The sequence below is a fragment of the Salmo trutta genome, chromosome 30, assembly GCF_901001165.1.
Source record: "Salmo trutta chromosome 30, fSalTru1.1, whole genome shotgun sequence".
Lineage (NCBI taxonomy): Eukaryota > Metazoa > Chordata > Actinopteri > Salmoniformes > Salmonidae > Salmo > Salmo trutta.
This window is the reverse complement of record NC_042986.1, coordinates 42,417,934-42,562,112: the sequence shown is the minus strand read 5'-3', so window position 1 is coordinate 42,562,112 and position 144,179 is coordinate 42,417,934. Positions and strand designations below refer to the sequence as shown.

General features: G+C 43.4%; 1 protein-coding gene across 1 annotated transcript; it reads right to left on the bottom strand.

The window, feature by feature from the left end:
• Positions 1–37,706: 37,706 nt before the first annotated feature.
• Positions 37,707–124,385, bottom strand: LOC115168727 (nociceptin receptor). Its single transcript, XM_029724247.1, has 4 exons — positions 123,929–124,385; positions 123,033–123,276; positions 77,164–77,525; positions 37,707–40,112 (listed from the first exon to the last, which is right to left on the bottom strand). The coding sequence occupies exons 2-4, from the start codon at positions 123,254–123,256 to the stop codon at positions 39,586–39,588; spliced, it is 1,113 nt and encodes a 370-aa protein (XP_029580107.1). The 5' UTR covers positions 123,257–123,276; positions 123,929–124,385; the 3' UTR covers positions 37,707–39,585.
• Positions 124,386–144,179: the final 19,794 nt, after the last annotated feature.

Here is a 144,179-nt window from a genome sequence, read left to right as displayed (position 1 = left end):
TGATCACATCTGATCTGGTCTGTTCTGATCTGATCTGGTCTGATCTGGTCTGATCTGGTCTGATCTGGTCTGATCACATCTGATCTGGTCTGTTCTGATCTGGTCTGATCTGGTCTGATCTGGTCTGATCTGGTCTTGACTTGTCTTGAATGGAAAGATGCTTAAAATGGATGTCATCTCTAGCTATTTATATTCACACCCTCTCTTCTTCTCCTTCCCTCCCACACCTCACATTTTAATGGCTGTGTGTGTGTGTGTGTGTGTGTGTGTGTGTGTGTGTGTGTGTGTGTGTGTGTGTGTGTGTGTGTGTGTGTGTGTGTGTGTGTGTGTGTGTGTGTGTGTGTGAGTGCGTGCGTGCGTGCGTGCGTGTGTGCGTGTGTCATTAGGAAGGAAATTGAAAAAGTGCACAATAGCTTTTCCAAAAGATTACCATATTCCATTCCTCCACCGTTGCCTATAGCTATGCATTATTCATCATGAGCTTCTTTGGTTGTGTGTGTGTGTGTGGGTGTGTGTGTGTTACAAAATAGCTGGACTACATCTTTCAATTTCTCTTCATAAAATCAGATTGTGAAACCCTGATATTAACCCTGATATTAACCCTGATATTAACCCTGACATTAACCCTGACATTAACCTTGACATTAACCCTGACATTAACCCTGACATTAACCCTGATATTAACCCTGACATTAACCCTGACATTAACCCTGATATTAACCCTGACATTAACCCTGACATTAACCCTGACATTAACCCTGACATTAACCCTGACATTAACCCTGACACAGCAACTAAACAGTGGAATAGGCCATGACTTAGTAGAATAGCACGCACCACGTGCTCTCACCACTGGTGTCCCCCAGGGCTCAGTTCTAGGCCCTCTCTTATTCTCGCTATACACCAAGTCACTTGGCTCTGTCATATCCTCATATGGTCTCTCCTATCATTGCTATGCAGACGACACTCAATTAATCTTCTCCTTTCCCCCTTCTGATAACCAGGTGGCGAATCGCATCTCTGCATGTCTGGCAGACATATCAGTGTGGATGACGGATCACCATGACTTAGTGGAATAGGCTATGACTTAGTAGAATAGACCATGACTTAGTAGAATAGACCATGACTTAGTGGAATAGACCACGACTTAGTGGAATAGACCATGACTTAGTGGAATAAACCATGACTTAGTGGAATAGACATTGACTTAGTGGAATAGACCATCACTTAGTGGAATAGACCATGACTTAGTGGAATACATTTACATTTAAGTCATTTAGCAGACGCTCTTATCCAGAGCGACTTACAAATTGGTGCATTCACCTTATGATATCCAGTGGAACAACCACTTTACAATAGTGCATCTAAATCTTTTAGGGGGGGTTAGAAGGATTACTTTATCCTATCCCAGGTATTCCTTAAAGAGGTGGGGTTTCAGGTGTCTCCGGAAGGTGGTGATTGACTCCGCTGTCCTGGTGTCGTGAGGGAGCTTGTTCCACCATAGGGGTGCCAGAGCAGCGAACAGTTTTGACTGGGCTGAGCGGGAACTGTGCTTCCTCAGAGGTAGGGGGGCCAGCAGGCCAGAGATGGATGAGCGCAGTGCCCTCGTTTGGGTGTAGGGACTGATCAGAGCCTGAAGGTACGGAGGTGCCGTTTCCCTCACGGCTCCGTAGTCAAGCACCATGGTCTTGTAGCGGATGCGAGCTTCAACTGGAAGCCAGTGGAGAGAGCGGAGGAGCGGGGTGACGTGAGAGAACTTGGGAAGGTTGAACACCAGACGGGCTGCGGCGTTCTGGATGAGTTGTAGGGGTTTAATGGCACAGGCAGGGAGCCCAGCCAACAGCGAGTTGCTGTAATCCAGACGGGAGATGACAAGTGCCTGGATTAGGACCAGGAGGCAGGGTTGTACTCTGCGAATGTTGTAGAGCATGAATCTACAGGATCGGGTCACCGCCTTGATGTTAGTGGAGAACGACAGGGTGTTGTCCATGGTCATGCCAAGGTTCTTAGCACTCTGGGAGGAGGACACAATGGAGTTGTCAACCGTGATGGCGAGATCATGGAACGGGCAGTCCTTCCCCGGGAAGAAAAGCAGCTCCGTCTTGCCGAGGTTCAGCTTGAGGTGGTGATCCGTCATCCACACTGATATGTCTGCCAGACATGCAGAGATGCGATTCGCCACCTAGTTATCAGAAGGGGGAAAGGAGAAGATTAATTGAGTGTCGTCTGCATAGCAATGATAGGAGAGACCATATGAGGATATGACAGAGCCAAGTGACTTGGTGTATAGCGAGAATAGGAGAGGGCCTAGAACTGAGCCCTGGGGGACACCAGTGGTGAGAGCACGTGGTGCGGAGACAGATTCTCGCCACGCCACCTGGTAGGAGCGACCTGTCAGGTAGGACGCAATCCAAGCGTGGGCCGTGCCGGAGATGCCCAACTCGGAGAGGGTGGAGAGGAGGATCTGGTATCTGGAATAGACCATGACTTAGTAGAATAGACCATGACTTAGTGGAATAAACCATGACTTAGTGGAATAAACCATGACTTAGTGGAATAGACCATGATTTAGTGGAATAGACCATGATTTAGTGGAATAGACCGTGACTTAGTGGAATAGACCATGACTTAGTGGAGTAAACCATGACTTAATAGAATAGACCATGACTTAGTGGAATAGACCATGACTTAGTGGAATAGGCCATAACTTAGTGGAATAGACCATGACTTAGTAGAATAGACCATGACTTAGTGGAATAGACCATGACTTAGTGGAATAGACCATGACTTAGTGGAATAGACCATGATTTAGTGGAATAGACCGTGACTTAGTGGAATAGACCATGACTTAGTGGAATAAACCATGACTTAATAGAATAGACCATGACTTAGTGGAATAGACCATGACTTAGTGGAATAAACCATGACTTAGTGGAATAGACCGTGATTTAGTGGAATAGACCGTGACTTAGTGGAATAAACCATGACTTAATGGAACAGACCATGAATTAGTGGAATAGACCATGACTTAGTGGAATAGACCATGACTTAGTGGACACATAAGGTGAGATGTAACAAGAATACCATAAAGGCTCCTCCACAGGTGTAGATACATCCCTAGGAGGTCCCAAATGGCACCTTATTCCCTATGTAGTGCACAACATAGTTTTGACCGTGGTCCCTGTTGGGAAATAGGGTACACATTTTGAGATGCATCCCAAGTCTTTTTGTGCAAGTGCAATAAGCAATTATGTCACCTACAGCTTCAAATATATTAATATCGTCCTTTAGAATAAAATGATATAGGTCCAGAAGCTTCTGAGAAGTGAGTGATGAAAACCCAGAGACAACAAACAGCGCAACAAACTAATGATGCCCCCATCCCTTCTGTAGTTGTGTTAATCCTCCATCATTTTAATGTATGCATGTATGTACAGTACCAGTCAAAAGTTTGGACACACCTATTCATTCCAGGGTTTTTATTTTTTTATTTTAATATTTTTTTACATTGACCACGAATGCCAGTCTCTTCTGGCTCAAAGTTGAGGAGAGACTTGACTGCATCACTATTAGTCTTTGTGCGAGGTGTTGATGTGTAGCAGGTACCGAACTGTCTGTTCAAGCAGTTGGCACACAGTTCAGACACTCATTGGTATCACACAAGACATGCAACCAGAGGTCTCATCACAGTCCTCAGGTCCAGAACAGAGGCAGGGAAATGCGCAGTCTCTGGGGTATGTGGGACGCTAGCGTCCCACCCGCGGTACACACTATCAACAGCCAGTGAAATAGCAGGGCGGCAAATTCAAAACAACAAAAATCTCATAATTCAAATTTCTCAAACACACAAGTATTATACACCATTTTAAAGATAAGATCCTCCTTAATTAATCCAACCACAGTGTCCGATTTCAAAAAGGCTTTACGGCAAAAGCATAGCATTAGATTATGTTAGGACAGCGCCTAAACAAGAAAAACCACACAGCCATTTTCCAAGCAAGGAGAGGCGTCATAAAAAACAGAAATACAGCTAAAATGAATCACTAACCTTTGATGATCTTCATCAGATGGCACTCCCAGGAGTCAGTGTTACAAAATACATGTATGTTTTGTTCCATAAAGTTCATATTTATATCCATAAACCCCATTATACATTGGCGCATGATGTTCAGAAAATGTATTCCCTCCAAAACACCCGGTGAATGAGCACATCAATTTACAAAAATACTCGTCATAAACGTTGATAAAATTTACAACAGTTAATTCAGCCATCAAAGCAAGCTATACAGTTACCCGCCAAGTTCTGGAGTCAACTAAACTCAGAATTAGTATTATAAATTGTATCGATTGGCGTCGGGTGATGAAGAAGCGGACCAAAACGCAGCTGGGAGCGAACACATGTTTATTCTTACACTGAATAAAACACGTACACAAAACCAAGAAAATGCCTGATCATTAACTGCTCAACAAAAAGAGACAACAACACACAAACATCGTGGGGGGAAAGGAACTTAAATGTGATTCCCAATCAGACATAACTAGCGACAGCTGTCTGATTGGAAATCACCCCCGAGCCCAACATAGAAATAAACCACAAAGAAAGGCTATAACAAAACATAGAAAATAAACCATAGAAATACCACACCCTGACCAAAATAGCAGAGTTCCCCTGGTCAGGGCGTGACAGTACCCCCCCTCCAACGGTGCGTACTCCCGGCGCACCAACCTAAAGTCTATTAGGGGTGGACCCGGGTGGGCGCCTCACCCTCGGTGGAGGCTCTGGCCCCGGGCGTGTTTCTCCCCCTGCCTCCACCCTAGCCCTACCCTTCTGGCCCGGACTGGACCACGGTGGAGCGGCATGCTCAGGCTCCGGAGCGGAGCCGCCGACCGGAACAGGACTGGTCACCGGTGGACCGGACACAGGCCGTGCCGGACTGTGGACACGCGCCGTGGGCCTGGTGCGGGGAACAGGGACGGGCCGGACAGGACCGGGGACACGCACCACCAACCTGGTGCGGGGAGCAGGGACGGGCCGGACTGGCCTGGGGACACGCACCACCAACCTGGTGCGGGGAGCAGGGACGGGCCGGACTGGACTGGGGACACGCACCACCGGCTTGGTGCGGGGAGCCGGGATGGGCCGGACAGGACTGTGGACACGCACCACTAACCTGGTGCGGGGAGCAGGAATGGGCCGGACAGGACTGGGGACACGCACCACTAACCTGGTGCGGGGAGCAGGGACGGGCCGGACTGGACTGGGGACACGCACCACTGGCTTGGTGCGGGGAGCAGGGACGGGCCGGACTGGACTAGGGACACGCACCACTGGCTTGGTGCGGGGAGTAGGAATGGGCCGGACAGGACTGGGGACACGCACCACTGGCCTGGTGCGGGGAGCAGGGATGGGCCTGACAGGACTGGGGACACGCACCACTGGCTTGGTGCGGGGAGCAGGGATGGGCCGGACAGGACTGTGGACACGCACCACTAACTTGGTGCGGGGAGCAGGGATGGGCCGGACAGGACTGGGGACACGCACCACTAACCTGGTGCGGGGAGCAAGGATGGGCCGGACTGGACTGTGGACACGCACCACATTCGCCCGGCAAGGGCGAGGTGCTGGCACAGGACGTGCTGGACCGTGACCGCACACCGGCGACACAGTGCGCATAAGCGGCGCCGGATATCCTGGACCGAGGAGGCGCACTGGAGGTCTGGAGTGCACAGCTGACATCACCCGTTCTGGCTCAACGCCCACCTTAGCCTGGCAAGTGTGGAGCGCTGGCACAGAACGCACTGGGCTGTGCAGCCGTACCGGCCAGGAGTGCTGAGCCGGCACAACACGTCCTCGCTGAACACTCCCCCTAGCCCGGCAAATGTGGGGCGCTGGCACAGAGCGCACTGGGCTGTGCAGGCGCACTGGCGATACCGTGCGCACCTCTGCCACCCAAGGCTCTTCCTCCACGCTGTCCCTACGCAGGTCCTCCAGGACCTGCCACATCTCTGCCTCCTCCTTCGCCGTTATCCCCCACGAGAGCAGTGGTCTGGGCTCTTCCTCTGCCCTTCCGGACCACCCCATTAGCCCCCCCCCAAAATTTTCTTGGGGGTGTCTTCCGGGCCTCCTCGACCGCCGCCTGCGACTCCTTCCACCGGCTGGCATCACCTCCTCGACCTGGGAATCCTTCCGCCAGGGTCCTTTCCCCGACATGATCTCCTCCCAGGTCCAGAACTCCTTCCCATCGCGAGCCCATCTCTCGCGCTCCTTATCCTCCCGCTGCTTGGTCCTGGTTCGGTGGGTTGTTCTGTAACGATTGGCGTCGGGTGATGAAGAAGCGGACCAAAACGCAGCTGGGAGCGAACACATGTTTATTCTTACACTGAATAAAACACGTACACAAAACCAAGAAAATGCCTGATCATTAACTGCTCAACAAAAAGAGACAACAACCCACAAACATCGTGGGGGGAAAGGAACTTAAATGTGATTTCCAATCAGACATAACTAGCGACAGCTGTCTGATTGGAAATCACCCCCGAGCCCAACATAGAAATAAACCACAAAGAAAGGCTATAACAAAACATAGAAAATAAACCATAGAAATACCACACCCTGACCAAAATAGCAGAGTTCCCCTGGTCAGGGCGTGACATAAATCTTCCCTTACCCTGATCTTCATCGGAATGCACTCCCAGGACTCCCACTTCCACAATAAATTTTATTTTTGTTCGAAAAACTCCATATTTATGTCCAAATACCTCAGTTTTGTTCACGCGTTCAGATCACTAATCCAAAGGCATAATGCGGGAGCGCAAAACCAGAGACAAAAAGTCAAATAGTTCCATTACCGTTCGTAGAAGCATGTCAAACGATGTTTACAATCAAGCCTTATGGTCTTTTTAACATAAAACGTTGATAATATTCCAACCGGACAACAATAGCGTATTCATTACAGAGGAAAAAGAAGGAGCGGCACGCCAGTGTGCCTGCGCAGTAAACAACTCACTGGTCCCAGGCAGTCCACTGATTGACTGAGCTCCTATTCTCTGCCCAGTAACAGTAGAAGTAAGAAACAAGTTTCTAAAGACTGTTGACAGCCAATGGAAGCCTTAGGAAGTGCAATATGACCCCACAGACACTGTAGTTTTTGATAGGGATTAGATAGAAAAACGACCAGTCACTTCCTGGTTGGATTTTTCTCAGGTTTTTGCCTGCCATATGAGTTCTGTTATACTCACAGACATCATTCAATTTTTTTTAAACTTCAGCGTGTTTTCTATCCAAATCTACTAATACTATGCATATCCTACCTTCTGGGCCAGAGAAGCAGGCAGTTTAATTTGGGCATGTTATTCATCTGAATTTCTGAATACTGCCCCCTACCCTAGAGAAGTTAAATCAAGCCTTGACTACATGGAACTCTCTGCCACCCCCAGGTAACTCAAGCTGGCAATAAAACTGGATACAATTTAAAAAATAAAAGAACACCTTACGGAACGACGGGGACTGTGAAGATTCACATAGAAATGTTTATGCATTTTCCATTGTATTTTTCATTGCATTATGTAATGTATTATGTATGTAATACGTGGTTGGGATACGACTGTGATATGTGGTTGCCTCGCCTGGCTATCTTAAGATGAATGCACTAGCTATGGGTCGCTATGGGTCTCCTGAATGGCTAAATTGTAATGTAAATGTAATGATATGTACAGTACCAGTCAAAAGTTTGGAAACACCTACTCTTTCAAGGGTATTTCTTTATTTTTTCTATTTTCTACATTGTAGAATAATAGTGAAGACATCAAAACTATGAAATAACACATATGGAATCATGTAGTAACCAAAAAAGTGTTAAACAGATCAATATATATTTCATATTTGAGATTCTTCAAACAGCCACCCTTTGACTTGATGAGCTTTGCACACCCTTTGCATTCTCTCAACCAGCTTCACCTGGAATGCATTTACAACAGTCTTGAAGGAGTTCCCACATATGCTGAGCACTTGTTGGCTGCTTTTCCTTCACTCTGCCGTCCAACTCATCCCAAACTGTCACACTCTTATCTGTGTCACCTGTCTTTGTGCTTGTCTTCATCCCCCTCCAGGTGTCGTCCATCTTCCTCATTATCCCCAGTGTATTTATACCTGTGTGCTCTGTTTGTCTGTTGCCAGTTCATCTTGTCTTGTCAGGTCTTAGCAACGTGTTTTCCCATCTCCTTGATTTCTTGAGTACAGTTTCCTAGTTTCCCCGGTTCTGACCTTTCTGCCTGTCCTGACCCCAAGCCTGCCTGCCGTTCTGTTCCTGCCTGACTCTGACCCATTTTTCAAACCTCTGTCTGTCCTGACCCCGAGCCTGACTGCTGTTCTGTACCTTATTGACTCTGCCCTGGATTACGGACCTATGCCTGCCTTTGACCTGTCTTTTGCCTGCCCTCTGTTTGGGTCAATAAACATCTATGACTCTAGCTGTCTGCGTCTGGGTCTCATCCTGAGTCCTGATACACAAGGAGTTCCCACATATGCTGAGCACTTGTTGGCTGCTTTTCCTTCACTCATCGGCAAACCATTTCAATTGGGTTGAGGTCGGGTGATTGTGGAGGCCAGGTCATTTGATGCAGCACTCCATCACTCTCCTCCTTGGTCAAATGACACTTACACAACCTGGAGGTGTGTTTTGGATCATTGTCCTGTTGAAAATCAAATGATAGTCCCACTAAGCGCAAACCAGATGGGATGGCGTATCGCTGTAGAATGCTGTGGTAGCCATGCTGGTTAAGTGTGCCTTTGCTCTGACGTGCACAATGAATAGCGGGACCTTAGATAGACAGTTGTGTGCCTTCCCAAATCATGTCCAATCAATTGAATTTACTGCAGGTGGACTCCAATCAAGTTGCAGAAACATCTCAAGGATGATCAATGGAAACAATTTCGAGTCTCATAGCAAACGGTCTGAATGCTTAGGTAAATAAGGTATTTTATGTTTATTGTTTTTAATACATTTGCAAATATTTACAAATACCTGTTTTTAAAAATGTATTTAATCCATTTGAGAATAAGGCTGTAATGTAACAGCCTTATTGGTGCCGGAGAAGAAGGCAGACGTTTTACATGCCCCAAACCAATTGTGTTTTTTTGTTTGTTTATTTGCAACTTATTTTTTTACTTATTTTGTACATAATGTTGCCGCTACCGTCTCTTATGACCAAAAATAACTTCTAGACATCAGGACTGTGATTACTCACCACGGACTGGCAGAATCCTATTTTTCCTTTAACGTGTCTGACGAGACCGACGCGAATGATATACTGCTTTCTCGGGAACAGGCCCCGATCCCCGTGATCTGCATGAAGAGGAGGCTGAGACAAAGGGGCTGGAGAGCGGGCTGCCTTCTGAGAATTCGTAGGCAGTCGAATTAACTGTGCAATCTTTGGACAATAAAATAGATGACCTACGCGGAAGATTAAACTACCAACGGGACATTCAAAACTGTAATACCACCTTCGCAGAAAGGTGGCTGAACGACGACACTATCAACATACAGCTGGCTGGTTATACGCTGCACGGGCAGGATAGAACAACGGCGTCTGGTAAGACAAGGGGCAGTGGACTATGTATTTTTGTAAATAACAGCTGGTTCACGATATCTAAGGAAGACTCGAGCTATTGCTCGCCTGAGGTAAAGTATCTCATGATAAACTGTAGACCACAATACCTACCTAGAGAGTTTTCATCTGTATTTTTTCGTAGCTGTTTACTTACCACCACAGTCAGAGGCTGGCACTACGACAACATTAAATGAGCTGTATTCCGCCATAAGCAAACAAGAAAACGTTCACCGAAAGGCTGCGCTCCTTTACCCAGGGAAACTTAAATACGTTTTACCAAATTTCTATCAACATGTTAAATGTTCAACCAGAGGGACCACCGTTACTTACTATGCATAGAAAGCTCTCTGTCACCCTCCATTTGGCAAATCTGACCATAATTCTATCCTCCTGATTCCAGCTTAAAAGCAAAAATTAAAGCAGTAAGCACCAGTGACTAGATCAATAAAAAAGTGGTCAGATGAAGTAGATGCTAAGCTGCAGGACTGTTTTGCTAGTACAGACTGGAATATGTTCTGGGATTCCTCCGATGAAATTGAGGAGTAAACCACATCAGTCATTGGCTTCATCAATAAGTGCATCAATGACATCATCCCCACAGTGACCGTCGTTCATACCCCGACCAGAAGCCATGGATTACAGGCAACATCTGCACTGAGCTAAATACTAGAGCTGCCGCTTTCAAGGAGTGGGAATCTAACCCGGAAGCTTATAAGAATATAAGAAATCCCGATATACCCTCTGACAAACCATCAAACATGCAACGGGTCAATACAGGACTAAGATTGAATCGTACTACACCGGCTCTGATGCTCGTCGGATGTGGCAGGGCTTACAGAATAAAAAGGGAAGCACAGCCGAGAGCTGCCCAGTGACACAGGCCTACGAGACGAGCTAAACTATTTGTATGCTTGCTTCGTGGTAAATAACACTGAAACATGCATGAGAGCACCAGCTTTTCTGGAAGACTGTGTGATCACGTTCCCTGCAGCCGATGTGAGTAAGACCTTTAAACAGATCAACATTCACAAGGCTGCAGGGCCAGACGGATTACCAGGACATGTTCTGCGAGCATGCGTTGACCAACTGGCAAGTGTCTTCACTGATATTTTCAACCTCTCCCTGTCCGAGTCTGTAATACCAACATGTTTTAAGCAGACCACCATTGTGCCTGTGCCCAGAACACTAAGGTAACCTGCCTAAATGACTACCGACCCGTAGCACTCACGTGTGTAGCCATGAAGTGCTTTGAAAGGCTGGTCATGGCTCACATGGACAAAAGGAACGCCTATGTGAGAATGCTATTAATTGACTACAGCTCATCAATAAGTTAAAGACCCTGGGACTAAACACCTTCCTCTGCAACTGGATCCTGGACTTCCTGACGGGCTTCCCCCAGGTGGTAAAGGTAGGCAACAACACATCTGCCACGCTGATCCTCAACACAGGGGCCCCTCAGGTGCATAGTCCCCTCCTGTACTCCCTGTTCACTCATGACTGCACGGTCAGGCACGACTCCAGCACCATCATTAAGTTTGCCGATGACACAACAATGGTAGGCCTGATCACCTAAAATGACGAGACAGCCTATAGGGAGGAGGTCAGAGACCTGGCCGTGTGGTGCCAGGACAACAGCCTCCCCCTCAACGTGATCAAGACAAAGGAGATGATTGTGGACTACAGAAAGAAGGCCCTAAAAATTGTCAAAGACAACCAGCCATCTTAGTCATAGACTGTTCTCTCTGCTGCCGCACGGCAAGTGGTACTGGAGTGCCAAGTCCAAGAGGCTTCTTAACAGCTTCTATCCCTCTGCATCTAATCAAATGGCTACCCGGACTATTTGCACCCCCCCCCTTTTACATCGCTGCTACTCTCTGTTGTTATCATCTATGCATAATCACTTTAATAACTCTACCTACATGTACATATTTACCTCAACAACCGGTGTCCCCGCACATTGACCCTGTAACCGGTACTTTTATTTCTTATTCTTATTGTATATATTTTTTAAACTGCATTGTTGGTTAGGGGCTCGTAAGTAAGTAAGCATTTGACTGTAAGGTCAAAGGTCACCTGTTGGTCACGGCGCATATGACTTATACCATTTGATTTGATTTGAAAATGTGTAAAGGGTAATGGGATCTGAACGCACTGTGTCACTGAATCATGTTTATCTTTCGAAATGTGTAATACAACCCACATTTTTCTGATCTATATAGACCCATTTTTCAATAAATCTATTGCTCCCCGTCTCTGACTGTGGATAGACATCTTGCCAGGCAACAAGGGTGAATTATTATTTATCTGTTTTGTGAAACGGAGTAATATTCAGTCTGGACACCATTCAGCAGGTAAGTAAATGTCTAGATAATAAATATGTTTTTGCTAAGGCAAATGGACTCTTTCTTTCACTCTCGCTCCCTCTTTTGCCCCCCCTCCCACCCTCTTTCTTTCCCTCTCTCTTTCTCCCACCACCTCTCGCTCTCTTCCCCTCTCTCTCTCTCTCTCTCTCTCTCTCTTTCTCTCTCTCTCTTTCTCTCTTTCCACCTCTCCCATTCTCTCTCACTTTCTCCCCACTCTCTCTCTCTCTTTCCTCCCCCTTCTCTCTCTCTTTTGCTCTCCCCCCTCCCTATCTCTCTCTTTCTCTCTTTCTCTCTCTCACTGGTAGTCTGTCGGTTCCCTGTAATGGGATGTTGCTACTCTCTCTCTCATTTCCCTATCAATGGATGCTGTAATTTATGTATGAGGAGTGGTTCAGAACATTCTTTATTCCAAGTTCCATTACTTTAATAGGCTGTACGGTACGATGACTGCCTTGACGTGTTAGACAACCTCCTCTATTCAGACCAATGGTTTGGAAATAGATGTCTTCTATTTGAATAGCCTTGATGGTATAGAATCTGTGCCTACGACTATGAGGAAACGTTTATACTATATACAGTGAGGGAAAAAAGTATTTGATCCCCTGCTGATTTTATACATTTGCCCGCTGTCAAAGAAATGATCAATCTATAATTTTAATGGTAGGTTTATTTGAACAGTGAGAGACAGAATAACAACAAAGAAATACAGAAAAACGCATGTCGAAAATGTTAGAAAATGATTTGCATTTTAATGAGGGAAATAAGTATTTGACCCCCTCTGCAAAACCCCCCTCTGCAAAACATGACTTAGTACTTGGTGGCAAAACCCTTGTTGGCAATCACAGAGGTTAGACGTTTCTTGTAGTTGGCCACCAGGTTTGCACACATCTCAGGAGGGATTTTGTCCCACTCCTCTTTGCAGATCTTCTCCAAGTAATTAAGGTTTCGAGGCTGACGTTTGGCAACTCGAATCTTCAGCTCCCTCCACAGATTTTCTATAGGATTAAGGTCTGGAGACTGGCTAGGCCACTCCAGGACCTTAATGTGCTTCTTCTTGAGCCACTCCTTTGTTGCCTTGGCCGTGTGTTTTGTGTCATTGTCATGCTGGAATACCCATCCACGACCCATTTTCAATGCCCTGGCTGAGGGAAGGAGGTTCTCACCCAAGATTTGACGGTACATGGCCCCATCCATCGTCCCTTTGATGCGGTGAAGTTGTCCTGTCCCCTTAGCAGAAAAACACCCCCAAAGCATAATGTTTCCACCTCCATGTTTGACGGTGGGGATGGTGCTCTTGGGGTCATAGGCAGCATTCCTCCTCCTCCAAACACGGCGAGTTGAGTTGATGCCAAAGAGCTCCATTTTGGTCTCATCTGACCACAACACTTTCACCCAGTTGTCCTCTGAATGATTCAGATGTTCATTGGCAAACTTCAGACGGGCATGTATACGTGCTTTCTTGAGCAGGGGGACCTTGCGGGCGCTGCAGGATTTCAGTCCTTCACGGCGTAGTGCGTTACCAATTGTTTTCTTGGTGAATGTGGTCCCAGCTGCCTTGAGATCATTGACAAGATCGTCCCGTATAGTTCTGGGCTGATTCCTCACCGTTCTCATGATCATTGCAACTCCACGAGGTGAGATCTTGCATGGAGCCCAAAGCCGAGGGAGATTGACAGTTCTTTTGTGTTTTTCCCATTTGCGAATAATCACACCAAATGTTGTCACCTTCTCACCAAGCTGATTGGCGATGGCCCATTCCAGCCTTGTGTAGGTCTACAGTCTTGTCCCTGACATCCTCGGAGAGCTCTTTGGTCTTGGCCATGATGGAGTGTTTGGAATCGGATTGATTGATTGCTTCTGTGGACAGGTGTCTTTTATTCAGGTAACAAACAGAGATTAGGAGCACTCCCTTTAAGAGTGTGCTCCTAATCTCAGCTCGTTACCTGTATAAAAGACACCTGGGAGCCAGAATCTTTCTGATTGAGAGAGGGTCAAATACTTATTTCCCTCATTAAAATGCAAATCAATTTATAACATTTTCGACATGCATTTTTCTGGATTTTTTTGTTGTTATTCTGTCTCTCACTGTTGAAATAAACCTACCATTAAAATTATAGACTGATCATTTCTTTGTCAGTGGGGAAACGTACAAAATCAGCAGGGAATCAAATACTTTTTTCCCTCACTGTAGTAGGCCATCATTGTAAAAAAACTAATTTGTTCTTTGACTTGCCTAGTTAAATAAAGGTTAAATAAATAAGTAAATATACAATGTTGTTCAGGAAGAGGAGAATTTCATTGGGGGAAAAGGGTCCATATCTTTACATAACAGTTGGTTGATATTCTACAGACCTTGTCCAATGTATATTTGGAGTTTTGTGGATATGAACCATATCGTGACATTCTGAATCCAGATGTCTTTTAGACAGACATGATATTGGTATGATACTCTGAATATCAAACATGGACATGTCATGACTGTCCTGATCAGGTCAGGGTACAGGAGACCACCACCCTACAGATTATCTCCCAAACCCCCAACAGAGGAGGAGAGATCTAGGGGTCTGAAGATGTGGGGGTTTTATGACACCTCATGCCCAGAATAAACTTAGGCCACAGAGAAATTCCTTTGTCCTAACAATGGAGAACTGGCCTCAGAACATTAAACATGCAATAAAGGGACTTTGGAACAATGGTTTCCGTCAGCCACAATGGTGGTTATGACGAAAAGTGGAATATTAAAATGTATGTAACTTTTGTATTTGTTTTTAAAGGTTAAGAGATGACGTTATTATGAAAACATTGTACCTTTAAGAGTTTTCCCAGTATATGCCTGATGTTTATACATTGTACGCTGTTTGGAAAATATCCAAATCAAACAGAATGTTTTGATAAAGATGAAATGTGAAGTTAGTGTCTAAAATCGGATTTTTAGCCAAATCTAAGCCTTGCCCCCTTTACTTGGTCCGCCCAGAGAATTGCCCTAAAGGCTGTTACACCCACTTCTGACCCGAGGGTATAAGACAGGAGAGTGAAGAATTAACATAGGAGACTATTGACCCCAAGCTGCAGCTAAGGTCTAACAAAGTTGACGAACCCCAAAACGAAACACAAGTTTGAAGACAAAGAAATATTTTTCTACACGAGCTACGGACGAGTAGCTGTGTCTAAGCGGGTGAATTCAAGCCGAACCACCCAGCCTCCACTCTCCATTGAATCGTGGTATCGACACCATTCGAGCCGAAGCTGTGAGCTCTGAGCTACAGAGCTGTCTGTCCTCAGAAGACCCCTTTCCGATCAAGGGTGAGGATCAGACCACTTAGCCAAGAAGGACACTGACATCGTGAGGACAACCAGAGAGTTGCGCCGGAGAACTGCGGCATTTAGAAGCCTAAACGACCCACGCGGAGCTTCCCACCTGAGAACTCCAACACGTAATTACATCATTATATTCTGACCCATAAGAGCGGCAGTTCGGGGCAAGGCTAATTTTAAATAAGCATGGCTGACAAATGAACCCAAATGTATATTTCTCTCGTGTACTTCCTTTATTTCTCTCTCTTTAAAATCCCCATTTTGGGTAACAAGCGCCATAGTGTGGTGGCCCGTTATACTAAGTCCTAATCAATAGCTAGACTGTGTTTTGTGTATGTGCATTTTTATCATCATTTTAGCTTGCTAGTAAATAAATAATCAACTAAGATTGGTGTGGTAAATTCAGTGGTAAAGCCCGGGTCCGTGCAGATTCCCGGATTATACGACTTTCAGATTATGAGACTGTAGAGGAAACTGATTAATTTAGCGACTGTTGTAATCGATATTCTGATATCCTTTGAGTTAATTTGGGAAATAGAAACTCAATCAAAACAATGTTCCCATGGTGCCCCAGGTTAATGAGTTAATAATTGCTTGATTCATTGCTTAATTCATTTAATCACGTAATTATAAACCGTTAATCATTCGATGAGCAGCAGTCGTCACATTAACTAATACAACGTCACGACAGACATTTCCTATGGCCGGATATGGACTCATTCAATATCCTGAGATATTATGTGACATCCTATTTTCTCTCTTCCGGTAGACAAATACTGACTGTAGACATTGCATATCTGTGTTTTCTATTCAAGACAATAAGCTATATTATTTCCAGATATGTTTCTCTTGGCTGAGGTCCATATACCACCTGGAGGCGGCCCGTCAGGAAGTCCAGGATCCAGTTGCAGAGGGAGGTGTTTAGTCCCAGGATCCTTAGCTTAGTGATGAGATTTGAGGGCACTATGGTGTTGAACGCTGAGCTGTAGTCAATGAATAGCATTCTCACATAGGTATTCCTATGGGCAGTGTGGAGTGCAATAGAGATGGCACCATCTGTGGATCTGTTGGGGCGGTATGCACATTCGAGTGGGTCTAGGGTTTCTGGGATAATGGTGTTGATGTGAGCCATTACCAGCCTTTCAAAGCACTTCATGGCTAAGGACGTGAGTGCTACGGGTCGGTAGTCATTTAGGCAGGTTGCCTTTGTGTTCTTGGGCACAGGGACTATGGTGGTCTGCTTGAAACATGTTGGACTCCCGAGTCTGTTGGGGAGTTGCAGCGTTGACACAAGATCTTAAATAGATATGATGAAAAAGGAGATAAAATACAAAAAAAAAAACAAATAAAAAAAAATAACTCTATAATGTAACTAAATGAGGAAAAAGTCAAGGGGTCTGAATATTTTCCAACTGCACTGTATGTCACTTTCATACGAAGAAGCACGAAGAGATTTTCGGCACCTGAACATGTAAAATAATTTTGCCGCTGATCATGAGCCAGATTCAGTACATTTTCGATCAGACATACTAGGGTGAATATTAAATGTCATGTAAGGATATTGAAATTATGAATCTGGGGAGAAATACGGATCCATTATTGATAAAGTCATGACTACAAATATGATATATTTCTGAAAGGATGTGTATTCGTTCATGCCTAAGTATTAAGGCATAGATATGTCAACGCATACCCTTTGCGGAGTTAAAATATTCTACAAATATGTAATCGGGTGCATGTAAGTGCAAGGCAGTGTATTGAAGGGATCTCAACCCAGATATCTCCCTGGACACATACGGTAGCAGGGAGATTTCTGAGGTCTGGATTGGATGCATGTAGAAACTGTCCCATTGCGGAGAATATCCTAGCTACATATATGCCTTTGGAAAGTATTCAGACCCCTAAACTTTTTCCACATTTTGATACGTTTCAGCCTTATTCTAAAACGGATAAAATATTTTTTTTTACCTCAGCAATTTCCACACAATACCCTATAATGACAAAGTCGAAACAAGTCGTTCGGAATTTTTTTGCTTTGAGACTCAAAATAGAAATCTCAGACCATGACAAACAACATTCTCTGGTCTGGTGAAACCAAGATTGAACTCTTTGACCTTAATGCCAAGCGTCTCGTCAGGAGTAAACCTGGCACCATCCCAACGGTGAAGCATGGTGGTGGCAGCATCCTGCTGTGGGGAAGTTTTTCAGCAGCAGGGACTGCAAGACTAGTCATGATTGAGGCAAAGATGAACAGAACAAAGTACAGAGAGATGCTTGATGAAAACATGACCCAGAGCGCTCAGGACCTCAGACTGTGGCGAAGGTTCACCTTCCAACAGGACAACAATCCTAAGCACACAGCCAAAACAACGCAGGAGTGCCTTTGGGGTCAAGTCTCTGAATGTCTTTGAGTTTTTTCCAGCCAGAGCCCGGACTTGAATCCGATCGAACATCTCTGGAGAGACCTGAAAATAACTGTCAGATTTGCTGTCAGATAATCAGATCTCTCTTCGTGGGTGTTGCCTTCAAATTGCATGTATATTAACAACACGTTTCTACAAATACCTAACTGTCACATGTCAAGTCATTAAGACAGGTGTGACTGCTCTGTGTGTCCCTCTACACTTTACTATTGTTCACATTAGCCAGCTGTTCTAATAATTTAGAACCCCCAACCCCCAGTCAGTCATTGTTAGGAATGGATTTCTTCACATACCTGACATGTCACATGTCAACCAGTCACAAAGCTCCGTAATGCTGCTCACATGTCCGTCATTTATGCTTTATTCTCAGAACCCTCCAAACGTTGCTTCCCTGTTCAGTGGCGTCATTCAGTCACCTCTTCCCTGCGGCCCAAGTACATCTCAAATGGCACCCTATTCCCTATGTAGTACACTACTTTTGACCAGGACCCATAGGGTGCCATTTTGGTGATGCAGACTCATGTTTGAAGCTCATTACTGCAGTACTATGATAGATCGGGATGGTGAGTGCCTGGACCAAAACGTTATCCCACTGGGACCCGCATGGAACTCAGGCAGCACTTACACCACCTACCGCGGGGGTCGGGAAATCAGCTTGAGTAGTCATGCACTGCACGCAAAACTACACACCTGACAGATGGGGTGTGCTAACAAGACAGACAGAGAGAGAGAGAGAGAGAGAGAGAGAGAGAGAGAGAGAGAGAGAGAGGGGGGGGGTGGAGGGAGAGAGAGAGAGAGGGGTGGAGGGAGAGAGAGAGAAAGAGGGGTGGAGGGAGGGAGGGAGGGGAGAGAGACAGAGAGAAGAAGGAGAAGTGATTTAGAAATCTGGAAACGAAACACATGGATACAAAAACACAGAGAGGAAGAAAGAGACAGAGAGAGAGAGAGAGAGAGAGAGAGGAGCGATTGAGATTGAGACAAAGAACGAGACAGATTATAATTATAATTTTAAAGTTCCCTTTATTGAATTCATAACTCCACCATTCAGTCCTCAAATGTAAAAAAAAAATTAAATAAATAACAGCCTGATGAGAAAACATGGTAAACAGATCTCTCTCCTCATTGAGGAGCGGCAGGTAGCCTAGTGGTTAAAGTGTTGGGCCAGTAAACTGAAATGTTTGCTAGATCAAATCCCTGAGCTGACAAGGTCAAAATCTGTTGGTCTTCCCTTGTACAAGGTAGTTAAACCCACTGTTCCCTGATAGGTTGTCATTGTAATTAAGAATTTGTTCTTAACTGGCTTCCCTATGTAACTGATGTGAAATAGTTAGTTAGTTAGTTAGTTAGTTAGTTAGCGGTGGTGTGTGCTAATAGTGTTTCAATCGGTGACGTCACTCGCTCTGAGACCTGAAGTGGTTGTTCCCCTTGTGTTGTAAGGGGCGTTGCTTTTGTGGCGTGATGGGTAACGATGCTTCGTGTGGGTGTCAGTTGTTGATGTGTGCAGAGAGTCCCTGGTTGGGGCGAAGAGAGGGACGGAACCTACACTGTTACACCTAGGTAAATAACAGTTAAATAAAAACGTAAATTGACAGAGCATATCACCCCCCCTGAAGGCCCTACATACCAACAAAGAGCCTAATGTTTCCCACCAGCCTGTAATAGGTAATACTCAACCCTCAGTCTTGCTGCCAACATCCCTCTGAGCATGTCCACAGACCCCTGTATGCAATTTTTCCTGGTCTTCCAGATAGCTCGTTTGGCTGCTCCTGATATGAAATGAAGTAGGGCTGCCACTACCCTGAGCCTAAAATATTTAAAAACTAAAAACAGCGTTTTAAGTGAGAAGTAGGCATTGGGCCGAAGCTTAAAAATAAAGGAAATTCGCATGAGCGGCATAATTCCTATTCCTACATGTTCTACCAAGGTTTTCCAGCACACAGATTTGACCTACTACAGTAGCTATTGTTGGTCTATTGTACTTCAAACAATGTGTAGGCAGGTTGCTTAGGATTCAAATCTTCTCAAACATCCTGATTTTTTTGTTGTTGTTTACTTTAGTTTATTAATTTCGACCATTTAAAAAAAAACAAGCACACATAAAACTTAAAAGCCATACATGCACATGAATAAAATCATGGAGGATAACACACTATGAAGTCTGGGGACTTATTTCCATTGTGGTCCTCTTGGGACAAGATGGCTGGACAAGATCTAACACAGTATGGCAGTGAAATAATAAAACAAAAACATAGAAGAAGAACATCTATCTCATCATTCCAGTTACATCATAGGGGTTATTCATATGGGGACAGAAGACATCAAACATATTTTAACTTTATTTTTAAAGCTGCCCAGAGAGGACGTTGTTTTTATGGGCAGAGGCAACTCATTACATTCTGAGGCTCCAGTATACAAGAAAGTACCTTTCCCAGCATTACTCCTGAACCTGTATAAGCACACATCAGCAACACCTGATCTGGTGCTGTGATTGTGTGCATCCGGTAACACGAGGAAAGTAATCACTTAGATATCTGGGCGCAGGACCATTAATACTCCTGTAAACCAAACCTAGTCTAATCTGGGACACCCTAGCTGGGACACCCCCAGATCCATACAGATCCATAAATTATTAGATTCTTCACACACCGCAGTAAGACATTATCCCATTACAATACCTTTTCATGTTTTTTTTGTATTATTAGATTAAAGCAAGCTTTACTTTTAAACTTACAAGATCGTCATGCTTGGTTGAGCTGTTTTGTTTCAAAGTAATGTGGTGCCTGACTGTAGGTGGCCAACATAACAACAGGTAGTGAAGAGTTGGACACGGTCACTCATATACAGTGGCATTTGGAAAGTATTCAGACCCCTTGACTATTTCCACATTTTGTTACGTTACAGCCTTATTCTATAATTAAATGTGTTTTTCCCCTGATCAATCTGCACTCAATATGCCATAATGAGAAAGCAAAAACTGAAATATCACATTTACATAAGTATTCAGACCCTTTACTCAGTCGAAGCACCTTTGGCAGCGATTAAAGCCTCGAGTCTTCTTGGGTATGACGCTACCAGCTCTGCAGATCTTCTCAAGCTCTGTCACGTTGGATGCGTTGCTGCACAGCTATTCTCAGGTCTCTCCAAAGATGTTCAGGTTCAAGTCCGGGCTCTGGCTTGGCCACTCAAGGACATTCAGAGACTTGTTCCGAAACTACTCCTGTGTTGTCTTCACTGTGTGATTAGTGTCGTTTTTCTGTTGGAAGGTGAACCTTCACCCGAGTCTGAGGTCCTGAGTGCTCTGGAGCAAGTTTTCATCTAGATCTCTCTGTATTATGCTCTGTTCATCTTTCCCTCGATCCTGACTAGTGTCCCAGTCCCTGCCGGTGAAAAACATCCCCACATCATGATGCTGCCACCACCATGCTTCACCGTAGGGATGGTGCCAGGTTCCTCCAGACGTGACACTTGGCAATCAGGCCAAAGAGTTCAATCTTGGTTTCATCAGACCAGAGAATCTTGTTTCTCATGGTCTGAGAGTCTTTAGGTGCCTTTTGGCAAACTCCAAGCGGGCTGTCATGTGCCTTTTACTGAGGAGTGGCTTCCGTCTGGCCACTCTACCCATAAAGGCCTGATTGGTGGACTGCTGCAGAGATGGTTGTCCTTCTGGAAGGTTCTCCCATCTCCACAGAGGAACTCTGGAGCTCTGTCAGAGTGACCATCGGGGCCTCAGGAACTCGTTACCGTATCTCGGTGCATTCATTTTTCCATCGATAAAATGCAATTGTGTTTGTTGTCTGTAGCTTATGCTTGCCCATATCACAACGTTGACATCAGCAAACCGCTCACCTACACGACGCCATGCAAGCTGTCTGCCAGTTGAAAGCGTGATTCATCTGTGAAGAGCACATTTCTCCAGTGTGCCAGTGGCCATCGAAGGTGAGCATTTGCCCACTGAACTCAGTTATGAATCCAAACTGTAGTCAGGTCAAGACCCTGGTGAGGATGATGGGCACACAGATGAGCTTCACTGAGATATTTATTTGAGACATTTGCTCACAGTTTTCATCAGCTGTCCGGGTGGCTGGTCTGAGATGATCCCGCAGGTGAAGAAGCCGGATGTGGAGGTCCTGGGCTGGATAGGATCATTAATATCTGACACACAGAGAGGTGGTAACTGTTCACTAAGGATAACTCTGATGCTATCTAAACTCAGCAAAAAAAAAGAAACGTCCCTTTTTCAGGACCCTGTCTTTCAAAGATAATTCGTAAAAATCGAAATAACTTCACAGATCTTCATTGTAAAGGGTTTAAACACTGATTCCCCATTCGTGTTCAATGAGCCAGAAACAATTAATGAACATGCACCTGTGGAACGGTCGTTAAGACACTAACATTTTTACATTAGATTTTAGTCATTTAGCAGACACTCTTATCCAGAGCAACTTTCAGTAGAGTGCATACATTTTTATTACATTTTAAATACTGGTCCACCGTGGGAATCGAACCCACAACCCTGGCGCTGCAAGCACCATGCTCTACCAACTGAGCTACAGTGGGACTTTCTGCCTTGCATGTGAATCTATTCATTGTACAATTCTAATTGAATATCTGCCTTTGATATAGACAATTCTCAGACCATTTAAAAAATATATACATTATGACTGTTTTTTATCCCCGAAATCTTGTCTCATCGCTGCACCTCCCCAACGGGCTCGGGAGGCGAAAGTCGAGTCACGCGGCCTCTGAAAAATGACCTGTCAAACCGCGCTTCTTAACACCCGCCCACACCAATGTGTTGGAGGAAACAATGCACAACTGAGGTCAGCCTGCTGGCACCCAGCCCGCCACAAGGAGTCGCTTGGGCGTGATCAGCCAAGTAAAGCCCCCCCGGCCAAACTCTCCCCTAACCCAGACGATGCTGGGACAATTGTGCACCACCCCATGGGATTCCCAATCACAGCCGGTTGTGATACAGCCTTGGATCGAACCCGGGTCTGTATTGACGCCTCTAGAACTGTGATGCAGTGCATTAGACTGTAGCGACACTCGGGAGGCCCTAGACCAATTCTTGCTAGTCAACTCATTGCCCAATGCTTGCTTGTATATTTAAATTATCTTTATGGAGCAAGAAAAACATTTGAATTTTCTAATTGGTTAGTCATATTACGAGTCACGTGATGTATATATAATATACTGTATATACATATATCAAATATTACTGGCCAATACATATCAGTTGAGAAGCCTTTTTTGTCCTAGGCTTGGCACTCCGGTACCGCTTGCCATGCGGTAGTAGAGAGAACAGTCTATGACTGGGGTGGCTAGGGTCTTTGACAATTTTTAGAGCCTTCCTCTGACACTGCCTGGTATAGAGGTCCTGAATGGCAGGGAGCTTGGCACCAGTGATGTACTGGGCCGTACGCACTACCCTCTGTAGCGCCTTGCGGATGCCAAGCAGTTGCTATACCAGGCGGTGATGCAACCGGCCAGGATGCTCTCAATGGTGCCGCTGTAGAACTTTTTGAGGATCTGAAGGCCCAAGTCAAATCTTTTCAGTCTCCTGAGGGGGAAAAGGCCTCGTCGTGCCTTCCTCACCACTGTGTTGGTGTGTGTGGACCATGTTAATTCCTTAGTGATGTGACCACCGCTGAACTTGAAGCTCACGATCCGCTCCATTAAAACCCTGTCGATGTTGGGGATGTGCTCAGCCCTCCATTTCCTGTAGTACATGATCAGATCCTTAGTCTTGCTGACATTGAGGGAGAGGTTGTTGTCCTTGCACCACACTGCCAGGTCTCTGACCTCCTCCCTATAGGCTGTCTCATCATCTACCCGACCCTGTCTGTAATACATACATGTTTCAAGCAGATCACCATAGTCCCTGTGCCCAAGAACAACCAGGTAACCTGCCTAAATGTCTTTTCACCCCATAGCACTCACATCTGTAGCCATGAAATTATTTAGAATATTGAGTTTGTATTCTGGAGGGAGTAATTGAATGGGTGGACACACTCTGAGTCCTAGACAGTGTCAGCGGTTACGTGGGTGACATACTGCCACTTGCACTGGAGGTAGACAACTCATAGTGGTAGTTTAGAGTTGGAGGTAGGGGCGTATATAAGAGGCCCGTGAATGCTGAGAGTGAAGGAGGAGGGATGGAGGGAGGTGGGAATGGAGGGATGAAGTGCTTTGGGGAGAATGGATGTGTGTGGGCGTTGCACAGATCTTTGCTGGAGTCTTTTGAACAGCATGAAAGATGGAGAGAGGCTGAGAGACAGGAAGGGGAGAGGGAGGAGGGGAAAGAGAGAGGAGGGGGAGAGGGACGAGGGGAAAGAGTGAGAGGAGGGGGAGAGGGACGAGGGGCAAGAGAGACAGGAGGGGGAGAGGGACGAGGGGAAAGAGAGACAGGAGGGGGAGAGGGACGAGGGGAAAGAGAGACAGGAGGGGGAGAGGGATGAGGGGAAAGAGAGACAGGAGGGGGAGAGGGACGAGGGGAAAGAGAGACAGGAAGGGGAGAGGGACGAGGGGAATGAGAGAGAGGGGGGAGAGGGACGAGGGGAAAGAGAGACAGGAGGGGGAGAGGGACGAGGGGAAAGAGAGACAGGAGGGGGAGAGGGACGAGGGGAAAGAGAGACAGGAGGGGGAGAGGGACGAGGGGAATGAGAGAGAGGGGGGGAGAGGGACAAGGGGAATGAGAGAGAGGAGGGGGAGAGGGACGAGGGGAAAGAGAGACAGGAGGGGGAGAGGGACGAGGGGAAAGAGAGACAGGAAGGGGAGAGGGACGAGGGGAATGAGAGAGAGGGGGGGATAGGGACGAGGGGAATGAGAGAGAGGGGGGAGAGGGACAAGGGGAATGAGAGAGAGGAGGGGGATAGGGACGAGGGGAATGAGAGAGAGGGGGGAGAGGGACGAGGGGAAAGAGAGAGAGGAGGGGGAGAGGGATGAGGGGAAAGAGAGAGGAGGGGGAGAGGGACGAGGGGAATGAGAGAGAGGGGGGAGAGAGAGTGAGAGAGGAGGAGTAGATAGAGATGGAGATATGAGGGAGAGAGAGAGAGAGAACGAACAGAGATGTGAGATGTGGAAGAGGGACATGTACAATCTTTCACAGCAGCCAGACAGGAAACACAGATAACCAAACGAAATAATCCATTAAACCAGATAACTCCGTTTCGTTAACACTAGAAGAGCCGAGTCATTTTGACTCAATATGAATTTAAAACTAAAATAGTCACCTTGACTTTTCCTAAATAAGGCTATTTGACATGTTATAAGAATTTCGATATCACAAACATAATTATTTCTAATTTATAGTCAGCTTTAAGAGGATGTTGTTTCTTCTTCAAAAAGTGACGAAGAAAATAATATATATCCTACAGAGTCACATGCAGGTATGACGTTTTGATTTTCGATATAGTATTCTGAGGTTTCCAAAACCTTTACCATAACTCTCAAAATGGAAGAGATGAGCTCTATTTCAAAATATCAATTTTTCCCAAGAATCAAAATCAAATCAAATCAAATTATATTGGTCAGAAACACATAGTTAACAGATGTTATTGGTCGGGTGTAGTGAAATGCTTGTGCTTCTAGCTTCGACAGTGCAGTAAATATCTAACAAGTAATATCTAACAGATTACACAACATACACCCAATACACACAAATCTAAAGTAAAGAATTAAGAGTAAATACATATGGACGAGCGATGTCTGAGCGGAACGGACTAAGATACAGTAGAATACTATAGAATACAGTATATACATATGAGATGAGTCATGCCAGATATGTAAACATTAAGTGAATGAGATACCATAGAATACTATAGAATACAGTATATACATATGAGATGAGTCATGCCAGATATGTAAACATTAAGTGAATGAGATACCATAGAATACTATAGAATTCAGTATATACATATGAGATGAGTAATGCCAGATATGTAAACATTATTAAGTGACTAAGATACAGTAGAATACTATAGAATACAGTATATACATATGAGATGAGTCATGCCAGATATGTAAACATTAAGTGAATGAGATACCATAGAATACTATAGAATACAGTATAAACATATGAGATGAGTCATGCCAGATATGTAAACATTAAGTGAATGAGATACCATAGAATACTATAGAATACAGTATATACATATGAGATGAGTCATGCCAGATATGTAAACATTATTTAAGTGACTAAGCACTGTCCCACGCGCTCCATACAGAAGGCAACAGATAGTCTACAGTAACATACATTTATGAAATAATTATGTTTTTTTTTCGGATTCTAATGTTACCCAGGACCTTTATAAAACCTAAAGGGTTTTTTACCTGATATGAAATGCATTTATTAGACTGGTAGAATGTTTGAGTGAAAATTTCTCTACGTCGGCTCAAAGGGGTTCCATTGAGACCCGGCTTTTCTAGTGTTAAAGCTAACCCTAATTCCGCTATGGATAAGAGCATCTGCTAAATTACAAAAAAGTATAATAAAATAAAAATAATTTAGAATCCTTAGTTGTTACCTCATTTATTGATTAAATTAATTATCCAAAGCAACTTAAAGTCATGCGTGCATTCATTTTACGTATGGGTGGTCCCGGGAATCAAACCCACTATCCTGGCATTTTAAGAGCCATTCTCTACCAACTAAGCTTCAAAGGACCTCATGGATGGTTAGTCCTTGCATCCATAGCTCTGTCTATGAATTTCAGAGTGGTTACATTTCTCCAGGCCCATAATCTCAGCTTTTTTTAAAAACCAAAAACAGAGGTTTATTTATTTATTTATTTTTTATGTTACCTTTATTTAACCAGGCCGGTTGAGAACACGTTCTCATTTACAATTGCGACCTGGCCAAGATAAAGCAAAGCAGTTCGACACATACAACAACACAGAGTTACACATGGAATAAACAAACATACAGTCAATAATACAGTACAAAAATAAGTATATATACAATGTGAGCAAATGAGGTGAGATAAGGGAGGTAAAGGCAAAAAAGGCCATGGTGGCGAAGTAAATACCATATAGCAAGTAAAACACTGGAATGGTAGATTTGTAGTGGACGAAAGTGCAAAGTAGAAATTGAAATAATGGGCTGCAAAGGAGCAAAATAAATAAATGAATAAATACAGTAGGGGAAGAGGTAGTTGTTTGGGCTAAATTATAGATGGGCTATGAACAGGTGCAGTGATCTGTGAGCTGCTCTGACAGCTGGTACTTAAAGCTAGTGAGGGAGATAAGTGTTTCCAGTTTCAGAGATTTTTGTAGTTCGTTCCAGTCATTGGCAGCAGAGAACTGGAAGGAGAGACGGCCAAAGTAGGAATTGGCTTTGGGGGTGACCAGAGAGATATACCTGCTGGAGCACGTGCTACAGGTGGGTGCTGCTATGGTGACCAGTGAGCTGAGATAAGGGGGGACTTTACCTAGCAGGGTCTTGTGATGACCTGGAGCCAGTGGGTTTGGCGACGAGTATGAAGCGAGGGCCAGCCAACGAGAGCGTACAGGTCACAGTGGTGGGTAGTATATGGGGCTTTGGTGACAAAACGGATGGCACTGTGATAAACTGCATCCAGTTTGTTGAGTAGGGCATTGGAGGCTATTTTGTAAATGACATCGCCGAAGTCGAGGATCAGTAGGATGGTCAGTTTTACGAGGGTATGTTTGGCAGCATGAGTGAAGGATGCTTTGTTGCGAAATAGGAAGCCAATTCTAGATTTAACTTTGGATTGGAGATGTTTGATGTGAGTCTGGAAGGAGAGCTTACAGTCTAACCAGACACCTAGGTATTTGTAGTTGTCCACATATTCTAAGTAAGAACCGTCCAGAGTAGTGATACTGGACAGGCGGGCAGGTGCAGGCAGCGATCGGTTGAAGAGCATGCATTTAGTTTTACTTGTATTTAAGAGCAGTTGGAGGCCATGGAAGGAGAGTTGTATGGCATTGAAGCTCGTCTGGAGGGTTGTTTACACAGTGTCCAAAGAAGGGCCTTTAGTATACAGAATTGGTTCGTCTGCGTTGAGGTGGATCAGAGACTCACCAGCAGCAAGAGCGACATCATTGATGTATACAGAGAAAAGAGTTGGCCCATGAATTGAACCCTGTGGCACCCCCATAGAGACTACCAGAGGCCCAGACAACAGGCCATCTGATTTGACACATTGAACTCTATCAGAGAAGTAGTTGGTGAACCAGGCGAGGCAATCATTTGAGAAACCAAGGCTATTGAGTCTGCCGATGAGGATGTGGTGATTGACAGAGTCGAAAGCCTTGGCCAGGTCAATAAATACGGCAGCCCAGTATTGTTTCTTATCGATGGCGGTTACGATATCGTTTAGGACCTTGAGCGTGGCTGAGGTGCACCCATGACCAGCTCTGAAACCAGATTGCATAGCGGAGAAGGTGCGGTGGGATTCGAAATGGTCGGTAATCTGTTTGTTGAATTGGCTTTAGAAGACCTTAGAAAGGCAGGGTAGGATAGATATAGGTCTGTAGCAGTTTGGGTCAAGAGTGTCACCTCCTTTGAAGAGGGGGATGACAGCAGCTGCTTTCCAATCTTTTGGAATCTCAGACGACATGAAAGAGAGGTTGAACAGGCTAGTAATAGGGGTTGCAACAATTTCGGCAGATAGTTTTAGACAGATAGTTTTAGAAAGGGTCCAGATTGTCTAGCCTGGCTGATTTGTAGGGGTCCAGATTTTGCAGCTCTTTCAGAACATCAGCTGACTGGATTTGGGAGATGGAGAAATGGGGAAGTCTTGGGCGAGTTGCTGTGGGGGGTGCAGTGCTGTTGACCGGGGTAGGGGTAGCCAGGTGGAAAGCATGGCCAGCCGTAGAAAAATGCTTATTGAAATTCTCAATTATAATGGATTTATCGGTGGTGACAGAGTTTCCTTTCCTCAGTGCAGTGGGTAGCTGGGAGGAGGTGTTCTTATTCTCCATGGACTTTACAGTGTCCCAGAACTTTTTTGAGTTTGTGTTGCAGGAAGCACATTTCTGCTTGAAAAAGCTAGCCTTGGCTTTTCTAACTGCCTGTGTATATTGGTTTCTAACTTCCCTGAAAAGTTGATGTAAAAAAAGGTGATGTAAATGTTTTGTTATTGTTTTAATTAAGGACTGTACCTTTAAGCCAAACCTCAGTTTAATTGGAATGTATGATAGGGAGGTGGTGATGGATGACTGATGTTGCCCTCTTGTTAAGGGCTTTAGGGCTGAGAATATTAGGCTTGGATACCTAACTATATTAGGTGGGTTTTGGTAAGAGGAGGCTACGTAACGTTAGACATGAATATTTCAGAAATCTCCTTGACAGTATTAATTGAGATCAAAAGATACCGTCTGAAAACAGGTGGGATGGATTCCATATGAACCGTTACTATAGCAACCAAACAACAAGAGATATAAAATATTGACGTAAATATGCAACAGGTGCCCCAGGGCCGGCGCCATAATGAATCAGTTGGACGAGCGTTTGATTTCTACAGGCGGGTCTGTGTTTTGTTAATGGGTTTTAAGTTTAGGGAAGATATGTAGCTTACAATTTATCCTACGATTTCTATTTAACTGCGTGCCAGTTCTGATTATTATTAGATGCGCATTTTCATGGAACAGTTTAATTTCAATAATAACGTTTTTGTAAAAAAAAAAATACAAAAAAAAAAATTGTCACGTTGAGGATCTTATCCCGATCTTATCCCGGTATTGGGATTCATTGTCATGTGACCATGGCGGGGAATTCAAAACTGCAAGAGTAATCATTTCAAAAAATCAAATAATCAACTATTTTCCTCCATTTGAAAGATATATCTCCTAAATCTAACCACGCTGTCCGATTTTCAGAGGCATTACGGAGAATGCATAAAGTTAGGTTATGTGAGGAGAGTACATTGACAATAGCTGCGTGTAATGTTTAGCCAATTCAAAGAAGGGCATCAACAGACAGAAAACTAGCTAGAATTATGCACTTACCTTTGACAATCTGCATCAGATGACACTCATAGGACATTATGTTATACAATACATGCATTTTTAGTTCCATCAAGTTCATATTTATATCCAAAAACAGCATTTACAGTCGCGGTGAAATTCAGAATTTTTTTCGGCTCGAATGCACCCAGTGAATCCAGCATTACAAATCACGGAATTACTATTCGAAAACATTGGTAAATTATAATATTGTCATTCAAAGAATAATATATTATCATCTCGTAATTGCTACCGAAGGGCCAGATCTCAAAATAACTTTACTGGGAAATCACATTTTGTATAAACTGGGTACTATGCTAACAACAATAAGCTATATGCTAAGCTAAGCTAAGCTATACCGTTAGCATTAGCATCATCTAATATCGATAATAACATTCTAAATATCCCCTTACCTTTGATTATCTCCATCAGAAGGCGCTGCCAGAGATCCCAGGTCCAGAACAAATGTGGTTTCTTTTGACAAAGTTCATAATTTATGTCCAAATAGTTAGCGTTCAGTAGGCTCCCACAAAATGAGGTGGGCAGTGTAAAGTCACGTCGAAAAACTAAAGAAAACCTAGTAAATAATCTATTTACGTTTGTTTAAACATGTCAAACGTTGTTTAGCACTAATCTTTTGTTCCATTTTTAACGTGAAACATCAGTAAACATCAGTAATAATTTCACACAACCTATCAAGTGTCTAGAATAAACGATAATGACAAAGGCACTCTTCTCAGATTCATGCGCAGGCGCAAAAAATGAAGTGATGACGTGTCAACTTGTAAGCTTTCTAATTCGGTGTGTATTTATCACAGATGCTTCAAACAACTTTCTAAAGATCGTTGACATCTAGTGGAAGCAGTAGGAGTTGCGAACTGAATCCTTTCTCACTGTGGTATCTTTAAAACAATGACACTAAATAGTACAGTCACAAAATTCTCTTTTTTTTTTATCTATTTTTCACAGGTTTTTGCCTGCAATATGAGTTTTGTTATACTTACAGACACCATTCAAACTGTTTTAGAAAATTCAGAGTGTTTTCTATCCAAACCTAAACAATAATATGCATATTCTAGCTTCTGAGTTGGTGTAGGAGGCAGTTAAAAATGCGCACATATTTTTTTCCAAAATTCTCAATACTGCCCCCTGGCCTCAACAGGTAATCATAAAAATCTGCATTAGAATTATACAAATCTAAAAGTTAAAATTCAACTAATGCAAGATCACCAACCTTTGCCATATGGATACATTATAGCTTGCATTCCCTCAACGTAATCAGGACAGAGAAACACCACATATGCTCATTGCTCACATGGAGCACTCCAAACAAAAGACAATACAACATTTTGACAAAACTCCTAAAGGATGCTTATGAAATAAATCAAAACTTGTTTCTCACAAGTGACCGCAGGTTGTGAACACTGCAAACAACGTTTCCATTCTGTGAATGAGAATGGTAGATGAATGCAATGCACGCATTAACAGTAATTAATGTAACCAAATGACAGGGATTAACATACATTTACTAGGCCTACTGGTTGCATATGTAAAAGGGATTTGATAAAAAAACAAAAAAAACAATCAAAGGGCAAACAATTCAGACAATGAAACAATGAATGTGCAAGAATTAGCGGGGAGCCAGGGAACCATTCTGGAGAGCTGATTGGACGGGCTATTTACAGGGGGGCAAGTTTCATTGGGGACGGGGGGGACATGTCCCCACCACATTCTGAAATTGCGTATTTGTCCCCCCCCTAGTTTTATCATTGGAATGTGATACAAAACGAGGCAACGGGGTGCTTTAGCACCATGCGGGCGCCTCCGAGCATTCGGGTTGGCTGTTTGGAGTGTTTATCCGACTGGATAATAATAATTAAAAAAACAATAATTATGTCCCCTCCCTTACTTTTAAAACTAAAGTTGTGCCCCTGCTTTTAAGTGACAGTCACAACTCAATAATCAGCTAGGCCTACTACCATGCACGATGTCCTATTTGCTAGCTTCCCAAATAGGCAAAGGCCTATGCACTTGTAATGTTAAACAATCCATAGCTCTTTTTAAAATGAAGCTAATGATCCTCTGTCGCTAAGTCAAGTTCTCTGGTAAAGTATTTTGGTTTGTTTCATTTAGACGGGAGTAATTATATAATTTTTGGCAAAACATAAATTTATTTTAGGTAAAAGTAGCATCCGAACAGCGCACTGTGCACCCGCCAACTTTCCTTTCTAATTTGCAAGTGACTGAAACCAGAGATCTGTATATAACGACAACATGCTCATGTCTCCGTCCTAACAATGCTAGTCGTTGTCCCAAAGGTGTGAATGCAGGCGACAAGCTTAGGTCTGCACATTATGCCAATAGAAACGCATTGGGCTTTTCAGGACAGATGTTGGAGAGAGTGAGCCATCTCGCTTTGCCTCTTCCTCTTCTGAAACTAGCGAGCATAACAGCGCCCCCATGTATCTGATGCTGTCTGGCCAGACAAAGTATGACACGCCATTTTCCTCTTGTCCAGACAGCATTAGATATGGTCTATGCATACAGAGACAGAGGGAAGCTGTTTTGCTCGCTAGAATACTTTATCTGAGATATATGCATCCTTCTGTCGGCGCGTCTCAGTCAAATAAATGATCAATATTTAAAATATTTTATTTGGACAGGCAATGCGGTAGGACGAGCCAGGTCCCCTAAGGCCCTGAGGTGGCCTGTCATTCTGCTGTGATCAGCCCTTTACGTCGGTTTGTGGCCTTGTTATTTCTCAAGAAGAAACGTTATTAAAAAAAAATACATTTTTTTGCTCACGTCCTCGGGTGTTATCCGTAATTTGACAGCATGTTTCTACTGATAGAAAAGTGATAATTTCAGAGATCAAACGATCAAACGATCAATCTACACATCACAAAAACTCAATTTCAAAACAGAATGTTGATTTAAGATATTTTGGATTTTTAAAAGCTGAAAAAGGAAAGGACTTTCCTTTGATATGATGTGAAAGAACCGGAAGAAGAAAAAAAAAACAGATTAAAACTCAGACTTGATTTGTCAAGTTTTTTAAGCTTCAGTTTGGGGGCCGACTCCAACCCTAGTTAAGCACTCTTAAAATGGTACGTGATTCCCTTTTTTTTCCTCAAGCACTTTTCTCTCTCTATGTATATTTTGACTGAACATAAGTATGAGAATAACATGCTATTATTATATCACCCACTATTCATTTTGGGTTGAGATTGAATAAATGAAGGTGTGTCTACAGATATGCCATTTTTTCTGACCTTGACTTAATTCCCTCACAATTCCACCACCTTTACGAACAAGGTAAGCATGAATAAGGTCGAGCGAACCTGCTGGTTTCAAGTGGAAAACACATCTACGTACTTAATCTTTTTTTGAATAGCACTAACAGCTTTCTACATGCATTGTAATTTATAAATTGACAAGAACTATTGATAAGAGCTAGGTAAATGAGTAATCCGTTTGGAGAAGGGGATTGTGAACACACAAAGGAATTACTTCAGACGATTTTTTCTTACGATGCCTGGAGACAAATGAGAAACTAGCCATATAGAAGCCAACTGAAAATGATATCAACTTGACATGCATTGCGGCCCCCTTTAACACAGTAAATTCGGCTATAAATAGCTGTACCATTATTCAACATTTTCGATTTGTGCCATCGTAATTTGCATTGATGAAATTTTGGAGACCCAAGCTATAGGCTTATTATGTAGGGCTGAACCTGCCGAGTTCATGCATGCTCTTTAGAATGTTTTAATTATGTTCCTGGGATTTTATCCGTTTTATTTTACAGTTTGTATCATGTTAAATATTAGCCACTATTTGGAGCCGCAGTCAGTAATACCCACATAAGTGTCACTTTAGTGTTTGTTTTCTTCAATTTGCAGCTCACATTTAGCATCATTCTATTCTGTTTACCTTTCTTTCCCCTGTCCCATACTGTACGTGTAGTTGTTCTTGAGGGTTGATAGCATAAGGCTAACGTTGTGCAATATTTTGTGACGTGTAGCCTATTTTACACTTTAGCGTTGTCGCGGCAGGACTAGAAATTCAACACAAATGTTACACTTGTTTATCTTGTGTAATCCTGATCTACACTCCCCTCCATTTTTATTTGGATAGTGAAGGAAACACTTTTAATTTGTCTCTATACTCCAGAATTTGGGATTTTGAGATCAAATGTTTCATGAGGCAACAGTACCTAATATCACCTTTTATTGGGGGGTATTTTCATACATATCTGTTCTACCATTTACAAATGAAAGCACTTTATGCATCTAGTACCCCCCATTTGAAGGTGTCATTTGGACACATGCACGTACAGTGTATTAAAGTAGTCAAAAGTGTAGTATTTTGGTCCTATAATCCTATCATTCAATGACTACATCAAGCTTGTAACTTTACAAACTGCATTTGGAGTTTGTTTTGGTTGTGTTTCAGATTAGGAATTAGGCCCAACAGAAATTAATGGTAAATAATAGATGGGGTCATTTATTATTGTTAATAAGAATATAATATGTTTCTCAACACTTCTACATGAGTACCCCACAAGACATGCCACCAGGGGTCTCTTCACAGTCTCCAAGTCCAGAACAGACTATGGGAGAAGCACAGTACTACATAGAGCCATGACTACATGGAACTCTATTCCACATCAGGTAACTGATGCAAGCAAAAAAAACTGATCAAACTATATACAAACCACTGTGGACTGTGAAGACACACAAAGGTAAACACACACAAACAAATATGCACTTGCTAGCACACGTACTCCACACACACACGTACACTGTAGTAATGTTATGTGTTGATGTTGTACATGTTGTGGATATGTAGTGTTGTAGTAATGTTATATGTTGTACATGTTGTGGATATGTAGTGTTTCCCTCCCTGTAGCTCAGTTGGTAGAGCATGGTGTTTGCAACGCATGGTGTTTGCAATGCCAGGGTTGTGGGTTTGTATTCCCATGGGGGGCCAGTACAGGAAAAAAAATGTATGAAATGAAATGTATGCATTCACTACTGTAAGTCGCTCTGGATAAGAGCGTCGGCTAAAATGTAAATGTGTATATGTAGTTGTGTTGTATGATGTACTGTTTTGTTTTATATGTAATTTGTGTGTTTGGACACCAGGAAGAGAAGTTGCTTACTTGATTGCAGCTAATGGGGATCCCTAACAAAATACAATAAAATACATTAATGTGGATGCAACGGGATGAAATGGATGCAACGGATGAAATGGGAATAATTAAAGTTGTACCTTGTTTCCATTTTATCTTAAGTGTTTGCGGCTCATCCAGACCAGGGTTGCACAATTCTGGTAACTTCACCAAAAAACTCCTGATTAGAGGATTTCTGCTTATCACTTTTGCTTCCCGAAAATCTTCCAACCAGGATTTCTGGACAACCAAGTTACCGGACTTTTGCAACCCTAAACCTGTCACGTCCTGACCAGTAAAAGGGGGTGTTTGTTATTGTAGGTTGGTAAGGGCGTGGCAGAGGGTGTTTGTTTTGTGTGTTTCGGGGTTTTTGGTGTATGTTCTATATTTTCTATTTCTATGTGTTTATCTGGGTACATTATTTCTATGTTGGAACAACCTCCAATTAGAGCCAGCTGGTTGTTGTTTCCTCTAATTGGAGGCCATATTTAAGTGGGTTAATTTTCTCTTGTGTTTGTGTGTGGTTGTTTCCCTGTATAGTCTGAGCACCTTATGGGACTGGTTTTCGTCGTTTGTTTTGTGTAAGTGTATTTTGGTTATTCCTTCTAATAAAAGAAGATGTTCACTATACCTGCTGCAGTTTGGTCCGCTCCCTACAACGACGCTTATGACAGAACCACCCACCAACGAAAGACCAAGCAGCGGAGGAAGGAGCAGCAGGAAAAGTATAGGGAGTCATGGACCTGGGAGGAGATCCTGGATGGGGCAGGACCATGGCACCAGGTTGGGGAGTACCGGCGCCCGAAGGAGGAGCTGGAGGCAGCAAAGGCTGAGCGTCGGAGGTACAAGCCACTATATCCTCCATTTCAGGAGGTGAGGAGGCAGCCCCCCAAAAAATTGGAAGAGGGGCACACGGGAAGTTGGAGTAAGTCAGGCAATAGGCCTGAACCAACTCCTCGTGCTTATTATGGGGAGTGTTTGGAGGTGAGAGCACCGTGCTATGCGGAAGTGTGCACGGTCTCGCCCATCTGCACGCACAGTCTGGTACGAGCGATACCAGCCCCCCGCAAGTGCCGTGCTAGAGTGGGCATCCAGCCAGGGAGAAGTATGCCTGCTCAATACATCTGGCCACCAGTGCGTCTCCTAGGCCCAGGCTACCCTGAGCCTGCTCTACGCACGGCAGCCATCATGCCTCGGCACAGCCCAGTTCGTCCTGTGCCAGCACTCCGCCCATGCCGGGCTACAGTAACAATCCAGCCAGGACGGGTTGTGCAGGCTGTGCGCTCCAGACCTCCAGTGCGTAGTCAAGGCCCAGTGTATCCAGTTCTTGCTCCTCGCACTAGCTCTGTGGTGCGCGTCCTTAGTCTGGCGCCTCCAAAGCCAGCCCCACGCACCAGGCCTTTAGGGCGCCTGCCCAGTCCAGTATGTCCTGTTCCTGCTCCTCGCACTAGCCCTGTGGTGCGCGTCCCTAGTCTGGCGCCTCCAAAGCCAGCCCCACGCACCAGGCCTTTAGTGCGCCTGCCCAGTCCAGAGCTTCCGGCGACAGTTCCCCGTCCAGAGCTTCCTGCGACAGTTCCCCGTCCAGAGCTTCCGGCAACAGTGCCCCGTGCAGAGCTTCCGGCGACAGTGCCCCGTCTAGAGCTTCTGACGACAGTTCCCCGTCCAGTGCTACCGGCGACGTCCTACAGTCCAGAGCCGACAGAGACGGTTCACAGTCCGGAGCCTGCAGAGACGGCTCACAGTCCGGAGCCTGCAGAGACGGCCCACAGTCCGGAGCCTGCAGAGACGGCCCACAGTCCGGAGCCTGCAGAGACGGCCCACAGTCCGGAGCCTGCAGAGACGGCCCACAGCCCGAGGTCTCCAGAGACGCGCCTCAGCCCGAGGTCTCCAGAGATGCGCCTCAGCCGGAGGTCTCCAGCGACGCTCCTCAGCCCGAGGTCTCCAGCGACGCACCTTAGCACAGAGCCTTTAGCAGTGGTCTACAGCCATAAGCCTTCAAGGGGGTGGGTAGGTTAGGATGGGGACTAAAGCCGGAGCCTGAGCCACCTCTGTAGTTGGAGGAATGGGGAGGGGGGGGTGTAGCACGGGAGCCGTCAGTGACGGTAGCCACCCTCCCTTCCCTCCCTTTAGTTTGGGGTTATTTTTTGTGGGGTTTTGTGTTTCGTTGCATCCGGGGTCTGCAGCTTTGGGGGGGGTACTGTCACGTCCTGACCAGTAAAAGGGGTTGTTTGTTATTGTAGGTTGGTCAGGGCGTGGCAGAGGGTGTTTGTTTGTGTGTTTTGGGGTTTTTGGTGTATGTTCTATATTTTCTATTTCTATGTGTTTATCTGGGTTTTCTATTTCTATGTTGGGGTTTTGGAACGACCTCCAATTAGAGGCAGCTGGTTGTCGTTGCCTCTAATTGGAGGCCATATTTAAGTGGGTTAATTTTCTCTTGTGTTTGTGGGTGGTTGTTTCCCTGTATAGTCTGAGCACCTTACGGGACTGTTTTTCGTCATTTGTTTTGTGTAAGTGTATTTTGGTTTTTCCTTCTAATAAAAAGAAAATGTTCACTATACCTGCTGCAGTTCGGTCCGCTCCCTACAACGACGCTTATGACAAATCCAGACAAGTCTGAAAGTCTGTTAGCGGGTTATTCAGCAATGCACACCATCACCTGACTAGCATTTTTTGGAGTTTGTAGCAATAATAATGGAAACGGATGGACCCAGCTAACTGTGCTCTCAGAAGCATGAGGTAAATTGAAATATAAAGGTAAAACTTTATTTGAGATGAACTATCGTTTTCAGTGGTTATTCTATGTGGGTTGCTAATACAGGTTCTATTAATACTGAAGAGAATAAAACAAAACCGAAGGAAGCTTCCCATCAACACCATTTTATTAATATTCAGATAAAAATATACAATTTTCAAATTCAAGCTTCAGCAAATGTTCTTTAGCATCAACAACAAGCTGGCTAGCATATCAACTGTCTTTAGCATCAACAACAAGTTGGCTAGCATAGAAACTGTCTTTAGCATCAACAACAAGTTGCCTAGCATATAAAATGTCTTTAGCATCAGCAAATTAACCATTCATTAATAATAATAAATAGCTACTTAAAATGCAGTTCATGAGTAAACATACTGTTACAATCTTCATTACAGCAACAACCATTTACGCAAACACTGTTTTTCTCTTTTAATATTAATTACAACAACATTTTTTTGCTAGATTTGGCTTTTTGAGAATTTTCTGTTGACATTCAAGTGGTCTGGAAATGTAAACTAATGGAAATACTCTGATAACTTTCCCAGAATTCCCTGTTATTCAAGAAAAAACTGGTTGAAAGATTCCAGGAATCAGGAGGGAATAAGCAGGACATCTGGAATCCCCAAACCAATACTTTTTGGCAAAGTTACCAGAATTTTGCAACCCTAGGAAAGATTCTACCTGCGCCTCTGTACACAAAGAGTTAACAGCACGCATACAGACTCAAGAGGCAAATATACACCAATAACATGATTCATATATAAAGACAGAAGTCTTAAAAGTCTCTTAGATAGATGACTGTAACAATACTTATATACTTTTACATACCTTTATATAGCATGTCTATATATACAGAGTAACACCACCATAAAAATAGAATGAATATAATTAATTATATTTCTATGCACACCACATTATATATAATTATATATTTTAATTTTGCTGCACTTTGTTTTTCCCTTTTTTAAGTAATCTTACTTTAAGACTGTGCTGCTCCAAAACACATTGTAATACAAAAGTATTAGTAATAGTATGGTATTAGTATTGTATTAGTAATACAAAATACTGTTGTTTCTTTTTTACAGGACGACAAGCAAAAAATATGTATAAGTGGAACCTCAGGCAGCATCATCATGATCTAAATTATTATTTCATTGGTAACAATGAATAAAGGCTTCAAACAAGCAAGTCTCTGTTGTGATGTGCTGCCCGTTCCTACACCTGCAAGGTGATAGAAAACAAACAGTAAAGCACCATCAATGACTAACACGCTTTATCCAGGATAAGTGGATAGCATTTATAACAGACTTTGCTTGGTATCTAAGGCCATGGAGTCAGATAGGTTGTTCCTCAGCAAACAAAATAAAACAGAAATACACAAAGAAACCTCCACTTACAGTAATTACTTACAGCATAGAAACAGACAAAAAAAGCATCCGTACAACACAAGGAAAAAATGACAACCACATCATTAATCAACCAACCAACAATGGGCCAGACTCAGAGTGGAGAGAAGCGTGCGCAAAAAAAAAACTGTTGACTTTTCCTGGAAATCGTCCTTGAAGCACACAGACCTAAAGTCACAGACATAAACTCTAAGCTTAATCGACCCAAAAATGATCAATCAACTAAAATATGACAAAATGACAACCATGTTTACCAAAGACACAGAGAAGTAGAGCCCCTTAGTCCCGAGTAGAAAGTCTGTTAGAATATATGACCCTGCTGTTCGGCCTCCAAGCCGCTCCGGCACAGATCCGGTTCCGGCACCAACCAGGCCATTCGCACATTGCCCCTGCCCCGGGCTACTTCCGGCTCCCAGGCTCTGCCCCTACCCTGGCCCGTCCCCATTCGGCCCCAGCCCAGGGGGCCGACGTGCTGCTAGATGGTAGTGATCTGCGTGAGCTCTGTGTTGGAGCTCCCTGTCCCTTGGTGGTGGTTGTTCTGGGGCTCCTGGCAGACCAGGGGCAGCTCCACGCCTAGTCATGCGGGATTTGTATTCCCATCCGCCGTTTTGCAGTTGTAGGCAACTTCACGGGCGATGCTCCTCATCCGACCAGACTGCTGCCGGCTATCCAGGCGGAACGGACCCGGGTGGCAGAACTCCCTGAAGCACCTCTTGAAGTTCTCGTCCAGGAAGGCGTAGAGGACTGGGTTAAGACTGCTGTTGACGTAGCCCAGCGCGATACAGAAGTGCATCAGGGCCATGGTGAGGAGGCTACCCAGGTTGAAACCCAGCAACTGGGCCAGAGCCATGATCTGGACGGGGGTCCAACAGACCACGAAGGCTGCCACTACGACCAGGACCATGCGGGTGATGCGGCGCAGGTTGCGGTCCTTCTCCTTGGAGCCGGACAGGATGCGGACGCTGCGAAGGCGATTGACCATCAGGCTGTAGCAGACACTGATGATGGTAACCGGGATGAGGAAGGAAAAGAGGAAGACGCAGGTGCCGAACACCGGGTCCCAGTAGCTACGGGGGTCTGGAAGGACTATGTTACACTCTATACCTAGGAGAGAGACAGGAGACAGGGTTAGGGTTAGAAACAGGACATAGGGGTTAAGGTTAAGGTTGGACATAGAGTCCCAGTAGCTACGAGGGTCCGGGAGGACTACACTACACTCTAAACCTGGGAGGGAGACATGACAGAGGGTTAATGTAAGGGTTAGGACTAGGGTTAGGACTAGGGTTAGGGCATGAGGGTTAGGATTAGGGTTAGGACATAGGGTTAGGACTAGGGTTAGGACATGAGGGTTAGGACTAGGGTTAGGACATGAGGTTTAGGACACGAGGGTTAGGACTAGGGTTAGGACATGAGGGTTAGGACATGAGGGCTAGGACATGAGGGTTAGGACTAGAGTTGGACATGAGGGTTAGGACTAGGGTTAGGACATGAGGGTTAGGACTAGGGTTAGGACATGAGGGCTAGGACTAGGGTTAGGACATGAGGCTTAGGACTAGGGTTAGGACTAGGGTTAGGACATGAGGGCTAGGACATGAGGGTTAGGACATGAGGGTTAGGACTAGGTTAGGACTAGGGTTAGGACATGAGGATTAGGCCTAGGGTTAGGACATGAGGGTTAGGACATGAGGGTTAGGACTAGGGTTAGGACATGAGGGTTAGGACTAGGGTTAGGACATGAGGATTAGGACTAGGGTTAGGACATGAGGGTTAGGACTAGGGTTAGGACATAGGGCTAGCACAAATGATTCACACCCCTTGACTTTTTCCACATTTTGCCTAGTTAAATAAAGGATAAATTACATTAAAAGATTAAAAAAATATACAATTGTGTTACAGCTTGAATTTAAAATGGATTAAATTGAGATTTTGTGACACTGATCTACACACAACACCCCATAATGTAAAAGTGGATATATGTTTTAGAACATTTTATAAATTAATAAAAAATGAAAAGCTGAAATGTCTTCAGCCAATACGTTTTCAAACCCTTGTTATGGCACGCCTAAATAACTTCAAGGGTAAACATGTGCTTAACATGTCCTAACTCAGTTGCCGGAGAGGAAGGAAACTGCTCAGGAATTTCACCATGAGGCCAATGATGACTTTAAAACAGTTACAGAGTTTATTTGGCTATAATAGGAGAAAACTGGATCAACAACATTGTTGTTACTCCACAATGCAGAGTGAATAGAAGTAAGCCTGTACAGAATAAAAAATATTCCAAAACATGTATCCTGTTTGCAATAAGGCACAAGTAAAACTGCAATAAGTTTTGGGGAAAATCCACCACATATCACTGAGTACCACTCTTCATATCTTTAGGCATGGTGGTGGCTGCGTCATGTTATGGGTATGCTTGTCATCGGCAAGGACTAGGGAGTTTTTTAGGATAAAAAGAAACGAAATAGAGCTAAGCACAGGCAAAATCAAAGAGCAAAACCTGGTTCAGTCTTTTTTCCAACAGACAATGGGAGACAAATTCACCTATCAGCAGGACAATAACCTTAAACACAAGGCCAAATATACACTGGAGTTGCTTACCAAGAAGAGATTGCATGTTCCAATGTGAAAATATTGTACAATCCAGGTGTGAAGGGCTCTTAGAAACTTACCCAGAAAGACTCACAGCTGTAATTGTTGCCAAAGGTGAATCTAACAAGTATTGACTCAGGGGTGTGAATACTTATGTAAATTACATATTTCTGTATTTAATTTTCAAAACATTTTCAAAAAATGTTTTAAACATGTTTTCACTTTGTCATTACGGGTTATTGTGTTTAGATGGGGAGGAAAAAATATACTAGCATCACTACTCTGGACGGTTCTGACTTAGAATATGTGGACAACTACAAATACCTAGGTGTCTGGTTAGACTGTAAACTCTCCTTCCAGACTCACATTAAGCATCTCCAATACAAAATTAAATCTAGAATCGTCTTCCTATTTCGCAACAAAGCCTCCTTCACACATGCTGCCAAACATACTCTCGGAAAACTGACTGTCCTAACAATCCTTGACTTCGGCGATGTCATTTACAAAATAGCCTCCAACACTCTACTCAGCAAATTGGATGCAGTCTATCACAGTGCCTTCCGTTTTGTCACCAAAGCCCCATATACTACCCACCACTGCGACCTGTATGCTCTCGTTGGCTGGTCCTTGCTACATATTCGTTGCCAAACCCACTGGCTCCAGGTCATCTATGTCTTTGCTAGGTAAAGCTCCAACTTATCTCCGCTCACTGGTCACCATAACAACACCCACCCCTAGCACGCGCTCCAGAAGGTATATCTCACTGGTCATCCCCAAAGCCAACACCTCCATTGGCCGCCTCTCCTTCCAGTTCGCTGCTGCCAATGACTGTAACGAATTGCAAAAATCATTGAAGTTGGAGACTTATATCTCCCTCACTAACTTTAAGCATCAGCTGTCATAGCAGTTTACCAATCACTGCAGCTGTACACAGCCCATCTGTAAATAGCCCAACCAACCAACTACCTACCTCATCCCATATTTGTTTTGGTTTTTCTGCTCTTTTGCACACCAGTATTTCTACTTGCACATCCTCAGCTGCACATCTATCACTCCAGTGTTAATTGCAAAATTGTAATTACTTCGCTACTATTGCCTATTTATTGCCTTACCTCCTAACTTCATTTGCACATACTGTATACAGATTTTTCTATTGTGTTATTGACAGTATGTTTGTTTTACTCCATGTGTAACAGTGTTGTTGTTTTTGTCACACTGCTTTGCTTTATCTTGGCCAGGTCGCAGTTGTAAATGAGAACTTGTTCTCAACTGGCTTACCTGGTTAAATAAAGGTGAAATTAAAAAAAATTAAGTCAAGGGGGTATGAATACTTTCTGAAGGCAGTGTAGTTAGCAACAAGGACAAGAAGCTGCCGTGTGGGGAATCGTAGAGGCTCATTTCAGCGAGTTGTATCTTGTTTTTGATACCATGTCTTGTTTTGATTGTCACATCTATGCTAATATGAATCGAAATTGTTAGCTTGCTAACCAACAACTGTAACGATGTATTTGAGAGACAACAAGTGCTCATTGTGCAAATGTATTTATGTTTTCAATACACATTTGGAGACGAAATATAGTTAAAATGTCGTCAACAATCTAAGCCAACCCCGTCAGTTTTGCCCATAGTTGTGCACACCTCGGTTTTGTTGCTCAACAACCAACAACCAATAGGACAGAGGGTTTATTATAGTAGAAGGAATGAGAGGACAGAATCATCCAATCAAACAAATCACCCCTAAGAATCCAATCTCTTTGAAAACACAGGTCCCGTAGACATACGGAATGACACTTAATATGTTCTATTGTGGATGAGCTTTCATTCACAAAACAATTCAACGTAGAAATAAATTCCATCACACAATCCAAAATAAGCACATGGAGTCATTCTGTTTTTTTCCCTCCCTCGAGGTATAATCACTTAATCTCTGACATTTGCTCAGACATTTCCACAGCCTGCCTTTCAAAACTACCTCTCTAAAAACTGAGCAGCTGGAAAACTCCGACAGCCCTATAGCTCTTTAATACAAAGCTAAATTCAGTTCAGTGGAATTGTTTTTAACAAACCCTGGCAGCTGAAGGGAGCAATCCTGAACCTCAAAAGACAATTTCTAAGTTGTTATTTAAAAAAGAAACACTTCACATCATTGATGTTTAGAAGAAGTCTCTTTCGTTCTCGCTGGTGTGATTATGATCCCCCCTTTCAAAAAACTCTATCTAGCCTGCTTTTCAAATGGAACAGGTAATCTACAATATACTACATTAAACATGAGTTCCAACTCTGTAAGGCTGAGAGCTCATCTGAACCTGAATGTCTTTTTACCATTCAGGATTATTGTTAACTACAGTGAGGGAAAAAAGTATTTGATCCCCTGCTGATTTTGTACGTTTGCCCACTGACAAAACAATTATCAGTCTATAATGGGCCCCTATTGTTACCTACCCTCAACACCTGGGGGCGGTCCATCAGGAAGTCCAGGACCCAGTTGAAGAGAAAAGTGTTTAGTCCCATTGTCCTTGGCTTATTGATGAGCTTTGAGGGCACTATATGGTGTTGAATGCTGAGCTGTAGTCAATGAATAGCATTCTCACAAAGGTGTTCCTTTTGTCCAGGTGGGAAAGGGCAGTGTGGAGTGCAATAGAGATTGCATCATCTGTGGATCTGTTGGGGCGGAATGCAAATTGGAGTGGGTCTAGGGTTTCTGGGATAATGGTGTTGATGTGAGCCATGACCAGCCTTTAAAAGCATTGCATGGCTACAGATGTGAGTGCTACGGGTCGGTAGTCTTTTAGGCAGGTTACCTTAGGGTTCTTGGGCACAGGGACTATGGTGGTCTTCTTGAAAGATGTTGGTATTACAGACTCAGACAGAGTGAGGTTGAAAATGTCAGTTAAGACACTTGCCAATGGTCAGCTCATGCTCGGAGTACACTTTCTGGCAATCCGTCAGACCCTGCAGCCTTGAGAATGTTGACTTGTTTAAATGTCTTACTTACATCAGCTGCGGAGAGGGAGATCACACAGTCATCTGGAACAGCTGGTGCTCTCTTGCATGTTTCAGTGTTACTTGCCTCGAAGCGAGCATATAAGTTCTTAAGCTTGTCTGGTAGGCTCATGTCACTGGGCAGCTCTTGGCTGTGCTTCCCTTTGTAAGAGGGCAAGCCCTGCAAGCCCTGCCACATCCGACGAGCGTCGGAGCCGGTGTAGTAAGATTTGATCTTAGTCCTGTGTTGACGCTTTACCTGTTTGGTTGTTCATCGGAAGGCAAAGTGCGATTTCTTATAAGCTTCTGGGTTAGAGTCCTGCTCCTTGAAAGTGTTAGCTCTTCCCTTTAGCTCATTGCGAATGTTGCCTGTAATCCATGGCTTCTGGTTGGGGTATGTACGTACAGTCAATGTGGGGGCGACATCATCGATGCACTTATTGATGAAGCCAGTGACTGATGTGGTATTCTCCTCAATGCTATCTGAAGAATTCCGGAACATATTCCAATCTGTGCTAGCAAAACAGTCCTGTAGATTAGCATCTGCTTCATCTGACCACTTTTTTATTGATCTAGTCACTGGTGCTTCCTGCTTTAATTTTTGCTTGTAAACAGGAATCAGGAGGATATAATTATGGTCAGATTTGCCAAATGAAGGGTGAGGGAGAACTTTGTATGCGTCTCTGTATGTGGAGTAAAGGTGGTCTAGAGTTTTTTTCCTCTTGTTGCACATTTAAAATGCTGATAGAAATGAGGTTCATCTGATTTAAGTTTCCCTGCAGTAAAGTCACCGGCCACTAGGAGCGCCACCTCTGGATGTGCGTTTTCCTGTTTGCTTATGGCTTTATACAGCTCATTGAGTGTGGTTTTAGTGCCAGCATCGGTCTGTGGTGGTATGTAGACAGCTATGAGAAATACAGATGAAAACTATCTAGCTAGATAGTCTGGTCTACAGCTTATCATGAGATACTCTACCTCAGGCGAACAAAATCTTGAGACTTCCTTAGATATCGTGCACCAGCTGTTGTTTTACAAATATACATAGGCCCCTGCCCCGTGTCTTACGAGAGGCTGCTGTTCTATCCTGCCGATACAGTGTATAACCCGCCAGCTGTATGTTATAAATGTCGTCGTTCAGCCACGACTTGGTGAAACATAAGATATTACAGTTTCTAATGTCCCGTTGGTAGGATATACGTGCTTTCAGTTCGTCCCATTTATTTTCCAGTGATTGAACGTTGGCTAACAGTAGGGATGGCAAAGGCAGATTAGCCTTGCGTTGCCTGATCCTCACAAGGCACCACGATCTCTTTCCGTGAAATCTCTGTTTCTTTCTCCTACCGAATGACGGGGATGATGGCCTGTTCGGGTGTTTGGAGTATATCCTTCCCGTCCGACTCATTAAAGAAAAGATTATTTGTCCAATTCGAGGTGAGTAATCGCTGTTCTGATATAAGACAGGTTTTTAAGAAGAAAAAAAACAATTTTCGGTCATAAGAGACGGTAGCAGCAACATTATGTACAAAATAATTTACAAACAATGCGAAAAAACAAACAAAATGGCACAGTTGGTTAACTTGTTATGGATAGGGGGCAGTATTTTCACGGCCGGATAAAAAACGTATCCAATTTAATCTGATTATTACTCCTGCCCAGAAACTAGAATATGCATATAATTATTAGCTTTGGATAGAAAACACTCCAAAGTTTCTAAAACTGTTTGAATGGTGTCTGTGAGTATAACAGAACTCATTTGGCAGGCCAAAACCTGAGAAGATTCCAAACAGGAAGCACCCTCTCTGACCATTTCTTGGCCTTCTTGATCATCTCTATCCAAAACAGGGGATCTCTGCTGTAACGTGACATTTTCTAACGCTCCCATAGGCTCTCAGAAGGCACCAGAACGTTGAATGATGACTTTGCAGGCCATGGCTGAAAAACAGTAGCGCATTTGGTAAGTGGTCGATCAGAGAACAATGAGACTGGTGTGCGCGTGCACGAGATGACTCCATGTTTTCATTTTCAGTGTTTGAACGAAAACAACGACTCCCGGACGGAATATTATCGCTTTTTTATGAGAAAAATCGCATAAAAATAGATTTTAAACAGCGTTTGACATGCTTCGAAGTACAGTAATGGAATATTTTGAATTTTTTTGTCACGAAACGCACCGGGCGCGTCACCCTTCGTTACCCTTCGGATAGTGTCTTGAACACACAACAAAACGCCGCTATTTGGATTTAACTTGTTGGGGATAGGGGGCAGTATTTGCACGGCCGGATAAAAAACGTACCCGATTTGGGACCTGGGATTCCTGGAAGTGCCTTCTGATGAAGATAATCAAAGGTAAGGGAATATTTACAATATTATTTTTGATTTTAGATGGTTCCAAGATGGCGCTAACATTTATCGCCTAGCCTATTTTTCTGAGCATACCAAGTCGTTTATTGCAAAGTGTGATTTCCCAGTAAAGTTATTTTTAAATCTGGCAATGCGGTTGCATTCACGAGATGTTAATCTATAATTCTTTGAATGACAATATTACATTTTAACAATGCTTTCGAATAGTAATTTTGTAAATTGTAGCACTGATTCACCGGATGCATTTGAGGGAAAATATTTTCTGAACGTCACGCGCCGATGTAAAATGCTGTTTTATATATAAATATGAACTTTATCGAACAAAAAATGCATGTATTGTGTAACATGATGTCCTAGGAGTGTCATCTGATGAAGATTGTCAAAGGTTAGTGCTGCATTTAGCTGTATTTTGGGTATTTGTGATGCATCTAGTTGCTTTGAAAATAGCAGTGTCATTTTTTTTTTGGCAGGGTACTCTCCTAACATAATCTAATGTTTTGCTTTTGCTGTAAAGCCTTTTTGAAATCGGACAACGTGGTTCGATTCAGGAGAGGTGTATCTATAAAATGGTGTAAAATAGTAATATGTTTGAGAAATTGAAGTTATAGCATTTATGAGGTTTTGTATTTCGCGCGACGCGATTCCCAGACAGGTTTTTAAGAGCCAGTAAACTAGCAGCATCCTCTCCGGCGCCATCTTGTAAAAGCCATCTAGCTAGTAGAATAGTGATGACGAGATGATTTGCTCCCTTATTGTTTGTTGGTGACAATGTTTAAATTTGGCCCCAATAATACACATCACTGCATTGGTAGCAGTGTGCAGATGTTACCGGCATCTCTTTGCTACTAACACTATAGCTTCTTTTAGGGAATAGGTCTAGGTAGTTAAGACCACACACTACAGTCGTGGCCAAAAGCTTTGAGAATGACACAAATATTAATTTTCACAAAGTCTGCTGCCTCAGTTTGTATGATGGAAATGTACTCCAGAATGTTATGAAGAGTGATCAGATGAATTGCAATTAATTGCAAAGTCCCTCTTTGCCATGCAAATGAACTGAATCCCCAAAAAACAATTCCACTTCATTTCAGCCCTGCCACAAAAGGACCAGCTAACATCATGTCAGTGATTCTCTCGTTAACACAGGTGTGAGTGTTGACGAGGACAAGGTTAGAGATCACGCTATAATGCTGATTGGAAGCTTCAAAAGGAGGGTGGTGCTTGGAATCATTGTTCTTCCTCTGTCAACCATGGTTACGTGCAAGGAAACACGTGCTGTCATCATTGCTTTGCACAAAAAGTGCTCCACAGGCAAGGATATTGCTGCCAGTAAGATTGCACCAAAATCAAAGATTTATCGGATCATCAAGAACTTCAAGAGAGCGGTTCAATTGTTGTGAAGAAGGCTTCAGGGCACCCAAGAAAGTCCAGCAAGCGCCAGGACCGTCTCCTAAAGTTGATCCAGCTGTGGGATCGGGGCACCACCAGTACAGAGCTTGCTCAGGAATGGCAGCAGGCAGGTGTGAGTGCATCTGCACGCACAGTGAGGCGAAGACTTTTGGAGGATGACCTGGTGTCAAGAAGGGCAGCAAAGAAGCCACTTCTCTCCAGGAAAAACATCAGGGACATACTGATATTCTGCAAAAGGTACAGGGATTGGACTGCTGAGGACTGGGGTAAAGTCATTTTTTCTGATAAATCCCCTTTACGATTGTTTGGGGCATCCGGAAAAAAGCTTGTCTGGAGAAGACAAGGTGAGCTCTACCATCAGTTCTGTGTCATGCCAACAGTAAAGCATCCTGAGACCATTCATGTGTGGGGTTGCTTCTCAGCCAAGGGAGTGGGCACACTCATAATTATGCCTAAGAACACAGCCATGAATAAAGAATGGTACCAACACATCCTCCGAGAGCAACTTCTCCCAACCATCCAGGAACAGTTTGGTGACGAACAATGCCTTTTCCAGCATGATGGAGCACCTTGCCATAAGGCAAAAGTGATAACTAAGTGGCTTAGGGAACAAAGCATTGATATTTTGGGTCCATGGCCAGGAAACTCCCGAGAACTTAATCCCATTGAGAACTTGTGGTCAATCCTTAAGAGGCAGGTGGACAAACAAAACCCCACAATTCTGACAAACTCCAAGCATTGATTATGCAAGAATGGGCTGCCATCAGTCAGGATGTGGCCCAGAAGTGAATTGACAGCATGCCAGTGCCAATTGCAGAGGTCTTGAAAAGCAGGGTCAACACTGCAAATATTGACTCTTTGCATCAACATCATGTTACATTTATACATTTTAGTCATTTAGCAGACACTCTTATCCAGAGCGACTTACAGTAGTGAATGCATACATTTCAATTCATTTCATACATTTTTTTTTTCCTCATACTGGCCCCCCATGGGAATCAAACCCACAACCCTGGCATTGCAAACACCATTGCAAACACCATGCTCTACCAACTGAGCCACAGGGAGGCTGTTATTATTGTCAATAAAAGCCTTTGACACTTATGAAATGCTTGTAATTATACCTCAGTATTCCATAGTATCATCTGACGAAAATATCTAAAGACACTGAAGCAGCAAACGTTGTGTAAATTAATATTTGTGTCATTCTCAAAACTTTTGGCCACGACTGTACAGCTCACAACCACTTCCACTCCGTTCCCCCAGGGTGCAGCAGCAACCTGGTCCAAATGCTTAGTCTTTCGTTTGGGCATTTTTTGTATGTTTCCTTTTTCGTCACCATCTGAACAAGTCATTATCTCCTTGGAATGGCCAACCAAGAGGTCAAGAGAGAGCTGACCCTGGATCTAAGGTAAGGTAGCTGTCTCCTGGCTACAGACATTAATACACCTAGTCGAACTTACTTCCCACATATATGCAAACATCTTAAATTAGGTTACAGACCAGTTAACTAGGCCTAAGACCCCTAGATGAAGCGAGTGCAACAATATTAGCAGGCTAGTTAACCCTCTACAGTCTAAGCAGGGGGAGTGGGTTCTACTAAGCTATATGGAGTTATTTTATGAAGGTCATACCGAGGATAATTTAGTTATTTAATTTGGAATTTTAAGAAGTAACAAACAAATATATAAAAACATGATTTGATAAACATTTTAATTTACTGCTATTAGCACAAACGGTTGAATAACATAATCACTACATGGAACAACTGGTGTTCAACCTTCCCAAGTTCTCTCACGTCACCCCGCTCCTCCGCTCTCTCCACTGGCTTCCAGTTGAAGCTCGCATCCGCTACAAGACCATGGTGCTTGACTACGGAGCTGTGAGGGGAACGGCACCTCCGTACCTTCAGGCTCTGATCAGGCCCTACACCCAAACAAGGGCACTGCGTTCATCCACCTCTGGCCTGCTGGCCCCCCTACCTCTGAGGAAGCGCGGTTCCCGCTCAGCCCAGTCCAAACTGTTCGCTGCTCTGGCACCCCAATGGTGGAACAAGCTCCCTCACGACGCCAGGACAGCGGAGTCAATCACCACCTTCCAGAGACACCTGAAACCCCACCTCTTTAAGGAATACCTGGGATAGGATAAAGTAATCCTTCTAACCCCCCCCCCTTAAAAGATTTAGATGCACTATTGTAAAGTGGTTGTTCCACTGGATATCATAAGGTGAATGCACCAATTTGTAAGTCGCTCTGGATAAGAGTGTCTGCTAAATAACTTAAATGTAATGTAAATGTAACTGATAGTCCCTTCAAAAAATCAAAAGGAAGTTTGTTCTGAAGTGTCTTTCCTATATCTGAGAGATATAAGAATGATCAGGAAACATTTGTATTTTTTCAAATTTTCATATATTTAACCCTTTATTGGTATTTATTGGTATTTTACCCTTTATTGGTTGGACAAACACCACTCTAGCTCTGTCACCTTTCCCCACAGATGGGATGTCTCCTGGTCTGACAAACACCACTCTAGTTCTGTCACCTTTCACCACAGATGCAGAAGTGCGACATCAGAGGATGCGGTGGATTGAGACACATCACAGCTTAAACTGACAGATTTTTATGGGGATTTTTTTATTAGGCAAATCATTTTTCAGTGGGGGCGAGGACATCAACTCTAGGGGGTTTTAAAAGTGTTAATTTCGTCAACAAAAATACTGATAAAATATTAGTCTTACATCTATTTTTCAGTGGCAATTGACGAGACTATAACTGATTAAATAGACCCAGAAAAAACTATAACCAAACCAAAATAATGTTTCACTTCAGTTGACTAAAACGAGACCAGAATTGATTTTCAATATTACTAAAATCTGACAACTAAGTGGACTGGACAAGAGTTTCTGGAGAGATTGAGAGCTTTTTTGTGATAAGCACAATTAATATGAGCAGCACATTTACGCATCGTAGTTTTGTCCAGCACTGGGAAGGTCACGCCACACCGAGCAAACACAGCCTACATCAGCTGGTGAGCTGCGGGGTAGCAAGTGATGAGTGTGGGCAGACAGGCTCCACCTCCGATAATACACATCGCGCCGGCGACTCTCTTGGTTCCCCGTAGCTAAACAGTCACCACCAGCCGTTTGCCTGGTTAAGAAACACAAGCTGCTTTACGAAATTAAAAACAATAGCAGCATTGAGTTTAATAGTAAAACAACAGTGTAGCTAAGTTTCTCTCCCCTCAGTAGAGTATAGAAAAGTAGGTCGTCTTTGAATTTCTAGTCTAGCTCAACCCATGACCCATAATACCGGCACTATGATTTTTTTTTCTTTTTCTGCATCGACAGGCCACATTTTACATTTATATATCGCAGGCCGTTCTGAAACTAGGCTAATTGCAGACTGGAACGTTACCCATTTGTTAAGACTACACAACTTGTTCAGTCATTTTACCTCATTAGCTAGCTATAGCGAACAACCTGGGGAGTGTTCAACAGGATGCAATGTTTTAGAAGGTTCAGATAGAAATATGCTAAATAGAACAAACATGCCTCTCTGACATGTAAGGAATAACGGCGGATCTATTCATTTGTAACTTTCAACAACATTTTTCATCTGAATGTGTCCCTGGAAACATTACCAGTAGCCTACTGAATGTAGCCATGGTAACATTACCAGTAGTCTACTGAACATAACCATGGTAACATTACCAGTAGTCTACTGAACATAACCATGGTAACATTACCAGTAGTCTACTGAACATAACCATGGTAACATTACCAGTAGTCTACTGAACATAACCATGGTAACATTACCAGTAGTCTACTGAACATAACCATGGTAACATGACCAGTAGTCTACTGAAAGTAGCCATGGTAACATTACCAGTAGTCTACTGAACATAACCATGGTAACATTACCAGTAGTCTACTGAACATAACCATGGTAACATTAGCAGTAGTCTACTGAACATAACCATGGTAACATTACCAGTAGTCTACTGAACATAACCATGGTAACATGACCAGAAGCCTACTGAATGTAGCCATGGTAACATTAGCAGTAGCCTACTGAACATAACCATGGTAATATTACCAGTAGTCTACTGAACATAACCATGGTAACATTACCAGTAGTCTACTGAACATAACCATGGTAACATTAGCAGTAGTCTACTGAACATAACCATGGTAACATTACCAGTAGTCTACTGAACATAACCATGGTAACATTACCAGTAGTCTACTGAACATAACCATGGTAACATGACCAGTAGTCTACTGAAAGTAGCCATGGTAACATTACCAGTAGTCTACTGAACATAACCATGGTAACATTACCAGTAGTCTACTGAACATAACCATGGTAACATTACCAGTAGTCTACTGAACATAACCATGGTAACATTACCAGTAGTCTACTGAACATAACCATGGTAACATGACCAGTAGTCTACTGAAAGTAGCCATGGTAACATTACCAGTAGTCTACTGAACATAACCATGGTAACATTACCAGTAGTCTACTGAACATAACCATGGTAACATTACCAGTAGTCTACTGAACATAACCATGGTAACATTACTAGTAGCCTACTGAACATAACCATGGTAACATGACCAGTAGTCTACTGAAAGTAGCCATGGTAATATTACCAGTAGTCTACTGAACATAACCATGGTAACATTACCAGTAGTCTACTGAACATAACCATGGTAACATTACCAGTAGTCTACTGAACATAACCATGGTAACATTACTAGTAGCCTACTGAACATAACCATGGTAACATTACCAGTAGTCTACTGAACATAACCATGGTAACATTACCAGTAGCCTACTGAACATAACCATGGTAACATTACCAGTAGTCTACTGAACGTAGCCATGGTAACAATCACCTTTTGGTGGCACAGAAAGGAAGGAAAAGGGACGGCAAGGATTTATCCAATAAATTGTCTCTTAACCCTCCCGCTGTCCTGGGGTCATTGTGACCCCAGGCCCCTGTGTCAAACCTGTGGTAGACTGACTGGAGTAGTACACAAGTGGACGGGTGCCTTTATTCATGAACCCATGTGTAAGCTGTAGGAAAGAAAAGGGTAGCAATATGGTCATGGGTACACATCCGTACACGTCCAGACACATCCGTTCACGTCCGTTCACGTCCAGACACGTCCGTTCACGTCCAGACACGTCCGTTCACGTCCAGACACGTCCGTACACGTCCGTACACGTCCAGACACGTCCGTACACGTCCAGACACGTCCAGACACGTCCGTTCACGTCCGTACACGTCCGTACACGTCCAGACACGTCCGTTCACGTCCGTACACGTCCGTACACGTCCAGACACGTCCAGACACGTCCAGACACGTCCGTTCACGTCCGTACACGTCCATACACGTCCAGACACGTCCGTTCACGTCCGTACACGTCCGTACACGTCCAGACACGTCCAGACACGTCCGTTCACGTCCAGACACGTCCGTTCATGTCCGTTCGCGTCCAGACACGTCCGTACACGTCCAGACACGTCCGTACACGTCCGTATACGTCCGTTCACGTCCGTTCACGTCCGTTCACGTCCAGACACGTCCGTTCACGTCCGTTCACGTCCAGACACGTGGATGAGTGAACCCAACGGCCTGGGGGATATTATTGAACTTGAAAATGGCACGACCCGTCATAGACTGATCCGCAGGGGTAAACAAGTGAATTACACCTCCGTACAAGTCCAGACATGTCCATGTATGTGGAGCCCTGCTGATAAATGTGGCGTCCTGCTGTCGTAGACTTACCCCAAGGGGTAAACAAGTGAATTACACCTCTGTACATGTCCAGTGACCCGCAGGGGTAAACAAGTGAATTACACCTCTGTACATGTCCAGTGACCCGCAGGGGTAAACAAGTGAATTACACCTCCGTACAAGTCCAGACATGTCCATGTATGTGGAGCCCTGCTGATAAATGTGGCGTCCTGCTGTCGTAGACTTACCCCAAGGGGTAAACAAGTGAATTACACCTCTGTACATGTCCAGTGACCCCCGGGGTAAACAAGTGAATTACACCTCCGTACAAGTCCAGACATGTCCATGTATGTGGAGCCCTGCTGATAAATGTGGCGTCCTGCTGTCGTAGACTTACCCCAAGGGGTAAACAAGTGAATTACACCTCTGTACATGTCCAGTGACCCCCGGGGTAAACAAGTGAATTACACCTCCGTACAAGTCCAGACATGTCCATTTATGTGGAGCCCTGCTGATAAATGTGGCGTCCTGCTGTCGTAGACTTACCCCAAGGGGTAAACAAGTGAATTACACCTCTGTACATGTCCAGTGACCCCCGGGGTAAACAAGTGAATTACACCTCCGTACAAGTCCAGACATGTCCATGTATGTGGAGCCCTGCTGATAAATGTGGCGTCCTGCTGTCGTAGACTTACCCCAAGGGGTAAACAAGTGAATTACACCTCTGTACATGTCCAGTGACCCGCAGGGGAAACAAGTGAATTACACCTCTGTACATGTCCAGTGACCCGCAGGGGTAAACAAGTGAATTACACCTCTGTACATGTCCAGTGACCCGCAGGGGTAAACAAGTGAATTACACCTCTGTACATGTCCAGTGACCCGCAGGGGTAAACAAGTGAATTACACCTCCGTACATGTCCAGTGACCCGCAGGGGTAAACAAGTGAATTACACCTCCGTACAAGTCCAGACATGTCCATGTATGTGGAGCCCTGCTGATAAATGTGGCGTCCTGCTGTCGTAGACTTACCCCAAGGGGTAAACAAGTGAATTACACCTCTGTACATGTCCAGTGACCCCCGGGGTAAACAAGTGAATTACACCTCCGTACAAGTCCAGACATGTCCATGTATGTGGAGCCCTGCTGATAAATGTGGCGTCCTGCTGTCGTAGACTTACCCCAAGGGGTAAACAAGTGAATTACACCTCTGTACATGTCCAGTGACCCCCGGGGTAAACAAGTGAATTACACCTCCGTACAAGTCCAGACATGTCCATGTATGTAGAGCCCTGCTGATAAATGTGGCGTCCTGCTGTCGTAGACTTACCCCAAGGGGTAAACAAGTGAATTACACCTCTGTACATGTCCAGTGACCCGCAGGGGAAACAAGTGAATTACACCTCTGTACATGTCCAGTGACCCGCAGGGGTAAACAAGTGAATTACACCTCTGTACATGTCCAGTGACCCGCAGGGGTAAACAAGTGAATTACACCTCTGTACATGTCCAGTGACCCGCAGGGGTAAACAAGTGAATTACACCTCCGTACATGTCCAGTGACCCGCAGGGGTAAACAAGTGAATTACACCTCCGTACAAGTCCAGACATGTCCATGTATGTGGAGCCCTGCTGATAAATGTGGCGTCCTGCTGTCGTAGACTTACCCCAAGGGGTAAACAAGTGAATTACACCTCTGTACATGTCCAGTGACCCCCGGGGTAAACAAGTGAATTACACGTCCGTACATGTCCAGACATGTGGATCAGTGAACCGAATGGTCTCTGGGACATTATTCAACGTGAGAAATAGCGTGGCCTGTTGTCCTAGACTGACCCCCGGGGTAAACAAGTTAAGTACACCTACGTACATGTCCAGACACGTGGAGCCCTGCTGTCGTAGACTGACCCCGAGGGATAAACAAGTGAACCGTTGCCCTTATTCATGTGTCTGTGTAAGCTGTGGGGAAACAACAAGAGATACTAACAGTGTCACGGATTCATCACGTCCTGTCTTAACCCAATGAGCCGAAGCCATGACCGTGCGGTTCACTGCCCAACAGGTTCTGGAACAGATATTCTCACATGTCCAGCAAGACTACTCTGATTCCGAGCAGGAGGAAGCAGAGGACATGTCAGAAGATGAAGACGGGGAGGAATACAACCCGGAGCACGATGCGTCATCGTCGTCAGAAGATGAACAACAACAAGAACAACAACAAGACTTCCCTCAAACCCGAAAGAGAGACGTTGCTGTCAAAAAACGGCAAAATCAAATGGTCCTCAGTAGCGGCATATCACGACCAGGCAAGTGTGGCCGAACACAAGGGCACCGAGATGACCCTGGGGCCCACAACGTATGCCGTTTCCCATGCCCACGACATCGCCTCCACATTCTCCCTGTTCATCACGCCGGCAATAGGGCGAATCATCCTGGACATGACAAACCTGGAGGGCTTTCGAAAATACGGTACGGACTGGAAAGCGATGGACGCTGCGCGCCTACATAGGGCTGCTAATCTTAGCAGGCGTGTACAGGTCCCGATGCGAGGCTGCAGCTAGTCTATGGGATGCAGAGAGTGGCCACCGTGCCACCATGCCACTCAAACGCTTTCACACTCGAGACTGCTACGATTTGACGACCGTGCGTTGAGACCCGCGAGACGTGCCTCGGACAAACTGGCAGCCATACGAGAGGTCTGGGATCAGTGGATCACACGGCTGCCGCTCCTCTACAACCCAGGGCCTGACGTGACAATGGACGAGCAACTGGTTCCATTCAGAGGTAGTGTATCTAGCTAGCTATGTCTAGGGCTCTTCCCCCCTGGGCTCTGTCCTTCCTAGGGGCCCTTTACTAGGTGCCACGCTTCTACGCCGCCTGCATTTCTTGCCGTTCAGGGCCTTTGTAATAGATGTAATAGTGGCCGATCCAACAAGGCCTAGGTAAATGTGATTCCATTTCATATACATACATGTCATAACAGCGATTGTACACACTATGACTGCTTCTGTGTCTGTGAACAAGGCCTTGGTAAATGTGATTCCATTTCATACATGTCATAAAAGCAAGTGTACACACATTGACTTCTGTGACTACTGCTTCTTCTCTCTGTGACTGCTTGCTTCTGTGTCTGTGTGTGACACAGAACGATACTAATAATTGCCCACCATGCTACTCTCTTGTTGCCAATGGTCATTGTCCTTTCCGGTAGTACATGCCCAGCAAGCCAGCGAAATATGGCATCAAGTCGTGGGTGGCCTACGACACCAAGTCCAGCTACGCTTGGAACATGCAGGTCTACACCGGAAAGCCGACCAGTGGAGGCCCAGAGAAGAACCAGGGGATGCGGGTTGTGCTAGACGTGACAGATGGACTGAGGGGGCACAATGTCACCTGTGACAATTTCTTCACCTCTTATGAACTCGGACGGCAGCTCCTCAGGAGGAACGTCACCATGGTTGGCACGGTTCGAAAGAACAAGCCTGAGCTCCCGCCTGCACTGCTTGCGGCAAAGGACAGAGAGGTGTTCTTGTCGAGGTTCACCTTCACGCCCACCACCACTCTAGTGTTCTACCTCCCAAAAAAAACCAAGAATGTGTTACTTCTGAGCACACTGCACACAGGGGCCGCTGACATTATCCATAGACACGACAGGAAGCCAGCCATCATCCTAGACTACAACTGCAACAAAAGGAGGTGTGGACAACCTAGATAAGGTCTTTGGAACGTACAGCTGCTGAAGGGTGACTGCCTGCTGGCTCCTGGTCAGCTTCCACAACATCATTGACGTGTCCTCGTACAATGCCTTTGTTACATGGAGAGAGATCATCCCGAGCTGGATGCCTCATAAGCGCAACAAGAGGAGGGTGTTCCTGGAGCAGCTGGGAAAGGCACTCGTGACTCCATTCATCCAAAGAAGGGAGCATCTCCCCCGCACAGACGCATCTGCAGCACTCGTCAAAGCTGTTCACAGGGCTACATCTCGTGAGCAACCTGAGGAGTCAACTGTCCCAGCCACTGTCCCTGCTGGGGCGAGTAAGAGGAAAAGGTGTCAGATATGCCCACCGAAGAAGGACTCTAAGACACATACTGTGTGCTGCAGGTGTACGAAATATATCTGCAAAGGCTGTGCACACACATACTGCCACACCTGTGCTCATTGGGGGTTTAGTAAGGCGGGTCACATTGACCCGGACAACACGGGGTGTATACGGAATACAAGGACAACGGGGGGGTTAACACTACACTATATCTGACTGGGTAAATAACTCCTCTTGCCACTACACTATATCTGACTGGGTAAATAACTCCTCTATATCTGACTGGGTAAACAACTCTATATCTGACTGGGTAAATAAGTCCTCTTGCCACTACACTATATCTGACTGGGTAAATAACTCTTCTATATCTGACTGAGTAAATAACTCCTTTATATCTGACTGGGTAAATAACTCCTCTATATCTGACTGGGTAAATAACTCCTCTTGCCACTATACTATATCTGACTGGGTAAATAACTCCTCTATATCTGACTGGGTAAATAACTCCTCTATATCTGACTGGGTAAATAACTCCTCTACATCTGACTGGGTAAATAACTCCTCTATGTCTGACTGGGTAAATAACTCCTCTATATCTGACTGGGTAAATATTCCTCTATATCTGACTGGGTAAATAACTCCTCTATATCTGACTGGGTAAATAACTCCTCTATATCAGACTGGGTAAATAACTCCTCTATATCAGACTGGGTAAATTATTCCTCTTGCCACTACACTATATCTGACTGGGTAAATAACTCCTCTATATCAGACTGGGTAAATAACTCCTCTATATCTGACTGGGTAAATAACTCCTCTATATCTGACTGGGTAAATAACTCCTCTATATCTGACTGGGTAAATAACTCCTCTATATCTGACTGGGTAAATAACTCCTCTATATCTGACTGGGTAAATAATTCCTCTTGCCACTATATTATATTTGACTGGGTAAATAACTCCTCTATATCTGACTGGATAAATAACTCCTCTATATCTGACTGGGTAAATAACTCCTCTATATCTGACTGGGTAAATGACTCCTCTATATCTGACTGGGTAAATAACTCCTCTATATCTGACTGGTTAAATAACTCCTCTATATCTGACTGGGTAAATAATTCCTCTTGCCACTATATTATATTTGACTGGGTAAATAACTCCTCTACATCTGACTGGGTAAATAACTCCTCTATATCTGACTGGGTAAATAACTCCTCTATATCTGACTGGGTAAATAACTCCTCTATATCTGACTGGGTAAATAACTCCTCTATATCTGACTGGGTAAATAATTCCTCTTGCCACTATATTATATTTGACTGGGTAAATAACTCCTCTATATCTGACTGGATAAATAACTCCTCTATATCTGACTGGGTAAATAACTCCTCTATATCTGACTGGGTAAATGACTCCTCTATATCTGACTGGGTAAATAACTCCTCTATATTTGACTGGGTAAATAACTCCTCTATATCTGACTGGGTAAATACTGTATGTAGGCTGAAATAGGAATTTACATGATCAAATAATTCTTATATAATATAATATAATTCTTGCATACTGTATGTTTGTCATATTTCTGCTGTTGGGAAGAGAATAGGATGTTATGCAGAAAAATCTGTTGGTAGGAGAAGGCAATGTATGTTTGTTCACATGTAAAGATGGCGTAGCATTTCAGACGTCCTGTCGTGTCTCGTGTATATATATATTCACATATTTTTTTCTTCACTTATCTTTTTACATTTTTTCAACCTCAAAGCCTCTCCTGCAACCCGCCTCACCAATTTAAAAAAAAAAAAAAAAAAAGTATTATTTACCTCATCTGAATTCCACAACAGAAGCTAGCCAGAGGTTAGCCATTTTCACTGGCTAACGTTGAAGTTCAGCTAGCCACGGTTAGCCGTCCTCAGCTGTCCATTAGCTCGAAAAGCTATCGCCAGTTTTTGTACAGCGCGGCTCAGACAAGAGCATATCGGACCTATTCTCTCTCCTTTCCCCGATTTCTACCGCAGCCTCTGGACATTTACACCTGGATCTTGCAGCTAACTAGCTGCTACCTGAGTGACTATTGGCAACGTCGGTCACGGAATTAACACACATTATTGCGGAGCTGGCCAGCTAGCCAGCTGAGGAGTTCCGTCAGCCACTCGTGGGCTGTTCCTTAGCTAGCCAGCTGAAGTGTCTCCTGGGCTACAACTCACCTATCCTGACCCGTTTTACTGCCTATGCGGAGCCCCATCGGGTCTTCACGACCGGACCACCGACGTTATCTGCCCGAGGGAGTTACCCAACTGGCCCCTGCGTCGCGACGTAACCTGATCGCCCATCTGCGGCCGGCTAATCGTTAGCTGTCTTTTCGGCTGCGATTTGAATAGGTCTATCGGACACTTTTTTTGGGCCACTATAACTAACTATTTTGCCAACTTGGACAGGTCCCCCCTTCCACACGGAACCCCACTAACCCACAGACGGAAACGCACGAGGTGGCTAAAAACAGACCTCCCTCCCATCTTCCACCAGCTTGCTACCTATGGCCCGGCTAGCTGTCTGAATCTCACTGGACCCTCTGATCACTCGGCTAAGCATGCCTCTCCTTAATGTCAATATGCCTTGTCCATTGCTGTTCTGGTTAGTGTTTATTGGCTTATTTCACTGTAGAGCCTCTAGCCCTGCTCATTATACCTTATCCAACCTCTCAGTTCCTCCACCCACACATGCTATGACATCTTCTGGTTTCAATGATGTTTCTAGAGACAATATCTCTCTCATAATCACTAAATGCCTAGGTTTACCTCCTCTGTACTCACATCCCACCATACCTTTGTCTGTACATTATACCTTGAAGCTATTTTATCGCCCCCAGAAACCAGCTCCTTTTTCTCTCTATTCTGACGTCACAGACAACCAATTCTTATAGCTTTTAGCCGTACCCTCATACTTATTCTTCTCTGCTCCTCTGGGGATGTAGAGGTGAATCCAGGCCCTGCAGTGCCTGGCTCCACTCCTACTCCCCAGGCGCTCTCTTTTGATGACTTCTGTAACCGTAATAGCCTTGGTTTCATGCATGTTAACATTAGAAGCCTCCTCCCTAAGTTTGTTTTATTCACTGCTTTAGCACACTCTGCCAACCCGGATGTCCTAGCTGTGTCTGAATCTTGGCTTAGGAAGTCCACCAAAAACTGTGAAATCATCATCCCTAACTACAACGTTTTCAGACAAGATAGAACGACCAAAGGGGGCGGTGTTGCAATCTACTGCAGAGATAGCCTGCAGAGTTCTGTCCTACTATCCAGGTCTGTACCCAAACAATTTGAACTTCTACTTCTAAAAATCCATCTCTCCAAAAACAAGTCTCTCACCGTTGCCGCCTGCTATAGACCCCCCTCGGCCCCTAGCTGTGCTCTGGACACCATATGTGAACTGATTGCCCCCCATCTATCTTCAGAGCTCGTGCTACTAGGCGACCTAAACTGGGACATGCTTAACACCCCAGCCATTCTACAATCCAAGCTTGATGCCCTCAATCTCACACAAATTATTAATGAACCCACCAGGTACAACCCCAAAGCCGCAAACTCTGGCACCCTCATAGATATCATCCTAACCAATGTGCCCTCTAATTACACCTCTGCTGTTTTCAACCAAGATCTCAGCGATCACTGCCTCATTGCCTGCACCCGTAATGGGTCAGCGGTCAAACGACCTCCACTCATCACTGTCAAACGCTCCCTGAAACATTTCAACGAGCAAGCCTTTCTAATCGACCTGGCCCTGGTATCCTGGAAGGATATTGACCTCATCCCGTCAGTAGAGGATGCCTGGTTATATTTTAAAAATGCCTTCCTCTCCATCTTAAATAAGCATGCCCCTTTCAAGAAATTTAGAACCAGGAACAGATATAGCCCTTGGTTCTCCCCAGACCTGACTGCCCTTAACCAACACAAAAATATCCTGTGGCGTTCTGCATTAGCATCGAACTGCCCCCGCGATATGCAACTTTTTAGGGAAGTTAGAAACCAATACACACAGGCAGTTAGAAACGCCAAGGCTAGCTTTTTCAAACAAAAATTTGCTTCGTGCAACTCCAACTCTAAAAAGTTCTGGGACATTGTAAAGTCCATGGAGAATAAGAACACCTCCTCCCAACTGCCCACTGCACTGAGGATAGGAAACTCTGTCACCACCGATAAGCCCACTATAATTGAGAATTTCAATAAGCATTTTTCTACGGCTGGCCATGCTTTCCACCTAACTACCCCTACTGCATTTAACAGCACTGCACCCCCCACAGCTACTCGCCCAAACCTCCCCCATTTCTCCTTCTCCCAAATCCATTCAGCTGATGTTCTGAAAGAGCTGCAAAATCTGGACCCCTACAAATCAGCTGGGCTTGACAATCTGGACCCTTTCTTTCTAAAATTATCTGCCGAAATTATTGCAACCCCTATTACTAGCCTGTTCAACCTCTCTTTCGTGTCGTCTGAGATTCCCATAGATTGGAAAGCAGCTGCTGTCATCCCTTCTTCAAAGGAGGTGACACTCTTGACCCAAATTGCTACAGACCTATATCCATCCTACCCTGCCTTTCTAAGGTCTTCGAAAGCCAAGTCAACAAACAGATTACCGACTATTTCGAATCCCACCGCACCCTCTCCGCTATGCAATCTGGTTTCAGAGCTGGTCATGGGTGCACCTCAGCCACGCTCAAGGTCCTAAACGACATCGTAACCGCCATCGATAAGAAACAATACTGTGCTGCCGTATTCATTGACCTGGCCAAAGCTTTTGACTCTGTTAATCACCACATCCTCATCGGCAGACTTAGTAGCCTTGGTTTCTCAAACGATTGCGTCGCCTGGTTCACCAACTACTTCTCTGACAGAGTTCAGTGTGTGAAATCGGAGGGCCTACTGTCTGGACCTCTGGCAGTCTCCATGGGGGTACCACAGGGTTCAATTCTTGGGCCAACTCTTTTCTCTGTATACATAAATGATGTCGCTCTTGCTGCTGGTGAATCTCTGATCCACCTCAACGCAGACTACACTATTCTGTATACTTCTGGCCCTTCTTTGGACACTGTATTAACAACCCTCCAGACGAGCTTCAATGCCATTCAACTCTCCTTCCGTGGCCTCCAACTGCTCCTAAACACAAGTAAAACTAAATGCATGCTCTTCAACCGATCGCTGCCTGCACCTGCCCGCCCATCCAGCATAACTTCTCTGGACGGTTCTAACTTAGAATTTGTGGACAACTACAAATACCTAGGTGTCTGGTTAGACTGTAAACTCTCCTTCCAGACTCACATCAATCATCTCCAATCCAAAGTGAAATCTAGAATTGGCTTCCTATTTCGCAACAAAGCATTCTTCACTCATGCTGCCAAACATACCCTCGTAAAACTGACCATCCTACCAATCCTCGACTTCGGCGATGTCATTTACAAAATAGCCTCCAATACCCTACTCAACAAGCTGGATGCAGTCTATCACAGTGCCATCCGTTTTGTCACCAAAGCCCCATATACAACCCACCACTGCGATCTGTATGCTCTCGTTGGCTGGCCTTCACTTCATAATCGTCGCCAAACACATTGGCTCCAGGTCATCTACAAGACCCTGCTAGGTAAAGTCCCCCCTTATCTCCGCTCACTGGTCACCATAGCAGCACCCACCTGTAGCACGCGCTCCAGCAGGTATATCTCTCTGGTCACCCCTAAAGCCAACTCCTTCTTTGGTCGTCTCTCCTTCCAGTTCTCTGCTGCCAACGACTGGAACGAACTACAAAAATCTCTGAAATTGGAAACACTTATCTCCCTCACTAGCTTTAAGCACCAGCTGTCAGAGCAGCTCACAGATCACTGCACCTGTACATAGCCCATCTATAATTTAGCCCAAACTACTACCTCTTCCCCTACTGTATTTATTTATTTTATTTATTTTGCTCCTTTGCACCATATTATTTATATTTGAACTTTGAACTTTCTTCAAACTACAAATCTACCATTCCAGTGTTTTTCTTGCTATACTTTATTTACTTTGCCACCATGGCATTTTTTTGCTTTTACCTCCCTTATCTCACATCATTTGCTCACATTGTATATAGTCTTATTTTTTTTTCTACTGTATTATTGACTGTATGTTGTTTACTCCATGTGTAACTCTGTGTTGTTGTATGTTGTCGAACTGCTTTGCTTTATCTTGGCCAGGTCGCAATTGTAAATGAGAACTTGTTCTCAACTTGCCTACCTGGTTAAATAAAGGTGAAATAAAATAAAAATAAATAAATAAAGTCTGTGATTTATGTTTACTATAGGTTAACAAGACGAATCAAAAGTGATGTGACTAAAATGAAAGGGAATTTAGTTGACTAAAAGTTGACTAAAAAGGGACAATTGTAATTATTCAAATTACAACAACAAAAAATATAAGACTTAACGCTATTTTTTTTGTCAAAATGACTAAAACGAGACTAAATCTAAAAAACATTGTGCCAAAATTCACACTGCTAGTTGATAAGTTTCGTAACACTTCCTTCACTGTCCCTATCAATACCTCGGCTTAAACGATTGACCCGCTGTTCGATTGACAACGTTCAAACCAGTTGCAAAAAAGTTCCCGAAATTTTAAGCTGTGGCTGAGTATATCCAGTTTAATTTCAATCCGTTACATGGAGTCTGTGTTTGTTATTTTCCTGAACTGAACATGTGTTTTAAACATTAAGCGCCTGCTCAAAGTCATTTTCCTATACAGTAGCTACGGTCAACTTTAGATTGGGATGTGAAATCTATGAATCTATTTTTTTTGTGCTGTGAGACTATCAGGAATGACCCACGCTGTATTACACTAGGATGAAAAAAATACTGATCCCGTGGATAAACAGCACAGCTTGGTAAAGCCGCATATTGATATTTGTCTTTGAACAGTCTGCTAACACTTCAAGGAACAGAAACATTATCCTTTGAGAGTTACAGTTATCTCTCTCTCTCTCTCTCTCTCTCTCTCTCTCTCTCTCTCCAACCTCTGTCTCTCCCTGCTCCCTCTCTCTCCCCACCCCCTCCATCTCTCCCTGCTCTCCCTCTCTCTGTTCATCCATATCCTGTTCTCTCTCGCTCTATCTCCCCCTCTTTCTCGCTCTGTTCCCTCCTCTCTCTCTTTTTCTTCCCCCTCTACTCTCTCTCCCACACCCCTCTTAATCTCTCTCTTCCCCCATATCTTTCCTCTGTCTCCCCATCCCTCCCTCTCTCCCTCTCTTTCTCCTCTCTCTCTCTCACTCTCTCTCTATCTGCGCTCTTTCGTTTCATTGTTGGCGACCCTCTCATCTCTGCGAAATGGAGCGTTATCTCACCAGAGCTCTGTCATTTAGAAAAGCCTTATTGGAATCAATTTCTCATCTCTCTGTGTCCTCCCACTCAGTGACCTGTTGGTTAGACACAAACACACACGCGCATGCACGCACGACGCACGCACGCACGCACACACGCACACGCACACGCACACACACACACACACACACACACACACACACACACACACACACACACACACACACACACACACAAACAGGTCTGTCTCGGGGCGTCTGCTCTACCTGTTACTGGGCTCAATACCCCGTCGCCAGGTACCAATCATGCCAGCATCGGTTAGGGTCAATCACTCCATCCCTCCATCCCTCCCTCCATGGGTGAAAACCACTCCATCCATCCCTCCATCCCTCTATGGGTGAAAACCTCCATCCTTCCATCCCTCCATCCCTCCCTCCATGGGTGAAAACCACTCCATCCATCCCTCCATCCCTCCATGGGTGAAAACCTCCATCCTTCCATCCCTCCATCCCTCCCTCCATGGGTGAAAACCTCCATCCCTCCATCCCTCCCGCCATCCCTCCATGGGTGAAAACCACTCCATCACCATCACCACTCTGGAGAAAACATCCACTTACATTAACTGTAAGATGTAATTGATGTTATGTACATCTACGGATGTTGTAGAGCAGGAGCTCAGCCAACAGACAGTTACAGTAGCCCAAACTGGAGACGACAAGTGACTGGATCAGGACCTGCACCACTTCCTGTGTGAGGAAAGGTCGTATTCTACGGATGTTCCACTTCCTGTGTGAGGAAAGGTCGTATTCTACGGATGTTCCTCTTCCTGTGTGAGGAAAGGTCGTATTCTACGGATGTTGTTGAACACAAACCTGGAAGACTGAGTCAGATATTATGTCATTTAAAAATAAATTACATTATTTTACAGTAAACATGTCATTCAGACACTGTATACCACAGTAGATTACATGACACACCCCCTGGCTGACCCAGGTGGAACCAGACCACATTACACACCCCCTGGCTGACCCAGGTGGAACCAGACCAGACAAATAGCAACAGGGTGTAGTATAATGATGTACAGTAGATTATCTACTCAGAGAGAGAGAGAGAGAGAGAGAGAGAGAGAGAGAGAGAGAGAGAGAGAGAGAGAGAGAGAGAGAGAGCCCAATGACACCCCTATCAGATCACAGCAAAACCACATTCTACTTGAACAGAGCGATACTCAATCATGAGACATCAAAGCCAAAGGAACTGATTAATATGAAGAAATGCTATAGATGGAAGGAAAGTAGTGTAGAAACCTACCCTAAAAATGATTAGACAACAACAAAGTCCACTCACGTCACATCCTGTTGAACGAGGACCGAGGGAGAGCTCGGTTTGTTGTTTTGAAAAGTTTTTGTTTTGAAAGTATATCGGAAAGTTTTTTAGCAGCTAGCTAACTTTTTAATTTGGATCCCGTGATGCATTTGGCATCATTTGCTGTGTGGGAAGCCTTCCACAAGCTTCCCACAATAAGTTGGGTGAATTTTGGCCCATTCCTCCTGACAGAGCTGGTGTAACTGAGTGTAACTGGTGTAACTGGTGTAACTGAGTCAGGTTTGTAGGCCTCCTTGCTCGCACACGCTTTTTCAGTTCTGCCCACAAATTGTCTATGGGATTGAGGTCAGGGCTTTGTGATGGCCACTCCAACACCTTGACTTTGTTGTCCTTAGGCCATTTTGAAAGTATGCTTGGGGTTATTGTCCATTTGGAAGACCCATTTGTGACCAAGCTGTAACTTCCTTACTGACGTCTTGAGATGTTGCTTCAATATATCCACATAATTTTCCTCACCCATGATGCCATCTATTTTGTGAAGTGCACCAGTCGCTCCTGCAGCAAAGCACCCCCACAACATGATGCCGCCACCCCCGTGCTTCATGGTTGGGATGGTGTTCTTCGGCTTGCAAGCCTCCCCATTTTTCCTTCAAACATAACGATGGTCATTATGGCCAGACAGTTCTATTGATGTTTCATCAGACCAGAGGACATTTCTCCAAAAAGTACGATCTTTGTCCCCCTGTACAGTTGCAAACCGTAGTCTGGCTTTGTTATGGTGGTTTTGGAGCAGTGGCTTCTTCCTTGCTGAGCGGTTATGTCGATATAGGACTCATTTTACTGTGGATATAGATACTTTTGAACCTGTTTCCTCCAGCATCTTCACAAGGTCCTTTGCTGTTGTTCTGGAATTGATTTGCACTTTTCGCACCAAAGTACTTTAATCTCTAGGAGACAGAACGCGTCTCCTTCCTGAGCGGTATGATTGCTGTGTGGTACCATGGTGTTTATACTTGTGTGCTATTGTTTGTACAGATGAACGTGGTACCTTCAGGCTTTTGGAAATTGCTCCAAAGGATGAACCAGACTTTTGGAGGTCTACAATGTTTTTTTCTGAGGTCTTGGCTGATTTATTTTGATTTTCCCATGATGTCAAGCAAAGAGGCACGGAGTTTGAAGATAGGCCTTGAAATACATCCACAGGTACACCTCCAATGGACTCAAATGATGTCAATTAGCCTATCAGAAGCTTCTAAAGCCATGACATAATTTTCTTGAATTTTCCAAGCTGTTTAAAGGCACAGTCAACTTAGTGTATGTCAACTTCTGACCTACTGAAATTGTGATACAGTGAATTATAAGTGAAATAATCTGTCTGTAAACAATTGTTTGAAAAATGACTTGTGTCATGCACAAAGTAGATGTCCTAACCGACTTGCCAACACTATAGTTTGTTAAGAAGAAATTTGTGGAGTGTTTGAAAAATGACTTGTGTCATGCACAAAGTAGATGTCCTAACCGACTTGCCAAAACTATAGTTTGTTAAGAAGAAATTTGTGGAGTGTTTGAAAAATGAGTTTAAATGACTCCAACCTAAGTGTATGTAAACTTCCAACTTCAACTCTAGCTTCCCATCAAGCTAGCAGAGTTTATTGAGGGCTTGAAGCAGCCAGCGGTGCGGTTAGCCATTGTGTCTAGGACCGCAGATTGTCCCGGGTTTGTGGCTGTCTCGATGGACAATCAAAGTGGAACAACATGGTTGTGGACGGAATTGCAGAATCTCCACATGAGATCTGGATGGAGTCTGAGGACAAAGTGAGGGAAATGATCTCTGAGAAATTGAAGATGAACCACCGGAAGATTGAGGTGGAGTCCGCCCTCAGGACTTGAAATCCCACCGCTGGCCCAGGTGACAGGCCCAGGCCAATAGTGGTCAAGTTCCTGAGGTTCAAGGACAAGGTAGCTGTTCTGGAAAGAGCCAAGAACTTGAGAGGAACGTATATCTTCCTCAACTATCCTGAAGCTGTGCACCAAAAGAGGAAAGAACTTATCCCAGCCATGAAAGATGCCATTACTTCCTTCTGCTATGACAGTCTCATTGTCCACCCTCCCTCCCAAAAGCCTGGAAGGAATGAGAGACCCAAGCCTATGGTTTATAGCTTCAACCACTGCGGCACACACACACACACACACACACCAATTGATTAATGGACTGCGGAATGTATATATATATCTTTCTCTTGCTTTGTTTACTCTTTTCCATATTATGTAAATCTCTGACAAGCTACCCAGGAAATTGATGAAAATAGCCAATATTAATCTACAGTTGAAGTCAGAAGTTTACATACACTTAGGTTGGAGTCATTAATACTTGTTTTTCAACCACTCCACAAATTTCTTGTAAACAAACTATAGTTTTGACAACTACTTTGTGCATGACACAATGGTGTGATTAATAAGGAGCATCCAGATGATGAATTTATGAAATTGATTTTTCCAATTATTGATGAACATGCGCATCTTAAGAAACTAACTGTTAGAACTAAACTCAGCAATAAAAGAAACGCCCTTTCACTCCCAACTGTGTTTATTTTCAGCAAACTAAACATGTGTAAATATTTGGATGAACATAACAAGATTCAACAACTGAGACATAAACTGAACAAGTTCCACAGACACGTGACTAATAGAAATGGAATAATGTGTCCCTGAACACATTACTGTTCAAAATCAAAAGTAACAGTCAGTATCTGGTGTGGCCACCAGCTGCATTAAGTACTGTAGTGCATCTCCTCCTCATGGACTGCACCAGATTTGCCAGTTCTTCCTGTGAGATTTTACCAAGGCACCTGCAAGTTCCAGGACATTTCTGGGGGGAGGCCCTCACCCTCTGATCCAACAGGTCCCAGACGTGCTCTTCACTGGCCAAGGCAGAACCCTGACATTTCTGTCTTGCAGGAAATCACGCACAGAACAAGCAGTATGGCTGGTGGCATTGTCATGCTGGAGGGTCATGTCAGGATGAGCCTCTAGGAAGGGTACCACATGAGGGAGGAGGATGTCTTCCCTGTAACGCACAATGTTGAGATTGCCTGCAATGACAACAAGCTTAGTCTGATGACTCTATTGCCATTCCTATCTGTCATATCTTTTATCTGAGCCTAGAGCAAAGTATTGCTCTAGACCCAACTTAATTCCTCTACCGAAGAGTGGTAAAGCGACCTTTACTGGTTCTAACAGCAGACCTATCAGCTTGCTGCCAGCTCTTAGCAAACTGTTGGAAAGAATCATGTTTGACCTAATACAATGCTATTTCTTTGTAAACAAATTAATAACAGACTTTCAGCATGCTTATAGAGAAGGGCACTCAACATGTACTGCACTGACAGAAATGACTGGTGATTGGTTGAAATAAATTGATAATTAGAAGATTGTGGGAGCTGTAATGTTAGACTTCAGTGCAGCCTTTGATATTATTGACCATAACATGTTGTTGAAAAAAACGTATGTGTTATGGCTTTTCAACTTCTGCTATATCGTGGATTCAGAGCTATCTATCTAGTAGAACTCAAAGGGATTTATTTAATGGAAGCTTCTAAAATGTCAAACATGTAAAGTGTGGTGTACTGCAGGGCAGCTCTCTAGGCCCTCTACTCTGTTCTATTTTTACCAATGACCTGCCACTGGCATTAAACAAAGCATGTGTGTCCATGTATGCTGATGTTTCAACCATATACGCATCAGCAATCACAGCTAATGAAGTCACTGAAACCCTTAACAAAGAGTTGCAGTCTGTTATGGAATAGGTGGCCAGTAATAAACTGGTCCTGAGCATCTATTAAACTAAGAGCATTGTATTTTACCTTTATTTAATTAGGCAAGCCAGTTAAAAATAAATTCTTATTTCCAATGATGTTCTACACCTGCCAAACTGTGCACTTCCCTATGGGACTCCAAATCACAGCTGGTTGTGATAGAGCCTGGATTTGAACCAGGGTGTCTGTAGTGATGCCCCTAACACAGAGATGCAGTGCCTTAGACCGCTGCACCACTCAGGAGGTCTAGAACAAAGCATTCTAGACGTCAGCTGAATCTGGTTATGAAAGGTGTGCTGTTGAACAAGTTGAGGAGACTAAATTACCTTATATTGTAAACTGTCATGGTCAAAACATATATTTTCAATAGTTGTAAAGATGGGGAGAGGTCTGTCCTAAAGAGATTCTCTGCTTTTTTGACACCACATTCCAAAAAGCAAGTCCTGCAGGCTCTAATTTTGTCTTATCTTGATTATTGTCCAGTCGTGTGGTTGAGTGCTGAAATGAAAGACCTAGTTAAGCTGCAGCTGGCCCAGAACAGAGCGGCACGTATTACCCTTAATTGTAATCATAGGACGGATATAAATACTATGCATGCCAGTTTCTCTTGAATAAGAGTTGAGGAAAGACTGACTGCATCCCTTGTTTTTATCTGAAATTTTAATGTGTAGAAAATCCCACATTGTTTGCATTGTCACACAGCTCTGACACAAACACTTTCTCCACCAGACATGCCACCAGGGGTCTTTTCACAGCCCCCAAATCCAGAACAAATTGACTAAAGCATACAGTATTACAGAGAGCAATTATTGCATGGAACTCCGTTCCATCTCAAATTGCTGAAATGAACAGCAAACCTGATTTTAAAGAACCCAGATAAAGCAACACCTCACGGCACAATGCCTCTCCCCTATTTGACCGAGATAGTTTTTGTGTATGCATTTATATGCCCACTTGACCCTATCCCCTCCTCTCTTCTCCAGACCATTTCCGGAGACCTTCTCCCCTACCTCACCTCGCTCATCAACTCATCCTTGACCGCTGGCTACGTCCCTTCCGTCTTCAAGAGAGCGAGAGTTGCACCCCTTCTGAAAAAACCTACACTCGATCCCTCCGATGTCAACAACTACAGACCAGTATCCCTTCTTTCTTTTCTCTCCAAAACTCTTGAACGTGCCGTCCTTGGCCAGCTCTCCTGCTATCTCTCTCAGAACGACCTTCTTGATCCTAATCAGTCAGGTTTCAAGACTGGGCATTCAACTGAGACTGCTCTTCTCTGTGTCACGGAGGCTCTCCGCACTGCTAAAGCTAACTCTCTCTCCTCTGCTCTCATCCTTCTAGACCTATCTGCTGCCTTTGATACTGTGAACCATCAGATCCTCCTCTCCACCCTCTCCGAGCTGGGCATCTCCGGCGCGGCCCACGCTTGGATTGCGTCCTACCTGACAGGTCGCTCCTACCAGGTGGCGTGGCGAGAATCTGTCTCCGCACCACGTGCTCTCACCACTGGTGTCCCCCAGGGCTCTGTTCTAGGCCCTCTCCTATTCTCGCTATACACCAAGTCACTTGGCTCTGTCATATCCTCACACGGTCTCTCCTATCATTGCTATGCAGACGACACACAATTAATCTTCTCCTTTCCCCCTTCTGACAACCAGGTGGCGAATCGCATCTCTGCATGTCTGGCAGACATATCAGTGTGGATGACGGATCACCACCTCAAGCTGAACCTCGGCAAGACGGAGCTGCTCTTCCTCCCGGGGAAGGACTGCCCGTTCCATGATCTCGCCATCACGGTTGACAACTCCCTTGTGTCCTCCTCCCAGAGTGCTAAGAACCTTGGCGTAATCCTGGACAACACCCTGTCGTTCTCCACTAACATCAAGGCGGTGACCCGATCCTGTAGGTTCATGCTCTACAACATTCGCAGAGTACGACCCTGCCTCACACAGGAAGCGGCGCAGGTCCTAATCCAGGCACTTGTCATCTCCCGTCTGGATTACTGCAACTCGCTGTTGGCTGGGCTCCCTGCCTGTGCCATCAAACCCCTACAACTCATCCAGAACGCCGCAGCCCGTCTGGTGTTCAACCTTCCCAAGTTCTCTCACGTCACCCCGCTCCTCCGCTCTCTCCACTGGCTTCCAGTTGAAGCTCGCATCCGCTACAAGACCATGGTGCTTGCCTACGGAGCTGTGAGGGGAACGGCACCTCCATACCTTCAGGCTCTGATCAGGCCCTACACCCAAACAAGGGCACTGCGTTCATCCACCTCTGGCCTGCTCGCCTCCCTACCTCTGAGGAAGCACAGTTCCCGCTCAGCCCAGTCAAAACTGTTCGCCGCTCTGGCACCCCAATGGTGGAACAAGCTCCCTCACGATGCCAGGACAGCGGAGTCAATCACCACCTTCCGGAGACACCTGAAACCCCACCTCTTTAAGGAATACCTGGGATAGGATACAGTAATCCTTCTAACCCCCCCCCCCCTTTAAAAGATTTAGATGCACTATTGTAAAGTGGTTGTTCTACTGGATATTATAGGTGAATGCACCAATTTGTAAGTTGCTCTGGATAAGAGCGTCTGCTAAATGACTTAAATGTAATGTAAATGTAAATGTATATGTAGGCTACGTGAGCCTTTAGCCTTTAATTGTTTTTTATGTAGTTCTGTTGTTGAGCTGTTCTTGTCTGTTAATGTTCTGTATTATGTCATGTTTCATGTTTGGTGTGGACCCCAGGAAGAGCAGCTGCTGCTTTTGCAAAAGCTAATGGGGATTCTAACAAAATACCAAATACCAAATCCCTTTTAGACAACTTCCTGGACAAAATGTTTCACTCTAATAGTGAAGGTGTAAACTTGGCAGTAGAAAACCTAAACATTTTATTTGACCTCTCAGCTTCCCTATCAAATCAAATAATTTCAAGCAGACAACCTAAGAAAATTAACAACAATGGTTTGATGAAAAATGCAAAAACCTAAGAAAGAAATTGAGAAACCCATCCAATCAAAAACATAGACCCAGAAAACCTGAGCCTACGCCTTCACTATGGTGAATCACTAAAACAATACCGAAATACACTATGGAAAAAAATAAGGAACACCAAGTTAGAAATCAGCTCAATGTAACTGAAGAATCCATAGAATCTAACCAATTCTGGGAATATTGGAAAACACTAAGAAAACAACAACACGAAGAGTTATCTATCCAAAATGGAGACGTTTGGATAAATCACCTCCAATCTTTTTGGCCCTAAAACAAAGAACAACCAGCAAAAACATATCCTCTCTTGGGTAGGGGGCAGTATTTTCACATCCGGATGAAAAGCGTGCCCAAAGTAAACTGCCTGTTACTCAGGCCCAGAAGCTAGGATATGCATATAATTGGTAGATTTGGATAGAAAACACTCTAAAGTTTCTGTTAAAACTGTTAAAATAATGTCTGTGAGTATAACAGAACTGATATGGCAGGCGAAACCCCGAGGACAAACCATCCCCCCCAAAAGAAATTCAGCCTACCACTCTTTTCAATGGCTGTCACTTGTATTAAAAGGTGAAGTCCTCCCAGATTGCAGTTCCTAGGGCTTCTACTAGATGTCAACAGTCTTTAGAAAGAGTTTCATGCTGGTTTTTGGAAAAATGAGCCAGAAATTGTAGTTTTTCTAGGTGGCTCCCATTTTGGCTGTAGTGTTTCCAAGCGAGTGAATGAGAGCCCTTTCTTTGGTATTTTTCTCCGGTAAAGACAATAACGATTCTCCGTCTTAAATTTGATCGTTTATTTACGTATTAGGGTACCTAAGGTTTGATTCTAAACGTTGTTTGACTTGTTTGGAAAAGTTTATTAGTAATGTTTGGGATTCATTTTGTATTTATTTTGATGGAGGGAAACTGGGTGGATTATTGACTGAAGCGCACCAGCTAAACTGAGTTTTTATGGATATAAAGAAGGACATTATCGAACAAAAGGACCATATGTGATGTAACTGGGACCTTTTGGAGTGCCAACAGAGGAAGATCATCAAAGGTAAGCCATTTATTATATTGCTATTTCTGACTTTCGTGTCGCACCTGCCTGGTTGAAATATGTTTTTCATGGTTTTGTATGCGGGGCGCTGTCCTCAGATAATCGCATGGTGTGCTTTTGCCGTAAAGTATTTTTGAAGTCTGACACAACAGCTGGATTAACAAGAAGTTAAGCTTTATTTTGATATATTACACTTGTGATTTTATGAAAGTTAAATATTTATAATTCTGTAGTTTGAATTTCGCGCTCTGCAATTTCACCGGATGTTGGCCAGGTGGGACACTACCGTCCCTAAGAAGATATACATGACCAAATACAAATCTTAGAATCATTTATAAAAGATTCTTTAAGTACGTTGAATGAACTACAAAAATACCCTCCAACCCAAAAAGGCCCGTGGTATTGATGTTATCGTAAATGAAATGGAAAAATATACTGACCACAAATTTCAATTGGCTATACTTAATTAAACTGTTTAACATCATCCTTAGCTCTGGCATCTTCCCCAATATTTGGAACCCAGGACAGATCACCCAAAACCACAAAAGTGGAGATAAATTTGATTCCAATAACTACCGTGGGATATGCATCAACAGCAACCTCTGCATGATTTACAGCAGACTGGTACATGTCCTCAGTGAAAACATTGTACTGAGCAAATGTCAAATTGGCTTTTTACCAAATTACCGTACGACAGACCACATATTCACCGTCCACACCCTAATTGACAAACAAACAAACTAAAACAAAGTCAAAGACTTCTCATGCTTTGTTGATTTCAAAAAAACTTTTGACTCATTTCGGCATGAGGGTCTGCTATACAAATTGATGGAAAGTGGTGGTGGGGGTAAAACATACACCATAAAAAAACCTGTACACAAACAACAAGTGTGCAGTTAAAATTGGCAAAAAACCCCCACAAATTTCTTTCCACAGGGCCGTGGGGTGAGACAGGGATGCAGGTTAAGCCCCACCCTCTTCAACATATATATCAACGAATTGGCGAGGGCACTAGAACAGTCTGCAGCACCCAGCCTCAACCTACTAGAATCTGAAGTCAAATGTCTACTGTTTGCTGAGGATCTGGCAAAAAATACTTGAATCAGTTATAGAACCCATTGCCCTTTATGGTTGTGAGGTCTGGGGTCCGCTCACCAACCAAGAATTCACAAAATGGGACAAACACCAAATAGAGACTCTGAATGCAGAATTCTGTAAAAATATCCTCTGTGTGCAACGTAAAACACCAAATAAGGCATGCAGAGCAGAATTAGGCCGGTACCCGCTAATGATCAAAATCCAGAAAAGAGCCGTTAAATTCTACAACCACTTAAAAGGAAGTGATTCCCAAACCTTCCATAACAAAGCCATCACCTACAGAGAGATGAACCTGGAGAAGAGTCCCCTAAGCAAGCTGGTCCTGGGGCTCTGTTCACAAACACAACCAGACCCCACAAAGCCTCAGGACAGCAACACACTTAAATCCAACCAAATCATGAGAAAACAAAAAGACAATTACTTGACACATTGGAAAGAATTAACAAAAAAACTGAGGAAACTAGAAAACTATTTGGCCCTTAACAGAGAGAACACAGTGGCAGAATACCTGACCTCTGTAACTTACCCAAACTTAAAGAAAGCTTTGACTATGTACAGACTCAGTGAGCATAGCCTTGCTATTGAGAAAGGCCGCCGTAGGCAGACCTGGCTCTCAAGAGAAGACAGGCTATGTGCACATTGCCCACAAAATGAGGTGGAAACTGATCTGCACTTCCTAACCTCATGTGAAATGTATGACCATATTAGAGACACATACTTCCCTCAGATTACACTGACCCCCAAAGAATTCGAAAACAAATCAAATTTTTGATAAACTCCCATATCTATTGGGTGAAATACCACAGTGTGCAATCACAGCATCAAGATTTGTGTCCTGTTGTCACAAGAAAAGGTCAACCAGTGAAGAACAAACACCATTGTAAATACAACCCATATATATATTATTTTAACTATTTGCACATTGTTACAACACTGTATATAGCCATAATATGACATTTGAAATGTCTCTATTCCTTTGGAACATTTGGGAGTAGAATGTTTACTGTTAATTTTTTATTGTTTATTTCATTTTTGTTTTTTATCTTTTTCACTTGCTTTGGCAATGTAAACATATGTTTCCCATGTCAATAAAGCCCCTTAAATTGAATTGAAATTGAATTGAAATTGAATTAAATTGAGAGAGAGAGAATCTGAATATAGATGAATACAGAGGTCAGACTGAGGATAGAACAGATAAATCAGACTTGATAATTAACCAAACAATGTCTATATAACATCCTTATTTTTCAGAGCTGATCTGGTAGGTCAAAAGACCAATTACTGAAAGAAATATCAGAATTAGGGCTGCCTGTCTAAACGTAGCAACAGACAGACAGACAGACAGACAGACAGACAGACAGACAGACAGACAGACAGACAGACAGACAGACAGACAGACAGACAGACAGACAGACAGACAGACACCCAATATAACCTACTGTTATGTTCGACCTCCACCTCCACATCTCCCAACACCATGACCGGTACCCCTATCGCCGACGCCAGTACCCACACACAGATGTTGACCACCTTGGCCTTGTGGGGCGTCCTCATGTCCAGGGCCTTGACCGGATGGCACACGGCCACGTAGCGATCCATGCTCATCACGGTCAGAGTAAAAGTGCTGGTGAACATGTTGTAGTAGTCGATGGAGACCACGGCCTTGCAGAGGGCGTTACCGAACGGCCAGAAGCCCAGGAAAACGTCTGTTCCCTGGAAGGGTAAGGTAGCGAGGACCAGGAAGTCAGCCAGAGCCAGGTTAAATATGTAGATGTTTGTGGCTGTCTTCATCTTGGTGTACCTGGCAGAGAGGAGAATTGTATTAATACATATGGAGATGTTGGGTGTAACTGGGTAGAATAGGTGGCTGTTCTTATCATGGTGAAGAATAGGATAGAAAAGCATATTATACCTAGATTGAAAGCCACTGTAGCGGAAAACCAAGTCAGGTTGGAAAAACGGATACAGTCAGTGTCAAATATTGAACATCCATTTGTTGAAACAAACACACACACAAACACACTGTCTGTCTGTCCGTCCGTCCGTCTGACTATTTAAGGGAGTTTGTGAATGGCCTGCTTGGTAACCAGGAAGCAGGTTGGCAACAAAGAGTTGAAAATAAGATCCACACCTTCTTTTGTAACAGGAAGTCTTGTTATAGTTTCACAACATGTTCCCATTCCTTCATATTGTTGCTGTCAGAAGAAAACCTTGTTTCTCTTTTTAATATGAAATGATAGTCAACCGTGTGTGAGGTTTTTCTCCTTTTAGGAACTGAGATGAAGATTGTCATGAAGATGGTTTGTGACTAGGGACCAGCAGACCACATCAGCAGCAGAGAACAAACTGACTTAATGTTGGATTATTTGATGAAATCAAATGGGGGAAAGGCTTTTTTTTTTACACTCTAAAATATCTTTAACATTTTTGTTTTTATCTCAATGTGGAAAAATTCAAGCACCCTAGTTCTCTCTCTCTCTCTCTCTCTCTCTATCTCTTCTTCTCTTTCCCTCCCTCCCTCCCTCCTGCTGCCTCTTCGCATTTTGAAAATGTGCAGAGAAGTCTCTTCTACAGAGAACATGTCTCCTCTGCAACCCTCCTTTTGGGAGTAACTACAGTATATGAGTCTCTCCTCTACACATATAATTACAGCCTAATAATGAAGCTCCATTTCCTCCTCTCTCTCTCTCTCTCCCGCTCCTCTCTCTCTTGCTTGCTCCTTCCTCTCTCTCCTGTCTTTATCTCGCTCCTCTCTCTCCACTCTCTCGCCTATATCTTTCCACAATCTCTCCCGCTCCTCTCTGTCTCTTTCTCTCTCTCTCGCTCTCCCTCCCTCCCTCCCGCTCCTCTCTCTCTCTCTCTCCCACTCCTCTCTCTCTCCTTTCTCTATTTCCTCTCTCTTTGCCATTAATGATGGCATTAGGCTTCTGGCCGTTAGCTCGCTCTGAGGAACGAGTGGGAGGAAAGGGCACCTTCTCTGGAGTGTTAGTAACCACAGAGAGAGTTTCAGCAGTGGCTTTGGATATTACTGTGAATAAGTGTTGCGGATGACAAGGGGAAACCATGATGCGCCTCTTAAAAGCATTTAACCCAAGGAAGGCAATTTCAGTGATTAATAGATGACACCTGTTTAAAAATACTATTAAAAATCCTATGATTTATATTCGATTCTCTGCTCAACCACCTTTCCCCCCTCCCTCTGTCTTTCTCTCTACCATTTTTTTTTCTCTCTCTCTCTCTCTCTCTCTGTCCCTCTCTCTTGAAATCAAATGAGCAAGAACCAGGTAGCTAAAAGAGTTCAAAAAGGTTGAGGAGGTAAGAGAGATGGAAGAGAGGAGGAAGATGGGAGGAAGAGATGTGGAGAGACAGTGCTGACAGAGGAGTAGCAGTAAGTGACTGCAGTGGTTGGCTGTCATCCAGCCCTCTGTGCCAGGCCTGGTGCGTGTGTGTGGTAGTGCTGAGCAATTAACCTTTTTGTTATTAAACAACTAATTGACCGACCGTTGGTTAAATCACTTGAATTCCACCCAACCACTGGGGAGCCAAGCCCAGCCAACCAGAATGAGGTTTTTTTTCCAACAAAGGGGCATTGTTACAGACAGAAATACTCCTCAGTTTCATCAGCTGACAGGTGGCTGGTCTCAGACGATCCCGCAGGTGAAGAAGCAGGATGTGGAGGTCTTGGGCTGGCGTGTTACAAGTGATCTGCGGTTGTGAGGTTCGGTTGAATGTACTGCCAAATTCTCGAAAACAACGTTGGATGAGGTTTATGGTACAAAAATTAACATAAAATGGTCATTCCTGCAGTCAGCATTCCAATTGCACGCTCCCTCAAAAGTTGAGACATCTGTGGCATTGTGTTGTGTGACAAAACTAGACATTTTAGAGTGACCTTTTATTGTCCCCAGCACAAGGTGCACCTTTGTTATGATCATGCTGTTTAATCAGCTTCTTGATATGCCACACCTGTCAGATGGATAGATTATCATGGCAAAGAAGAAATACTCACTAACATGGATGTTAATAAATTTGTGCACAAAATTTACGAAAAATATGTTTTTTGTGCATAAGAAACATTTCTGGGATTTTCTTTTTCAGCTCATGAAACATGGGATCAACACTTCACCTGTTGCGTTTATATTTTTGTTCAGTATAGTTAATGTTCAGTACATATAATGAGCTCAACACACTGTTTATGTTGAGAGAAATCATATCATTCAAGAGAGAAATTAAGTCAAGAACTATGTGGGACACTTGGCTGAAGGGAGTTGTAGTTTTTATGAAGCAAATATTCAACCTATTTCAGTGCAGAAACATGGTAATTAACTACAATGACCATAATCCACTGCGCTTCTTTTTCCTGACTGGATAGCCTACAAACAGACGCATGAGAGAGGATTGTAGCAGAGAAATACAGACAGTTTGTGAGGTAGCTCTACACAATTGCTAGTTGTAGTAGATGGTAGTAAGCAGTCTTGAAAGTATGCCTCATGTAGTTTGAAGAACTAGCACAATTATTTAGTCAGACAGCTCTGCAGCACACTTAGGCAGCTACTAACTCAAAGACAGTAGGTGGTTGGCTGGCTTGCTGAGCAGAGCGGAGATGAGATGATGGGAGCGTTCCTCTGCCCAGACGTTGCTGATGCATGCCAGATCTTACGATGCATATTTTACAGTGGCTTGCGAAAGTATTCACCCCCTGGCATTTTTCCTATTTTGTTGCCTTACAACCTGGAAATAAAATAGATTTTTTGGGGGGGGGGGTTTGTATCATTTCATTTACACAACATGCCTACCACTTTGAAGACGCAAAATATTTTATATTGTGAAACAAACAAGAAATAAGACAAAAAAAACAGCAAACTTGACAATGCATAACTATTCACCCCCCAAAGTCAATACTTTGTAGAGCCATCTTTTGCAGCAATTACAGCTGCAAGTCTCTTGGGGTATGTCTCTATAAGCTTGGCACATCTAGCCACTGGGATTTTTGCCCATTCTCCAGGTCCTTCAAGTTGTATGGGTTCTGTACAGCAATCTTTAAGTCATACCACAGATTCTCAATTGGATTGAGGTCTGGGCTTTGACTAGGCCATTCCAAGACATTTAAATGTTTCCCCTTAAACCACGCGAGTGTTGCTTTAGCAGCATGATTAGGGTCATTGTCCTGCTGGAAGGTGAACCTCCATCCCAGTCTCAAATCTCTTGAAGACTGAAACAGGTTTCCCTCAAAAATGTCCCTGTATTTAGCGCCATCCATCAATCCTTCAATTCTGACCAGTTTCCCAGTCCCTGCCGATGAAAAACATCCCCACAGCATGATGCTGCCACCACCATGCTTCACTGTGGGGATGGTATTCTCGGGGTGATGGGAGGTGTTGGGTTTGCGCCAGACATTTTCTTTGATGGCCAAAAAGCTCAATTTTAGTCTCATCTGACCAGAGTACCTTCTTCCATATGTTTGGGGAGTCTCCCACATGCCTTTTGGCGAACATCAAATGTGTTTGCTTCTTTTTTTCTTTAAGCAATGGCTTTTTTTCTGGCCACTCTTCCATAAAGCCCAGCTCTGTGGAGTGTACGGCTTAAAGTGGTCATATGGACAGATACTCCAATCTCCACTGTGGAGCTTTGCAGCGCCTTCAGGGTTATCTTTGGTCTCTTTGTTGCCTCTCTGATTAATGCCCTCCTTGCCAGGTCCGTGAGTTTTGGTGGGCGTCCCTCTCTTGGCAGGTTTGTTGTGGTGCCATATTCTTTCCATTTTTAATAATGGATTTAATGGTGCTCCAAGGGATGTTCAAAGTTAAGATATTTTTTTGTAACCTAATTCTGATCTGTACTTCTCCATAATTGTGTCCCTGACTTGTTTGGTGAGCTCCTTGGTCTTCATGGTGTCTCTTGCTTGATGGTACCCCTTGCTTAGTAGTGTTGCAGACTCTGGGGCTTTTCAGAATAGGTGTACAGTTGAAGTCGGAAGTTTACATACACTTAGGTTGGAGTCATTATAACTCGTTTTACAACCACTCAACCATTTCTTGTTAACAAACTATAGTTTTGGCAAGTCAGTTAGGACATCTACTTTGTGCATGACACAAGTAATTTTTCCAACAATTGTTAAAAGACAGATTATTTCACATATTTCACACTGAATCACATTTCCAGTGGGTCAGACGTTTACATACACTAAGTTGACTGTGCCTTTAAACTATGTCATGGCTTTAGAAGCTACTGATAGGGTAAAATACATAATTGAAGTCATTTGGAGGTATACCTGTGGATGTCTTTCAAGGCCTACCTTCAAACTCAGTGCCTCTTTGCTTGACATTATGGGAAAAACAAAAGAAATCAGCCAAGACCTCAGAAAAACAATTGTAAACCTCCACAAGTCTGGTTCATCCTTGGGAGCAATTTCCAAACGCCTGAAGGTACCACGTTCATCTGTACAAACAACAGTACGCAAATATAAACACCATGGGACCACGCAGCCGTCATACCGCTCAGGAAGGAGACATGTTCTGTCTCCTAGAGATGAAAATCAATCCCAGAACAACAGCAAAGGACCTCGTGAACATGCTGGAGGAAACAGGTACAAAAGTATCTATATCCACAGTAAAACGAGTCCTATATCGACATAACCTGAAAGGCCGCTCAGCAAGGAAGAAGCCACTGCTAGGAGGGACTAGTGCACTTCACAAAATAGATGGCATCGTGAGGGAGGAAAATTATGTGGATATATTGAAGCAACATCTCAAGACATCAGTCAGGAAGTTAAAGCTTGTTTGCAAATGGGTCTTCCAAATGGACAATGACCCCAAGCATTCTTCCAAAGTTGTGTCAAAATGGCTTAAGGACAACAAAGTCAAGTAATTGGAGTGGCCATCACAAAGCCCTGACCTCAATCCTATAGAAAATTTGTGGGCAGAACTGAAAAAGCGTGTGTGAGAAAGGAGGCCTACAAACCTGACTCAGTTACACCAGCTCTGTCAGGAGGAATGGGTCAAAATTCACCCAACTTATTGTGGGAAGCTTATTGAAGGCTACACGAAATGTTTGACCCAAGTTAAACAATTTAAAGGCAATGCTACCAAATACTAATTGAGTGTATGAAAACTTCTGACCCATTGGGAATGTGATGAAAGAAATAAAAGCTGAAATAAATAAATATCTCTACTATTATTCTGACATTTCACATTCTTAAAATAAAGTGGTGATCCTAACTGACCGAAGACAGGGAATTTTTACTAAGATTAAATGTCAGGAATTGTGAAAAACTGAGTTTAAATGTATTTGGCCAAGGTGTATGTAAACTTCCGACTTCAACTCTATCTGTAATAATTATAATCTCTAATAATGTATAGTGATGTATCTGTAACAATTAGCATCTCTAATGACATATAGTGATATATCTGCTACAATTAGCATCCCTAATGACATATAGTGATATATCTTTAACAATTAGCATCTCTAATGATGCAGTGATATATCTGTAACAATTAGCATCTCTAATGACATATAGTGATATATCTGTAACAATTAGCATCTCTAATGATGCAGTGATATATCTGTAACAATTAGCATCTCTAATGATGCAGTGATATATCTGTAACAATTAGCATCTCTAATGACGCACAGTGATATATCTGTAACAATTAGCATCTCTAATGATGCAGTGATATATCTGTAACAATTAGCATCTCTAATGATGCAGTGATATATCTGTAACAATTAGCATCTCTAATGATGCAGTGATATATCTGTAACAATTAGCATCTCTAATGACGCACAGTGATATATCTGTAACAATTAGCATCTCTAATGACGCACAGTGATATATCTGTAACAATTAGCATCTCTAATGATGCAGTGATATATCTGTAACAATTAGCATCTCTAATGACGCACAGTGATGTATCGGTAATAATTTTATCTAATGACGTGTAGTGATGTGTCTGTAATAATTACAATCTCTAATGAAGCATAGTGAAAAATCTGTAATATTTATCATCTCTTATTACGTGGAGTGATGTATCTGTAATAATTATGATCTATATTGATTTATAGTGATGTATCTGTAATAATTCTAATGTCTAATGATGCATAGTGAATAATCTGTAATATTTATCATCTCTAATGACGTATTGTGATGTATCTGTAAGAATTATAATCTCTAATGACATATAGTTATGTATCTGCTTTAATTATAATCTCTAATGATGTATAGTGATGTATCTATAGTAATTATAATCTCTAATGATATATCTGTAGTAATTAGAATCTCTAATGACGTATAGTTATGCATCTGCTATAATTATAATCTCTAATGATATATCTGTAGTAATTATCATCTCTAATGATGTATAGTGACTGATCTTTAATAATTATCATCTCTAATGATGCATAGTGATGTACCTGTAGTAATTATAATCTCTAATGATGCCTAGTGATGTATCTGTAGTAATTATAATCTCTAATGATGCATAGTGATGTATCTGTAGTAATTATAATCTCTAATGATGCCTAGTGACTGATCTTTAATAATTATAATCTCTTATGATGTATAGTGATGTATCTTCTAGAACTATAATATCTTTAATATCTCATAATAACGCACAGGAAGGAAAGGTTGAACTGATTCTCTTTCATCTTTCCATATGGCGATGTTCTAACACACACACACACACACACACACACACACACACACACACACACACACACACACACACACACACACACACACTCACACACACAAGCACACAAGCGGTAATAAATGCCATAAATTAACCGTTGGACATGTCTACATCGGAACTAGAAGCATTTCTCTACACTCTCAATAACATCTGCTAACCATGTGTATGTGACCAATACAATTTGATTTGTGGACATGTGAACGTGTGACCTTTTTGGGGAGGGCTTTTTTTTGTAATTATTATTTATGATATAGATTTTTTTCTTGAAGGTGTGACTTAAACGTGTAAACACGTGAACGCATGACTTAAAAAAATAATTATATATATATATAATATATAATATATATATAATATATAATATATTTGATTTACCATTCAAACAAATGTATTTATAACAATACGATGAGTAAGCATCTGTTTAATTCAGTTCCAGACGGTCAGTTAATGGATTTCACTCCACAATTTAATAGCCACTGTACTAACAGGCTCACTGCACTGTTTACCATTTGTCAAGGTGGGGGTTATAATGCCTGTATATAAACAACACATTACCAACATTATAACACTGTTCATTAGGTCTACATGAATTCGTATAAATATATACATAAAATAAGTAGTTGAACTGTCAATTCTTTCATGTTAGGCTATTAATATGAGCCAACGAAGTGGGATCAGCAGATTTGTGAGATGAAACGTATGAATCTCTCTCATTCTTGGTGTCTTTACATATTTAGACAGAAATCATTTACTGTCTTACATTTTTGTCAGTGTAGTTCTGTCAGTGTAGTTCTGTCAGTGTAGTTCTATCATTGTAGTTCTGTCAGTGTAGTTCTGTCAGTGTAGTTCTGTCATTGTAGTTCTATCATTGTAGTTCTGTGAGTGTAGTTCTGTCATTGTAGTTCTGTCAGTGTATTTCTGTCATTGTAGTTCTGTCATTGTAGTTCTGTCAGTGTAGTTCTGTCATTGTAGTTCTGTCAGTGTAGTTCTATCATTGTAGTTCTGTGAGTGTAGTTCTGTCATTGTAGTTCTGTCAGTGTAGTTCTGTCAGTGTAGTTTTGTCAGTGTAGTTCTGTCAGTGTAGTTCTGTCAGTGTAGTTCTGTCAGTGTAGTTCTGTCAGTGTATTTCTATCAGTATATTTGTCATTGTCCACAGCACCATAGTCTATGTGTTTCTTTAAACATTTACAGAACATTTTATACTGGCTGGTAATAAACCTTATCCTCATTTCTGTATGTAGATCTGGGACTTGCACTGTAATGGCTTTACCTTTTGTGTTTCCTTCTTAAGCATTATTATTGAAATTTAAAAAATTAATTGTTTACCATAAATTTTCCCTTCATATTGTTTGCTGAATAATGTAGATTTTTTCAGTCATTTCGACAGTTCATACAGACATTTAGTCACAATGTTATTTATTCTTTATAGGTATGGAGTATTTTTTTTCACATAATAATATCACTATGCGTGTGTGTTTGTGCAGGCGGCGCCCAGTGCATTGGAAGAACGACATATTTTCCAAATGTTTGCCATAGTTTGTTCGAACTGAAATAGTTAGAGCCACTGCATCCAAGAAGATAAGGATAATAAGATGATTAATTTGACTTCTTCGTTTATACACGTTTAAAATGTTGAAGTTGTTCCAAACATCAAATTTCAAGTTAAGGGTTAAGGTTTTGGAAAGGGTTAAAACATTAAGTTTAGGTATTCACTCCGAATGGTTAAATTAACGGTGAAGGTTTGGGATAGGGTTAAACCCCCCCCCCCTACACAAATATAAATAAGTTTACCACTGGGATTGAACACGTGACCTTCGGATCTGGAGTCACGGGATTACAAATGTTGAAAGAATTGAAAAGTTATTATTTTATTTTTTACATTTAAAATATTTCATGTAGACCCAATGAACAATGTTATGTGGTAATGTGTTGTTTATATACAGGCATTATTGACAGACACCTTGACAGATGGTAAACAGCACACGGATCCTGTTAGTACAGTGACTATTACATTGTGGAGTGAAATCCATTAACACCTGAACCGCCATAGGCCAACGACCACTGAAGTTTTATTTTTTTTTATAAAAAAAAAAAAAGCCCACCCAAAAAAGCTTCTTCCCTTACTTTTCCTAAATGTTTGTATTTTACACTGCTCATTTGTCAGAATTTTAAATCACAAACAAAAAAGTATTTAGAGCCATTTTACAAAAAAAAATAATTCACACCTATTCCTAACTTAATCCGCCTAGAGAATGGGCTGTAGGACGTTGGTACCCAGCCAGGCGCTAATGCGTGTCTCGCTCCTCACTGAATGAGTGACACATGGATAAATGTGCTCCTTACTTCGCAATTGCATTTAAATCAGGCTGAATGATAAGGAGGGCGAAGAGGTTGATTTAATTTATAAAAGACACTAGTCTAATGATGAGTTTGTATTATGCCTATTTATCAGCGGCAAATCATTTAGGGTTGATACCATTCTCTTTTATGTTTTACTTAGCTAAAAGAAGCTGTTATGGGACTGATTTATTTTCTATAACTCTGTTACTAATCAAATGTATTGTAAGGGAAAGCGAAAACATGCTACAGGTTGCAGTAGTCCTTTAGTATAATGCTAAACATATCCTTGACTTTATCCAGTGACGCAAAAGATGACAGCCCACTGACTGAATGACAAATGGATAGAATGGGCAATAATTGTGCAAGTTACTTCACAATCCAAATTAAATTAGGCCTAACTGAATGATGAGGGTAAAGAGGAACATCAATAGAATATCAACAGTGTAATGATGAGTTTGTGTTATGCCTATTCATCAGCGTTTAGCGCTCATGTTACCAATTTGACTGCGTGCCTTGCAGATTGATACCATTCTCTTTTAGGTTGTACTTTGTTAAAATAAGCTGCTATGGGACTGTTTTATTTTCTATAACTCTATTACTAATCAAATGTATTGTGAGGGAAAGCGAAAACATGCTACGTGTTGCAGTAGTCCTTTAGCATAATGCTAAACATATCCTTGACTTTATCCAATGAAGCAGAAGATGCCAAGTTAATGAGCGGGAAACAAACGATGCCAGTCAGCCTGCACAGACGGCCCATTGAAACTACACATAAACTATACTGAAACTAATTTCACAGATAGTAAGAGTTAGCCTATATACAAGATTAATATTGACAATCTGTTGAGTGACTATATTTGGCCTATCAGTTGTCAAATTGTACATGAAGGGATGGGCACATCTTGTAATTGACAGATGCAGGGAAAAGAGCATCGCTTTATCAAATCCTGCTGCATGGTGAATTTGTTCTTAACTGACTTGTCTAGTTAAACAACGGTAAAATTCAAAATGATTGTTTTGAAAAGTTGACGTGATAACACAAACAGATCTGGCACCACGCAGGTCATTTTTTTTAATTTCGATACAGTATCTGAAAGAGCATATTCTGCAGTATCTATGACACTTACCGTTGTCAAATAATTCAAGAGGGGGAGGTATTTTATCCAAATGTCACTTTTTCCAAGAATATCCGTGCTTACCGTGCAGTCAGCACATGATCTGGGGAAGGGTACCAAAACATTTCTGCAGTATTGAAGGCCCCAAAGAATAGTGGCCTCCCTAATTCGTAAATGGAAGAAGTTTTGGAACCACCAAGACTCTTCCTAGAGCTGGCCGCCTAGCCAAACTGAGCAATCAGGGGAGAAAGGCCTTGGACAGGGAGGTGACAAAGACCCGATGGTCACTCTGACAGAGCTCCAGAGTTCCTCTGTGAAGATGGGAGAACCTTCCAGAAGGACAACTATCTCTGCAGCACTCGAACCAATCAGGCCTTAATGTTAGAGTGGCCAGACGGAAGCCACTTCTCAGTAAAAGGCACATGACATCCACATGAAACCAAGATTGAACTCGTTGGCATGAATACCAAGCATCACGTCTTGATGAAACCTGGCACCATCCCTACGGTGAAGTATGGTGGTGGCAGCATCATGCTGTGGGGATGTTTTTCAGTGACAGTGACTGGGATACTAGTCAGGATTGAGGGAAAGATGAACGGAGCATAGTACAGAGAGATCCTTGATGAAAACCTGCTCCAGAGCGCTCAGGCTGGGGGGAAGGTTCACCTTCCAACAGGCAACAACCCTAAGCACAGAGCCAAGACCATGCAGGAGTGGCTCTGGAACAAGTCTCTGAATGTCTTTGAGTGGCCCAGCCAGAGCCCAGACTTGAACCCGATCTAACATCTGAAAATAGCTTTGCATCGACGCTCCCCATCCAACCTGACAAAGCTTGAGAGGATATGCAGAGAAGAATGGGAGAAACTCCCCAAATACAGGTGTGCCAAGCTTGTAGTATCCTACACAAGAAGACTCGAGGTTGTAATCGCTGCCAAAGATGCATCAACAAAGTACTGAGTTAAGGGTTTGATAACTTATGGAAATGTGATATTTCATTTTCACATGTTTAATAAATGTGCAAACATTTCTAAAAACCTGTTTTTGCTTTGTCATTATGGGGTATTGTGATGTCATTATGGGGTATTGCGATGTCATTATGGGGTATTGTGATGTCATTATGGGGTATTGTGATGTCATTATGGGGTATTGTGATGTCATTATGGGGTATTGTGATGTCATTATGGAGTATTGTGTGCAGATTGATGAGGGAAAAAATTACTATTTAGATCTTCTTTGTCTACACCCATTCAGCATGGTTTACACCCTCTTAAGCTTTAGTCTCACCCATCTCGTTTCGCTCTCAGAGTGCACACTTGACGCTCTGGCTGATTATTTGTTTACCTATGGATAATATAAAAACAGATCTGCACCAAAACAATTTTCAAATAGCATTTAGTCTTACATATGACATGGAAAGACATAGACAAGGGATATCATATGAATAAAACAATAACTTTATTGAAAGAATAATGTCATTCAAACCTGAAAATGAAGACAATTAAAGTGCTATCATAACCACAACATTATACAACATACATTTCAGGGTTCATTTTCATCAAAAATTGAATTGGTATTACGAAATATGAATCAAATAAGCCATATAACAACAATTATTAACTTACATTTCTACATTCAACTAGCATATATTCTATCACACACGGCGTCAGAAACGTGAACAATTCCAAAAGCACAACATCATTTTACAGCCATTACAATTTACAAGTCCTTCACACCACAAAGGCCATTAGTCATGAATGAAACATAAAGGGAGCCTGCCATGCAGGATGTGTTGGATAAGAAAGTGAACACATGGGAGAGGGGACATGGGAGAGGGGACATGGGAGAGGGGCAACATGCAAAAGAGTAAAATGACTAGTGAATATCTGCTCTACATCTGAGTCCCTTTACTAGTGAATATCTGCTCTACATCTGAGTCCCTTTACTAGTAAATATCTGCTCTACATCTGAGTCCATATACTAGTAAATATCTGCTCTACATCTGAGTCCATTTGATTTGATTTGATGTCATTAACATCAATACCTCCTAACTGACAGCAAGGTTCTCTCTGAATGCAATCTGGCACTAACCAGTTTGCCCATTTTCCTTACCAGGTGCTGCGTGATTACACTGCCATTCCTGGAACAAAAGGTACACTATATATACACAAAAGTATGTGGACACCATTTTAAAATTAGTGGATTCGGCTAATTCAGACACACCCGTTACCGACAGGTGTATAAAATCGAGCACACAGCCATGAAATCTCCATAGAAAAACATTGACAGTAGAATGGCCTTACTGAAGAGCTTAGTGACTTTTAACGTGGCACTGTCATAAGATGCCACCTTTCCAACAGGTCAACAAGTCAGTTCATAAAATTTCTGCCCTGCTAGAGCTGCCCCGGTCAACTGTAAGTGCTGTTATTGTGAAGTGGAGACGTCTAGGAGCAACAACGTCTCAGCCGCAATGTGACAGGCCACACAAGCACACAGAACGGGACCACAGATTTGTTATTGTTTGTCCACGGTTGCAACACTCACTAGTACCAAACTTCCTCTGGAAGCAACGTCAGCACTCTAATTGTTCGTCGGGAGCTTCACGAAATGGGTTTCCATGACCGAGCAGCCGTACACAAGCCTAAGGTCACCATGCGCAATGCCAAACGTCGGCAAGAGTGGTGTAAAGCTTGTCGCTATTGGACTCTGGAGCAGTGGAAACTCGTTCTCTTGAGTGATGAATCACGCTTCACCATCTGGCAGTCCTGGTGGGGGAAGAATAATAGTCTGGGGCTGTTTTTCATTGTTCGGGCAAGGGGGATAAAAAAATGTTTTCCACCACTTCTGGGTCTTCTGCAAAACATTTTAGGAGTTGATCAACTGCTCCGACTTGTCTACCCCACCGATATGTCTATTGTAATCGTGGATTACAGCAGGCTGACGGACCACTTTCCTATTCCAAACACCATCCTGTTGGACTAGCCTCGTTACTTGAGTTGAATCATTTGCATTGTAAAAATTGGAAAGGCAAGTAACAGTATGCGTGTCTGTCTACTATACGGCCTTGCCCACTATCCTACACCAATGCATATCTCCATGCTTTTTAAAAGTACTTAAATGCGCCAGGAAACTGTTTCCGGTTTACCCTACAAGTCCCACGTGAATCCCTGTTCTCGCAGACTACGTACGAGTGTGGGTGATGAATAGAAGTTGTTGAACCAAACATTGTAACCCTGGTTTGCATATTGAAAAAATGTATTATTTCTCAACAACTTTGCTGTCTTGGTCACCCACACGACCATCCTGACTTCTGGTGTTGACTTTTTAAAATCTTAAGATGAAACAATTACCCACTTCGTTGGCTTCCCTTTCATATACTGCTTGAATCCTGATCGCCTCTTTTGATTTGAACATGTGCTCATCTATGGCTCAGTTTTGGTTTGGCTGAAACAGCTTTATACATGTCTGTTATCAGGTAGTCCAGTAAGTACCACAGTTTTCTAAGACCATCGGTACTATCCTCAGTGGCAGGATCCACAACGTGTAAAGCAGCCAACAGAGCTTTGAAGTGATTAAGCAACATGAAATCTCTAGCCCAAGAACCCTGAGGAGACTTTGTACCCCAGTATCGATGAAAGTCAGGCAGTTCGATAAACTCCATGTAAATGAGCAGTCCAAGAAAGCGGTAGAATTCTGTAGGTGTAACCTCAAGGCTTTTGAGGGAATCACCATACGATGGATACTCCAAAACAAGTCTCCAACCCTGACTATTTGTGAACACAGAAACCTCTGCAACATGCCTGTGTGAAAAACAGAGAGGTCTCAGGTGGTGGGTCCTCAACTTCCTCTGGCCTGTGTGAAAAACAACAAAGAACAAGTCTCTCTCTTAGGCTTTCCTGAGGCGTTGACTGAACTGCCTGACGTTCACTGCCAATATCTAAACCAACTGGACGTTCAGGAGTGATAGGGATTCCGGTGCCTGTGTATCAACATCATCATCGTAGGACTGAAATGTGCTCTCGGGCAAGACAGTGTTTACGCATTACGGGGACGTGGAGCACCAACAGAAAGACTTAGAGACAAGATGAGAGAAAATAGATAATTGTTAGTGTACTCCATAAAATATGAATAAAATAAAAAATGACCTGATAATACATAACAATAACACATTATTTCTCGTTGAGAGCTGAGAGGTCTCAGATGGTGGTTCCTCAACTTCCTCTGGCTTCTTGATCTCCTCCTCTTTATCCTTGTCTTCTCCCAGTAGCTCAGCATCAACGGCATCTTCCTACAAGAAGGCCTCCCAGTAGCTCAGCATCAACGGCATTTTCCTATAAGAAGGCCATGCTTTCATGGTCCTCATCCTCCTCCTGCAGGCCATGGTCCTCCTCATCCTGCAGGCCATGGTCCTCCTCATCCTGCAGGCCATGGTCCTCCTCATCCTGCAGGCTATGGTCCTCCTCATCCTGCAGGCCAGGCTATGGTCCTCCTCATCCTGCAGGCCATGGTCCTCCTCATCCTGCAGGCTATGGTCCTCCTCATCCTGCAGGCTATGGTCCTCCTCATCCTGCAGGCCATGGTCCTCCTCATCCTGCAGGCTATGGTCCTCCTCATCCTGCAGGCCACGGTCCTCCTCATGGACAGGGACTGTATTATCTGCTGGTACTGGTCTCCTCTGTCCATTTCTAAAAGTCAAACATAAAGACAAACAACACAAATGTATATTTTCAAATGTAAATCAGTAACAACCCTTCCAAAGAATAGCCTAAGATTGACAAAAAAGAATACACCTCAGTACATAAAAAAAGCGAATCAACGAAATTGAATAGTGTTATCAATTGCAAGGTGACAAAGTTACATTTTATTATCTAAAGGTTTTCACTGTAATATTTGAGAAAACATGCCATATAATTACATGTCTGATAGTCCACGATAATATATTGCCTATAAGTAGCAAAGTCACAAATCAGCTAAACCAGGAAATTTAAGTTAACAAGCTGACTACCACATAGTCATTATTTCAAAGCTATTATCAAAATGTTTAGGCTATAACGTTGCATTCATTCTTGCAACAAAAAAAAAACTGCCATAAGACTTAATATTTCAAGTGCAAGTGTTGGTTCAGGAAAGGGGGATGGTCGAGGTGAGGAGTGGGATTATTTAAAATACTCTTTGAAGAGGTAGGGTTTCTGGTGCTGTCGCACGATGGGCAGGGACTCTGCTGTCCTAGCTTCAGGGCGAAGCTAGTTCCACAATTGGGGTGCCAGGATAGAGAACTTGGACTGGGCCCTTCACCCTATGGGATGGTGAAGAGACCAGAGCTGGCAGAACGGAGTCCTCGGGCTGGGGTGTAGGGTTTGAACAGAGCCTGAAGGTAGGGAGGGGTCTTGTAGTGGATGCGAGCTTCGACTGGAAGCCAGTGGAGTGTGCGAGGAGTGGAATGAGATGGGATAACTTGGGAAGGTTGAAAACCAGCCCAGCCAACAGCGAGTTACAGTCGTCCAGACGGGAGATGACAAGTGCCTGGATTAGGACCTGCACCGCTTCCTGTGTGAAGTAGGGTCGTACTCTACGGATGTTGTACATCATGAACCTGAAGGAGCGAGTCACCGCTTTGATGTTTGCAGAGAACGACAGGATGTTGTCCAGGGTCACGCCAAGGCTCTTTGTACTCTCAGAGGGCGTCTACTATGGAGTTGTCAATCGTGATGGAGAGGTCTTTCAGCAGGCAGGCCTTCCCCCAGAAGGAAGAGCAGCTCTATCTTGTTGAGGTTGAGCTTGAGGTGGTGGGCTGACATCCAAGCTGAGATATCTGCCAAGCACGCAGAGATGCACGTCACAACATGGATATCAGAAGGAGGGAAGGAGAAAAGTAGTTGAGTGTCATCTGCATAGCAATGATAGGAGAGACCATGAGAGGATATGACGGAGCTGAGAGACTTGGTGTATAGAGCGAAAAGGAGAGGGTCTAGAACCGAGCCTTGTGGGACACCAGTACTGAGAGTAGGTGGTGCAGATAATAGATCCTCTCCATGTCACCTGGTAGGAGAGGCCTTCCAAGTAGGATGCAATCAAAGAGGGTGCAGAGCCTTACACACCCAGCCCTGAGAGGGTGGAGAGGAGTATATGATGTTTTACAGGGTAGAAGGCAGTGGATAGATCTAGAAGGTAGAGAACAGAGCTTTGGCAGTGTGGAGTGCCTACATGACACAATCTCAGTTGAGTGATCCGTCTTGACTGGTTAGGCTCAAGAAGATTGTTCTGAGAGAGATGAGATGAGAGACCTGATCAAGTGTTTTGGAAAGAAAAGAAAAGGCATACAGGTCTATAGTTTTTGACGGCAGATGAGTCGAGTGTTGGTATCTTGAGGAGGGGAGCGACTTGGGACATTTTGAAGTCAGGGGGGTTGCAGCCAGTGGTCAGGAATGAGTGGAGGGAAGTGAGGAATGGGAGAAGGCCTCCAGAGATGGTCCAGAGAAGGGAGGAGGGGAAAGGGCTGAGTGGACAGGTTGTCGGGTGGCCGACAGCCTGCATATTAAAACACTTCAGGTTTTTTTTACGATCACGAGTATCATCCGATCTGACTATCAAATGTCAATTTATGGATTCAATTACGAATATGAGTATCGCCATGTCAGCACACAACTAGCAGGGGAGAAACCACTTCCCCTGTAACACAGCCACTGATTACCAAAACAAATTGCCCTGCCCTTTTAATCCTGGTTAAAGAAATAATAATTATACTCATCACTCCTGGAGATATAAATCGGAAAACATATTCTAAAATGTTAATATTATCATTAGCAACATAAAAACAGATTAAATATACAGTTTCTTACCTTGATATCGTTGTCCAAATCTGAATGATGGTGTTGTCAAAATTGGTCATAACCTGTCAGATTGAGAAGGTGAGGGTGAAGAAAGGGAAGCTGCGTCTCCATGTGGTAGCAGCGTCAAACGTTCCTGATGAGTTTTTCCCTTTTGCCTAATTCCCGCCCTTAACCCCAGTAAAACAATCATATATCAATAACAATGCAGACATTGTAACCAATCAAAAAAGACGAGTTTTATGAAAAACAATTAAACGATTGTAGCGCAGAGATATTGACGAGACAACCATCGGAAACTGGTTTCCGATTTTTGAACGGACGTGCTGGAAAGAATTAATCAGATATTCACATGCGCACACACACACACTCACATACACACAGTACGGGATTCTATCCACAGCTCCATGACAGCCGAGGCAGGGGTACTAATGTATGGGATTTTATCCACAGTAACATAAACCAATATACCCAGAGAAAACAAAACCATCCATCCTGCAACTCTGTAAAAATATCAGTTAAAAAGCAAGATGACTAGCTCAAGTGAGGGAATGAATGCTGCATTATGAAGCAGGCAGGCAGACATTGCTTAGAGAGAGCACTGAAATACATGATATGTTTTTTTGGTTTTTTTTAAGATAATGACTCCGAGAGAGATAGAGCAAATCTCCTTTTCATAAAGACACATCCGATTCTGGATCCACTTCAACATAGCGCCTACTTAGATCCCCCCCACAAAAGAGGGAGAAAAGATGAATAAAAGCAGTTTGTAAGAGTTCCTATTCAATCTACACTGCCATTTGGATTGCAGTCCCTTCAGCTTCACAACACTCCCTGTCATAGACGATTTCCACTTGTGAAAAGAAGAAGTGAAAGAGTCATTAAAAGTTTTTTTTTTAATTGCGTCAATTTAAATGAGTCATTTCACAGGAGTTAGGAGAAAACAGAACTCACTCTCAGTAAAAGACAGTTCACCAATATGGCAATTCAATCTCATTTCCTTCTTGTTTGTCATTGCAGAGATTGTAGACAGCCATACACTTTAATTTCTCTCTCCGTGTAGAATAGACCCTGAATGTTCCTGTAACTACAGTGCCTTCAGAAAGTAGTCATATTATCCCTTGACTTATTCCACATGTTGTTATGTTACAGCCTGATTTCAAAATGGATTAATAACAAAGTGAACACGTTTTAAGAATTTTTAGCAAATTTATTGAAAATGAAATACAGAAATATCGAATTTGCATAAGTATTCACAACCCAGAGTCAATATTTTGTAGGTGTCACGGGCGTCGTAGGGATTGGACCAAAACGTGTATACTCATCTTCTTTTTTTTATTGAAGAAGGAAAACAAAAATAAACACGTATATAAAAACAATGACGAAACAGTCCTGTAAGGCTACTAGGCTATACAAAGAACAACTACCCACCAAAACCCATAGAAAAACACCCCTACTAAATAGGACCTTCAATTAGAGGCAACGAGGAACAGCTGCCTCCAATTGAAGGTCAAAACAATAAACTAGACATAGAAATAGAACAACTAGAAAATAAAACTTAGAAATACAAAACATAGAACACAACCCAAAAACCCTGACAACACAAAACAAACACACCCCTGCCACGTCCTGACCAAACTACAATAACAAATAACCTCTTTTACTGGTCAGTAGTATGTGATAGTAGGAGCAACTTTGGTGATAATTACAGCTGTGAGTATTTCTGGGTAAGTCTCTAAGAGCTTTGCACACCTGGATTGTACAATATTTGCCTATTATTATTCTTCAAAACCGACTCATGCACAACTATGGGTCAAAACTGATGTGGCTGGCTTAGATTGTTGACAACATTTTAATTATATTTTGTCTCCAAATGTTTATTGAAAACATCAATACATTTGCACAATGAACACTTGTAGTCTCTCAAATACATCGTTACAGTTGTTGGTTAGTTATCTAATGAATTTTAGCCACATTAGCATAGACATGAAATTAGTCAGAACAGCTCAAAGCAACACATGGTACTGTATCAAGAACAATATGAAACTAGCTGAAATGAGCCACTTACGATTCCTCACATGGCAGCTTCTTGTCATTGTTGCTAGCTACACTGCCTTCAGAAAGTATTCATACCCCTTGACCTATTCCACATTTAATTGTGTTACAGCCTGAATTCAAAATTAGATTATTATTTTTTCCTCCCCCATCTACACACAATACCCCATAATAACAAAGTGAAAACATGTTTTACATTTTTTTTTTAGAAAATGTATTGAAAATGAAATACAGAAATATGTAATTTACATAAGTATTCACACCCCTGAGTCAATACATGTTAGAATCACCTTTGGCAGTGATTACAGCTGTGAGTCTTTCTGGGTAAGTCTCTGAGAGCTCTTCACACCTGGATTGTACAATATTTGCACATTATTATTAAAAACAATTCTTCAAACTCTGTCAAGTTGATTGTTGATCATTGCTAGACAGCCATTTTCAAGTCTTGCCATAGATTTTTCAAGTCGTTTTCAGTCCAAACTGTAACTAGGCTGAATCAGTCTAAAACCATTCCCATAGTGTTGATATAACAACAATTTCAACATCATCTTGATAAGCAACTACAGAGTATATTTGGTCTGTTGAAAATATAAAGAGTGGTACTCAGTGATGTGTTGTATTGGATTTGCCTATAAACATAACGCTTCATATTCAAGACAAACAAGATGCATGTTTTGGAATATTTTCAAATCTGTAGAGGCTTCTTTGTGTGGAGTAACTACAATGTTGTTGATCCATCCTCAATTTTCTCATATCAAAACCATTAAATTCTGTAACTGTTTTAAAATCACCATTGGCCTCATGGTGAAATGCCTGTCCGGCAACTGAGTTAGGAAAGATGCCTGAATATTTTTTAGTCACTGACACCATCCAAAGTGTAATTAATAACTTCACCAAAGCTCAAAGGGATATTCAATGTCTACTTTTTTTGTATTACCCATCTACCAATAGGTGCCCTTCTTCGCGAGGCATTGGAAAACCTCCCTGGTCTTTGTGGTTAAATCTGTGTTTTGAAATTCACTGCTCGACTGAGGGACCGTACAGATATTAGGGGACAGAGACGAGGTAGTCATTCAAAAATCGTGATAAACACTATTATTGCATACAGAGTGAGTCCATGCAACGTATTATGCCATTTGTTAACCAATAATAGCCCTGTCTAAGCCAGACGAGGGGGTTCTACTAAGCTAAACAGAGTTGATTTAAGAAGGTCATACCAAGCATCATTTTTCTATTTGATTTAGAATTGTAAGACCCCTTGAAGTATATAAAAAGACAAAACAGTTATTTGATGAAAACATTTTTTGTTGGGCCTTACTGCTATTAGCCCAAACAAACACATTGAATAACATATTCACTACATGGAACTACAGACAGACCCAAAATAAATTCAAAAGGAAGTTTGTTCTGAAGTATCTCTCCTACAGTGCATTCGGAAAATGTTCAGACCCCTTGACATTTTCCAGATATTGTTACGTTACAGCCTTATTCTAAAACAGATTAAATTGTTCCCCCCCACCCTCATCAATCTACACACCATACACCATTATGAAAAGCAATTTTTTTGGGGACATTTTTGTACGTTTATTAACAATAAAAATTTGGAAATGTCACATTTACATAATTATTCAGACCCTTTACTCAGGACTTTGCTGAAGCGCCTTTGTCAGCGATTACAGCTTTGAGTCTTCTTGGGTATGACGCTACAAGCTTGGCACACCTGTATTTGAAGAGTTTCTCTCATTCTTCTCTGCAGATCCTCTCAAGCTCTGTCAGGTTGGATGGGGAACGTCAATGAACTCTTTGGCCAGAGATGATCGATTGAGTTCAAATCCAGGCTTTGGCTGGGCCACTCAAGGACATTCAGAGACTAGTCCCAAAACCACTCCTGCGTTGTCTTGGCTGTGTGCTTAGGGTCATTGTCCAGTTGGAAGGTGAATCTTCACCCAAATCTGAGGTCCTGAGTGCTATGGAGCAGGTTTTCATCAAGGAACTCTCTGTACTTTGCTCCGTTCATCTTTCCCTCAATCCGGGCTGGTCTCCCAGTCCCTGCTGCTGAAAAACATCCTCACAGCATGATGCTGCCACCACCATGCCTCACCATAGGGATGGTGCCAGATTTCCTCCAGATGTGACGCTTGGCATTCAGGCCAAATAGTTCAATCTTGGTTTCATTAGACTAGAGAAAGTTGTTTCTCATGGTCTGAGAGTCCTTTAGGTGCCTTATGACAAACTCCAAGCGGGCTGTCATGTGCCTTTTACTGAGGAGTGGCTTCTGTCTGGCCACTCTAGCATAAAGGTCTGATTGGTGGAGTGCAATAGAGATGGTTGTCCTTCTGGAAGGTTCTCCCATCTCCACAAAGGAACTCTAGAGCTCTGGCAGAATGACCATCGGGTTCTTAATCACCTCCCTTACCAAGGTCTTTCTCCTCCAATTGCTCAGTTTGGCCGGGCGGACAGGTCTAGGAAGAGTCTAGGTGGTTCAAAACTTCTTCCATTTAAGAACGATGGAGGCCACTTCTCAAGGACCTTCAATGCTATACATTTTTTGGTATTCTTCCACAGATCTGTGCCTCGACACAATCCTTTGTCGGAGCTCTACAGACAATTCCTTCAACCTCACGGCTTGGTTTTTGCTCTGACATGCACTGTAAACTGAGGGACCTAAGAGTTGAAGTCGGAAATCTACATACACCTTAGCCAAATACATTTAAACTCAGTTTTTCACAATTCCTGACATTTAATCCTAGTAAAAATCCCTGTTTTAGGTCAGTTAGGATCACCACTTTATTTTAAGAATGTGAAATGTCAGAATAGTAGTAGAGAGAATTATATATTTCAGCTTTTCTTTCTTTCATCACATTCCCAGTGGGTCAGAAGTTTACATACACTCAATTAGTATTTGGTAGCATTGCCTTTAAATTGTTTAACTTGGGTCAAATGTTTCGGGTAGCCTTCCACAAGCTTCCCACAATAAGTTGGGTGAATTTTGACCAACTCCTCTTGACAGAGCTGGTGTCACTGAGTCAGGTTTGTAGGCCTCCTTGCTCACACATGCTTTTTCAGTTGAGGTCAGGGCTTTGTGATGGCCACTCCAATACCTTGACTTTGTTGTCCTTAAGCCATTTTGCAACAACTTTGGAAGTATGCTTGGGGTCATTGTCCATTTGGAAGACCCATTTGCGACCAAGCTTTAACTTCCTGACTGATGTCTTGAGATGTTGCTTTAATATATCCACATAATTTTCCCACCTCATGACGGAATTGTAAGGAATTGTGAAAAACTGATTTTAAATGTATTTGGCTAAGGTGTACGTAAACTTCTGACTTTAACTGTTAGAAAGATAATGTTTTTTTGTTTTTTTTTTACATGTATTTAACCCCATATTTTTGGCATTAAATGGTCTCCATATATACACTACAGGCCAAAAGTATGTGGACACGCCTTTAAATTAGTGGATTTGGCTATTTCAGCCGAACCTGTCGCTGGCAGGTGTATAGATTTGAGCACACACCCATGCAATCTACATAGACAAACATTGGCAGTAGAATGGCTCGTACTGAAGAGCTCAGTGACTTTCAATGTGGCACCGTCATAGGATGCCACCTTTCCAATAAGTCAGTTCATACAATTTCTACCCTACTAGAGCTGCCCCAATCAACTGTAAGTGCTGTTATTGTGAAGTGGAAATGTCTAAGAGCAACAACGGCTCAGCCACAAAGTGGTAGGCCACACAAGCTCACAGAACAGGACCGCCGAGTGCTGAAGCATGTTGCAACACTTCACTAACATTTTCAACCTCTACCTTACAGAGTCTGTAATATATACATGTTTCAAGCAGACCACCATAATCCCTGTGCCCAAGAAAGCGAAGGTAAACTGCCTAAATGACTGCCGACCCGTAGCACTCACGTCGGTTGCCCTGAAGTGCTTTGAAACGCTGGTCATGGCTCACATCAACACAATCATCCCGGAAACCCTAGATCCACTCCAATTCGCATACCGCCCCAACAGATCCATAGATGACGTAATCTCAATCGCACTCCACAATTCCCTTTCACACCTGGACAAAAGGAACACCTATGTGAGAATGCTACTCATTGACTACAGCTCAGGGTTCAACACCATAGTGCCCATTAAGCTCATCACTAAGCTCAGGACCCTGGGACTTAACACCTCCCTCTGCAACTGGATCCTAGACTTCCTGACGGGGGCGGGCCGCCCCCAGGTGGTAAGGGCAGGTAACAACACATCTGCCATAATGACCCTCGGGGGTGCGTGCTTAGTCCTCACCTGTACTCCCTGTTCACCCATAACTGCATGGCCACGCACGAATCTGACATCATTAAGTTTGCTGACGACACAACAGTGGTAGGCCTGATCATCGACAACAATGAGACAGCCTATAGGGAGGAGGTCAGAGACCTGGCAGTGTGGTACCAGCACAACAATAACAGGACAACAACCTCTCCCTCAATATGAGCCATGACAAATGAGCTGATCGTGGACTATAAGAAAAGGAGGGAAGAACAGGCCCTCATTAACATCGACGGGGCTTTTTAGTGGAGCGGGTCGAGAGTGTCAAGTTCCTTGGTGTCCACATCACCAACAAACTAACATGGTCCAATCACATCATGGCAAAGCTATTCCCCCTCAGGAGACTGAAAAGATTTGGCATGGGTCCTCAGATCCTCAAAAGATTCTACAGCTGCACCATCGAGAGCATCCTGACTGGTTGCATCACTATCTGGTATGGCAACTGCTCAGCCGCCGATCGCAAGGCACTACAGATGGTAGTGCGAACGGCCAAGTACTTCCCTGGGGCCAAAGGTCAAATTGGGGGTACTTGTATTTTTCCTATTCCAGGAAGATTGTTTACTTTTGACGTGACAAATTGGACGTCTATCGACGTCCTGAGGACATCGGGAAACGGATTCAAAGCTGGTCTCTTGGGGCAACAGTGAGCGCTATTGCCATCCAGTAAGGTTTTGCTAGGGTGTCGTGAACATGGCAGATGGATCAGTGTCATTGTTTTGTTTGAACTCTATCCAAAACCTTAACCAGTACCCTAACCATTCACTATGAGTGCCTAATCTTAACCCTTAACTTGGAAATGTGATGTTTAGAGTAATGGGACAACACAGAGCAGCAGGAGGCTTGTTAAAGCTCTTGCCATGCCAAGATAGTGTGTTCGATTCCCGGGACCATCCATATGTAAAACATGCAGGCATGACTATGTTTTTTGGGGGGGATAAAATTCTCTTCATATTTTATATTCTTCTCTCCACACTCACATTGTATGAATGAAGCAATTAAACGCAATTTACACGATAGTTGTGATACAACTATTTTGTCCACAACACTTCTGTCATTTACATTGTACTGCGACACTTTAAGTTGAGATGTATAGCTTGAGTGTGGACCCTCCTTCCCTCAAACTTCTTGGAGATTACCAAGTTTTTATTCTTTGATCAACTTCTGACTTAGTCGGAGTTGAAAATAAAATATATCGTTTTGACGTTGACATGAGGCCACAGAAGGACAAAAGCTTTTTGCCATAACTGAGAGATCAAACTACAAGACTAAAGGTACATAGGGAAATAACAATTTAAAAAAAAATCCCTGGTATAAAAAAAAAGGAAAAAAATAACATCAAGAGTCAAAACATTCAAGACCTAGAATGTCAGAAATCCACTTAGGATTCTACTTCCCCTTTCAGAAAACACATAATAGAAAGCAATCTCCTGTCTTCACTGCTTCTGGAATGAGCCAATGATATTTTACACAAAGGATGACATTCTCTCACAACAGATAAGCAAAAGGGTGTCATTACAGAGTGTATGTATGTGTGTGTGTGTGTGTGTGTGTGTGTGTGTGTGTGTGTGTGTGTGTGTGTGTGTGTGTGTGTGTGAGGAGGAGAACATTATAATACCATCCTTCAGTCTATTTCCTCATAAAAGGTTAACTAATAGCGAATAGAAAAACTGAACAGACTGAAAACAAAGTCATCCTAATGAGTCTAGCAGGATCACCAAGAACAACACTACTCAAGGATTGGCTACAATTAGGTACACAGACGTTCTGTCACACTCACACAGATGTTCTGTCACACACACATACATTCTGTCACACACACAGACGTTCTGTCACACTCACACAGATGTTCTGTCACACACACAGACATTCTGTCACACACACCTCCTCGGACTAGGGCTGTTGCGTTGACCATATTACCGCCATACCGGCGGTCACCAGTCATGAAGGCAGTCAAATTCCAGGTGACCGTTTTATCACGGTCATTAGGCTTCTCCAAGCTCTGATGCTGCTGATGGTCATTAGTAACCTACCAAACTAGCTAACTGACTGGTACTCAGCACTCTATTGTCCCTCTAATCACTCTGACATCAATGCAAATCTAATCAAAAATCTAATCAAACACTTCATGAGTGCCCATGAGCTCATGTTGCGCAACATTTCTATAGGCTATGCAATTGCGCAAGAAAACAGAGTGATGGCCTCTACTAAAAAGAAGACTTCTTAAAATTAACCACATGAATCCGGGTGTAGAGCCTAACTGGTGTACATATGCAGCACGTGAGTTTAAAGTTTGGGGAAGATCATTTTCACCATAAAATTGCACCTTTATACACTGCTCAAAAAAATAAAGGGAACACTTAAACAACACAATGTAACTCCAAGTCAATCACACTTCTGTGAAATCAAACTGTCCACTTAGGAAACAACACTGATTGACAATAAATTTCACATGCTGTTGTGCAAATGGAATAGACAACAGGTGGAAATTATAGGCAATTAGCAAGACACCCCCAATAAAGGAGTGGTTCTGCAGGTGGTGACCACAGACCACTTCTCAGTTCCTATCCTTCCTGGCTGATGTTTTGGTCACTTTTGAATGCTGGCGGTGCTTTCACTGTAGTGGTAGCATGAGACGGAGTCTACAACCCACACAAGTGGCTCAGGTAGTGCAGCTCATCCAGGATGGCACATCAATGCGAGCTGTGGCAAGAAGGTTTGCTGTGTCTGTCAGCGTAGTGTCCAGAACATGGAGGCGCTACCAGAAGACAGGCCAGTACATCAGGAGACGTGGAGGAGGCCGTAGGAGGGCAAGAACCCAGCAGCAGGACCGCTACCTCCGCCTTTGTGCAAGGAGGAGCAGGAGGAGCACTGCCAGAGCCCTGCAAAATGACCTCCAGCAGGCCACAAATGTGCATGTGTCTGCTCAAACGGTCAGAAACAGACTCCATGAGGGTGGTATGAGGGCCCGACGTCCACAGGTGGGGGTTGTGCTTACAGCCCAACACCGTGCAGGACGTTTGGCATTTGCCAGAGAACACCAAGATTGGCAAATTTGCCACTGGCGCCCTGTGCTCTTCACAGATGAAAGCAGGTTCACACTGAGCACATGTGACAGACGTGACAGAGTCTGGAGACGCCGTGGAGAACGTTCTGCTGCCTGCAACATCCTCCAGCATGACCGGTTTGGCGGTGGGTCAGTCATGGTGTGGGGTGGCATTTCTTTGGGGGGCCGCACAGCCCTCCATGTGCTCGCCAGAGGTAGCTTGACTGCCATTAGGTACCGAGATGAGATCATCTCCTCAGACCCCTTGTGAGACCATATGCTGATGCGGTTGGCTCTGGGTTCCTCCTAATGCAAGACAATGCTAGACCTCATGTGGCTGGAGTGTGTCAGCAGTTCCTGCAAGAGGAAGGCATTGATGCTATGGACTGGCCCGCCCGTTCCCCAGACCTGAATCCAATTTACCACATCTGGGACATCATGTCTCGCTCCATCCACCAACGTCACGTTGCACCACAGACTGTCCAGGAGTTGGCGGATGCTTTAGTCCAGGTCTGGGAGGAGATCCCTCAGGAGACCATCCGCCACCTCATCAGGAGCATGCCCAGGCGTTGTAGGGAGGTCATACAGGCACGTGGATGCCACACACACTACTGAGCCTCATTTTGACTTGTTTTAAGGACATTACATCAAAGTTGGATCAGCCTGTAGTGTGGTTTTCCAGTTTAATTTTGAGTGTGACTCCAAATCCAGACCTCCATGGGTTGATAAATTAGATTTCCATTGATTATTTTTGTGTGATTTTGTTGTCAGCACATTCAACTATGTAAAGAAAGAAGTATTTAATAAGATTATTTCATTCATTCAGATCTAGGATGTGTTATTTTAGTGTTCCCTTTATTTTTTTGAGCAGTGTATATATATATATATATATATATATATATATATTTTGTGCAAATTTATTAAAAAACAAACAAACCCTGAGATCACATTTACACAAGTTTTTGTATTTTTATTTTACCTTTAACTATGCAGGTCAGTTAAGAACAAATTCTTATTTTCAATGACGGCCTACCAGGGAACAGTGGGCAGAACGACAGATTTTGTACCTTGTCAGGTCGTCCCTTTATTTCTTTGAGCAGTGTAATAAAAGCATTACCTGCATAATCGCATTTGCGGTCACGTTTGATAATGGTGTTTTCCCGCTAATGGAACATCATGCTTATAGCCTACTGCCACCACGTGTGCATTATATAATGGGAAAGAAATAGCCTAATAGTTTATAAACATTTGAAGGTAAACGTTCTGATCTGTTGCGTTAGACACATTGTGTAAAAACGTTTTTTTGATGCTAGTGGTTGTATTAATTTGGGATCTATCACATCCCACAACTGTCCCAGACTATGTTTGGAATATTTATTTCTCGCACAGAATAGAATAGGTCGACCTTTGTACTATGGGGGATAGTAGATTGACATAGGCTAGTGCTTTTGCTGTTCGTTAGGCCTACTCATCTTGTCGGCTGACAGAAAATAAATGTGGACAGTTCTTCCAATATCTTCAATATGCACCTCGGAATTGGATAAGGACGCACGCAGTTGTGTCCCCGATGTGTCCGTCTTCACATGCAGCCTGTGAGAAAGACCCGATCACGCAGCATTCAGGTAGAAGGGCACACCGACCGCCGACCGCAAAATGCATGGACTTATTTAGGGTGCATTACGGCCACACAAAGGGGATGCCATCGTGAAATTCTAGCCATTATCAAGTGCTTGTCAAAATGTGAATGAGAGACTGATGAAGTGTGTACAGCCTGCACAAAAAAACAACAAAGCAGAGCTCATGCCTTTCAAGCAACCTTTTTCTAATCATCATTAGAGTCTCATGTATAAAACATTAAAACATATTGCCCTACATTTGTGGAACAACTAAAGTTACATTAATAACTCTAAATTAAGCAAATAGGAGTACCTATTTCTTTGTTAACCGCTCAATACAGAATAGCCAAATGTGGACACACCTCAAACCGTTTAGAGAAAATATCCAACCTATTTTATTCAGCTTTGTTCAATTGTATTCTTCATACTATGAAATAATAATAGTGAAGAATAACAGTGAAGACATCAAAACTATGAAAAAATACATATGGAATCATTTAGTAACCAAAAAAGTGCTAAACAAATCAAATATATTTTAGATTTTAGATTCCTCAAAGTAGCCACCCTTTTCCTTTATGACAGCTTTGCACACTCTTCGCATTCTCTCAACCAGCTTCACCTGGAATGCTGAGCACTTGTTGGCTGCTTTTCCTTCACTCTGTGATCCAACTCATTGGGTTGAGGTCAGGTGATTGTGGAGGCCAGGTCATCTGACGCAGCACTCCATCACTCTCCTTCTTGGTCAAATAGCCCTTACACAGCCCGGAGGTGTGTTTTGGGTCATTGTCCTGTTGAAAAACAAATGATAGTCCACTAAGCACAAACGAGAAGGGATGGCGTATCACTGCAGAATGCTGTGGTAGCCATGCTGGTTAAGCGTGCCTTGAATTCTAAATAAATCACAGACAATGTCACTAGCAAAGCACCTCCACACCATCACACCTCCTCCTCCATGCTTTACGGTGGGAACTACACATGCAGAGGTAATCCGTTCTCCTACTCTGCGTCTCACAAAGACACGGCTGTTGGAAACAAAAATCATACATTTTTGTTTTTAAGACCAAAGGACAGATTTCCCCCAGTCTAATGTCCATTGCTCATGTTTCTTGGCCCAAGCAAGTCTCTTCTTCTTATTGGTGTCATTCAGTAGTGGTTTTTAATAGGGCACACCTGTTAATTGAAATGCATTCCAGGTGACTACCTCATGAAGCTGGTTGAGAGAATGCAAAGAGTGTGATAAGCTTTCATCAAGGCAAAGGGTGGCTACTTGTTTATTTTTTTTACACTTTTTTGGTTACTACATGATTGTTATTTCATAGTTTTGATGTATTCACTATTAATCTACAAAGTAGAAAATAGTAAATATTAATAAAACCCTTGAATGAGTAGGTGTGTCCAAACTTTTGACTGGTACTGTATATGTTTATATAACCCAGATGAATTAAAAAATGTTATGCAGCACAACTAGAGAAAACCCACTAGAGTGGCTTCATTAAATAGTACCCGCAAAACACCAGTCTCAACGTCAACAGTGAAGAGGCGGCTCCGGGATACTGGCCTTCTAGGCAGAGTTGAAAAGAAAAAGCCATATCTCAGACTGGCCAATAAAAATAAAAGATTAAGATGGGCAAAACAACACAGACACTGGACAGAGGAACTCTGCCTAGAAGGCCATCATTCCGGAGTCGCCTCTTCACTGTTGACGTTAAGACTGGTGTTCTGCGGGTACTATTTAATGAAGCTGCCAGTTGAGGACTTGTGAGGCGTCTGTTTCTCAAACGAGACACTCTAATGTACTTGTCCTCTTGCTCAGTTGTGCACCGGGGCCTCCCACTCCTCTTTCTATTCTGGTTAGAGCCAGTTTGCGCTGTTCTGTGAAGGGAGTAGTACACAGCGTTGTCCGAGATCTTCATTTTCTTGGCCATTTCTCGCATGGAATAGCCTTCATTTCTCAGAATAAGAATAGACTGACGAGTTTCAGAAGAAAGTGCTTTGTTTCTGGCCATATTGAGCCTGTAATTGAACCCACAAATACTGATGCTCCAGATACTCAACTAGTCTAAAGAAGACTAGTTTTATTGCTTCTTTAATCAGAACAACAGTTTTCAGCAGTGCTAACATAATTGCAAAAGGGTTTTCTAATGATCAATTCGCCTTTTCAAATTCTAAACTTGGATTATCTAACACAACGTGCCGTTAGAACACAGGAGGGATGGTTGCTGATAATGGGCCTCTGTACGCCTTTGTAGATATTCCATAAAAAATCAGCCGTTTCCAGCTACATTAGTCATTTACTACATTAGTCATTTACAACATCATTTACAACATTTACAACATTACACTGTATTTCTGATCAATTTCATGTTATTTTAATGGACAAAAAAAACGTGCTTTTCTTTCAAAAACAAAGACATTTCTAAGTGACCCCAAACTTTTGAACGATAGTGTACATATTGTAAGTATATACACCCCTTTGCTGTGACACTCCAAATTGAGCTCAGGTTCATCCTGTTTCCATTGATCATCCTTGAGACATCACTGTAACTTCATTGGAGTCCACCTGTGGCCAATTCAATTGTTTGGACATGATTTAGAAAGAAACACTTCTCTGTTTATAGAGGGTCCCACAGTTGACAGCGCATGTCAGAGCAGAAACTATAACCGTAAGTCCAAGTCTGTTGATCTCCGAGATAAAATTGTGATGAGTCAAATCTGGGGAAGGCTATAGAACAATTTCTATAGTGTTAAAAGTTTCCAATAGCACAGTGGTCTCCATCATTGGGAAATATAACAAATATGGAACTTCCCAGCCTAGAGATGGCCGTCCGACCAAACTGAGCAACCGGACAAGAAGGACCTTGGTCAGGGACGTGGCCAAGAACCCAATGAACACTCTGAAAGAGCTACAGAGTTCCTTGGTTGAGATGGGAGAACCTGCCAGACAGAACTTCAACAATCTGAGCTTTATGGGCGTGTGGCCAGACGGAAGCCGCTCCTGAGAAAAAGGCAGAGGGCACACCTGGAGTTTGCAAAAATGCACCTGAAAGACTCCGAGAGCATAAGGCTAAACATTCAGACAAAAATGTAACTATTTGGCCTGAATGAAAAGAGCTTTATCTGGAGAAAACGAGGCACAGCTCATCACCCATCTAACACCATCCCTATCGTGAAGCATGGTTGAGGCAGCATCATGCTTTCCCGGGGACTGGGAAACTGGTAAGGAGGGGGGGGGGGCAAAGATTTACATTCCAACAGAACAATGACCCCAAGCATAAAGCCAAAGCAATGCTGGAATGGCTTCAGAACAAGAATGTGAAAGTCCTTGAGTTGCCCAGCAAAAGTCCAGACTTGAATCCCATTGAAAATCTGTGGAAAAACTTGAAGATTGCTGTTCACCGCTGCTCCCCATCTAACTTAACAGATCATTAGAAAATCTGCAAGGAAGAATGGGAGAAAATCCCCAAATGCAGATCTTCGAAGCTGATACAGACATACCCAAGACGACTCAAAGCTGTAATCACCAACAAAGGAGGCTTCTACAAAGTATTGACTCAGGAGTGTGAATACTTATGTCAATTAGATATTTCTGTATTTAATTTTCAATAAATTTGCAAACATTTCTTAAAACCATGTTTTCACTCTGTCATCATGTGGTACTGTGTGTAGATGGGGGAGATTTTTCTTAATCCATTTTGAATTCAAGCTGTAACACAACAACATTTTGTAATAAGTCAAGGGTTATGAATACTTTCTGAAGGCACTGTATGGGGCGGGAGCCGGGATCCAAAGTCGGCCCTGGGCATGTGAGAGGTTTCGAGTTCTAAGAATACAACTACAATCACATACCATGGGTGGTCAATTTCTCATTTGGGTCTTGAGCGGAATAAGTTTGAGAGCCTCAAACACAAGAGTACCTCAAGTCAACAAGCCATCTCAAGTCAATAACAAGCCAACGGAAATCCCCAAGGTGTTTTGAGAGATTTTTGTCTCTGCTCAAAATGTGCCAAATCCAGTTAGCATGCAGACTTATACAGAGTGACAGGTGAAGGTTAGAGAGAGAGAGAGAGTGAGAGGGAGGGAAAGAGACAGAGAGAAGGCGGGATCTCATATCTCTCCGTCCCTCCCTCTCTCATATGTCTCCCTCTCATATGTCTCTTTCTCTCATATGTCTTTCTCTCATATGTCTCTCTCTCTCATATATGTCGCTGTCTCTGTCTCTCTCTCTCTCTCTCATATGTCTCTCTCTCTCTCTCTCTCTCTCTCTCTCTCTCTCTCTCTCTCTCTCTACTGTTAACACCCCATGGATAAATTATGAAATGAAACATTTTTATGATTCAAAGAAATGATGCAAAAAAAGGTTACAAACATTTCAGGCTGCTCAGCTGACAGTAGCAGCAGTGTACATGTAGGTAGGGATAAAGTGACTATGTATAGATAATAAACAGACAGTAACAGCAGTGTACATGTAGGTAGGGATAAAGTGACTATGTATAGATAATAAACAGACAGTAACAGCAGTGTACATGTAGGTAGGGATAAAGTGACTATGCATAGATAATAAACAGACAGTAACAGCAGTGTACATGTAGGTAGGGGTAAAGTGACTGTGCATAGATAATAAACAGATAGTAACAGCAGTGTACATGTAGGTAGGGGTAAAGTGACTATGTATAGATAATAAACAGACAGTAACAGCAGTGTACATGTAGGTAGGGGTAAAGTGACTATGTATAGATAATAAACAGACAGTAACAGCAGTGTACATGTAGGTAGGGGTAAAGTGACTATGCATAGATAATAAACAGACAGTAGCAGCAGTGTACATGTAGGTAGGGGTAAAGTGACTATGTATAGATAATAAACAGACAGTAACAGCAGTGTACATGTAGGTAGGGGTAAAGTGACTATACATAGATAATAAACAGCGAGTAGCAGCAGTGTACAAAACAAAGGGAGGTGTCAATGTAGATAGTCATGGTGGCCATTTTAATACTTACATAAATACTTATGTAAATGTGATATATATTTTTTTTATAACAAATCCGCAAACATTTCTAAAAACCTGTTTTTGTGTCAACATTATGGGGGTTTTGTGTGTAGATTAATGAGGGGAAAAAGCAATTTCATCCATTTTAGAATAAGGCTGTAACGTAACAAAATGTGGAAAAAGTCAAGTGGTCTGAATACTTTCTGAATGCACTGTTTAAAGGGCCCTCAACTTGTACTGCACTGACTTAGATGACTGATGATTGGCTACATAATGGATAATAAGATAATAGTTGGAGCTGTTTTGTCAGATTTCAGTGCAGCCTTTGATGTTACTGAACATAAATTGTTATTGAAGAAACTCACTTTTTATGGCTTTATATCACCTGCCATCACAGTGTTCTTCAATGGAAGCTTCTCTCTAAACATCAGATATGTACAGCGAGCTGTCCCTCAGGGCATCTTCAATGGAAGCTTCTCTCTAAACATCAGATATGTACAGTGCGGTATCCCTCAGGGCAGTCCAGAGACTGTTCTTTAATGGAAGCTTCTCTAACATCAGATATGTACAGTGCGGTATCCCTCAGGGCAGTCCAGAGACTGTTCTTCAATGGAAGCTTCTCTCTAAACATCAGATATGTACAGCGAGCTGTCCCTCAGGGCATCTTCAATGGAAGCTTCTCTAAACATCAGATATGTACAGCGAGCTGTCCCTCAGGGCATCTTCAATGGAAGCTTCTCTCTAAACATCAGATATGTACAGTGCGGTATTCCTCAGGGCAGTTGCCTTGGGCCGTTACTCTTCTCTATTTTTTCAAATGATTTGCAACTTGATTTACAAAAAGCTAAAATAATTATATATATGCTAATTATTGCACACTGTACACATCAGCACCTATAGCCAGTGAGCTCACTGAGTCTCAGAGCAAGGAGTTACAGCGAGCGGCAGAATGGGTAATTTACAATAAACTGGTCCTAAATGTAAAACCAAAAGGATTGTATTTGGTTCAAAATATTATCTTAGAACTAACAGTCAACTGGAGTCGTGAATATAAGGTTTGACCATTGAACAATTGAAGAAGCTGAACTCCTAGGAGTAACACTGGATGGCCAGTTATCATGGTCAAGTCGTATTGACAAAGTTGATGTGAAGATAGGAGAGGAATGTCTGGCCCCCAGTTGTGCTCTGGACACCATATGTGAATTGATCGCCCCCCATCTATCTTCAGAGTTCGTTCTGTTAGGTGACCTAAATTGGGACATGCTTATTAACACTCCGGCCGTCCTACAATCTAAGCTAGATGCCCTCAATCTCACACAAATCATCAAGGAAGCTACCAGGTACAACCCTAAATCTGTAACCATGGGCACCCTCTTAGATATCATCCTGACCAACCTGCCCTCTAAATACACCTCTGCTGTCTTGAACCAGGATCTCAGTGATCACTGCCTCATTGCCTGCATCCGCTATGGGTCTGCTGTCAAACGACCACCACTCATCACTGTCAAACGCTCCCTAAAACACTTCAGTGAGCAGGCCTTTCTAATCGACCTGGCCCGGGTATCCTTGAAGGATATTGACCTCATCCCGACAGTGGAGGATGCCTGGTTGCTCTTCAAAAGTGAATTCCTCTCCATCTTATATAAGCATGCCCCATTCAAAAAATGTACAACAAAGAAACCATATCATAACCGCCATTGATAAGATACATTACTGTGCAGTCGTATTCATCGACCTGGCTAAGGGTTTCGACTCTGTCAATCACAACATTCTTATTGGCAGACACAACAGCCTTGGTTTCTCTAACGATTGCCTCGCTTGGTTCACCAACTACTTCTACAATAGAGTTCAGTATGTCAAATCAGAGGGCCTGTTGTCCGGACCTCTGGCAGTCTCTATGGGGGTGCCACAGGGTTCAATTCTTGGGCCAACTCTCTTCTCTGTATACATCAATGATGTCGCTCTTGCTGCTGGTGATTCTTTGATCCACCTCTACGCAGACAACACCATTCTGTATACCTCTGGCCCTTCGTTGGACACTGTTAACTAACCTCCAGATGAGCTTCAATGCCATACAACACTCCTTCCGTGGCCTCCAAATGCTCTAAAATGCAAGTAAAAATGCATGCTCGCGCCTGCACCTGCCTGCCCGACTAGCATCACTACTCTGGACGGTTCTGACTTAGAATATGTGGACAACTACAAATACCTAGGTGTCTGGTTAGACTGTAAACTCTCCTTCCAGACTCACATTAAACATCTCCAATCCAAAATGAAATCCAGAATCGGCTTCGTATTTCGCAACAAAGCATCTTTCACTCATGCTGCCAAACATACCCTCGTAAAACTGACCATCCTACCGATCCTCAACTTCGGCGATGTCATTTACAAAATAGCCTCCAACACTCTACTCAACAAATTGGATGCAGTCTATCACAGTGCCATCCGTTTTGTCACCAAAGCCCCATATACTACCCACCACTGTGACCTGTATGCTCTCGTTGGCTGGCCCTCGCTTCATACTCGTCGCCAAACCCACTGGCTCCAGGTCATCTACAAGTCTCTGCTAGGTGAAGCCCCGCCTTATCTCAGTTCACTGGTCACCATAGCAACACCCACCCGTAGCGTGCGCTCCAGCAGATATATCTCACTGGTCATCCCCAAAGCCAATTCTTCCTTTGGCCGCCTCTCCTTCCAGTTCTCTGCTGCCAATGACTGGAACAAACTGCAAAAATCTCTGAAGCTGGAGACTCTTACCTCCCTAGCTTTAAGCACCAGCTGTCAGAGCAGCTCACAGATCACTGCACCTGTACATAGCTCATCTGTAAATAGCCCATCCAATCTACCTCATCCCCATACTGTATTTATTTATTTATCTTGCTCCTTTGCACCCCAGTATCTCAACTTGCACATTCATCCTCTACACATCCTACCATTCCAGTGTTTATTTGCTATATTGTAATTACTTTGCCACCATGGCCTATTTATTGCCTTACCTCTCTTATCCTACCTCATTTGCACATGCTGTATATAGATTTTCCTCCTGTATTATTGATTGTATGTTTGTTTATTCCATGTGTAACTCTGTGTTGTTGTATGTGTCGAACTGCTTTGCTTTATCTTGGCCAGGTCACAGTTGCAAATGAGAACTTGTTCTCAACTAGCCTACCTGGTTAAATAAATGTGAAATAAATAAAATAAAATAAATAAAACACGGAAAACTAAAGGCAACCATAAATGCCTTGTGAAAGGAAATACATTTACTTCCATTACAGAGTTGAAAAGTAATTTTGAACTGACCAATGTACATAGTTTCACATTCATGCAACCTTAAAGTTACATATCACGACATTTCTATTTCAAATCTTTTGGACTTTGAGGGAATCTTACTTGAGTCAGAAAATGATGTTCATATGATAGGGAAGATATACAGTGGGGCAAAAAAGTATTTAGTCAGCCACCAATTGTGCAAGTTCTCCCACTTAAAAAGATGAGAGAGGCCTATAATTTTCATCATAGGTACACGTCAACTATGACAGACAAAACGAGAAAAAAAATCCAGAATATCACATTGTAGGATTTTTTATGAATTTATTTGCAAATTATGGTGGAAAATAAAATTAAAATAACATTTGCAGAGACCATATAAGACAGGTAAGCTACCAATCCTGATGCTAGGGTTTGAAAATGGAAGAGCGCCGTCTCTTTAACAGCTCAAAATTGCAAACCAGCATGTGTTTTGACGAGTGTGCTGGTTTATCAATGCCAGCTACAAACAGAGCCCATTGTGCCTATCAGCAGAAATCAATAACGTTTTCCAAGGACTTCCTCCATTGACTTCCCTCCCTACCCCTCTTGCCCCCCCCCCCCCCCCCCCTCCTCGCCCTGACCACCCTACCAACATCCCATCCCTCGTGAACCATTCATCCACAGCAGAGCTCTCAGAATCTTGGTTAATTGGCACCATCCCCCCTCCCCCCCTCCTCCCTCCCCCCTTCCCTCCTCCCTCCCTCCCTCCTCGCCGCCCTGACCTCCCTACCAACACCTCGGCCCCTTCCTGAATGATTCTTTGACAGCAGAGCTCTCAGAATCTTGGTTAATTGGGTCCATCCCCCCTCCCTCTCCCCTCCTCCCTCCCTCCCCCTCCCCCCTTCCCCCCTCCCCCTCCCTCCCCCCTTCCACCCCCCTCCCTCCCCCCTCCCCTCCCCCTTTCCCTCCCCCCTTCCTCCCCCCCCCCCCCCCCCCCCCTTCCCTCCTCCCCCCTCCCCCCTTCCCTCCCCCTTCCCTCCCTTCCCACAAACACGACTACACTATGCACACCATAGTACACACGACTACACTATGCACACCATAGTACACACTACTACACTATACACACCACTACACTATACACACCACGTAAACAATACTACACTATACACACCATAGTACACACTACTACACTATGCACACCATAGTACACACTATTACACTATACACACCACCAGGGTTGCAAAGGGTTGGAAACTTTCCGGACATTTTCAATGGGAAGTTAAGCCCTGGAATTTGGGGAATTTTGCTTAAATTAATCAAAAACAGTTAGCTTATAACAGTGAACCTTTTTTGTGGGATATGCATAAGGCTATTCTAGGTCTTGTGGCATATTTTGGTTAAACTATCCCCAATTCACTGGAATTACAACCCTCTCCATGTGCAGTGCATTTTTCCAGCCAGCAGCATACCACCCTTTATCCCACTACTGTTGCTTCTGAAGCTAAGCAGGGTTGGTCCTGGTCAGTCCCTGGATGGGAGACCAGATGCTGCTGGAAGTGGTGTTGGAGGGCAAGTAGGAGGCACTCTTTCCTCTGGTCTAAAATAAAATATCCCAGGGCAGTGATTGGGGACATTGCCCTGTGTAGGGTGCCGTCTTTCGGATGGGATGTTAAACAGATGTCTTGACTCTCTGAGGTCATTAAAGATCCCATGGTACTTATCGTAAGAGTAGGGGTGTTAACCCCGGTGTCCTGGCTAAATTCCCAATCTGGCACTCATACCATCACGGTCACCTAATCATCCCCAGCTTACAATTGGCTCATTCATCCCTCTCCCCTGTAACTATTCTCCAGGTTGTTGCTGTAAATGAGAATGTGTTCTCAGTCAACTAACCTGGAAAATAACAGATAACAAAAAAACATGTACAGCTGATTCTCAGGTTCTTGCACACTAATGAGATGCTATTGAGCCCACACTACTACACTGTCTGAGCCCAGGACTACATGCTTTCTGCTCAGTTTGGATTACGCTACTGGGTGTGGTGAATATATTTTATATGACATACATTTTTTTTTTGTTAACTAGTAAATAGTAGCTTTCAGCAAAGTCTGTTTAAATCATTTCTAACTCGTTAACAATTTCTGCTAGTTAGTATTTGCTACGATGTGGGTTTTAGCTTGATTGAGCCTGCTAACTGAGGAGTGTTAATTCACCTGTTTCCATACATGTTTAATTTTAAAACGTTTATCTTACAAAGGAGTTGTTTAAACGTACTTCTTAACTATTTATCTGTACATGGAATTGTATTGTTTTTTTAAAACTCATTTTATTCTAATCTACACAGTATGTCTCAGCTCACCTCTCATTACTTCTGACACATACTAGATGTTATTGTTCACAAATACTTACACATCACACAAATACTACTACATACCACACAAATACTACGACACACCACACAAACACTGCAACAGTATACACACCACACAAACACTACTACACGCCACACAAATACTACTACACACCACACAAACACTGCAACAGTATACACGCCACACAAATACTACTACATACCACACAAATACTACGACACACCACACAAACACTGCAACAGTATACACACCACACAAACACTACTACACGCCACACAAACACTACTACACGCCACACAAACACTACTACACACCACACAAACACTACTACACGCCACACAAACACTACTACACACCACACAAACACTACTACACACCAAACAAACACTACAACAGTATACACACCACACAAACACTACTACACTATGATGCCAGAGCACACAAAAACAATATAACTACACACTAAGCACACACAAACACAGCTACACACCACAGTACACACAAACACAGCTACACCATAGTACACACACACACAGCTGCACACCATAGTACACACAAACACAGCTACACACCATAGTACACACACACACACACAGCTGCACACCATAATACACACACACACAGCTGCACACCATAGTACACACAAACACAGCTACACCATAGTACACACAAACACAGCTACACACCATAGTACACACAAACACAGCTACACCATAGTACACACAAACACAGCTACACACCATAGTACACACAAACACAGCTACACCATTGTACACACAAACACAGCTACACCATTGTACACACAAACACAGCTACACACCATAGTACACCATGTCTCCTGACTAACATTTTTCCCTGGTGCCACTACATTTCTCATTTGGTGACACCAGCCGATTGTGCAGATTCTGTTATCCTAAGCTACAGTACAGTCACTGTATACATAAACAAAAATAAAATAAGAGCTTATGGCAGTAAGACAGGTTTACAGTAATGAAAATAGTTTACTCTTGAGTCTGCAGTAAGACAGGTTTACAGTAATGAAAATAGTTTACTCTGAGTCTACAGTAAGACAGGTTTACAGTAATGAAAATAGTTTACTCTGAGTCTGCAGTAAGACAGGTTTACAGTATGGAAAATAGTTTACTCTGAGTCTACAGTAAGACAGGTTTACAGTAATGAAAATAGTTTACTCTGAGTCTGCAGTAAGACAGGTTTACAGTATGGAAAATAGTTTACTCTGAGTCTGCAAGTAAGACAGGTTTACAGTAATGAAAATAGTTTACTCTGAGTCTACAGTAAGACAGGTTTACAGTAATGAAAATAGTTTACTCTGAGTCTGCAGTAAGACAGGTTTACAGTATGGAAAATAGTTTACTCTGAGTCTACAGTAAGACAGGTTTACAGTAATGAAAATAGTTTACTCTGAGTCTACAGTAAGACAGGTTTACAGTAATGAAAATAGTTTACTCTGAGTCTACAGTAAGACAGGTTTACAGTATGGAAAATAGTTTACTCTGAGTCTACAGTAAGACAGGTTTACAGTAATGAAAATAGTTTACTCTGAGTCTACAGTAAGACAGGTTTACAGTATGGAAAATAGTTTACTTCTGATTCTGCAGTAAGACGGTTTTACAGTAAAAAAAAAGGGTTATAAATGGTTCCTTCTCCGCTCTCGGAGAACTCCTGTTTAAAAAAATAAACTTTGAGTTAAGTGTGGTGTTCTTGGCGTGGCATCTATGCTTCTTCAGAATTCTAAAAGGTTCTTGAAATGTATGGAAGCCTGAAGATGTGTCCCTTTCATAGCACACAGCACATTGGCCAGTGTTAAAACGGGTGTTGATTTTTTTTCAGTGCAAACATTTCCTCACATTGATTCAAGAGTTAAGCTTTCTGCCACTATCAGATATGTCCTGGGAAATGTTCTTTCTTGTTACTTACAACCTCATGCTAATCACATTAGCCTATGTTAGCTTAACTGTCCCGTGGAAGGGACACCAATCCCGAATAAGTTTTTAAATGAACACACAGGGCTCTGATTTAACAAAGTTAACGTAATGCTAAATCTAAGCACTGAACATTAATTGCATGGCTTTAATATGGAAATATATTGTTAACATAGCATTCACACTGATATACAGTGCCTTTGAAAAGTATTCAGACCCCTTGACTTTTTCAACTATTTGTTACGTTACAGCTTTACTCTAAAATGGATTAAACAAAAGAAATCTCAGCAATCTACACACAATAACCTACATTGACAAAACTAAAACAGGTTTTTAGAAAAGCATGCAAATTTCCCAAAAAATTCAAAAAATTCAAAACAGAAATACCTTATTTACATAAGTATTCAGACCCTTTGCTATGACACACGAAATTGAGCTCAGGTGCATCCTGTTTCCATTGATCATCCTTGAGATGTTTCTACAACTTGATTGGAGTCCACCTGTGGTAAATTCAATTGATTGGACATGATTTGGAAAGACACACACCCGTCTATATAAGGTCCCACATTTGACAGTGCATGTCAAAACAAAAACTAAGCCATGAGGTCGAAGAAATATTCCATTGAGCTCCGAGACAGGATTGTGTCGAGGCACATATCTGGACAAGGGTACCAAAAAAAATTCTGCAGCAGTGAAGGTCTCCAAGAACACAGTGGCCTCCATCATTCTTAAATGGAAGAAGACTCTTCCTAGAGCTGGCCGCCCGGCCAAACTGAGCAATCGGGGGAGAATGGCCTTAGTCAAAGAGGTGACCAAGAACCCGATGGTCACTCTGACAGAGCTCTAGAGTTCCTCTATGGAGAAGGGAGAACCTTCCAGAAGGACAACCATCTCTGCAGCACTCCACCAATCAGATCTTAATGGTAGAGTGGCCAGACGGAAGACACTCCTCAGTAAAAGGCACATGACGGCCCGCTTGAAGTTTGCCAAAATACTCTCAGACCATGAAAACACAAGATTCTCTGGTCTGATGAAACCAATATTGAACTATTTAGTCTGAATGCCAAGCGTCACGTCTGAGGAAATCTGGCAGCATCCCTACGGTGAAGCACGGTGGTGGCACCATCATGAGGATGTTTTTCAGCAGCAGGGACTGGGAGACTAGTCCGGATCGAGGGAAAGATGAATGGAGCAAAGTACAGAGAGATCATTCATGAAAACCTGCTCCAGAGGGCTCAGGACTTCAGACTGGGGCGAAGGTTCACCTTCCAAAAGGACATCGACCATAAGCACACAGCCAAGACAACGCAGCAGTGGCTTCCCATACTTTCCATAACAAAGCCATCACCTACAGAGAGACTAACCTGAAGCAGAGTACCCTAAGCAAGCTGGTCGTGGGGCTCTGTTCACAAACAGAATCTACAGAGCCACAGGACAGCAAAACAATTAGACCCAACCAAATCATGAGAAAACGAAAAGAAAATTACTTGACACATTGGAAAGACTTAACAAAAAAAGTGAGCAATTTGGCCCTAAACTGAGAGTACACCATGGCAGAATAACTGACCAATGTGACTGACCCAAAATTAAGGAAAGCTATGACTATGTACAGACTCAGTGAGCACAGCCTTGCTATTGAGAAAAGTTGCCTTAGGCAAGGATATGCATATTCTTGATACCATTTGAAAGGAAACATTTTCAAGTTTGTGGAAATGTGAAATTAATGTAGGAGAATATAACAAATTTGATCTGGTAAAAGATAATACAAAGATAAAACCAACCGTTCTTTTGTATTTTTTATGTACCATCATCTTTGAAATGCAAGAGAAAGGCTATAATGTATTATTCCAGCCCTGGCACAATTTAGATTTTCGCCACGAGATGGCAGCAGTGTGTGTGCAATGTGTTATACTTTTATTTTTATTTCACCTTTTATTTAACCAGGTAGGCCAGTTGAGAACAAGTTCTCATTTACAACTGCTACCTGGCCAAGATAAAGCAAAGCAGTGCAACAAAAACAAAAACACAGAGTTACACATGGGATAAACAAACGTACAGTCAATAACAATAGAAAATCTGTATACAGTGTGTGTAAATGAAGTAAGGAGGTAAGGCAATATATATGCCATAATGGTGAAGTAATTACAATTTAGCAATTAACACTGGAGTGATAGATGTGCAGATGATGATGTGCAAGTATAAATACTGATATAAATACTGGTGTGCAAAAGAGCAGAAAAAAACTAAAAACAAATATGGGGATGAGGTTGGTTGGATGGGCTATTTACAGATGGGCTGTGTACAGCTGCAGCGATTGGTAAGCTGCTCTGACAGCCAATGCTTGAAGTTAGTGAAGGAGATGTAAGTCTCCAACTTCAGTGAATTTTGTATTTTTTTTTTTACTGCTCCAATGAACCATTGCATTTCTGTTCAAAATGTATCATCAAGACTGCCCAAATGTGCATAACTGTTCAAGTTCATAACAGTGCACTCTCCTCAAACAACAGCATAGTATTATTTCAATTTAATAACTGTAAATTGGACATTGCAGTTAGTTTATCCTCTTAATGTCATATGTTAAACAATGTTGAGCATCATTGTAATTTCTGTCTATAATGTTGTACTGTTACAGACCACTGAGTTCCTCCAAGCTTTCAATTCAATTCATGTCAATTCAATGGGTTTATTGGTATGGGAAAAATATGTTTACATTCCCAAAGCAAGTGAAATAAATAATAAACAAAAATGAAATAAGCAATAAAAAATTAACAAGTGAACATTACACAAAGGAATAGAGACATTTCAAATGTCATATTATGGCTATGTACTGGGTTGTAACAAAATGCAAATAGTTGAGGTACAAAAGGGAAAATAAACATAAATATGGGTTGTATTTACAATGGTGTTTGTTCTTCACTGGTTGCCCTTTTCTTGTGGCAACAGGTCACAAATCTTGCTGCTGTGATGACACGCTGTGGTATTTCACCCAATAGATATTGGAGTTTATAAAAATTGGATTTGTTTTAGAAGTCTTTGTGGGTCTGTGTAATGTGAGGTTAATATGTGTCCTAAACATGGCCCATACATTTGGCAGGAGGTTATGAAGTGCCGTTCAGTTTCCACCTCATTTCGTGGCCAGTGTACATATAGCCAGTCTTCTATTAACAAAACGACACCGTGTCACATATGTAACTACAGAGTGTCATACAGACATATATTCCCTAAATAGTAAACTACTTTGACCAGAGCCCTACTGACTTACATAAGGAATAGGGTGACATTTAGGAGGCACACAATGAATCTGATTGAGTTGTGTAATACTGCGGAGAAAGAAGGCCAGGTCCTCTGGGCTCAGCTGGTTCTTTCTGTAGATATTGGATGTATAGATCTGCAGCATATATTCAATATTAAAGGCCAGGTCCTCTGGGCTCAGCTGGTTCTTTCTGTAGATATTGGATGTATAGATCTGCAGCATATATTCAATATTAAAGGCCAGGTCCTCTGGGCTCAGCTGGTTCTTTCTGTAGATATTGGATATATAGATCTGCAACACATATTCAATATTAAAGGCCAGGTCCTCTGGGCTCAGCTCGTTCTTTCTGTAGATATTGGATATATAGATCTGCAACACATATTCAATATTAAAGGCCAGGTCCTCTGGGCTCAGCTCGTTCTTTCTGTAGATATTGGATATATAGATCTGCAACACAATCTTTTGCTCTTGTCTTCTTGCCTCTTTTCATCTATGTTGTTCAATTTTCTACTGGCAATATCAACCATTGTGACGAGTGGATGACAAGGTTTAGCTGGTTGGTTGTTTGGTGAAAATATATTGCTCTGTCTGAAATTGGAGCCTTACTCCAGCCTACAGAAGACATTAATAACAATGTGCTTTTGTGGAACATAAGGTTTTAAAACTTGTAAAGGTGAAGCAACAGGTAACCACAGCTGCAAAAGGATTCAAGGAACTTTTAAATAATAGCAACAGGTATTAAATGTATTTTGTTTTTCATATAAGAAAAGATTAAACTAAAGTGTATTGTCTTGGCCACACACACACACACACACACACACACACACACACACACAGTGAGCTTCTAGCTTACAGCCCGACAGCAAGCAAGTAGCATTGCATTTTACCGTTTTTTTTCTTTTTATTTCATTATTTGGTCTGTCTGAGTGAGACCCAACTGTTATTCTAACAATAGAAGTTGAGTGAAGGTGATTGGCTGGATGGAGGCAACAGCTTGCGTTGGTTTGAAAGCCAACACCACAGAGCAGTCACTCTGAAGCAGTAACAGCAAAGACAACCATTATACACAACTCAATGCAGACAGGAAGACAGACACACACACACACACACACACACACACACGCCCTCATTTTGTCAATATTGACATTCTGTTGCATTATTGGTGTCACCAATCAACACAGGTGAGGTATCCAATCAAATTCAAAATCAATTGTAGTTGTCACATAACCAGTTTACAGCAGGTATACAAGGTGCAGTGAAATGCTGAGGTAGTTATTAGTTATTTATTTATATAACTATGTTTATATAACTATATAACTATGTTTTTAGTCGCTCTCAATAAGAGTGTCTGCCTAATGATTCAATGTAAAAAAAATGGGGTAATCAGTGCAAATCATTTCTAAGGTGCGTATATAGTCTCTCTGGTGAAATAGTCTCTAAACTACAGGTTTGTTCAATCCGACCAGGTAGAGAGAGAGAGAGAGAGAGGAGGTCGCCACGAGCCCTTACCTGATGATGACGTACATGACCAGACAGTTACCCACAAGCCCCACCACGCAGACCATCATGTAGACTACAACGATGGTGATCTTGATGCCAGTGGGGAGGAAGGCGTAGGTCTCGTTGTAGCCAACACTGAAGTTGTTCTGGAAAAGCAGAGAGTCGTTGTAGAAGTGGAAGGCTCTCAGGTCCAGGTCTGATCCGCCGACCAATGAGTCGTTTAGGAACTCCATGACAAATGTCCTTCCTGTGCCTGATGATAGAGAGAGAGAGAGAGAGAGAGAGAGAGAGAGAGAGAGAGAGAGAGAGAGAGAGAGAGAGAGAGAGAGAGAGAGAGAGCATAATAACAGACAGACATGAGATGAGGAAAAGACTGGTGTGTGACGCGTCAAATGATGGAGAGGCCTGCACGGGAATCTTGCTGCTCCTCAGTGCTATTTCCCTGTACCCAAATCAACAACGTTTCGACTTTACCGAAGTCTTCATCAGGTGGGGAGACATCACAGACAGAAGTGTGCGTTGTATTTATTGTATTCAGTACAAGACAGGACTGGTCTGTATGTCTGTAACACACAGACAGGCCAGGAGACCTCAGACCGCGGTTTGCAAGCCAACACTCCTACTAAATATGTGTGGCGTCATATGGAGGCGCTGCGCAAACGTGGGCAAACGTGGGCTGCCTAGTTCCTATAATAAATCAATGATGTTTGCCCGCAACAGTTCCAATATCCAATGTATGCACATGTGTGCTCATAGGAGAAGATACATACAGCTACTTTAACATCAACATACATGTTCACACCGGCCGAACTGGACAATGTAAGGTGCCCAAATATAGGCTACATTTCTATGCAGAAAGCAGCATTCTCACACACGGACAGTATCAAACAGCGCCAGCACAATACCGTTATTCGCGATGCAATTCCAACGATATGTTATGAGTCCTTCCTGCGCTGGCCTCCGGTGCCTTCACAGAAGTAGCTTATTTTTGGTTTTAGGTAGTTGGCTGCTTTCCTATGTTGTATGTTGTTTATCTCAGTCTCTTGCTCGTTGTTCTGTTTTCTACAGTTGCCAGCGCAGCGATACAGATTTCCGTTGGTGTAGCTCTAGGATAGGATCATTATTTATTTTACCCCCCCCTCTCTCTCTCTCTCTCTCTCTCTCTCTCTCTCTCAACAACATACGAACTGTAGAGTGACGAGTGGTCTAAATCTAGCCGGTTCCTTACATACTTTCGAATAGGTTCGTTCATCAGACAAGGAGAAAGATCTCGGTGTCCTCGCCCTCTCCTCTCCTTCTTCCCTCGATCCCTCTACGCGCGTCCTCTCTCTATCAGATCACGCACGGTACGCGAAACCTGCGTGTCTGGAGATATGCGGCTTGTTTGTGTTGCTGTAGCGAAATGATGCGTCTACTATGTCTCTTACGGGACACTTGTAAATGTATCCATTAGCAAGCCTACAAAAGTGATTGATATATATATTCGTAGTCTACTACTACTGCTTGTGTAGTCTCCACTAAATACATTGCGCTTACTAATAGGTGTGAGGTATTCTTGGAGTTGATTCTAGGTATATGAAGTCAGGCACCCTTATCTCAAAGTCTAGGATAGTGTGCGTCGGTGAGTGCCGTGCACGTTCACAACAATCCTCCGCTGACATTCCCACTAGATTGATACAGAAGATAGGCAGGCTGTCTGTCTGTCCTGTGTGTCTTACTCTGAGACGCTATAGGCTGCATCACTGACAGCCTGTCCTATCTGTCCTGTGTGTCTTACTCTTAGGAGCTATAGGCTGCAGCACGGACAGCCTGTCCTATCTGTCCTGTGTGCCTTACTCTGAGGCGCTATAGGCTTCTATCCTATAATACCGTATTCTATCCTATAATACCCTATTCTATTCTATAATACCCTATTCTATCCTATAATACCCTATTCTATCCTATAATACCCTATTCTATCCTATAATACCCTATTCTATCCTATAATACCCTATTCTATCCTATAATACCCTATTCTATTCTATAATACCCTATTCTATCCTATAATACCCTATTCTATCCTATTCTATCCTATAATACCCTATTCTATCCTATAATACCCTATTCTATCCTATAATACCCTATTCTATCCTATAATACCCTATTCTATCCTATAATACCCTATTCTATCCTATTCTATCCTATAATACCCTATTCTATCCTATAATACCCTATTCTATCCTATAATACCCTATTCTATCCTATAATACCCTATTCTATCCTATAATACCCTATTCTATCCTATAATACCCTATTCTATCCTATAATACCCTATTCTATCCTATAATACCCTATTCTATTCTATTCTATCCTATCCTATTCTATCCTATTATATTCTATCCTATCCTATTCTATCCTATTCTATTCTATCCTATCCTATTCTATCCTCTCCTATCCTATTCTATTCTATCCTATCCTATTCTATCCTATTCTATCCTATTCTATCCTATTCTATCCTATCCTATCCTATCCTATTCTATCCTATCCTATCCTATTCTATCCTATCCTATTCTATCCTCTCCTATCCTATCCTATTCTATCCTATTCTATTCTATCCTATCCTATTTTAACCTATTTTATCCTCTCCTATCCTATCCTATTCTATCCTATCCTATTCTATCCTCTCCTATCCTATCCTATTCTATCCTATTCTATTCTATCCTATCCTATTTTAACCTATTTTATCCTCTCCTATCCTATCCTATTCTATCCTATCCTATTCTATCCTCTCCTATCCTATCCTATTCTATCCTCTCCTATCCTATCCTATTCTATCCTATTCTATTCTATTCTATCCTATTCTATCCTATCCTATTCTATCCTCTCCTATCCTATCCTATTCTATCCTATTCTATTCTATCCTCTCCTATCCTATCCTATTCTATTCTATCCTATTTTAACCTATTTTATCCTATCTTATTCCATGATGTATCCTTCTCAGTCCTCTCCCTTTACTCTGAGCACTCCAATGTCCCTACAGGGGCTGCTTGTTATTTGACATTAGAAGGTGTTGATGAGGGGGTGAAGAAATATTTACAGGTGTTGTTGTTCTTATTAACATATGTTTTATTAATGTAAGGGGTTCTACTAAGAGGTTCTACTAAGAGGTTCTAATAAGAGGTTCTACTAAGAGGTTCTACTAAGGGGTTCTACTAAGGGGTTCTACTAAGCTATATGGATTTGTTTTAAGAAGGTCATAACAAGGATAATTTAGCTATTGGATTTAGAATTTTAAGACCACTTGAAGTGAAAAAAAATATGTTTGGCCTTACTGCTATTAGCCCAAACAAACATATTGATTAACATAATCACTACAAGGAACAACAGATAGTCCAAAAAATATAAAATGGAAATTTGTTCTGAAGTCTCTCTCCTGTATCTAAGAGATTTAATCCCAAAATATTTTTAGATTATTCAAAGTAGCCACCCTTTGTCTTGATGATAGCTTTGCACACTCCTGCCGTTCTCTCATCCGGCTTCATGAGGAATTCTTTTCCAACAATCTTGAAGGAGTTCCCACATATGCTGAGCACTTGTTGGCTGCTTTTACTTCTCTTTGCGGTCCAGCTCATCCCAAAATCATCTCAATTGGGTTGAGGTTGAGTGATTGTGGCTGCCAGGTCATCTGATGCAGCACTCCATCACTCTCCTTGGTCAAATAGCCCTTACACAGCCTGGAGGTGTGTCTTGGGTCATTGTCCTGTTGAAAAACAAACGATAGTCCCATTAAGCCCAAACCAGATGGGATGGCGTATCACTGCAGAATGCTGTGGTAGCCATGCTGGTTAAGCGTGCCTTGAATTCTAAATAAATCACTGACAGTGTCACCAGCAAAGCACCCCCACACCATCACACCTCTTCCTCCATGCTTCACGGTAGGAACCACACATGCGTAGATCATCCGTTCACCTACTTTGCGTCTCACAAAGACACGGCGGTTAGAACCAAAAATCTCAAATTTGCACTCATCAGACCAAAGGACAGATATCCAGCAATCTAATGTCCATTGCTCGTGTTTCTTGGCCCAAGCAAGACTCTTCTTCTTGGTGTCATTTAGTAGTGGTTTCTTTGCAGCTATTCAACCATGAAGGCCTGATTCACGCAGTCTTCTCTAAGCGACCCACCTCGACAACATCCGGTGAAATTGCAAAGCGCCAAATTCAAATGACAGAAATCATTATATTAAACATTCATGAAAATAAAAGTGTCATAGATCATTTAAAAGCTTAACTTCTTGTTAATCCAGCCGCATTGTCAGATTTCAAAAAGGCTTTACGGCAAAAGCACACCATGCGATTATCTGAGGACAGCGCCCCGCATACCAAAGCATTAAAAACATTTTCCAACCAAGCAGATGCATCGCGAAAATCAGAAATAGCGATAAAATAAATCCCTTTCATCTGGTTGCAATCACAAGGCTCCCAGTTACATAACAAATGGTCCTTTTGTTCGATAAAGTCCTTTATATCCCAAAAAAGTAAGTTTATTTGGCGCGCTTCATTCAATAATCCACCTTTTTCCCCTCGTTCAAAATGCATATAAAAAGAATCCCAAAAGTTACCTGTAAACTTGGTCCAAACATTTCAAACAATGTTTCTAATCCAACCTCAGGTACCCTAATATGTAAATAATCGATAAAATTTAAGACGGAATAAAATGTTTTCAATACCGGATAAAAACAACGAGGAGCGCACACTCATTCACGCGCACAAAAAAAACTAGAGTCCTTCTGAGTGACACTTAGAAAGAATACGAAGCATTTTTCATTTAAAAAAATAAAAATAAAAAAAATAAAAACATTGAACAATTTCTAAAGACTGTTGACATTTAGTGGAAGCCATAGGAACTGCAATCTGGGTCCTAATAATTAGGCTTTCCCATAGAAACTCATTGGAAAGTCCAATGATCTAAAAAAAAAAAATAGGATGGATTGTCCTCTGGGTTTTGCCGACCAAATCAGTTCTGTTATACTCACAGACATTATTTTAAGTTTTAGAAACTTTAGAGTCTTTTCTATCCAATACTACCATGCATATGTATATCCTAGCTTCTGGACCTGAGTAACAGGCAGTTTACTTTGGGTACCTCAGTCATCCAAACTCCGAATACTGCCCCCTAGCCTTAAAAAGTTAACAGTTGATGTTGAGATGTATCTGTTAGTTTATTTGGGCTGCAATTTCTGAGGCTGGAAGCTGTAATGAACTTATCCTCTTATCCGCAGCAGAGGTAACTCTGGGTCTTTCTTTTCCTGTGGTGGTCTTCATGAGAACCAGTTCCATCATAACGCTTGGAATTTTCCGGATTAACTGATCTTCATGTCTTAAAGTAATGATGGACTGTCGTTTCTCTTTGCTTTTTTGAGCTGTTCTTGCCATAATATGGACTTGGTCTTTTGCCAAATAGGGATATCTTCTGTATACCACCCCTACCTTGTCACAACACAACTGATTGGCTGAAACACATGAAGAAGGAAAGAAATTCCACAAATTAACATTTAACAAGACACACCTGCTAATTGAAATGCATTCCAGATGACTACCTCATGAAGCTGGTTGAGAGATTGCCAAGAGTGTGCAAAGCTGTCATCAAGACAAAGGGTGGCTACTTTGAAGAATCTAAAATCTAAAACATATTTTGATTTGTTTAAAACTTTTTTGGTTACTACATGACTCATGTCCAAAGTTTTGACTGGTACTGTATATTTTCTGGGTGACCTAAATATTGACTGGCTTTCATCAAGCTGCTCTTAAATGCTAGTATCCAACTGTAAGAGCATCCAACTGCTCTTAAAACTTCTTAGGGCTAGGCGTCCCGCTAGAGGGACAACTGTCTCCTAGAGATGAACGTACTTTTGGTTTATACTTTTTCATAATGACAACGACAAGTTCGATGTCGGACGACAATAGAATGTTCATGATGTCACAGCGACAACTGTCGACAGACATGTGGATAGATGTAGTATAAACCAAGCTTTAGTCTTGAAATCTTTGGTTGTTTATTAAACTACCGTACTCACTCTGTTTAGCACATGGCCTCACTGTCACGCCCTGATCTGTTTCATTTGTCTTTGTGATTGTCTCCACCCACTTCCAGGTGTCACCCATTTTCTCCATCATTCCCTGGGTATTTATTCCGGTGTTCCCTGTTTGTCTGTTGCCAGTTCGTCTTGTCAAGTCAACCAGCGTGTTTTTCCGTGCACCTGCTTTATCTTATCTCTCTTTTGCTAGTCCTCCCGGTTTTGACCCTTGCCTGCCTTGACTCTGAACCTGCCTGCCTGACCATAGATCCTGCCTGCCACTCTCTACCTCCTGGACTCTGACCCTGTTTATGATCTTTTGCCTGTCAAGACCATTCCTGTCATGACCCTTGGATTATAATAAATATCAGAGACTCTAACCATCTGCCTCCCGTGTCTGCATCTGGGTCTCGCCTTACGCCCTTTTAGTACGAACTGGCCATGACAGACCCAGCAGACTTGGACCAGCTCCACCACACTGTCAACCTGCAGAGAGCCACGATAGGGAGGCATGAGGAGCTACTGCTGGACCTTTTGGAAGGGCTTCGTTCCTTAACGGAACGCCGCGACCAAGGGTTAAAGGCTATTATGGAGCAAATCAGGAAGTTAGCTCATAGGCAGTGTCGTGTCTTTGGCATCATTAAAACTGAAGACGTATTTATCAAATAGCTCTCTGTAATTATTATTACGTGATTAACCTGATTAATCATGTAACTGTAATTAACTAGGAAGTCGGGGCACAAAGGAAAATATTCAGATTACAAAGTTATAATTTTCCTAATATAACTTTCAGATATTTTAATTTCTGATCAATTAGTCTTCGAATTAATGAATTATTATTTACCTCACGTTAGTCTCATTCCAAATGTCATAAATTGTTGGTTATCTGCACGAACCCAGTTTTCACAAAGAGTCATCCATACATCAATTGTCTTAAAATCATTTATTTACTAACTAGGTAATTCAAAGAAATGCATAATAAACAATAGATATGTTTACAAGGAAATAATAGGGGAATGTGCCCTACTGGGCTAAACCGGCATGGCGGCTTGTTAGACAAAAGGGGAGTGGGGGTCAGCTGAGAAGGCACTACAGAGTTGATAATTCTAACAATTGAAATGCTAATCCTTTGCACATGAACGCTCACTCATTCGGGAAGAATTGCAATCAATATATACATTTACGCTCATTGTGTCGTCGGGATCTCTGTTGAAATGTTTGTTTCTGTTGGAGAGTCTGTCCGCCCTCTCTCTCTCTGTGTCGTGGTTAGAATGGACAGTTCAGAGTGACATTCATTCATGTCGTTATAGACTAGGTGTTTCGGCGGTTGTCGGTCTTCGCGTTTAATGATACCGAATTCCTAGCTGCAGACTAGTAATTAATATCAAAGACTTGTTCTTATTCTGTCGGTATCGATAGTCTAAGAGTTTAACCACGTGGTATGGTTAAAAGTTCAGCAAGAGAAATGCATTGTCTGCAACTTTTAGCCATCTCGTAATTGAGGTAAGCTTGGTCTCCTCTCAAACCTTGGCCTTCTCGTTATCAAGGTAAGCTGGTCTGGTGATAGAAAACCTAGGTGGGGGTTTTATTCGGAACATAGAAAAAGGCTGTCTCATGATGCCAGGTCCTGTCTGTGCCCCTGGGGGCGTGCCAATGACTTAGTGAAACTTTAAACAAAAATACAATTCTCTCACATTAACATCATTACATAGCATCCCATCATCTCACAAATAGCTTCATCCTTATTCATTCATTTTATACTACCATTAGATGTAAGTCTCATACCTGAGACTCTTCTATAAACATGGTTATGGTAATGTGGCGGTATTGTCTCTCATGAGTTTCACAAAATTGTACCAAACGGACCAGTTCGTAGCTGGATTCTTCACCGATCTTTTATACCTTCTCCAGAACATAAATGTCGTTCGGTTCTCCAGTTCTGTGAGGTGGAAGAAATTCCTTTGTTCTCTCTATGAAAACTCACTCTCTCTCTATACTGTGGTCATGAGGAGATAGTCTCCTCCAGGAATTTACGACCTCTCTGACCACAGCAGCCTGGGTGTAGGAGACAGAGGGAGATGGTGCAGAGGTAGGGGGATGGTGCTTGCTGTGTCCAAAGAGGGCAACGTCATTTACATTTAAGTCATTTAGCAGACGCTCTTATCCAGAGCGACTTACAAATTGGTGCATTCACCTTATGATATCATGACAGCAGCCTGTCACCTTTGAGACCCCACAACCACTCAGTAAACTTTTGCTACTAGTGGTGAATTTGTACAGCCTACCTACCGGCTCCCGAGAACCCCGCTTACCTCCTCCGGAGCGATATTCTGGGGATCCTGGAACCTGCTGGGGTTTTCTTTCTCAGTGCTCCCTCATTTTTAAGCTGCAGCCATCTTCGTTCCCTTCAGATTGGTCGAAGATAGCGTATATTATTACGCTACTGATGGGAAGGGCACTCTCCTGGGCTACGACAGTTTGGGAGCAACAATCCGCTATTTGTCGTGATCTGGAAGACTTCCGGGCAGAGGTTAGGAAGGTTAACAATTCTCTGGTATCTGGGAGAGAAGCGGCCCAAAAACCACTTGAATCATGTCAAGACTCCCGTAGTGTGGCAGACTACGCTGTAGACTTTTGCATGTTGGCCACCGAGAGTGCCTGGAATCCGGAGTCTCTATTCAATACCTTCCTTCACGGATTATCAGAGGTGATAAAAGATGAGCTAGCTGCTCGGGAGTTACCGGTGGACCTCGATTCCCTCATTGCCCTCACCATTAGGATTGATGGACGTCTATGGGAACGCAGGAGTGAGAAGAGGTCTGGCCTAGGTCACACTCGTCCATCCGCTGCGGCTCGCTCACCTCCGAAGGAATCCGGATGTCCCCGAAGGCTGTTTTTCCAATGGGATCCGAGGCAACCAGAGCTCGCTCGAGAATCATCGATGATGGGTGAGTTGGATACACCAGAACCTATGCAACTGGGAATAGCTAGATTATCGCCTAGGGAACGTTCTCGCAGGCTAAACGCCAATAGTTGTCTGTATTGTGGTGCTGTAGGGCATTGGACAGCCGCTCCATTGAAAGAGTCACGCACAGCACAGTTCCCGTTAATATGCGGGTATCTGGAAACCACAGTGAGTCAATACAGCTTCTCCTCATTGAGTCTCACCATATCCCTATTGTTTTGGGATTTTATTAGCTCCAGAAGCGCAACCACGATATTGACTGGACCACGGGTTCAATCCTGGGTTGGAACCCGTTCTGCCATTCACATTGCCTGAAGGCGGCGCAGCCTTCCCCGGAACGTCTGCCTCCAGGGTTGAGTAAGGCCTCGTACCTCTCTGCCGTTCCCGCAGAGTACCATGAACCTCCTGGAGGTTTTCAGCAAGGCTTGTGCTAACTCCCTTCCTCCACATCGTCCTTACGATTGTGCTATTGACCTCCTCCCGGGCACAACACCACCTCGAGGCCAGCTCTATCCTCTGTCTGGTCCTGAGACGAAGGCCATCGAGGATTCTCTGGCTGTTGGGAGCATTCGTCCTTCTGCCTCTCCTGCTGGTGCAGGATTATTCTTTGTGGGGGAAGAAGGACAAGACCCTGAGTCCATCCATTGATTACTGGGGCATCAATGACTTCAGCGCCTCCTGAAAAAATCTGTTATTTGTAAAAGCTGAGAAGTGCGAGTTCCACCGCTCCACTATCTCCTTTCTGGGATACATCATTGCTGAAGGGAATGTTCAGATGGATCCGGAAAAGGTGGTGGATTGGCCCCAGCCCACATCCAGGGTGCAGCTACAACGGTTTCTAGGATTTGCTCATTTCTACCACCGTTTCATTCGGGCTCCAAAAACCTAGCGGCACCCCTCTCTGCACTCACCTCTCCCAAGGTAACGTTTACATGGTCTCCAGCAGCGGACAAGGCTTTTGGGGATCTAAAGCAGCGATTCACTTCTGCCCCCATATTCATCCATCCGGACCCAACTCGTCAGTTTGTGGTTGAGGTTGACGCTTCCGATGTGGGAGTGGGGGCCGTCCTTTCCCAGCAATCCGTCCAGGACCAAAAGCTACATCCCTGTGCCTTCATGTCACATCCTCTCAACCCTGCGGAGAGGAACTTTGACATTTGGAACCGGGGACTCGTAACGGTTAAGATGGCTCTGGAGGAGTGGAGGCACTGGCTGGAAGAGGCGGAAAATCTATTTTTTTGGTATGGACTGACCATAAGAATTTAGAATACCTCTGCACTGCCAAGGCAAGCGGTTCAATTTCTCTCCTCCAGGCTTACCTGTCATCCTGGGGCTCGTCGTACCCTGGCTTTCCTCTGACAATTCTTCAGGTGGCATGCATGTTGTGCGCTCAAAGCAAGACTCAGTGGCAAGCGCCATCTGGCCTTCTTCAGCCACTCCCTGTCCTTCATCGCCCTTGGTCCCATATTTCCCTGGATTTTGTCACTGGGCAATCAGATGGTAACACCACCATTCTGATGGTGGTAGATTGGTTTTCCAAAGCCGTCCATTTCATCCCTCTTCCCAAGTTACCGTCAGCCAAGGAGACGGCCCAGCTCATGTTCTTCCGATTCCATGGACTCCCTGTCGACATGGTCTCGGATCGGGGTCCTCAGTTCTCGTCCCGATTCTGGAAGGCGTTCTGCATCCTTATTGGGTCGTCGGCCAGTCTGTCCTCTGGGTTTCATCCCCAATCCAACGGCCAATCGGAGGGAGCCAATCAAGACATGAAGATGACACTTCGGTGTTTCGTTGCTAGTAACCCCACCACCTGGAGCCAGCAACTGGTCTGGGTGGAGTATGCTAGGATCACTCTTCGGTCGGCTACTGGACTCTCCCCCTTTGAATGCTCCATGGGGTATCAGCTTCCGCTCCTCCCAGAGCCAGATGTTGAGGTCAACATATCCTGTTTATCCATCATCTGTCTTTCACAATAGTCTATCCTACACAATAGTCTGTCCTACACAATAGTCTATCCTTCACAATAGTCTGTACTACACAATAGTCTGTACTACACAATAGTCTGTCCTACACAATAGTCTATCCTACACAATAGTCTGTACTACACAATAGTCTGTCCTACACAATAGTCTATCCTACACAATAGTCTATCCTTCACAATAGTCTGTACTACACAATAGTCTGTACTACACAATAGTCTGTACTACACAATAGTCTATCCTACACAATAGTCTGTACTACACAATAGTCTGTACTACACAATAGTCTATCCTACACAATAGTCTATCCTTCACAATAGTCTGTACTACACAATAATCTGTCCATCACAATAGTCTATCCTCCACAACAGTCTAATCTCTTGAAATTGTTGCATGTTGCATTTACATTTTTGTTCAGCGTAGATAGTTATAACCACCACAACACATCACCGTTTTTTTTTGTGGAATAATATATTAAAAAGGCGGGTAGCCTAGTGGTTAGAGCTTTGGGCCACTAACCGAAAGATTACTGGATCAAATCCCAGAGTTGACAAGGTAAAAATATTTTGTTCTGCCCCTGAACAAGGCAGTTAACCCACTGTTCCCTAGTACGTCGTCGGTGTAAATAAGAATTTGTTCTTAATAAATTACCAGGTTAAATATGTATTTATATTTGAAAGCCAAACTCATGCTTGTTGACAATGCACATCATAATGAAGCTGCCACGACTGTTGCTTTGGTGCAACTGTGTGTTTCATTACGTTAATTACAGACAAAACAACAACAGAAACAGCTCGCCGCTCCATGCCGCCGAGTAGACATGACACACACACACTAACAAGACACCACTGTGTGTGTGTGTGTGTGTGTGTGTGTGTATGTCTGTGTGTGTGTGTCTATTAAGTTTCCACCACACTTCAGGATCTTAAATTTACCCCCCCCCGAGCTCTGAGGAGGGGCAGGGGCCTCTGAGTCCACACACACACACACACACACACACACACACACAAACACAGTCTTAGTGTGTCTAGACAGACCAGCTATAATCAAAACAAGCCATCCATTGCATATTCAGACCCATTCCAGGCGGTATCCATCAGTCAACCATCACCCAGGCCCTGCTCAGACTGACACAAACAACTGGTAATATGTTGAAAAGTAGCGTTCGGAACATTCAACAAGTTTCCCAGGTGCAGAGACTCAAAGATAAATACTATAATAGCAGTAGAAATACTGACGAAAATGTTGTACACTCTCCCTCTCTCATGTTCACTCCCATAGACTTTAATGCTGCGATGTTGAGCCCAGAAGGTCTTTACGTTTTAAATCTAGATTGTGAGAAATAAAAGTCACACATATTGGCTTGACAAATAAATCATTGTGTTACCTTTCCTGGCTCCCCCTCTCTCTCCTCCTCCCTCCCCCTCTCTACCCCTGTCTCTCCCTCTCGCCTCCTCTCTCCTCCTCTCTCCTCTTCTCTCCCCCTCTCTCCCCCTCTCCCTTGACGAGGGATCCATCTCTCCAACATAACCACTGGCCTTGTCCTCCTCCATCCTCTTCTCCTGCTCATTCTCCTCTTCGCTGGCCTCGTCCTCATCCACATCTCTCCATCCTCTCCTCTTCTTTCCATGACTCCCCCCTTCCACTGAAGACAGGCCCAGAGCCTCTACTTCCGGCAACCTTTTCTCTATGAGCCCTGGTCTCACACACACACACACACACACACACACACACACACACACACACACACACACACACACACACACACACACACACACACACACACACACACACACACACAAACACAGTCTTAGTGTGTCTAGACAGACCAGCTATAATCAAAACAAGCCATCCATCGCATATTTAGACCCATTCCAGGCAATATCCATCAGTCAACCATCACCCAGGCCCTGCTCAGACTGACACAAACAACTGGTAATATGTTGAAAAGTAGCGTTCGGAAAATTCAACAAGTTTCCCAGGTGCAGAGACTCACAGGTTAACAGTTAACTGTTGACCCTAGTGACATTTTTTCAAGGCACCATCCCGACGTCCTCTGGACATGGACGGACACCCAATTTCGAAAAGAATCCCTGAAAAACCTGGCTGCCACACCACAGAATATGCATCTATATCTCTGTCTGAAAGCAGAAACATTTCCGCTAACACAAACATCATGGCAGAAGACCTAAAGCAGAGATGCCTCAAGGAACATCTAAGGTATTGGTTTCATAAACACTGGAATAAACAGTGCCAGACAGGATTGTGTTGAAGCACCGATCTGGGTAAGGGTACCAAAGCATTTCTGCCAAGCGTCACGTCTGGAAGAAAAGTTGCACCATCCCTACGGTGGAGAATTGTGGTGGATGTTTTTTCAGCGTAAGGGATTGGGAGACTAGTCAGGATCGAGGGAACGATGAACAGAGTACAGAGAGATCCTTGATGAAAAGCTGCTCCTGAGCGCTCAGGACCTCAGACTGGGGCGAAGGTTCACCGTCCAACAGGACAACGACCCAAAGCACACAGCTAAGACAACGCAGGAGGGGCTTCGGGACAAGTCTCTAAATGTCCTTGAGTGGCCTAGCCAGAGCCCGGACTTGAACCCGGTCAAACCTCTCTGGAGAGACCTGAAAATAGCTGTGCAGCAACACTCCCCATCCAATTGAACAGAGCTTGAGAGGATGTGCAGAGAAGAATGGGAGAAACTTCCCAAATACAGGTGTGCCAAACTTGTAGCGTCATACCCAAGAAGGCTCAAGGCTGTAATCGCTGCCAAAGGTGCTTCAACAAAGTACTGAGTAAAGGGTCTGAATGCTTATATAAATGTGCTATTTCATTTTTTTTCTCATAAATTTGTAAAAAAATATATATATATTTTTGGGGGCCCGTCGAAATAACCAGTCACCAACATTACCGAACATGACACAAAACAATCCCGCACAACACCATTGTCACAGGATCCAACGAAAGTGGCGCCCCTCCTCGGTCGGGCGGCGCTCGGCGGTCATCGTCGCCGGCCTATTAGCTGCCACCGATCGTTGTTTCTGTGTCTTGGTTTTGTCTGTCTGTTCCGCACCTGTTTTGTGTCTGTCATTAGTGGGGCCTTATTTAGTGTGTGTTTTCAGTTGGGGTTTTGTGCGGGATTGTTTATTGTCCACTCAGGACGGTGGGCCGTGATTTATACATTTTTACTGACAGTTTTTGTCAGAAGATTTACCGGGCTGCGCCCCTTGCTTTTTGTGCCGTGTGAATATATTTTTTTCGTATTTATGGGAATGTGTTTTTCCCAGGCAGACTGTATGTAGCGCCCTGTGCCTCGCGGCTTTTTGTGTGTGTCAATTTATTAAAAGACATTCACCTCCAGCACCTGTCTCCTGCATCTGATTCCGCCTCTACACTAGTCCAAGTCAACTGTGACAACCATGGGGGAAACAGAGGGTTAAATACCTGAACAATAATTAGGGGAATGAAAAACAGGTGTGTAGAAACAAAGACAAAACAAATGGAAAATGAAAAGTGGATCGGCGATGGCTAGTAGACCGGCGACGCCGACCGCAGAGCACCACCCGAACAAGGAGAGGAACCGACTTCGGCTGAAGTCGTGACACATAGCCTGTCTTCTCTTGAGAGCCAGGTCTGCCTATGGCAGCCTCTCTCAATAGCAAGGCTATGCTCACTGACTCTGTACATAGTCAAAGTTTTCCTTATTTTTGGGTCAGTCACAGTAGCCAGGTATTCTGGGGCGGCAGGTAGCCTAGTGGTTAAAGTGACGGGCCAGTAAACGGAATATTGCTAGATTGAATCCCCGAGCTGACAAGGTAAAAATCTGTTGTTCTGCCCCTGGAAAAAGGCAGTTAACCCACTGTTCCTAGGCCATCATTGTAAATAAGAATTTGTTCTTAACTGACTTGCTCTAGTTAAATAAAGGTAAAATAAAAAAATCTGCTCAGGAGACGCTTCTCTATAGTTAAATCTCTCTCTCTCTCAGACTAGGTTCCATTAGGTAATGTCAACATAGCCCTGCTGCCCGCTGTCTGCTCCCTGAGACATGGTGTTGACTTAAAGAGCCGATAAGTGGCTCTGGAAGACCAGGTGGAGGGGAGAGGGAGGAGGAGCAGGAGGAGAAAGTGGGATGGAGATGACCCTGTCTATGACAGAGGAGCCAAGTCATTTCTCATAACTTTAGTTATTCATACTCAAGCTAAGTATGGCTAGTGGACCGGTGACGCCAACCGCCGAGCGCCACCCAAACAAGGAGAGGAACCGACTTTGGCTGAAGTCGTGACAGTACCCCCCCCCCCCCCCCCCCCGACGCCAGCCTCGGGGATGACCCGGAGGACGAGGTGCAGGGCGATCCGGATGGAGACGGTGGAACTCCCGCAGCATCGAAGGGTCCAACACGTCCTCCACCGGCACCCAGCATCTCTCCTCCGGACCGTACCCCTCCCACTCCACGAGGTACTGAAGGCCCCTCGCCCGACGCCCCGAGTCCAGTCTGAACCAAACTGCATACGCCGGAGCCCCCTCGATGTCCAGAGAGGGCGGGGGAACCTCCCGCACCTTAGATTCCTGGAGCGGACCAGCCACCACCGGCCTGAGGAGAGACACATGAAACGAGGGGTTAATACGGTAATCGGGGGGAAGCTGTAGCCTGTAAAACACCTTGTTTATTATCCTCAGGACTTTGAGTGGCCCCACAAACCGGAGACCCAGCTTCCGGCAGGGCAGGCGGAGGGGCAGGTTTCGGGTCGAGAGCCAGACCCAGTCCCCCGGTGACAACATCGGGGCCTCACTGCGCTAGCTTTCTGACGCCTCACGGCCCGCTGAAGGTGCACATGAACGGTGTCCCAGGTCTCCTCTGAGCGCCTAAACCAGTCGTCCACCGCAGGAGCCTCGATCTGGCTCTGATGCCACGGCGCCAGAACCGGCTGGTACCCCAGCACGCACTGGAAGGGTTAGCGGAGGAGTGGTGGAGCTAGTTTTGGGCCATCTCTGCCCAGGGTATGAATGCCGCCCACTCCCCCGGCCGGTCCTGGCAATAGGACCGCAGAAACCTACCCACATTCTGATTCACTCTCTCCACCTGCCTGTTACTCTCGGGGTGAAAACCTGAGGTAAGGCTGACCGAGACCCCCAGACGTTCAATGAACGCCCTCCAGACCCTTGACGTGAACTGGGGACCTCGATCAGATACTATGTCTTCAGGCACCCCGTAGTGCCGGAAGACGTGTGTGAACAGGGCCTCCGCAGTCTGTAGGGCCGTAGGGAGACCAGCAACGGGAGGAGACGGCAGGACTTAGAAAACCGATCCACAACGACCAGGATCGTGGTGTTACCCTGTGAGGGACGCAGATCCATTAGGAAGTCCACCGACAGGTGCGACCAAGGCCGCTGTGGAACGGGTAAGGGCTGTAACATCCCTCTGGGCAGGTGCCTAGGGGCCTTACACTGAGCGCACACCAAGCAGAAGGAAACATAAACCCTCACGTACTTGGCCAAAGTGGACCACCAGTACTTCCCACTAAGACAGCGCACTGTCCGACCGATGCCAGGATGACCAGAGGAAGGTGACGTGTGAGCCCAATAGATCAAATGGTCACGGACAGCAGACGGAACTTACAGACGCCCAGCTGGACACTGTGCAGGGGGAGTGGGCTCTGTGCGTAACGCCCGCTCGATGTCCGCGTCCAGCTCCCACACTACCGGTGCCACCAGGCAAGAGGCTGGGAGTGTGATCCATGGACCGCTCCTCTGTGTCATACATCTGGGACAGTGCGTCTGCATTAGCGTTCTGGGAACCTGGTCTGTAGGACACAGTGGGCAGGTATTCTGGGGCGGCAGGTAGCCTAGTGGTTAAAGTGACGGGCCAGTAAACAGATTATTGCTAGATTGAATCCCCGAGCTGACAAGGTAAAAATCTGTTGTTCTGCCCCTGGAAAAAGGCAGTTAACCCACTGTTCCTAGGCCATCATTGTAAATAAGAATTTGTTCTTAACTGACTTGCTCTAGTTAAATAAAGGTAAAATTAAAAAATCTGCTGAGGAGACTGTTCTCTATAGTTAAATCTCTCTCTCTCTCAGACTAGGTTCCATTAGGTAATGTCAACATAGCCCTGCTGCCCGCTGTCTGCTCCCTGAGACATGGTGTTGACTTAAAGAGCCGATAAGTGGCTCTGGAAGACCAGGTGGAGGGGAGAGGGAGGTTGAGGAGGAGGAGGAGAAAGTGGGATGGAGATGACCCTGTCTATGACAGAGGAGCCAAGGCATTTCTCATAACTTTAGTTATTAATTCTCAAGCTCTTCAGATTTCAAATTCCTCTCCAGATTTCCAAACACTCTCTCCTTCTGTCCCTCTCTCTCCTCATCTCACTCTCTCCCTTAGTCTAGCACTCCACTCGTCTCTCCGTCTCATCCATCCATCTCTCTATCTCTCTCTCCCTCTTTCTCTCCCCCCTCTCTCTCTTTCTCTCTCTCACACACACAGGAAAACAAATATTCTGTGTAACTGGCCTGTGACTGAGGTGTGAGGGTTAGCTTGCAGTGTGAAAGCTAAATGAGATCGGTCTGGTGTGTGCTCAGACATCTCCTGTCCTCTATCTCCTTCACACACACACACGCACGCACGCACACACAAAAGCACACACACACACACACACACTTACACACACACACATTCTGGCATAACTAACTTTGTGGGGAAACACAATTCAGTCCCATTCAAAATCCTATTTCCAGAAACCTAACCCTAACCCTAACCTTAATCCTATCAATAAAACTCATTCTAACCTTAACCTTAAACCCCCTAGAAATAGCATTTGATCTTGTGAGGACCCCAAAAAAATTCCCCAGTTGGTGACATTTTGTTTGTTTAGTATTATTGTGGGGACTTCTGGTATAGTTAAACATGTCCACACGCAAACCCAGGCACACACAGAGGAAAACACATTTAAACACAGATACAATAAGACTATTAGACTGTCTCTGGTATAACTGTCAGAGGGGAAACTATTAGACTGTCTCTGGTATAACTCTGTCGGAGGGAAACCATTAGACTGTCTCTGGTATAACTGTCAGAGGGGAAACCATTAGACTGTCTCTGGTATAACTCTAACAGAGGGAAACCATTAGACTGTCTCTGGTATAACTCTGTCGGAGGGAAACCATTAGAATGTCTCTGGTATAACTGTCAGAAGGGAAACCATTAGACTGTCTCTGGTATAACTCTGTCAGAGGGAAACAATTAGACTGTCCCTGGTATAACTCTGTCAGAGGGAAACCATTAGACTGTCTCTGGTATAACTGTCAGAGGGGAAACCATTAGACTGTCTCTGGTATAACTCTGTCAGAGGGGAAACCATTAGACTGTCCCTGGTATAACTCTAACAGAGGGAAACCATTAGACTGTCTCTGGTATAACTGTCAGAAGGGAAACCATTAGACTGTCTCTGGTATAACTCTGTCAGAGGGAAACCATTAGACTGTCTCTGGTATAACTGTCAGAAGGAAACCATTAGACTGTCCCTGGTATAACTCTGTCAGAGGGAAACCATTAGACTGTCCCTGGTATAACTCTAACAGAGGGAAACCATTAGACTGTCTCTGGTATAACTCTGTCGGGGGGAAACCATTAGACTGTCTCTGGTATAACTCTGTCAGAGGGAAACCATTAGACTGTCTCTGGTATAACTGTCAGAGGGGAAACCATTAGACTGTCCCTGGTATAACTGTCAGAGGGGAAACCATTAGACTGTCTCTGGTATAACTGTCAGAGGGAAACCATTAGACTGTCCCTGGTATAACTCTGTCAAAGGGAAACCATTAGACTGTCCCTGGTATAACTCTGTCAAAGGGAAACCATTAGACTGTCTCTGGTATAACTCTGTCAGAGGGAAACCATTAGACTGTCTCTGGTATAACTGTCAGAGGGGAAACCATTAGACTGTCCCTGGTATAACTCTGTCAGAGGGAAACCATTACACTGTCCCTGGTATAACTCTGTCAAAGGGAAACCATTAGACTGTCCCTGGTATAACTCTGTCAAAGGGAAACCATTAGACTGTCTCTGGTATAACTCTGTCAAAGGGAAACCATTAGACTGACTCTGGTATAACTCTGTCAGGGGGAAACCATTAGACTGTCTCTGGTATAACTCTGTTAGAGGGAAACCATTAGACTGTCCCTGGTATAACTCTGTCGGAGGGAAACCATTAGACTGTCCCTGGTATAACTCTGTCAGAGGGAAACCATTAGACTGTCTCTGGTATAACTGTCAGAGGGAAACCATTAGACTGTCTCTGGTATAACTCTGTTAGAGGGAAAGCATTAGACTGTCCCTGGTATAACTCTGTCGGAGGGAAACTATTAGACTGTCTCTGGTATAACTGTCAGAGGGAAACCATTAGACTGTCCCTGGTATAACTCTGTTAGAGGGAAAGCATTAGACTGTCCCTGGTATAACTCTGTTGGAGGGAAACTATTAGACTGTCTCTGGTATAACTGTCAGAGGGAAACCATTAGACTGTCCCTGGTATAACTCTGTCAGAGGGAAAGCATTAGACTGTCCCTGGTATAACTCTGTCAGAGGGAAACCATTAGACTGTCTCTGGTATAACTCTGTCGGAGGGAAACCATTAGACTGTCTCTGGGGGAAACCATTAGACTGTCTCTGGTATAACTGTCAGTGGGAAACCATTAGACTGTCTCTGGTATAACTCTGTCAGAGGGAAACCACTAGACTGTCTCTGGTATAACTGTCAGAGGGAAACCATTAGACTGTCTCTGGTATAACTCTGTCAGAGGGAAACCATTAGAATGTCTCTCGTATAACTGTCAGAGGGAAACCATTAGACTGTCCCTGGTATAACTCTGTCAGAGGGAAACCAATAGACTGTCTCTGGTATAACTCTGTCGGAGGGAAACCATTAGACTGTCCCTGGTATAACTGTCAGAGGGAAGCCATAAGATCGTCTCCAATATCTCTCATGTTCCCTCTTCTCTCTCTCCTCCCTCTCTCATGTTCCCTCTTCTCTCTCTCCTCCCTCTCATGTTCCCTCTACTCTCTCTCCTCTCTCTCTCATGATCCCTCTCAAATCAAAACAAATCAAACGTATTTATAAAGCCCTTCTCACATCAGCTGATATCTCAAAGTGCTGTACAGAAACCCAGCCTAAAACCACAAACAGCAAGCAATGCAGGTGTAGAAGCACGGAGGCTATGAAAAACTCCCTAGAAAGGCCAGAACCTAGGAAGAAACCTAGAGAGGAACCAGGCTATGAGGGGTGGCCAGTCCTCTTCTGGCTGTGCCGGGTGGAGATTATAACAGAACATGGCCAAGATGTTGAAATGTTCATAAATGACCAGCATGGTCAAATAATAATAATCACAGTGGTTGTCGAGGGTGCAACAGGTCAGCACCTAAGGAGTAAATGTCAGTTGGCTTTTCATAGCCGATCATTGAGAGTATCTCTACCGCTCCTGCTGTCTCTAGAGAGTTGAAAACAGCAGGTCTGGGACAGGTAGCACGTCCGGTGAACAGGTCAGGGTTCCGTAGCCGCAGGCAGAACAGTTGAAACGGGAGCAGCAGCATGGCCAGGTGGACTGGGGACAGCAAGGAGTCATCATGCCAGGTACTCCTGAGGCATGGTCCAGGGCTCAGGTCCTCCGAGAGAGAGAAAGAAAGAAAGATATTTACACAGGACACTGGAGAAATACTCCAGATATAACAGACTGACCCTAGCCCTCCGACAGATAAACTACTGCAGCATAAATACTGGAGACTGAGACAGGAGGGGTCAGGAGACACTGTGGCCCCATCCGATGATACCCCCGGACAGGGCCAAACAGGCAGGATATAACCCCACCCACTTTACCAAAGCACAGCCCACACACCACTAAAGGGATATCTTCAACCATCAACTTACCATCCTGAGACAAGGCCGAGTATAGCCCACAAAGATCTCCGCCACGGCACAACCCAAGGGAGGGCGCCAACCCAGCCAGGAAGACCACGTCTGTGACTCAACCCACTCAAGTGACGCACCCCTCCTAGGGACGGCATGGAAGAGCACCAGTAAGCCAGTGACTCAGACCCTGTAATAGGGTCAGAGGCAGAGAATCCCAGTGGAGAGAGGGGAACCGGCCAGGCAGAGACAGGAAGGG

Excerpts from the sequence above, each read along its gene's own strand:
- LOC115168727 (XM_029724247.1), bottom strand. The coding sequence starts at position 123,256 with ATGGAGTTCCTAAACGACTCATTGGTCGGCGGATCAGACCTGGACCTG. Across the intron at positions 77,526-123,032 it reads GTCATGTACGTCATCATCAG|GTACACCAAGATGAAGACAG; the intron begins GTAAGGGCTCGT and ends CCTCTCTGCCAG. Across the intron at positions 40,113-77,163 it reads GGTGGAGGTCGAACATAACA|GTATAGAGTGTAACATAGTC; the intron begins GTAGGTTATATT and ends TCTCTCTCCTAG.